The sequence below is a fragment of the Ictidomys tridecemlineatus genome, chromosome 7 (genome assembly GCF_052094955.1).
Source record: "Ictidomys tridecemlineatus isolate mIctTri1 chromosome 7, mIctTri1.hap1, whole genome shotgun sequence".
Classification (NCBI taxonomy): Eukaryota; Metazoa; Chordata; class Mammalia; order Rodentia; family Sciuridae; genus Ictidomys; species Ictidomys tridecemlineatus.
In genome coordinates this window covers 194,626,254-194,748,149 of record NC_135483.1, presented here as the reverse complement: position 1 = coordinate 194,748,149, position 121,896 = coordinate 194,626,254, and the positions used below count along the sequence as shown (strand labels likewise).

General features: G+C 49.4%; 3 protein-coding genes and 1 long non-coding RNA gene across 24 annotated transcripts in view; 2 read left to right on the top strand and 2 right to left on the bottom strand.

Moving 5' to 3' along the window:
• Nucleotides 1-18,112: 18,112 nt before the first annotated feature.
• Nucleotides 18,113-81,055, top strand: Asb18 (ankyrin repeat and SOCS box containing 18). Its single transcript, XM_078018293.1, has 6 exons — nucleotides 18,113-18,342; nucleotides 36,462-36,584; nucleotides 39,930-40,197; nucleotides 60,104-60,608; nucleotides 74,455-74,568; nucleotides 76,038-81,055. The coding sequence occupies exons 1-6, from the start codon at nucleotides 18,138-18,140 to the stop codon at nucleotides 76,221-76,223; spliced, it is 1,401 nt and encodes a 466-aa protein (XP_077874419.1). The 5' UTR covers nucleotides 18,113-18,137; the 3' UTR covers nucleotides 76,224-81,055.
• Nucleotides 81,056-90,688: 9,633 nt separating this feature from the next.
• LOC120883725 (uncharacterized) lies at nucleotides 90,689-92,723 on the bottom strand. Of its 2 annotated transcripts, none has more exons than XR_005725921.2 (3): nucleotides 92,428-92,723; nucleotides 91,868-92,014; nucleotides 90,689-91,760 (listed from the first exon to the last, which is right to left on the bottom strand). It is a non-coding gene; the product is annotated as an uncharacterized LOC120883725 (long non-coding RNA). The 2 variants fall into 2 exon arrangements; XR_005725919.2 differs by having other exon boundaries at nucleotides 92,439-92,722.
• Gbx2 (gastrulation brain homeobox 2) lies at nucleotides 92,607-96,003 on the top strand. The gene is made up of 2 exons (XM_005326396.5): nucleotides 92,607-93,798; nucleotides 94,802-96,003. Exons 1-2 carry the CDS (start codon nucleotides 93,276-93,278, stop codon nucleotides 95,323-95,325), a joined length of 1,047 nt encoding a protein of 348 aa, XP_005326453.1. The 5' UTR covers nucleotides 92,607-93,275; the 3' UTR covers nucleotides 95,326-96,003.
• Nucleotides 96,004-120,508: 24,505 nt separating this feature from the next.
• The window catches only part of Agap1 (ArfGAP with GTPase domain, ankyrin repeat and PH domain 1), a 473,567-nt gene continuing 472,179 nt past the window's right edge, over nucleotides 120,509-121,896 (bottom strand). For all 20 annotated transcript variants that reach the window (XM_078018283.1, XM_078018285.1, XM_078018287.1 and 17 more), the window contains one exon: nucleotides 120,509-121,896. This exon is cut by the window's right edge and continues 5,527 nt beyond it. The gene's annotated coding sequence lies outside the window, so the exon portion shown is untranslated.

Genomic DNA, 121,896 nt, shown 5'->3' with positions numbered 1-121,896 from the left:
CCCGGTCTTCTCAGCCTTCACTCCGTCTCCTATGCACTTCTTAGCAAAGTTCAGCTTGCTGTCTGCCCCGGGGCTCTGCCTAACTTGCCTCTCTGCATTTTAGACCCTCTGAACTGCTCTGGACCTTCTGCTCCAGCCCAGGACTCCCTAGGCCCCACCATCCCCTCCACCCTGGGTTGCATATGGCGCCCCCTCCTCTGCTTTTCCTGTGGCCTCCTTTCCTCTCCGTGCCTCTGAGTGTCACAGTGCCTGTGACCCCGTCCTTAGCCTCTTCTCTCCCATTCTGTGTGTCCTGGGTGCTCTCCAAGAGTCCCATCCTCCTGGCCCGGTTGACTCTTCCAGCCCAGAGTCCTCGCCAACAGCCTGGACCCACCCACCCACTCAGGGTCTTCACACTCCGGAGTTCACCCTGAGCTCACCCTTACTGCCAGCAGCCCCCTCCTCGGGGCTCCTCGGTCACATGGCCCCTGACACTACTGCACCGTTGTCCCTTCTATTTCTCTGGTCATTGCTCATCTCTCTCCAGCAAAGCTCAGCTCAACCAGCTGTCTGCATCAGACTAGTGACCCATTGATCCACCATCTACAACCAAAGCTGGGCCACACCGTGGGAACCTTCAGAACCGAGAGCAAGCAGAAAGGCCAGAGTCTCCGGCAGCCAATTAGGGTGGCCTGGAGCTGCCATCCCACATAACAGGTGTTTCCACTGGGGACCTTCACTATGAGCAGTCCAGAGGCCGAGGGGCTTCTCCTGTGACTGGGAGGCCCCAGAGGCGTTGGCCCCTCTCTCTCATCCATAGACCTCCTTCCCGGGGACCCTTTCTTGGACATTCTGATTCATTCAGGCATTTGAGAGCCAAGTCCTACTGAGGTAAAAACCATTCTCTCTTTTTTGTAACATTTTATGTAAAGTGGATAAAAACTGATCCATAGTATATTTTTCTATAAAAGAAATAGGTGTTCATTATAGAAAAATACAGACAAGTTAACAGGATAAAATAAAATGCATTCTTCAATGTTTTTCTCTAAATAATAATGTTTTTTACAAATTTAAGATATAGCGTGCATTCAGTTCTGAAACTAGATTTTCCCTAAACTGTATACAAATTTCCATACCATTAAGTGTTCCACCATCACAGCATTTTCATGTCTACATGGAACCTCACTGAATCAATGCACCATAATTTGTTTAACCAATTCAGTCTTCTTGGATATTTAAGTTGCTTCCAGTTAGCAGGGGCTCATCACATGGCCCCTGCTAAAGACAAATTCCACTATAAAAAGCACCTACATTCCTCCAAATGACAATTTTTCATCTTCAACAATTTGAAGACCCAATATTCCCTGAGGACTATTTCACATTGTCTTCCCGGCTGCGCACTGACCCCCACACCCACACCGCGCTTCCAAGGACAGCCACTTGGTGCTTCTGAAGAGCCTCTTTGACTCACTCCTCAAAGTTTTCTGAACTTTTCTCATAAATGTATTCTTAAAAAGTAGTCTTTTTTTTTTTAAAGAGAGAATGAGAGAGGAGAGAGAGAGAAAGAGAGAGAGAGAGAGAGAGAGAGAAATTTTAATATTTATTTCTTAGTTCTCGGCAGACACAACATCTTTGTTGGTATGTGGTGCTGAGGATCGAACCAGGGCCGCACGCATGCCAGGCGAGCGCGCTACCGCCTGAGCCACATTCCCAGCCCTTAAAAAGTAGTCTTGAGGGCCAGGAGTGGAGCTCAGTGGTAGGACACATGCCCACTCCATGTGAGGCCCAGGTTCATCTTCAGCAACAATAAATAAATAGCACACCACAAAGGTAATATTTTCTTGTAGAAAACTGACAAAATACAGATACTCATTTAACAATAACCACTTTAAATATTTGGAATCTGTCCGTCTCATTTTCCTTTAAGCATAATTTCATTTGTATTTACCAAAAATAAAATCATGCTATATATTCTACATTCCAGAAAATTGTTACTCACCAGAAATATATGTAAAGAATCCAGAAGGGGCCATTACTCAGCACACAAATACATTGTTAAACTTTTGTCAATGTAATATCCTCTTTTAATTTGCATTTTCCTAAGTGTCAGTGATATTTAACATTAAGAGGATTTGTTGGAATTTTAGCTTCCTTTTTGTGTATTGGCTATTAGGATCCTCGGCCTCTTTTGCCCAGAATTTTTTTCTCACCATTTCTACACCTTAAGGATAATTGTAGTAGCTCTATAACATATTTTGCCATTTGATAAAGCAGATTTCTTCCAACATTTTTCTTTTATTACATTTCCTGAACACTGGTGTGACTCTTTTTCCAAGATTCCTTCCTCCACCTTTTACTCAATTTTCTAATTTTACAGGTTTATAGAAAACTATTAATTTTGTTATTTGGGATGATAATAGGCTAGTTTACTGAATATTTTTACAAGTTCTAAATAATATTTTTTATATTGATTTGTATAAATTTTCTAAATAGATAGTTGTGTCATCTACAGATAATAATTAATCATTTTGATTTTTAAAAAATATATGATATTTTTGTTCCTTTTTCCTATCCTATTACAATGGCTAAAGCTTCTCAAAGAGTATAGAATACTGATGAGGGTACCTTTGATCTCATGTTTCCATTTGTAAAAAGTTGCATTTTTAGGATGCACCTAATCTCCTTCTAACCTCTCACACATTCCCTCTTGGGAGCATTTTATTGGTACCTTGAGAAGAAAGAGTTTGCTTGCATGTCTTAGCCCCTTCTGGAGTCTTTGGATCTGTTGTTAAGAAGAGGCATCCTCTGGTCTCTCTGCTTCCCAGGAGGGGGTCAATCATAGCTGTATGTGGGTGGAGGAAGAAGGGTCAGAGCTGTCAGTGTCTGTGTAGGTTGTCTAATTCAGAGATTGTTAGCAAGCTCCTTTGGCTTCAGATCTAAAGCCACATTCTGCAGTTGGCTTCATCAGTAATGAAGTTGACATTTGACCCCCTGTGTCTGAGGACTCCTTTCAATTGATTCCAAACTGAGACAAGGAACAAGTGGTAACGGCAAGCTTGCTTGCTTCCTTTTGGCATAGTAAAAATATCTCTGTTGCATCATTAAATTGGATGTTGGCTGTTACTTTTAGAAAGATAATCTCTAATCATGCAAGAAAGTATGCTTTCATTCTGTCCAAATCAAAGTTGTAATAAGAAATGGGTATCAGGTGTTGTCGAATATTGTTTTAGCATCTATTGAGATGATCAGACTGTTTTCTCCTTTGGTATATATGAGACAAAATGTATTAGTAAATTTTTTAAAACTATTAAAATATTTTAAAGCTAAAGAATTTTGCAATCCTAAATAAATTCTATTTTGTCACATGTATTATTCTTTCAACATATTACTGGATTTTATTTTTCAATATTTCATACAGGATCTTTATACTTTTATTGGTAATTGATATTGGTCTAGCTTTATTTGTTGTTATTGCTGATTGCCATTATCTCTGCTGTGTTTTATTTTAACTTTTTAGGAATATTTCTTTGACAGACTTTTTTTAGTGTCTTCAATAAAATTGTTGTATTTTAGTTTTCTACTATTTTCCTTGTTCAGCTTTCATGTCTATTTATTTTTCTGAAAGATCATCCATTTCATTGAGACTTTCAAATGAAATAGAATATATTTTCTTGAAGATTTAAATTTTTACTCACTAATTATGACCTCTTTTTTCCTGAAGGTTATACATTTATGCCCATTCTTTTGGTTTTTGATTGACTTTTTTTTACATTTACCTTTCAAAATAATGTTGAATTTTTCAATCATCTTGATGAATTTTCTATTTATTCTATTCTTTTTAAAAATTTATTAGTTGTCTATTCTTGTTTTCTTAGTTTTATCTCAGTATTATTTTCCTCTGTTGTTGAGGTGAAAGTTTAGTTCCTTTATCTCCCTTCTTTCTTGTCTCACAATAAAGGCATTTAAGGCTATGAATTTTCTTCTAAAGACAACTTTGGCTACCTCCTACAAATGTTGTTGTATTGAAATTAAATTTTTTCTGATGACTAATTTGAATTCTCCTACAATGTATTAGTTACTTATTTAAAACCCTTTTGTTTCTTCTAATACCTAAATACTTTGATAATTCTATCTTTCCCTAAGAGTGTTGTTATAGTTTCACTTTACTCACTCATGGTCAGAGAATATAAATTTTCTTTGGAATTTTATCACCAAATTTATTACCACTGCCCAGCACACTGCGGAATTTTCACTAATTTCCATCCCATCTTATCTTGGTCAGGAGTCCTTTTTCTTCACACTACTCTCCCACTGCAAGTCTCTTGTTCTCATTCTCCTGTGTCTTCTCTTCTATCCCATTGGTTTTAAAGTATGTTTTGATGCCAATTCTTAATGTTTCAAATTGGTGTGTAGGAGCTCTCTTTAGTAGGATTTTTACCCAGGCCCTAAAAGTTAGTTGCTCACAAATGACAAGTGAATGGGGGGAATAGGGTAGAAGAGGAAGTTCTGGGAACATCAAGTATCATCCAAACCAGATGCCCAATGACCCGTAGATTGACCTTTGATGCAAAGGTCTAGAAGGTCAGCTAAGGACTTCTCAGTCATGAGTCAGTCCCCATTGAGTCTTCCACGTTGGCAACAGAAAATGTTACTCTTCTAGTCTGTCTGGGGGAGACCATTACCCACATCTCAGCCTCCCCCAGCTCCAACTTTCTGGTTTCAAAGTGTAGAGAAATTCTCAATGAAAAACCCTCAGAATATTTTGGTCTGATGCCTGGTTCAACTGTTTCTTCTCTTGAGACAATCTCTCTTTTATTCTTTTTGTTTCATTAAGTGGGAGATGCATACAGAAAAGCATGCATCTTCCCACACTAAATAACTGCTAGTGGATACGATATTAACATACAAAATCAATAGCTTTACTAAACTCCAACAAAGAAAGTTCTGAGAAATAAATCAGCAAGACAATCCTATTCACAATAATCTCAAAAAAATAAAATAAAATAAAATACTTGGAAGTAAATCTAACCAAAGAGTTGAAACACCTTGACAGTGAAATTACAGACACTTGAAGAAAGATATTGAACAAGACCTCAAAAGACGGAAAGACCTCCCATGTTTATGGAATTGGCAAATTAATATTGTCAAAATGGCTATACTTCTAAAAGTGTATATAGATTCAATGCAATCCCCATCAAAATGCCAATGACAGTCTTCGTATGACTAGGAAAAGCAGTCCTAAAACTCATTTGAAAGAATAAAATATCTAGAACAGTGTACACTGCAGGTCTGCAGTAATAAACAGCATGGTATTGGCATCAAAACATACTTTAAAACCAATGGGATAGAATAGAAGACGCAGAGACAAATTATTATGGTTTAGATATTCAGTGACCCAAAAGCTCATGTGTGAGACCATGCAAGAAAGTTCAGAGGTGAAATGCTTGGGTTGTGAGAGCTTTGACATCATCCATGCATTAGTTCACTGTTGGAGATTAACTGGATGGTGTTGTACACAGGTAGGATGTGGCTGGAGGAGGACGTCCCTGGGGCCCTGCCTTTGGGATCTGTTTTTGTCCCTGGTAACGCGCACTCGCTATGCTCCTTCCTGTCACGTCCTAAGCTGTTTTCCTCAGCCACAGCCTTCCACCTTGATGTTCTGCTTCACTTCAGCACAGAGCAAAGGAGTCCTTTGCTCTGGACTGAGACCTCTGAAGAAATAAAATGTATCCACTAGCAGTTATTTAGTGTGGGAAGATGCATGCTTTTCTGAAGCCATGAGCCCCAGATAAACTTATCCTCCCCTAAGAGAGGAAGATTGTTCTTGTCAGATCATTTGGTCAAAGCAGCAAGAAGATGGCTAAAACACAAACCCACATAGGTACAGTAATCTGATACCTAACAAAGGTGCCAAAAAACATGTTGGAGAAAAGAGAGCCTTCTTAACAAATAGTGCTGGGAAAACTGGAAATCCATATGTAGAAGAATGAACTAGGTCCTTGTGTCACCCTGCACAAAAGTCAACTCAAAGTGGAACCAAGACCTAGGAATCAGACCAGAAAATTTGTAACTACTAGAAGAAAACAAGGTCAACAGTCCAACATATTGGTGCAAGCACCAACTTCCTTAACAAGACCCCAAAAACTTAAGAAATAAAACCAAGGATCAATATGTAGGACAGCATTGAATTTAAAAACTTCTGCAAAGCTAGGTGTGATGGCACACACCTGTAACCCAGCAACTCAGGAGGCTGAGGCAGGAAAATCCAAGTTTGAGGCCAACCTCAGCAATTTTGCAAGGCCCCGAGCAACTTAATAAAACCCTTTTTCATAATCTTTTTTTAAATGTAAGGAGTTTGGAGATATAGTTTGATGGTAAAATGCCCCTGGATTCAACAATCCTTAATGAAGGAAAAAAAAAAAAAAAACTTCTTCACAGCAAAGGAAGCAATGAAGAGTGTGAAGAGAGAGTTTGTGGGATGAAAGAAAATCTTTGCCAGCTACTCCTCTGATAGGGGATTTATATCCGTAACATAAACAGAACCCAAAACACACAAAAAATCCATAAATGAACAAAAGAACTAGAGACATTTCTCAAAAGAAGAAATACAAATACATTTTTTAAAAGTTCAGTATCCCTAGCAATCAGGGAAATGCAAATCAAAATTACATTGAGATTTCATCTCACTCCAGTTAGAATGGCATCATCATCATCAAGAATACAAATAATATCAAATGCCAGTGAGGCTGGGGGTAAAATGTACACCCATACACTGTGATGGGCTTCAAATTCACCACATTAGAAAGCAGTATGGAGAGACCTTAAGACTAGGAATGGAACCACCATATGACTCAGATATCCCACTCCTTGCTATTGATCCAAAAGAACCAATCTCAGCATTCTATATAGTGGTATACACACATCAATGCTTATAGCAGCACAGTATGCAATAGCCAAGATACAGAATCAGCGCAAATGCCTGTCAACAGCTGAATGGATAAAGAAAATGCGGTATCTATACACAAGGAAGTTTCACTCAGCCATAAAGAAGGAAATATGGCATTTGCTGGTAAATGGGTGGAACTGGTGACTTCCACCTTTATGTGTATCTAGAAAGCACCAATTTAAATAAATAAATAGGAAGACCATTAGAGTAAAGAAAGAGAACAGGGAGAGAGGGGAGGTGAAGAAAAGAAGTACTAGGGACCAAGTAGAGCACATTATTCCATTCATGTTTGATTATGTCAAAATGAACCCATTACATACAACAGTAATGCAGTGATATTAGTGAATCATTGAAAACATCTACCCACACTAAATAACTGCTGGTGAATCATCACAAACACCCTGGGACCTGTTCAAGAAATGAAGTGCCACCAGGATTTGCTCATACTTCTGTCCCCGCCTGCTGTATCGTCTCTCCTGCAAAAGCTATCACTGTCGTGACTTCCATCGCTGTAGTCTAGTTTTGCCTGTTTTTAATCTTAATATAAACACTATCATATTCAAGTGTCTGCGAGAGCCGTCCACCTGCTGCAAGTCCCTGTAGAATATGAAGCTCCGCTGCTGCCCGGGTCTGTTGTAGAGCACACCATGGCTTATTTAGCCGTTCTATTGGCGGTGGATATTGGGATGGCTTCTAGTTTGGAGCTGTTGGACAACATTGCTGTGAAGATCTTGCGTGCCTTGGACATGTGAACATATTTCTGTTGGGCCTTTCCCAATTGGGGAGTAACTGGATATAAATATCTTCAACCTGAATATATAACCCCACTTTTCCCAATTGATTGCACCAGTTTATACCCTAGCAGTACATGGAAGTCACATCACTTCTAACCCTTAAAAACACTGGCCTTGGGGCTGGGGTGGTCGCTCAGTAGTAGAGGGCTTGCCTAGCATGTGTGAGGCACTGGGTTCTATCCTTAGCATCACATATAAGTAAATAAAAACTAAAGGTCCATCAACAACTAAAAAATAAAGTAAAATAAAAAACACTGGCCTCCTTTAGGCTGTACTTCAACCTCAGGATTCCCTCTTCGTGCCACTGTCCACGCACACGGTCTGGCCTGGGTCCACTAGTCTATTTATTGCTCTGCTGGTCTATTCCTGTGCCAATACCACGTGGTCTTAATGACTGTGGCTTAACATGAAGTCTGAATTTCCATTACAGTAAATTGTCTCAGCTTGTTTTATCACCACAATGGCTTTGTTATTTTCATTCCTAATCTTGTTCTTCATTCTTATTCTGTTTAAATTTTAGAATCAGCTTATCAAGTTACAGTTTTTTAAAAAGGCCACATTTGGGTTTGGGTGGGGATATGTTAAGTCTATGGATCAATTTGGGGGCATGGGAACATGTAAGTATATGACATATAGACATATTATATTATACATATGGAGATACACAGATTACCCAGATTTATCTCTGTGAAGCATTTGTAGCCACAAATGTAGCTCAGTGGTCAAGGCGTGGGGTGCTGGCTCCAGCATGCTCCTTTCTGGACTGCCTGCTCATTGGCTCACTGGGAGCAGCTCATGTCCCCTGCCACCATCTCTCTCTGCACTTCCCTTACTTCTCAGGTGCCACAAGGGCAGCAATCCACCGAGAGAGCAAATGCCAGCTTCCCTCTGCAGGCTGCCGCCATCCCTGAGCGAGTCACCCTCGTCGGCTCTGGACAGTGTCTGTCTACGCCTCCTCTGCAGGGAGAGAAAGAGAAACCTCCCCCTGGGACTCCAAACTCCAGAAAAAGCCGACTTCCTCTCCCCCTCGGAAGCGGGGTCTCCCAGCCAGGTGTGGAGGCTCTGGGTCCTCCCTTTCAGAAAGAGGCTGACTCCCACCTGCAGGCAGCTCTGCACCTGGAGGGGGCTGACCCTCGTTCTCAGCCAGGGCCTCTGATGCACTCAAATCACTTCCTTGATTATCGTTCTCTTTATTGTTCCCCGGACATTTTTTTTTCTTTTTTGACAACTGTTTAGCTCAGGTGTGTGCTATAACAAAGGACGACAGACCGAATAATCTTGTTTTAATATTTATTTTTTAGCTCTAGGTGGACAGAACATCTTTATTTTATGTGGTGCGGAGGATCAAACCCAGTGCCTCACCATGCTAGGCGAGCCACAACCCGAGACCCCCAGACCGAGTGATCCTGAGACAACAGGATTGATCTCCTTACGGTTCTTGAGACTGGGGTGTCCGAGACCAAGGTGCTAGCAATTTGGTGTCTGGTGAGGGCGGCTCTCTGCTTCCGAGACAGTGCCTTGTGGTGTCCCCGGCCTGGTGGGAAGAGCAGAAGAGAAAGGACCTTGCTAGCTCTCCAGCCCTTTTATCATCACTCAACTCCTTGTGAGGACTTTGCCCCCATAACCTAAACCCTTCAAACCAGAAATTAAATTCCAACGTATGAATTTTAGGGAACACATTCAGTTCATAACATGGACTGTTCTTTAAACTCTATCCCAATTCCTAAATGTTTTATTTCATACAACTGAAATAATTCTTAAAGTGTTTTCCAGGAGATAATGTGTTTGAAATATTTCCTGAGTCCCTACATGTCTGAGAACCTCCTTCTGGTGTCCCAACACGGGAACATTAGATTAGCCGAGAAAAGAGTTCTTGGGTTATAACATTTTGCCCTTCAAACTTTGCAGGCATTTCTCCGTTGCTTTGACCCACTTTTGATGGGAAGAAACCTGCTTCCAACTAGAGAATCTGGTTTTTCTTCTGTGAGGTAGGAATTGTTCCTTTCTCCTGGAAATACCAAAATGTCCTCAGAATGTGTTCAAATATGTTTCCCTCTTTCAAAGAATATCTTGAAGAATACCTTTCATTTAAAGACAGCTCTTAATTTCTAGAAGTTTTGGAAGGAGTTCTGATTTAGAGAAAAAGACTTCCTTCTCAGGGAACCTGTCTTCTCTGCTGGGCCGCCGTGGTGAAACTCGGGTACCACGGACTGGGTGGCGGGAGCACCGACGTGGGGCTCAGGGCTCTGCAGGCCCAGGATCGCGGCCGGCCTGGCTCTGAGGCCTCGTCCCTCGGCTCACGTAGGCGCGGTCTCACTGGGCACTCATATGACCTCCGTTTCTGTGCCCAGAGAAAGAGCTGTGGTGTCTTCCTCTTCTGGATCGGACTCCTCCCTTAAGGCCCCAGGACCAGCAATCCCGTCCTTAGGTCCTGTCTCCACTGCAGCCTCATGGGGGCTAGGGCTTTCACCTATGGGGATTGGAGGTGGGCACAAGTCAGTCCCAGCAACATTATCCTAGGTTATTTCTTCATTTACTTACTGTGTGTTATGGCTTAGATATGCAGAGTCCCCCAAAAACTCATGCGTGACACAATCAAGAAGGCTTAGGAGTCAAAGTATTGGGTTACCAGAGCCTTAACCCAATCAGTGAGTCAGTCCCCCATAGGTGGGTAACTGCAGGCAGGTAGGGTGGGGCTGGAGAAGGCGGGTGCCTGCGGGGCATGTCTCTGAGGTCTGTATTTTGCCTTGGTGGAGCAGAGCTGTGCTCTCTCTGCTTCCTGGTGCCAGGTCCTGAGCTGCTTTCCCCTGCCACACTGTCCCACCATGATGTTCTGTCTTCCCTGGAGCCCTGAGATGTGGCTGACTACCTGTGGACTGAGACCTCTGAACCCTGAACCCCCAAATAAACTTTTCCCCCTAAAATTATTCTTGTTGGGTCTTTTCCTCACAGCAGAAGAAAGGATGATGAAAATACTATATTATCTCTATTCTCTTTCTCCTAAGGTCATATGAATGCAAGAATATTCAGAGGAAAATGATTAGACCCTGAGAACTGCACCTACTCCGTCCATCTCGGCTTGGATGGGCTGACTGGGTGGTAACTGTGGGCAGGTGGGCCACTGGGACATGTCCTGGAAGGGCACTGCTTCCTGTGCCCACCCCCGTGTCTCTACCTCTTGCTCTCTCTACTTCCTGTCATGAGCTGAGCCGCTTTCCACTGCGGAGACCCTCCCCCAAGGTGTGCTGCCTCACTTGGACCCACAGCCATGGAGTCACCATCTAGGGACCGAGACCTCTGAAATCGTGAGCCCCTCTAAATCGTGCTTGGTAGGTGTATCGGTCACAGCCACACCACAGCCAGCTAAACGGATCCCAGAAATGTGTGTATATATCATGTTCACGGATCTCCTGACCCTTTCTTCCACCTTGCTCTGTTTCATAGACCATTTTCTCTCTTTCATAGGTTGAAGTGGAAGTTGAAGAGAACTTCTGTGTCTGGTCTTCTTGACTGGATTTCCCACAACCTCCCCTCACTGTGTGAGTGATGACCAGCCCTGTGAAGGACCCAGGTGAGTGGATAGTCTGTGGCTGGTTAAAACCTGGCCAGGGCCTTCCCTTCGCTGGCTCTCCTGCTTCTCTCCATAGACAGCCAGCTTGTCCAGATCCTAGGTGACAGTGTGAAGTAGAAATGTTCCCAATGCTTGTTTCTTGCAGCCATTATGATTCATAAGAAGACACAAGCTCTCCTGGCTCAGGGACCCACTTTAGCTCTGGGAGGCCAGAGCTCACACTCGGCTTATCTGTGATGGGGAAGGAGAGGGGGAAGGACAAGCTCTTTGGCTGTCTTCAAACAGTAGTTAAGGTGGCAGACCAATCATCTACTGCTGAATAACAGATTACTCCCAGCCTAATGCTTAAAACAACACACATATATAATTCCACACTTTCCAGTTTAAGAGGGTGGTGCCAGCTCAGAGCCTCTTGTGCTCAAGGGTAGACAGGGGCCGAAAGCTCTACCACCATGCCCCCTGCATGGCCGTGCCCCCTAGGGGCACCACAGACTATCCACTCACTGGGCCCTTCCACGGGGCTGGTCATACTTGGCAGCTGGCTTCTGCGAGACTGAGCCACGCCGGAGAGAGCTGAAGAGAGCCTTGGGACGAGACAGACCTTTTATAATCCAACCTCAAGCAGCTGCCTCTTCTGCAGGAGCAGCACCAGCTGTTAGGAACGCATCTCAGAGGCCCCGCAGCCCTCGGAGCAGGAGGTTACCAGGGCGATGTCAGCAGGCCGGCATCAGGAGCTGCCCACCAGGGACCGTTCCAGCATGGACTATGTCACTATCAAACATTTTCAGACTCCTACCAGGAGTAGGCAACAGGGTTGGACCTTGTAGACGTGCCACTCTTCTGTAATAGGTGTAGAAATCGGAAAGAATTAGCAAGAGGGACAGGGAACGTCACCCGTGGGGCAGGGTGTTCCTGTCCTATTTCTTGTTTGTTTTGTTTTCCAACGTCCAGCTGCTGGAATGGCAGGGCACTGTCCTTTCTGAAACATGCTTGGCTGCCTCCCAGGAGCCCGCCGTGCCCAGGCCGTGCTGCTCCGTCAGGGAGCCGGAGCCGGGTGCCGCTTGAGATGCGGGTGTTTGGCGTGTGCTGTGGGACGCAGGGCCCCTTCCTGGGCCTGCTGATGGGGCAGGAACTGCCCTCCGCTCACCCTGGCCCTCTCTGCCTCCCTCTTCCCCCACCTTGATCAGCAGCTCAGCCCGCCCTACCTGCCCTGTTGTTAGCAAAGTCTTAGCGACTTTCTCTTCATGGATGCTGCACTCTGCCCTCAATGCCATCCGGGACACGTTTCCCCGTTTCTTCCAGGTTCATTGACTCTGAAGACTGAGTGGGGTGGAGGGAGGGTTACGAGTTGTCAGACTCCTCTGCTTTGCCCTGTCAGGGAGCCTACCCAGCTCTGCTTTGGTCTAACAGGGCGACTTTAACTTCAGCTCTCAGAAGGCAGACTCTTCCCCTGAGTCATGTGCTTGGAGGTGACAGTGACACCATGATCAGCTGTGCGACTTTTCAACAGGAGGCCTTCGAGGTCCAGGCTCAAGGCAGCGTCTTGTTTGGGAAAACACCATCCAGCCACGCAGAGCTCACAGGGCGGAGTTGCCTTTCTCTCTTCGTCCACTTGCCATATGAGACAGCCCCCAGCGGTGATGCCCCCAACCCTGGCGGCTACCCTCACCCTTGCACCTCTTCTTCCCTGCCATTCCTTCCTCATCTCTTCTCACGGCACTGCATCTCCTAAAAAGACCAAACGAACAGAGAGGAAAGAAGAAGAAGGAGCTGATTCCTAGAGGAGGTGATGGACAGCCAGGAAGCAGGACCACACGGCAATGGGACATGGTCCCACTGTCAGCCCCACCCCTTGACTGTAGCATGACCTCAGGCAAATTGTTTCTTTCCCCAGCTTCCTCACCTGCCAAGTGATGGCAGCAATAGCTCCTGCCCCCCAGGGTGTCAAGAGGGGAAACTGCATTCACGTTTGCAATGCCTGAGAAGGGTACCTGGCCTGTGTCACCAACTGTCATGGGCATATGGCACATAGCATCACATCGTCAGCCACCCAGAATTGCCTGGCCCTAGCAGGGCTCCAAAGTGTTTGCTGCATGAAACTTCCATGTATTTCGTTTGGGTGGTTGTACTAATGGAAAATATATGAACCTCCAACTGAACCGGTCTCTCCTTGTGCCTTTGCAAATCATGACCCAACAGAGGAAAAAATCTTACAAGAGTTGCTATGAATTTCCGCATATCTGATATCTAACTCCTGCATTGTTCCCAACCTTGTAACCACTGAGGAGATGGAATCGGAATCTGTTGTCTCCTTGCACAGAGACCTGCCAACAAGACCCCACTCCAATGCCACTCTGCAAAGAGGTGCAGTGGTCCAATGAGCAAGCCTGTTCCATCACAGAACAGTCAGTTCACTGACAGACCTTGGTTGTGATTGACATGCCTAAAATGCTATGAACGGCTTGTTTAAAAGGGATTCAGAAGACCCTCCAGCCAAACTGAAAAGCTCTAGCCCCAGGGACAAGCATCTGTGTCACTCCAGCAGAGAATTAAGAGTCACCATGTTGGTCCACTTTGTTGCTATGATGAAATACCAAGGCACGCTACTTTGTAAATTAAAGAAAGTTTATTTGGGCTCATGATTCTGGAGGTGAAAGGTTGAAAGATGTCACCTGGTGATGCCCTTCCTGCTGGCAGAGCCCCAAAGTGGCACAGGGCGTCACATGGTAAAGGACAGGAGCACACATGTCTGTGCGTCTGGGCTCTCTCCCTCTTCTTACAAGGCCACCAGGAGTCCATCATGGAGCTTGAACCTAATAACTTGAATCCCAACAATTTCCAAGAGCCCCACCTCCAAACACCAGAGTTAGACATGTCTCCACCCTTTTAAGACCTCGCCATGAGGGCCAACTCCATGGTGCCCCACGGGAGACCAGCCACAGTGAACCACACAGCTGCAAACAAGACCCTGGGAGCGGGGAGAGAAGAGAAAGAAGAAAGACAGAAAGAAACCTGCCCAAGAACAAAGCCCCAGAAAACTGGACCTGGGAAGGTGGGGCAGCTAGACTGGGAGGGGAGAGTGACCCAATAGAACCCACAGGAATTCTCACGGGAACCATGGGCAGAGGGAGCAGCCCCAGACTCTCCACAGGAGTGGGAACATGGCAGGCTCCATGAAGATGTGGGCCCAGAAGGGGGCCTGGGTCACTTGAGTCATTTGTACATGGACCATACTTGTCCCTCACCTGAGGTCCATGGGGTAGGCACATTTGAGAGTCTTCATTTCTCCCCGGCCAGGACCCTGTTTTGGCAACTGACTCTCACTGCTGTTCCATCCTAACATGGGGCTGACATGTCACTGGACTCCAGCCATGTCCACTCACTCTCCAAGCTTGGTCAGCTCGTGGCAAAATTGCTCAAAACCAAAAGGATAGATACAGAAGAAGCTGCAGGTCCACAGTCACAGAAGGTACCCTCTGGGGCTCTGAACAACTCCACCAAACTCCACCGTAACTAAAGCCAGAGCTTTTCAGTTTGGCTGGAGGGTCTTCTGAATCCCTTTTAAACAAGCCTTTCATAGCACTGTAGCCCCCGAGCCTGACCTCACTGGACACAAACCAGGGGACATAACCCCCCCCAGAACCTGCGCGCTTCTCCCTGCGGATCTCTGCTGGTAGCCCCCCGCCCCGGACATTTGTAAACATAAAGACGTGAGTCGGTACCGCGTGTCACTGAAAATAGATGACTTATGGCACCTGATAATGACTGTTTAAAAATTAAACTAGAACGATGAAGCAACCTTTATCTGATTCAGAGAAGCCGGGATGTGTCTGCCATTGATTGCTTAAATATATTTTGCACCCTTCAAGGACAATTGCTGAAGGAGAAAATCAAATATGTGATCTCCAAGAAGTGAAGGGGGAAGTCTTGTTCCTGGGTCCCTTTCTCCTCAGGAGCAGTCCAGGCTAACAGGGGTTGGGTGGGGAGCAGCCGTCACAGGAGCTATCAAGAAATAAATAAATAAAGAGGAAGAAAGAGAGATTAGAAGATTTCATACTGAAATAAAGAAATTCATGTTGCCTTAAATATAATTTGTGTTCGTTACATTTCAATTCCTAATTTATACATAGCAGGGTTGATAAAGAATTACATTATAACAAAATTAGCCAGAATAATTAGCATAGCGTATGTGCCACTGATTAAACACCCAGCGGATAGCGCGGTAATTAAGATCAGAGAGAGCCGGATTTTGAGGCTTTGTCATCTTGTTATCTGCCTAACAAGTGCTTCATCCTTACCTCCCTTCTGATTTGAAGTTTGATATCAGCCTCTAATAATGCTCATTCGATTTTTCAAATCACCTCTCCCGAGGGAGATGATTTTTCCTGTGGTCACCACCCTCCCTCTCTGTGTTGACACCAATGTGCTAAATTCCTTCTGGAAGTGAAGCATTTATGGGGCATTTGCACTTGGAAATTCAAGCTCACAACTCTTTCAAATCCCTGATTCTTGGGGCTGGGGAAAGGTGTCTGGCGTGTGTGAGACCCTGGGTTCCATTTCATCCCCAGCATAAAGTAAACAAAACCCCTAACTCTTTGGGCAAAGAAGGCACTCGAGGCCAGTGGCTGTGTGTGGGAAGAGTTCCCGTCTGCTTCCTGGGTGGCATCCACTGCCTGTGACTCCAGTGATTCCCATGTCCCCACAGGGTCCGGTTTTCAGTGCATGTGGCTTGAAGGCGGTTGCCCGAGTGACCCTGGGCTTGCTGGTGGCAAACTGGGCCCAGGAGGCCTGGCTCCCCCACTTGGGGTCTGGGGCTGGCTGCTTGCGGCAAACCCTTGGTGGCTTTGCCCTGAGACAGGAAGTAGCCATCAGCCAAGAATGGGGAGCTGTTCCTCACCTCTACCTGCATTTTTGCAAAGTCTCTTTAGGCAGAAACTGAGACCCGTCTGTGATTCAAAGGCAGAGCGAGTTCACAACCCACGGGGGAAACCTTCACCTCCCAGGACACAGCACACAAACAGCACCAAGGACTAACCCGGGGACGCGTGCACAGCCAGCGCCGGGCAGAGGGGGAGAGTCTCAGGAGCCAGCCTTCCCTTCTCCCTGCTTCGGCCCCTCCGCCTGCTGACCTTCATCTCCTCGGCCTCCCCCTGCCAAGCTCCAACTACAGTTCCAGTCCAAGGAAAGGAAAAGGGAAGCAATGTCCCCGCTCAGTCAGGACAGCAGAGGGCTTCCCAGACGACACCCCAGAGAGACACCCCAGACAGACACCCCAAACACCCCAGATAGATACCCCAGACACCCCAGATAGACACCCCAGACACCCCAGATTCCCCAGACACCCCAGACGACACCCTAGACACCCCAGACACCCCAGACGATACCCCAGACACCCCAGACAGACACCCCAGACACCCCAGACACCCCAGACACCCCAGACGACACACCAGACACCCCAGACACCCCAGACAGACACCCCAGACACCCCAGACAGACACCCCAGCGCAGAGCACACCTGCTCTCACGGCAGAACCTCCTCGTGAGGGAGGCTGGAACACCGAGTGGCCAGCGGTGGAGACAGGATTTAAACCACCGTGAGTCACCCCCACGGGCTGGTCACAATCCACAGGTCGTATGCAGGAGCCGAGTGGAGAGGAGAGATTTCCCGAGGAGCAGAAGCAGCAGGATGAGAGCTTCAGGAACTGGTTCACCAACCGTGGAGACTTGGTAGATCTGAAGCCTCAGGGCAGGCCACCGGGGACAGCTGCAGCTGGGGTCCCAGACTGTGTGCCGGCAGATTCCTCACTGCCTGGAGGGCGGTCTGTCCTGGCCGGGCCTTCAGCCATTACCCTTTATTCCAAGTCCACTGAGTTTAAATTAATCTCATCCAAAAAACATCTTCTCAGAAACATCCAGAATAAGGTGTGACCAAGTAGCTGCACACTGTGGCTCAGCCAAGTTGACACCTAACATTAAGCCCAGGGAGAGAAGGGAGAAGGGAAGAGGTGGCAAGACCAGGAGCCGAGGTAGCCCTCCGAGGCCACAACACACTCAGAGTTAGGAGGGAAACTGCTGGGACAGCCATGTTTGTGCACAGGTTGACACTGGGACACCCAGGAGTACAGGAGGCAGTGGCCGCCTTGAGAAAATAGCCCACCCGCTCCCCAGGAGAGCAGGTAAATCAGGACAGGGCTTTGCTCCTGCGTGGGTGGGCGCTGTCACTTTGAGCCAAGTTTATCAGCCTTGGTGTGGGGGGGGCAGCTAATGTTAGGTTGCTTCCTGTGTCCCCTGGTCTGTGCTTCTGTCCCCAGCTGAGAAAGAGTTCCTGTCTATGCTTTTGTCCTTCTTTGAGACCAGCCTATCCATCTCTGAGTTCAGAAACCCAAGTTCCCCTTGCATTCTGTTCAGCTGAAGGCCCGTCCACGTCACGGTGCCCACACTGTCCTTTAGATGAAGTAGAGTGTGAGGGACAGAAAGTCAGAAAATGTTCTCTTCAACAAGCAGAGAGCCAGCCTGTCCCGGGGGACAGTGTCCACAGTTTCTGGATAGAACCGCACTTTTGACAAAGGAGACATTCAACAATGCTTCCAAGAGCTTCCTTTGAAGAGGCTGGCTCTTCCTCTCCCAGTACCACAGACACGTCCACCGCCCCCATCAGAATAGCTCTTCCCTGCGCCTGGGAAGACGACCTCACAGCTGCCCGGGGCCAGCGGCCCTGGCTGTAAGGGAGCCACAGAACCTCAGCTATTTATAGCCCCCGCACCACTCCCTCCCCAGGCAGCTGCTAACTTTGGCCTGAGATTAGAGGAAGAGAAGAAAGACAGATCCCCACACAAAGGATATTACAATGTCCAGCTCCGATGACCCGCCCGACTACCCTGTCAATTCAGACTTAGTGAGGAGACTGAAGGCCGCCCTGGACGCCAACGATGAGCGTTCACTGAGGGAGCTGATCGGCTCGGAGGTGGAGCCAGTGGACGCGGTGATCGAGCTGGCCAACGACGACTGGATGAAGGACCCCTCGGCGCAGCTCCCGTCTGGCGCGCTGCTAGGTAACCAGAATGAGGCCCCTGGGGGAAGGAGATGGCTAACTCCCACACCAGGGTGGGCCATTCCTGAGTAGAGGGGCCGACGGCAGGAAGGGGCCAGGACAGTGGCTGGATATCAGATTCCTACTGCAAAGATCTTAATGGAGCGAGATTCTCCAAAGATACGGTGTTTATTAGGGAGTGGGCATTGCAAAGGGAACACCATGTGCCGCAGTGAACCGCGTGCAAATCGAGGAGGCAGAGGCCAGGGGCAGAGCTAGAGGCAAATGAGAAGGGCCACATATTTGCAACAATAGCCCTTGGCCACAAGGATCGACAGCCGGCATCCGGCATCCATCCGAGGCTGGACGGGCAGTGGCTGGGCAAATGGCCCTGCAGAAGCAATTTCTGTGCAAGGTCATGGTGGCCTCTGGACAAGGCTGTGGCCCTGGCAGAGCCCTTGGTGCAGTCTTGGTTTCCGGGCACACTGTGGGGCCCCTCCTTCACACCCTCCCGGCTTTACCTGCTGTCTGTCAGGACTGACATGGTGACTTCATCTGGGCTCTGATGGCTTTCACATAAACCCACACTGCGCCCAGCCTGGTGGGTGTCTCGCAGGACCAACAGCACAGCACCCCACAGGATGATTCAAAGGAGAAATCCACCCTGGGTGCCCCGTCCTGGCACAGGGCTGTTGTTGGGTCTCCGTGTTCTCCCACACGGGTCCGTCTGCCTCCTTATAACCGCACCATAGACAGCATTTTGTGCTCTTTCTTGAGATCCAAAAACCTGCTTTCCATGTTGCCACCTAGGCTCCTGAATTTGTGTTAATCAGCTCTTTGTGGCTGTGACCCAAGCACCTGACAAGAACAACTTAGAGGAGGAAAAGTTTATTTGGCTCACCCTTTCAGAGGTTCAGTCCATGGCCACCTGACACCACTGCTGTGCGTCCAGGTGAGGCAGAAGAGCATGGTGGGAGGCTAGGGAGGAGGAAAGCCACTCTGCTCCTGATAGCCAGGGAGATACAAACCTCAAAGTCCCGCCCCCGAGACCTACTTCCTCCAGTCCCACACGCCCTGCCTACAGTTACCACCCAGTCCGATAGTCTAGCTCTTTCAAATTATTAATCCAGAAATTGAATTAACCCACTCATCAGGTTGTGGTTCTCATGACCTAATCCTGAGCTTTGTGGGACACCTCAGCTCCAACCCCTGAGCCCTGCAGAGGTGACTGATCACAAAACGACATGGGAGGAGGGTATTGGTTTCTATTTTGGTTCCTATAAATAATGCTGTAACTAGCATCTTCATTAGAATCCACATGACTTTTTTTCTGATTTGGGGTTTATCCTTAGGATACATTCCTAGGAGCCCATTACTGGAATGGGAATATAAATTTCCTTGAGTATAATTCAAATTGTTTTCCAAAAGGACTTCTATTCCCTCTGACGGAGAGCTGTTTGCCACGACCTCTCCAACAATGAGCGCCGCAGAAAGGAATCTTCACATTGAAACATTTAAATCACTAACTTAATCATTGTATGTATGCAATTCTTTGCTGCCTGCTCGTCCATCCTCTCTTTACAGGCCAGGACAAGGGACTTTGCCTCTCTTTGGAGGCCTCTTCACATGAAATGCAACTATCTCTTTGAGTGCTTTCTGTCACTTAATAGAACATCTGCAAGGAACAGGCACAACCCCTGCTTGGGTTTGCTCAGGATGTCTCCCCTGGCCTGATTTACTTTTAATTGTATCCTGCTATCTTCTAGCTGGTGCAGTGTGCACCCTGGGAGGCCTGTCTTGGCTGAAGGCTCCTCTCTGCTCTCAGGGGGTGAAAGCGGGAGCCTTTCTGATCATAAGTGGCAATTTGACTAGGAGTGTTAAGCGCTGTCCTGACCCACCCTGCTGTGCCCTGTGCCCACCCTTGAGGCTGATCTTTATGAACTGCATCTATCCATCCCCTGCCCTCTGGTTCCTGTTGGCTGCAGCTTTTAGAAGGTGCTAGAAGAAGGGGAAAGGGCAGGGTATTTGCTCCCTGGGCCCTTCCCTGCCAGGTGGCCGCTGCAATTTTGCAACATCGTCCAGATGGGGACCCCGCTCCTGGCCGGCATCTCCTTCCTCCTCGCTGGCCCTTTGGGTGCAGGAATGGAGAACCTCCCACTGCGGCTCCTCCCCTGCTTGACTTCCCTCTCCTGCACCCTGTGGTCATGCCTCTGTCTTCTGTGGGATTCTGACTGGAGCAAGGTCGTCTCCACACATCCTCCTTTGCAGACCTGCCACGGCCGGCAAAGGCTTGTGCATTTGGAGCTCCTTCACAGCATCACTGCTGCTCATGCTTCTGCTGACCTGCCAACCTTCACCATCCCCGTCACGGGGCTGAATGCTTCAACCAGTGAGATTTGACTTGGGAAAGCCACACACCCTTCCCTTGGATCCATCAGCTCATGGACACCACCATACACAGGGACCATGCCCTGCTGGATGGCATGATTCCAGAGCACAGGGGCCACGGGAGGCTGAGGACGTATTTAGGCGCTGGATGATGATACACGGTATGAATAGGTGCGTGGTCAGGAGTGTCTTGTCACTGGTGATTTCATTTCAGACAGAGCAGGCTGCACTTCTCCCAAGGGCAGAGTTGTGTGTGTGGCGTGCCACTCTGACTAAATTGGGAAATTAGGGCTTGAAGGAGACAAAGAAGGCTGGGAGGTGGGTGTAGTCAGGAGGGGACTGAAGGCAGCTGCCCAGCTGCACCATAGCAAGGGTCTGGGATAAACACAGATGAAGGGACAAAGACAGGGAAGAGCAGGGCTGCTCGTGGGAAGGACTTGGGGAGGGGCAGGAGGCATGCAGAGGGATCTGCTGTTCTGTCGTGCGTGAAGTCTGCTCCGTGTGTGACGGAGAGTGGAGGGCGAACACAGGGTCAGCACAGGAAACTCCCTCCCAAGAGCCTGTGACGCAGAAGACGTCATCACGAGAAGCTCACGAGGAGCCCCGGGAAACAGCTGCCTTCAAATGAGGCGCTCAGGGTCAAGCTCAGGTTCTGCCACCAGTGAACTGTGTGACCTCAAGAAAGACACTTTCCCTCTCTGAGCCAGCACCTCCACTTACCAACAAAGATGAGGTAGGAGTCTGTTCCCCAAACAGAGGTCCTAAAGTTTCCTGAGAAAAGCTCCAGGGTGGGATGAGCTGGGAAGGGCTCCTTGCTATTCTACCCTTGGAGACTGGCACTCGGAGCCAGAGTGGAACAAGGGCTCGAGGGTTTAGCCACAAAGGGACTTACAGAGTGCAATCCTGCTCGCCATGATTTCTCCTCTGACCTCAACTTTGCTGATGACCATGGAAAGGGGGCTTGCAGATGCTCCTTGGGATCTGCTGGCCTGGGCTGTGAAATGGGTCTCTTCCTTCTCCATGCCGAGACCAGCATCCCCAGGATGGGAGTGGGTTCCTCTGCTCTCGGCGGACCCCTGAGGCCTGGCAGAGCATCCTGGAGGGAGCAGGAGCCATTGCATTCCGATGGACACGTGGGGACATGAGAGTATCTGGAACTTGTGGAGGAGCCTGAATGCAGCCCGGATCAGGAGCGGACGCTGTGAAGAACCGAGGGCCTTCCTCGGGAGGAGGAAGGTGAAGGGCGGTAGCAGCAGGAAGAGGACCAGGCCAGGAGGGCGGAGAACCAAGGATGCCCAGCAGGGAGAAAGCATCTGCCGAGGTCATGGCAGCCTCCGCATTTGGGGAAGGGAGAAAAGATTTCCAGGACAGCCTGAGCTGACAGAATCCTGGGAGTCATTCAAAAAGACACAAGGTTGCAAAAACGGGAAAAAGTAACCATTCTCTGCTGGTTGACAGATCACACAGGGATCCCTCTAAAGCTAACCACCCTGTGAATTTTTATTTCCACTACTTTGAACAGAAGGGAAAATCATTTATTTTGATGTGTCCCGTCCAAGACAACGCAGGAAATGGCTTTTTCTGGAGAAGTCTTGCAGGTACCTATGTGCCCTGTGATGTGGGCAGAGGTTAAAGGAGCAGGAAATTCAGCCCTGCAGATGACAGAGTAAATGTGCCTCCTGAGGTGGGCTGGAGACAGGAGAAAGGTCATCAGTCAGGGTCCCCTTCCTGGGGCAACTCACCTGTGCCCTGGCAAAGACACCAGCTCTCTAGCAAGACATGCCTTGGGATGCCCAGCAAGATGCCCCAAAGGGCATGGAAACTTCTCGAGTGCACTCAGCCTGCCCCAGTAAGAACCACTGTGATCCCTCCTGGCTCTGGATTGTCCCCTCCTGGCTCACCCTGCTGCAAGGAGTCCTGTGTTGCCAACTCTGCATTCCTACCATGGAGACCCTCGACACATGAATGGAGTCCAGCAATGTGTAGTAGGCCATCTATATGAGAGAAAAAGACACACCTCCTCTTTTGCCAGAGTGTAATATCCTTAGTCTGCATTTAATACTGAAATATATGGCTGTCTTAGTCTACTTTCTGAGGCTATAGCAAAATGCCTGAAGTTGGATACTTTAAAAAGGAAAGAGATACCCCTAGTGGTAGTACACACTTGTAATCCTACCTAGGGTTTGAAGTCTGGCTTGTGTTGGGAGGAGTGCAGGTGGAGGCCAGCCTGGGAAACTTAGGTGAGAACTTAAAATAAAATACATTTTTAAAAATGGGGATGGGGGACGGGATGTAGCTCAATGAGAGCATTTACCTAACATGCGCGAGGTCCTGAGTTCAATCCCCAGTACTGCAAAAAAAGAAAAAAAAAAAAGGAAAAAAAAGAGGTTTATTTATTTCACAGCTTTGGCAGCTGAACGCCAAAAACCAGGCAGCCCTTGAGCAGAAAAGACAGGATGAGAAAGGAAGCCGGAGACCAGGAGGGGCCCATCTTGCTCTTTTCAACACAACTTTTCTCCAAGTATCTCACTCGGGCCCCAGGAGGTCTGCACTCACCCCTCTGAGAGTGTGACCCTGTGACTTCGTCACCTCCCACTAGGCCACACTTCTGAGAGGCCCCACCAGCTCCCAGAGCACCATACTCCTCTGGGGAAGCGTGGGACCAAGCTTCCAGCCTTGAGCCTTTGGTAGCCACCCTGAGACCATGTCTGGACCTTGGCCCTGGCTTCTATGTTATTCCCACTGATGTTTCAAACTCAGACACACCTCGAAGGCAAGACCTTGCCTGACACTTAGTGCCCAGACCTCACACAGGCTACAGATTGGGGTACAGTGACCGCCACAGGCCAGCCAGACTTCTCGGCTGGTATTTCGGGGTGGGGGGGAATGCACTTCCATAGACACATCTGGAATTCGTTTTGCTGCAAAGGAATGTTTCATTCTACTTTCTTCCAAAGCCGTCTAACTATCATCTAACATGGTGAGCATTGCATTAATTGTCCTTGTACCTGCTCATCACCAACCGGCCCACTTGGCATCAAGAACACAGAGAGGGAGAAAGGACGACTGGGGGAGGGTGGCGAGGCCCATCTTGGCCCCCATATGCATCAACTGCACAATTTGGTAACTGGTGTAATCAAACTACTTAAGGAACAACTGATTACTAATTGCTATTATTAAGGATGTCAGCATCCTATGATTTTGCTGCTGATATATTATATACAAGTCAAGATGCTACTTGAATTCCTGATTGAAATAGAAAAATAGAGGCATTCTGTTGTGTTTGGGGTAATGGTATTTAAGCATCCAGAGGAAAGTTAAAGAAATACTAATTGGGTCTTTATTAAGAGATCTGTATAGGTGGAGAATGAGCGTGGGGAAACGGGCCATGGACACGTGCACACCCGGGAAGCTGGGGTCCAGGTTTTGAATTACACTTCTCGTCCACAGCTGGACGCTAGGCCGACCCTGGGGCCGCATCCCCCACCCCAGTGGGCCGTCCTTCCTCTGGCACCAGGACAAACAGCTGGACCTCAGCTAAGCCAGCGCAGCTCCAGCCTCCTCTTAAAGCGCAATGAGGTGCGCATGTGCTTGGACCTTGGCACAGTGAGAGGAGCGAAAGGCCACCAGTGAGGTGAGCTGGTTCCCACCGGCGCTCTGCCACTACCCGGGTGACCTTGAATGCATCAGCCCACCTGGCCGAATGAAAAGTCGTGCTACAATTGTATACAATGAGTCAAAATGCCTTCTGCTGTCATAGATACCTAATTATAATGAATTAATTAATCAATTAATTAATGAATGAAAGATAAAAGAAAGAAAAAAGATGACTTTATTCCGGATCAACCCCAAGGGTCCATACAAATTGGACTAACTTGGGTTCTAAGTCTGACTTGTGTCAGGGAGGTTAGAGGCACTCCTTCCCACCCCAGGTCCCTTCCCAGGAGTGGCTCAGCCTCTCAGGGCCTGTGTAGGCCTTCCCCTGCCTTCACCAGAAGGGCTCTGAGGCCACTTTCAGGTCAGCTGGGCAGTGAAGCTATCAGATGAGAGGCTGGTGGAAAGCTGTACATACAGACCAAGCAACCATATTTCATTAGACCTCGAACCCGCCTAACCTACAGGCAGAGGGGAGACCCAACAACTCACAGTGATTATTTTCCAGCAGAGGAGAATGAGGCTCAGAGAAGCTGAGCTGCATATCTGAAGCCCCACAGCCAAGGGCCAGCACAAATCCAGTGCACTCCTGGTGCTCCATGTTGCCTGCAGTTGCATGCTTACATCCTGCATTTTGCAGATGGGACCCTGAGGCTTTCTTGTATGCACGTACTGGTGAATGGACAGTAAGGAGCAGAGTAAAACCCAGGTGTTTCCTGTTTTGGAGTCAAGGCCTCTTGCTGCCTGCCCAACCAGTGGCACTGTGCAGGAAAATGCATGAAGACATGTCCCCTTTTGAATTGAGAGTAGCACACACATGCATATACACACATGCACACACACACACACTCACACACATGAGCATAAACACACATGCACCCACAATATCAATAGCCTGAAGTCCCTGGATTCAGCAAAAGTGTTCAGGAAAAAAAAAAAAAAACATGGATGGTTGAGTGGGGTGCTCCTCTGAAGAATAAAAGCAGAAACCAGAAGCAGGAGGTCACCCGTGACAGGGAAAGAAAGAGAAGCATCCACCAACTCAGCTGCTCACCCGGCCAGAGAATGTGGGGGCAGGGAGACCCTGCTCGAAGCAAAATGAAATTAAACCTTTCTAAGCACTTATAAATCAGCACCTAATGACACTATCCCACCACCAGCCTGAGCATTGCTCTTATTACTTTGATTCACAAGCCAGGAAAAGATCCGGAATTATGCACAAATTATTGTCCCATCTTCTTAATTAACGCTGATTGCAAAATTCTTGCTAAAGTCCTTGCTAACAGACTCAATTATGCGCTGCCTGAATTGATTCACCCAGATCAAGTGGAATTTATTAGAAATACACTTTCCTACAATAACATCAGATTATCTTTGAATATAGTTAAATTATTTAGGAATAAAATGGCTGCTGCTGCAGCCCCTGCTTTAGATACAGAAAAATATCTCTCCCCACCTAAAATTAGAATGTTTCTTTGCTTTCTACAAGATAGCTCCCCCACCCTGGGCGCTTATTTTTCCCAGAAGCAGGTTGGATCACACTGTGATGAGATTAGATGCACGCCTTAGAGCTAATGGTCCAGCTTCAAAGGCATATGGGAAGGAAGGAAAACCCTACAGGGTCGCGTCTCCGCTACCCCCAGTACGAACCGTCACTGCCTCTGGAACACGGTGAAATTGCAATTAGACTAAATCAGGATATTTTCAGAATCAAAATTGAGAAACAGGCTAATAAAGAAATAATGTATGCTGATGACAACCTTCTATTAGCATCACTCCCGAGCACACTGGAGAGGTTCGAAAGAACAAAAAGAAACGAGGATAATAGGGAAGAGGATGTTGTGCCTCCCAAGATGAAGGCGGCAGCTGCCTGCAATGGAGGGCTCTGCTTCCGTCTGCAACACTCCTAGGGGACGTGGTGCAAGTGGAAGCACACTCCCTGGTCCCACCTACCTGCTCCACTTCCTGTCACCTCCTAATACCAACTTCAGCACCCAGAGGTTGAACAGGGACTAGGTTGGTCTTATTCACCATATCTGGGCACATCATAGCTCTAAAATAGATATGTATGGGCCAAGTAGCACAGCTATTAGGAAGAGCAGTCTCCCAGATTGGCCTTGCAATTATGAGCATGCTCTGAGAGGGTGTGATGGACAGAAATAAGCCAAAGAGAGGAAGTGGAGTTTCCAAGGGAGATACAGCAGGGAGAGAAGAACAGGGCCCAGCTGGACCTGGGGTGTGGGTCTGTGTTGTGGGACTGTACCCATGAGGACACAGACTCTAGACGTAGTGGCTACACTTGTTTGCAAAGGCAGTGAGGAGCCATTCAGCAGAGGAATGAGATCACATGACTTGGAAAAATGAAAAAGAAAACCATGTGACTCTTTCACATAGGTAGGAAGGCTAGAGCCGAGAAAGTGAAGCCGGGAGACTCGTGCGACTGTCTGCTCACGCCCTCTCCAAGCCCCCTTCCGCGCTTGCTATGAGAATCCCTCCACAAAGTGCCCACCTGGAAAGTGCCCCTTGACGCTGGGGTGGGTCTCATTCTTGTCAACAATGGGTTAACAGCACACCAAGGATGGTAGAAGAAAGAAAAAGAACCTGCGAATGTGAAAACATATCAATACAAAGTTCCCAGTCTGAAGAACAGAAACTAAAACACCTGAAAATAAAATTGACCCAGGACTGCGGATCAGTGTTCAACTGGAGAGGAAGAAAGAGAAAGAGAATGGACAGAAAAAAAAGATCAAAGAAATAACCACCAAGCTGTGCCAAAAATTTTAGAGGTAGAAGACATAAATTTACAAGTTCAAGTTCAGCAGACCTCAATTACACTGAGTCTCTTTTACCTGGAAAATAAGGACCAGGTTTCACTGGAGTGGGGGAGGGAGAAGCGTGCCCAGAGAAGGCTGGCATGCCCGCCTGCTGTTGGAGGCCGGGGCCTACACCACCCACGGCAAGGGCTCCCTCCTGCCCCGCCAGCCCCGCCGGGACCAGCTGCCTGGCTTTATGAATAAAGTTTTATTGGAGTGCAGCCACATCCTGCCTTCATACAGCATCTCTGGCTGCTCTCATGCTGCCACAGAGCTGATCCGTCACCACAGAGACCACACAGCCCTGAGATAAGACCTGAGATAGTTATTCTCTGGACTTCACAGAAAAAGGTTGGTGAGCCCTGTCCAACCACAGACAGGCTCCATGTTGCGGCAGGAATTGGAGGACCTACCTGACCTGTGCGCTCCCAAGACGGGCGGGTGGCAGGGCTGCTCGGAGCCTGGTGGGAAGCAGGTGTCGTGCTGGGGGTGCCGGGCACTGAGGGGGACAGTGAGCATTGAGAGTGTTCATAGCAGCCCAACATTCCCGTGTGAGGACGTGTAATTGTGTTTTTTCCTTTTTTCTTTAAGAGATTAATTTTCATTGGATTTTGAAAAGAATCCGTTGTAACAGATCAGGATTTAAAAAAACAAAAACAAAACCCTCCCTGGCCTTCACCTCTGGTGTGGAGTGAAGGTCTCATCTGTGGTGAGGGGCCATTGTTTCTGGCCCTCCTCTGCCTTTGCGTGCAGTCTCCTCTGCCGGCTGCCTCCTGTCCTGGTACCTGGGGACCCCCATCCTTCCCGGTGGCTCAGGGGCCTCGGGGCCTTGGGGCCTCACAGTTGGGTGCTGGGTGGAGTTTGACCCCAGGACGTTTTCTAGGATCAACACCTAGGAAGCCTGTTGGCAGCAGGAGAAGGGACTCTCATGACACCGCCTGATGGTGCCTTGGCTAGCTGCAGTCACAGCTCTGGAGCTAACTGGCTTGACATAGTTTTCCCACCTTGGATCCAAATGGCAAGGTCTCTCTAGGCACCTGGACCTGCCTGTGGGTCTGGCCACGTCGGGCAGGGTGCCCGGGTGAGCAGCTCTCGGCCCCTCCTTCAAACCTTAAGGCACTGACAGCTGCAGTGACAATCTCCCCAACACTGGGGTCTGTGTCCACCCATGTCCAGGCCTCGCCTCGCCTCAGCTCTGAACCTCAGACCCACGGCCTGGCTGGTTTCCTTCCCACCCAGGTCCCCTCTGCCTGACCGTGCCACCTGGCTTCCAGATGGCCCCCTTGTTAGAGATGCCCACCTCTCACTCTGCCCAGGGCCTTCAGCTCCAGACAGCAGGTAAAGAGGAGGAAACGGACAGCCCAGAAGAACACACCGTCCTCGTCCTGTCTCCTGGCTCTGCTGGGTGCCGCCTGGAGGATGCTGTCCCAGCCACCCTCCCTGCCACTCGGACGCCTCACCTAGCACGTCACCCGGGTGCAGTGACCACTGAACTCCACTTGCCCACGAATGGTTGCCACGTCTCTCCTGCCAAATCTGACACTGCTCCCTGTCGAGGACCTCCACTCTCTCCCTTTGTGCTTCTAGAATCTGAAAAGTGCTCAGGACATGTAAGTTCAACTGAATAGGAATCCACCCTCTCACCTGCAAATCATGGAAGTACCAGCATCAACAAACTCTCCCCAAACTCAAATTAAAAAAAAAACTTTCATAATTTAGTAGGCAAAAGAAAAAATTCGACTTATATTTTAAATTAGAAAAATGTAATATTTTGTATGTTAAATATTCATTCATATTTTAATAATTTTCACTGTTTTTCTGTTGGAGTTTAAAGTTCTAATTTTTTGCCAATAAAAAAAAATAATTCCAACAAACTCTCAGTCCATCAGACAAACACAGTGGCAATGGGACCCAAAGAGGCCCCAGAGAGACCTCCCTACTCAGCAGCAGGCTCAGAATACTTCTAAAAGGGACACTGAGGATGATCAGCATAACAATCAGACAAACCAACTTCAAGAGAGAAGTATTTTGCTCCCTGTGTGAGATTCATAAAAAACAATCAGTCTGAACATGCAATTTGTCTCAAGAGGCAGAAGCTGCAATTTCATCATGTAATTAAATCCCCATGACAGTTGTAAAGAAACTTCGTCACCTTTATCAGGGAAAGTGTTGATGATATGCTTTCCAGCAATGTCCCCAGAGCCTATAAATGTCCTTCCAGGGCTATTTGCTCCGGGCTCTGCAGGCCGAGGATCTGGCGGCTGGGTTTTCCGCTCATCCACAGTTGATGCTCAGTGTTCAAGGGCACCTTTGTTTCTAAGCTTCCCCAAAAAAAGTCCTCCTGGGCTGTCAGTGCAAGTAGCACTTGACCTTTGGATAAGATCACATTAATAATGAGAAGTGACTTTGTTGTTCTGCATTCTCTGCACTGCGCTCGGTAGCAACATTGGGAAAATAAGTTATGAAGGTGGTTTGTGCCCCCCCCCCCGCCATTGTGTTCTTCCACATGATGAGAATGAGATTTCTTAATAATGTGAAATCAGTACAGACAATTTAAGTCATTATTAATAGATACAGTTGATCTGAAGAAGTAAAATGTTGTAATGTTTTGTTAAATGAGGTGTGATGTGCTAACGTTGTTATTCAGACAGGAGGTTAAGATATTTAACATGTTTGATGTTAATGTCTATGTGAGTAACTCTGGTGAATATGTCTTAGAAGTCATGAAAACAGAGCCCTACCCACCTGCCAGCTTCTTATTTTTAAAAAATTCAAACCAAAAAAATTTTTAAATGAACCCCTCCGGGGAGGAGAGGTGAATGAAGAGTAGTGTTTAGAAATTCCGTAGGGAGATTAAGACCAGGGAAAGGGAGGGAAAGTGAGCCACTGTCAGGTCTGCAGCCACCATGTTGTTGGGAGTAACTTCATCCCAGGTCCAGTGGAGTCAGCCCACCGCCATGTGTATAAACTGTCACCCAGGGAGGGCAGATTGACCCCACCAGCATATCCACGGGTGTGTGTAAGAGTGTGCATGGAATCTCATGTGTCCTCGGCTCTGGCCTCGTGCCCTCCTCTAACCAGTTACATGGACCCTTGTATCTAGGAGGAGGTCAGATATTTTCCAGCGACCCAGGAGAGAGTCAGAACCTTGGCCCTTCCCCAAGAACACGAAAAAATGACAGGGGCATCCTGCTGCCTCCAAAACCCTTCCTCTTGGCCAGAGGCATGGAAGTTGCTGTGTGGAGAAGAAGCTGGCCACCAGCCCCACGTCCAGGCCCAGCCAGACTGCTCCACAGAGCACAGCAGAGCTGATCCTCAGAACCGCCGGGGGAAAGAGAACATCTGTCACCTCAGAGACAGGAGACCATGGTCCCAATGTTGCCACGAAAATAATAATTACCTCTCAAACACTGTCATTCCTGTGTCCCATTAGAATTTCAAGTAGATTTCACCTTTTTCATCTCATTTGATCCAGAAAGAAAAAATCCCTGTCTATACTACAAAACACAGTGATGAAAAACTAGTTTTCGTGCCTCCTGTAGACAACACATAATGCTTATTATTCAAGTCCTAAGAATGCTCTTTGCAAAATTACATTCGAAATCAAGGTACTACATGGCTGGGTATTGAAGAAACTTAGTCTATTGACTCAGTTATCCACACACAAGCTCAGCATCCTCTCCTGCTTGGAGTTTTGTCTTCCTTTCTCTAAATTCTTTCCACCCTCTGTAATAACAGGCCACAGAACTACCCGTGTGTGGTACCCTGCCATGGCCGCCCATACAACGAGCGTCCTCTATCAAAGAGGGACCGCTGGAGAGTCCGTCTGAAGAACTAAGACCGCCAAGCGCACTTACTGATTTGGAGAAGCTCGCACTCGTCAGAGCCTCGCTCTTCCAAGGGGGGCACTGCGTTCATTCAGGAGCAACGTCTCTGACCAGCTCCCCGGGGCAGAAGCCTGAACGCTGCAGGGACTGCGAAAGCATGGAACCACACTGCAAAGGAAAGGGACAGGATTTTAATGGTGGCACCAGGGAGAGAGGAAGCCGAGCAGGTTGGAGAAAGGTGGGAGGAGGCTGTGCAGACTGTGATCAACCCACTCAGCCCACTCACCACGCTCCTCCGTGTTGTTAGGGCTAGCGCACAAACAGGCTCTCCTAGAAAACTCCACGGAGCTCCCATGTGCACCAGCATGGGGCAGAGCAGGAGGAAGACAGTCCCCAGGCACACAGAGGTGGAGGCCAAGCCAGGGGCTCTAGGGAGACTCTCCCGTCTTCAAGCCAGGGCCTTGGTGACTGAGGGAGCCCAAGCAGACACCTGGCTGACAGTTTCTCTGGCTGCACATTCACGCTTTGCATGTTGTGAAGCAGCTTCCGTGACTTGCTGCATTTATGCCATCTAAACATGGGTGCCAACATCAGCTCACCCACAGTCCCAAACACTCTGAGCTTACAAAGAAGAAAGAGAAAAATCTAGAAAGAGCAACAGGAGAAGCCACAGCAAGGAGCGGCAGCTTATGCCACAAAATTCACAAGGATCCTGTGTGTCAGAGGTTTGGATGTCAGATGGGGGCGTGGATGGACTCAGCCCTTTGCTCTGGCCTGTTACCATCTTTAGGAACCCTGACTGTGTCCTGCTCCATGCCACCTTTCTGATACCCAACTCTGCATGTGCTCCAGGTCCGGCTGAAGCCAGGCTCTGTGGCTTCCTTTCGGAGCAGTGGTTCCCGGCCCTGCTGCCCGATTAGCAGCACCTGGAGAGTTTCCGGCAGTCCTGAGCCATGCTGAGCCCGACACCACCCCAGAGCCGCTCTGCCCCAGAGCAGGGCACCAGCCATCGTTACAGCTCATGGCGAGTCCACCTCATGGCCGAGGTTTGAGACACTCTTCTAGAGGCATTGTGTATAATATTTCTCCAGTTTGAGTTTTTAAACCAAATTTTCCCAAAGAAAGATGTTGGGATCCCCTCTCCTGAGGTCATGGAAAGCGCACCCTGAAGAATCTAAATGCAGAGTTCCTCAGCCCAAGCCAAGGAGGCTGGAAGGCCGCAGGCGGCAGGACAGCAACAGCTCCCACACCAGGCCCGTTCCTGTGGGGCACCATGACCCTGTTTAAGGAGAAACACAAGGCCCCGGCGGCACGACCTGCTGTGTACTTTAGGTGTCTTGTCCTGGCATTTAATGAGAACATATCCTGTTTTGCCACTGGGGAAAATGTTTCTTAGAACTAGCCAATCAGTTCCTTGTCTCCATGTGTTTTGCTGTAGTTAAAATGTAGACTCACATGGCCCTGTAAAGGGAGTGCTGTGCGGGAACAGGGCAGGCTGGGGCTCTGCAGGCCCAGCTCCCCACAGTAAACACACTGTCAGTTTTAGGACTCAGCGTCTTCCTACATAATTGTGGGACAGAATGCTCAGCACAAAGACACATCGTTTTTCAATTTCTCCCAAAAGTTTTCATAACACTTTCCATTAAACATTGAGATATGCACAATGGCTGCTACAGCCCCTCCTTGGAAGTGAATCACCAAGTCACAAGAGACAATTCTTCTGGTCCACCCGGCCATGTTCTTAGGGACTCCCCGAGCTCCAAGTGACCCCAGTCCTTTTCTAAATATTCCCAAACCATCGTTTCCATAATGCCACGAGGGGACTTGCCCAGGGCTAAGGTGAAGCTCGAGAATCTGAGGAATCCCTATTCTTTTCCAATTTGACAACTAAAACTCCAGCCTTCAGGTCCTGATGTTCCACCAAAATTCCCTCAAAATTTCCGGCAACTTCGGATGCATATTTACTCTTGAAAGAAGCTGAGTTTTCCTGTGGACTGGAGGTAGCAGAGCAGAGAAGACTTGAGTTGCATCTTGAGGCTAGGCCCTGGGTTTGACCAGCTGTGGGATGAAGGTGATAAAAATGACACAAAAATAGCTTGACCAACAAGGTATGGATGGCAAAACTGGGGTGCAGGGGGCAAGGAGGAGCCCAGCCAGGAACACTGGGCCAGGAAACAGTGACACTTGAATCCCTAAAGGATGTCACCCAGCGGGTGAGAAAGAACAGTAACCAACTCTTGTCTATTGGGGTCCCCTGGCCACTGCTCTCTCCTGAGTGATCCTTGCTGGTAGGGGTACTGCCATTTATACCTCTGAATCCCCAAAACTCCTACCCTAAAACATAAAGATTACGTAAATGTTTATTGAACAAATACATGAATGGAAAGGTTGGCTTTCAGGTTTGTTTATTTAATATAATTGTCAACAGTGTATCTATTCTTGTCTTAAAAAAAAAAAAACAAAACTCTGTGCCAGGCCTTTGGAGTCACCCCCATGCCCCACTTATGGGGCAGTGCTGTCATCGTGGGCTATTTTTAAAGCTCTCACAAAGCACCAAGTCTGCTCTCGACTACTACTCCCCACTCCTGAAATCAAGCTTGGATATTTAGGGAGCTGTTGACAAAAACACATGGAAGCTAAATTTAGCCTAGAAGGACGTAGAGTGGCCTCTCCCCTGGACTCCCCTGGACTCCCCTCAGAGCCCCATCCCTTTTTAAAATACCCCACGACAAATTATATCAAGTACAAAAAAAAGAAATCCTCCAGTTTAAAGTGAAATGCAAACTCAAGCAGGGTCCTGTTAAAGTTGTGCTTGAGCCAGGTATGGTGCACACCCCTGAACCCCAGCCCCTAGGGAGGCGGAGACAGGAGGATCATGAGTTCAAAGCCAACCTCAGCACTTAACTAGGCTCTAAGCAACTCAGTGACACCCTGTCGCTAAGTAAAATACAGAAAAGGCCATGGGATGTGCCTCAGTGGTTAAGTGCCCCTGGGTTCAATCCTGGTGCTGATAATGATAATAATACAGTTGTGCTTGAATAAGTCTTTCAGAAATCTAATTACAAATAATCAGTTGTAGAAAAAAATGGCCCGTCGGCTATGCTTAGAGAAATGAAATATCCGAGGAGCCTAACACTGCCACTAAAACATAGAGCAACTATGTACGGCTCATGTCCAGGCGGCCCGACCCAGGCGTAGCTGTCCCTCACGGACATGAGCCTCTGAGGACCACCCAGACAGACAGACAGGGCCCATCGCCCCAGCACATCCTCTGTGGCGCAGGAGCGGGTTCGACCTTTTGTGGGCAACCTCTGGGCCTCGGGTCGGTCTGTGCCCACAGTGGTGCCTGGACTCAGTACACGCCAAGGGTGAAGGCACGCCCTCCTCTGCCGGACTCCCTTGGTTGGAGGTGTTCAGGAAGGGGCAGCCCAGAGACCAGGTTACTGTCAGAAATAAAGAGCCTGTTCCCTCTGGGGCCCACAGCTCTGGTGGAGCTCAGAGAGTAGGGGAGTCACGGGCAGCCTCCATGTGCAATACAGAGTCGGGACATGGGGTAAGAGGCTGTTGGTGAATTTTGACTGCGACCGAGGACGTGCTGCCTGGATGAACTCTCCTGCTTGACTTCACGTCTGCCTTCCTGTCGCTTCTGAGCTGTTTGCTGGATTGCAACACCACATGGGCACGAGATGCGTGGGTCCCGTGTCTCCTGCTGGCAGGGCATGGATGGCGGATATATCACCCTCCCTGGGCTCAGCTCTCCTGGCAGACCTCACTGTTCCTCCCTCGGCCAGCCAGGCACAGCCCTCCTGACCCTCTTCCTGCCTTTATCATGATGCATGTGGACAGACCAACTTCCTAGGAAGAATGAGCAAGAGCCATAAAGTATGTGAGTGTGTATGTGCGTAATAGTTTGATTTACAGTATAAGGTGGGAAAAGAGCTTATATTTAAAGCCCTGAACTAAACTGTACTAAATAACAACTATTCCTATACAAAATGCTTGAGACCAGAAGTGTTTGAGATTTTAGAGTTTTTCAGATTTTGGAACACTTGTGTAGATTTTACTAGTTGAGCACCCCGAATCCAAAACACTCCAAAATCCAAAATTACATATCAAAAAGGTTCAGATTTTGGAGAATTTTTAGATTTTCAGATTAGGGATGCTCAGCATATGGTTAGTTATTAATTTTTTTAAAAACCTAATTATTCGTTTTATGTTTTTTAATTGTGGTACTTCTCATCTTGAGCAAGGATGCACATTTAGGGATATATTCTCAGACACTGGAAGTAACTATAGGCCGCCGCCACCTCAGAGGATGCCTGAGGAAGTCCTGGTGTCCCACCGAGGGACACTCATGTAGAGCCCAGTCATTTGCAGCTCCAGCTGGGCCTGCTTCTTAGGGGCTGATGTAGCCCTCAGACCAAATGTCCACTCACTGGTGGCCACAGCCACAGAGACAGAGAGTGAGACAAGAAGCAGAAGGAGGCCCTGCAGAGTGGGCAGGAGAGGCCTCGCCGACTTTTTAATGGTGTATTAGTAAGAATTACGAATGAGCCTTTGCTGGGAGGGGTTGGCTGGCTCTCTCCACTTCAAGACCAGAGTCAACTTTTTCCTGCAAAGAGCTGGAGAATAAAACCGTTCTGTTTTGTGGGCCATCTGTCACTGTCAACCTATGCAAGCCTGCCAGGCTGAGTTTGAAAGCAGCAGCAGACAACATGGACATGAATGAGACAGAGGGGATCCAGCAAACTGTATTCATGGACACTGAAATTTGAATTCCTGTCATTGTACATGTCAGGAAATAGTCCTCTTTTGATTTTTTTTTTTTTTTTGCCGAAGCATTTATAAATTGGAAACCATTCTTAGTTCCCAAGCCATTCAAAAACTGAGCACGGAGAACACCGACAAGGGAGGGCCTTTCAGCTCCATCCTCCTGACAGTGGAAACTATGAGAGAATACATTCTGAGCAGCAGAGAGGCATCTGGGGAGTCATCCACCCAAACAGCAGATGAAAGAGAAGAGTCCATCACAGCTAAACGTGTGTGCTGGGCATCTTCCCCAGACGCGCAGAGAGCAGTTCTGAGATAGACAGATGTGTCTTTCTCTGAAGCTAGCATCTATAGAGTCACAGGGGTGGCCGGGCACTGTGGCATCTCAGGGATCACATGACCCTGGTCATATCAAGTAACCATTATCACATCAGAGTCCACAGGAGTTATAAATATACCACCATCGGGCCCCAACTGGAGGACAATTGAGTAATGACAATAGAAATAGCTCACACTCTACAAGACCATCTTTCCCCTCCTCAAGACTTGTTCTGAAATCCACTGCTTTGAAATGGAGAGACGGCCAGAGCCCGTCACAAGAAAGCTTCAGATCTTTCAGAAGATGGAAAAAGAGCCTCGGGTTAGAGCAGGGTCCCCGGAGCTGGAGTACCATGCCGCACTGGTGGCAGGAGACCTGGACCATATTCAGCCTCTCATGGACCAGTTCTTCCAGGATGCCAACATAGTGTTTGAGATCAGCAAGGATGAGATGGAGTGGCAGGTGAAATCCCCAGCTACGTTTGGGCTGTCAGGTACCCTCTGCCTTTAAAGCTCAGTTGTGTGTTTCTAAGGAGCTACTAACACTCTCGGAACATACGGGGCACGTGTGTTTGTCGGGCAAGTGGACACTGTGTTTAAGGAGAGTCTCTAAGCAAAGGACATCTGTAAACAAAATTTGGTCTTTGTGGGTTTTAAGATGTGGGGTTTTGGTGATGGGATATGAGAGATGCAATTAGAAAAGCAAAACCACCAGTGTGAAATGCCCATCTGATAATGTTCCATCTGCCTCTTGCCTAGAAAAGGGAGCTGGCTTAGATGCCAATGTGCCAGCCCTTACACTTGGCAGCCAGGGAGGCAAGAGCCAGAGGAGGAGAGTCAGGCCCCTGGCATGCAGCTCTGTGGAAGGCCCTTCTATGAATCCATGATTGCCACAGCCTCAGGGAGAGCTGTGCCCCAGCCACCCCACACATAAAGGTCAACAGGCGCATAGCAGACCTTCCTCCTGGAAGCGAGAGAGGCTGGAGAATGAAACCCCAGGTCCTCGTGTCACATTTGTCTGAGTACACTCTTGATGCCTGGATGTGGTCACCTGGGCCCAGGCAGGCAAGCAAGCCCCCAAGGGAAGAGAAGCCTCCCTACCCCACCTGGATGTGCAGATGCTTGCTGACCACCTGGCTGCATCCAGGCTTCTTGGCTGGCGGTTGCACTGGGACCCCCCTACCCAGGCCCATGTGCTAGAATCCACTGCAACTCTGCCAGACATGGGAATTTGAGAATCTGCTGCCAGTTGGGCCAGGGGCCAGTGTCCATGCCCCTGACCTGTGAGTGTCTGGCAGACAAGGAATGTGGAAGGTCCATGTCCAGAGACCCAGCATGATTTGGTTTATACCTCACAAGGGGAGAAGGGGATAAAGCAGAGCACCATGGAAGGACTGAGCAGACCTAACCCACAGGAGGAGACAGGGCTGCAGGGAAGGCAGGTGTCATTGCATTAGGCTCACTGCCTCCCAGCTGAGCCTCTCCAGGCCCCCTCTCCTTCACCTGCCCCTGCCCTGAACCAAGAATGCCACCTGCTTCAATACTTGAGCCATGTTTGTGTTATTTTGCAGGCTGGGGATTGAACCCAGGGCCTTGAGCATGCCAGACAAGCTCTCTACCACTAAGCTATTCCACAGCCCTATTTATGTTTTATTTTGAGGCAGGGTTTCACTGAATTCCCCAGATTAGAATTTGATCCTCCTGCCTCAGCCTCTCAGATAAGTGGGGATATCAGGTGAGCACCACCACACATGGATGCCACCTGTATCTTTTTAGTCACATGCTTCCTGGCCCTGCACTTACTCATATGCTCAAGCCTCAAATTTCAAATAGATGCTAATTTTAACCCATCTCTTACATGTCTGAATTCAAAGTCTGGGTTCTGTTTTCCTCAGTAACCTTCCTGCCCCTAAGCTCTGCTGCTTTCTGTGGCACACCTGCCCAACCGAAGGCACAGCCTGCCAACAAAGAAGGGATGGGAAATGCAGCCCAGAGACTTAGCACTGGCCTGAGGCTCTGTGCACACTGGGAAGGGAGGGAAGATGGGGCAGCCTGGACCCCAAGCTCTTGGGCCCAGCTCTCCAACTTCCCTGAAGCAGAAATAGCCCTGGCTGAACAGTGCACCTGCTCTGCACTCTCCTGCACAAAGACTTCCTGATGGCCAGCTCCAGCCCCCCATGGCAGCTCTGAGGAAGGGTGTGCTCTGGGTACAGGCTGTAGGTTCACAGTGGCCAATTCCTGTAGCCCACAGTCCCAGGAGCCATTGGCATGGGGAGTGCACAGTGAGAATCTTCAATCCATGTTCGTCCTGGTGGGAGACTAACAGGGTCAGGGAATTATGCGAAGCTAACTCAGACTTTCTTCTGAGAGGGCTGCCCTAGAATCCAGGCTCTCTTGGCCTACTAGAAGCTCCTCATTCTCTTTCAGGACCTGGGGAAGGTGCTGTCCCTACCTCTGGCTGAGTCAGAAACCCACCTATGGCATTTCCATCAGTCTAAGGAGAAACTCAGGAATCAAGGATGGGTGAACAGAGCTGATGGGGAAGAGTTGGGAACTTAGCATGTCCTGCAAAAGTCAGTAAACAGACTTCATGTCTCTGGAAAATAAATACAATCAAAGAACCAAGAGTGGGCCCGTGCAGGAATATAGAGTACTGCTGTCATTAGGACTACCTCCATCCTGCCCTCTTCAAGTCTGACTCAGAAATCAGTGGGAAAGGCAGCCAAATCCCATGCAGGACCCTAGCCCTGGGCCTGTGGCCACCATCACTTCACACCAGGGACAACAGGCCCCTGCCTCCCCCGCCTGAGGGGGCAACAGCTCCAGGCTGGGCCCTTGGGCCAAGGGGCAGGCTGAAACTGTGCACCACACATGGGAGGTAATTAATGAGTGGTCTTTCAAAACTGCTCAGCATGGGTCTTGGGAAGGCGGTGGCCTGCAAAAAGGGCCTCCTCTGCAGCTCATTACGGCCATGGTATTGATTCTCCCATCATTATCAGAAGGCCTTCCTGCCATGAGAAATCCTTGATGTGTATTCACCAGGGACACCTCCCCCCATTTCCACGAGTGCTCCTGGCTGCTAACAACCTTCCACGGGCTTTTTGAAAGCACCAAAGTTTTCAGAGAAGTGAAATGTATAGCACCTTCTCCATTCATCCCTCAAGAAAGAACAACCCTATATATACACACACCCCTCAAAAGCGCAGAGAAACAAACCAGAATTGTGCTGAATGTGGAAGGCCACATCAAAGAGGCCTTCGAAAACTCAGCCACTTCCAAGGGGGCTAAACTTTCTCCCAGTGCTTTTCTTGGACAATCTGGGTGAGGTGGGTCAGTTTGTTTTGTCTGTTTGTCTTCTCTTAATCATAAAGAGGTAAGTTTGGCAGTTGACCCAGATAGGGCTGAATTGTGGAAAATTCCACTGCCCACTCTCCTCTCTCAGGTCATCCCTAATTCGGAGCCTGGAAAATGTGAATTCTGCCCTTAGATTCTCCCTCTGCGTCGGCGGGGTGGGCTTCTGACTACTTGAATCTTACCAGCTTTCTCAGTCACCCCCATATTTGGAAAGCCTCTTCCTTCCCAGCTACCCCACAACCTTTCAGTTTCAGCTGTACCCTTCCCAACCTTTCCTTCTCTCTCTCTTCCCTGTCTCCACCTCTGTCTTGCTCAGTGTGTCTCACAGCTCTCTGCCCCTCTATACTGTCGGGTGTGTCCCCTGCATGTGCACCTGGTACCTACCGCCAAGCAATTGTCTCCTGCTTCTCTTGCCTTAGTGTAGCGCGGCCCCATAGGCTCCCCACCCAACCCCATCATTTCACACCTTACCCCCCTCCTTCCAGGCCTCTGGACCCTGGAGTACAAGCGGGAGCTCACCACGCCCCTGTGCATCGCAGCAGCCCATGGCCACACCGCCTGCGTGCGACACCTGCTCTCCCGCGGCGCTCACCCCGACGCCAGCCCTGGAGGCCGCGGGCCCCTGCATGAGGCCTGCCTCGGGGACCACACGGCCTGCGCCCGGCTGCTGCTACAGCATGGCGCCGACCCGGACCTTCCCAGCGCCGAGGGCTTGGCGCCCCTGCACCTGTGCCGCACGACCGCCTCGCTCGGGTAAGAGCTCCTGGGCTGGGGACAGCCGCGGCCCCGGACTCCAGCCACACCTAGGACCCGGCCTCGGGACTCCTCCCGGACTCCGACCCTGGGCCGGGACGCGCCCTCGGCCGCCAGTCCCCGGACCCGAATACGCCGGGGCCCCTTGCCCAGCTCCGGTCCCACATCCCAGATCCAGGACCCCTGACCCTGGACCCCAGACTTGGCCCCAGGCGCGCACTGGCCCCGCCCCCAGGCCCCGCCCCGCCGCCGGCCCCCGGGCGCGTTAATTAGCGCTTGATTGCGAGCGCGGGGAGGCGCCACGCCGCGGTAATGAGCGCGCTGATCGCGCCCGCAGACGCGCGCTGGAGAATGCTAAAAGGCCGCTGGCGGGGTTGGAGGCTGAAAAATTAGGGTTTTTAATGATAATTTTATGCAGAATAATTGTCACAGTGTGACATAAATGGTTAGCTCTTCGGGCGGGGGCTTCCGAGGCCCGCGGGAAGCGGAGCCGTGCGGGCCTCGCCCCCGCCCAGGCTGTGCGGCGCCGGGTTCGCGGCCCACACCGCAGTCCCCGACAGCGTCCTCCACTCGGGGACGGCAGCGTCTCGGCAGAGGCGGCGGGGCCCAGTGTCACTGCCCAGGACTTGGCTCGGTGTCCCTCTGGCATCGCTTAGCGTTGACCTTGCTTTTACTCCAGTATTCCGGTCCCGGGCTTGGGTTCTGACTGTGGGCTTGCCTCCTTGGTGTGAGGATCAAATGAAATCATCCAGGCAGAGTGGTCGTGTCGCCCTGCTGTTCCCCCACCAACTGCCCGCATTACACAGGGCTCCTGCACCCGGAGGGCAAGGGCAGCGGGCAACAGGACTGCTGGGCTCCTGGGCACGGAGGCAGGGGCGCCACCAAAGAAGAGTCCCCCGGGTTCAGCGTGGGGACTCAGGACTCAGACCCCCACACTCTGGAGAGTGAGCGAAAGAAACAGGGTTCTGGCTTTGGCAGATGTGGGCACAGGTACACATTCGAGAACCGTCGCCGTCCCGCAGGGGGTGAACCCATCCACCTCACCAAAAGCTCCTAGGCCCCACACTCACTCTCCCATCCACCCACTGAGCTGCTTTCTGCAATTTTCAGCAATTTTTTTTATCAATTTCTAGAATTTCGTATTAATGGATTATGCTCTTTTTTTTTGTCTGCTTTCTTTCGACATAATTATTCTGAGGCTCATCAGTGTCGTGGTGTGTATCTATAGCTCCTTCCGGTTTATCTTGGAGTACTGTTCCATGGTGTGGCTGGACTACTGTGCTTATCCATTTACAGCTGAAATACATTTGATCATTTCCAGTTTCCAGCTATTACAAATAAAATGGCTACTAACCCTCTGTATGGGCATGAACTTTTATTTCTTTTGGATAAATACACAGGATTGGAATGGGTGGAACATGTGACAGGATTCAGAAGATTCTTTTTAAGGAACTGCCACACTAATTTCCATAGTGCCCTTTACACTCCCACCACCCATGTCCGGGGTCTGCCTCCCATCCTCCCCAGTTCTTAGTGTGGTCAGCCACTAACTGCAGACACTCTAACAGGGGTGTAGAAGTAGCTCTTTGTGGTTTGGGTTGGTGTTCCCTGATGACTAGTGATATTCAGTCTCTTTCAGTTTAATTACTTACCATCCGTGTGTCTTACTGGGTGAAGTGTTCAAATCTCTTGCCCATTTTTAAAATTGAGGTGTTTGGGTTTTTAATTGATTTTTCAGATTTCTTCATATATTTTAGGTAAAAGTCCCCTTGTTACATATGTAATGAACAAATATCATCTCCTAGTTTCTGGTTTTTTATTTTCTTCTCTGAACAGTGTCTTTTGAAGAACAGAAATTCTTCATTTTGAATCCAATGTATCAATTTTTTTTTCTTTTAGGGGTTATATTTAAAAACTTTTTGCATAACCCAAAAAGCTCACAAAGAGTTTCTCCTTTTTTCTTCTATGAATTTCATAATTTTACGTTTTAAAATTTAAGTCTGTGTGCATTCAGCTTGATATGATGGCAGTCATATTGAGGCACTTCTGCCATGATGGCCCAAGGTAGCCTATTTTTCCTGCAGTTTCCCATTCAACTATAAATAGACAAAAACACTAGAGTTGTATATGGAGCTTTATAACCAGACCCTGGCTCCAGGGATGTGCCTGGCGCTTTAATATTAGCCTAAGATAAAACAGGATCAAGGATAAAGTCACTTTTGTCCTAACCCACAAATATGCTCCTTTGGTGACCCTTATTGCAGGAATCCAAGTGTTAAGTGAGTCCCCCAATAAACTGCATTCTGTGCAATCCTGGATCTACCTGCCTTTTCCCTTCAGCCTCGACTGCCGTGACCAGCGAGGCCAAACTAGCAGCTTGCCCCAAAGAGTGATGGGAGATTGGAAGAAATAAAGAGTCAACACACGCAGACCTTGAAGATAAAACACTGGGGTCGGGTGGAGTGCTGCTCTCTGATGGAGAAGCAGATCTAAAGAATTACACCAGCAATCTTTATATGTCTCTAAATCAGACTGAAGACTATCCAGGTGGTTTTTCTTTGTATTCATGAAAGTTACAGAGTTAGCAGTAGTGTGCAGCTACTTCCTCAGTTACATGCTACAGCTGCAATGTGCAATGTTAGGAGCCTTGGCAGCTCAAGAAAGTCTATTGTTTAATGTTGCTGATTCTCAGGCAGATTCAGGAGAGCAAAGCTGGTCAAACGCTGTGGCTATCTCAGCAAGGAAGTTCTCCCACTCCCAGGAGCTGCCTGCCTGAGAATAAGGGCGAGACTGATAAGACTCTAGCATGGAGGACATCTCCATAGCAACCAGGCATCCTATGCCTTTGCACAGAAACTTTCCCAGTCACCAAGTATACTTGGTGGCATACCATGAAGTCATGAAGTCATCAGGGACCCCAATCTCAGACACTGGTCTCCCAGTCACTGTCACCACTCTCCACATGTGACAACATCTTGGGCCTGGTCCTCACACAGCCGAACTGGGCTGCTCCAGAACAATGGCTGTGCTCCATTGGGAGTTAATTTCTGGATCTTATAGAGTGAGGTATGGGGTGAAGCGTGTGTTTGGCTTGTTTTTGCCTATGGGTGTCCAGCTGGTCCAAAACTGCATATCTAACGGGGTGTACAGAGTTTGACGATTTGTCAAAAACCCTTTACTTTCTTCACTCTGTTCCCTTTGTACTTTTGTCAAAAACCAATTGACTCCATACGTGTGGGTTTCATTCTGAACGGTCTTCTCAATTATACACAAGATGCCAGGAATTGCTTTTTGTGTGAACAGTGAAAGACTAGCTAGAGGTGCCAGCTCCTCATGGTCTTTACTCTGTCCCACACACAGAAATGATGACATCCAAGCAAAGGGGGCTGGATGGTGGCAATGTGGGTGGAAGGCTGCCCCAGGGCTGAGATCCAAGTCTAGACCTGGGCTTTGCAGTTTAGGGACGGTCCGCAGCTCTGTTCTGAAGGGGTGAGGCAGGAAGGCCCGAGCTCATCAGAACCCAAGAGACAATAGGAATCTGTCTCACAACAGCCTTCCAGGGACGAGAGGGGGGTCAGAGGGCAATGGAAGAGTCACCCCCCATCTCTCCTCTAGTTCACCGATCCATCTGGGAATTTTGACACCAATCCCACATTGTCTTGAATACTGAAGCTTCTTAATAAACCTTGAAGTCAAGAGTGTAATTCTCAGGACCATGCTTCCTTTTCAGTAGTTTGGCTAATCTAGCTCATTTGCATGCTCATATGAATATTAAATATTAAATACAGTTGGTCATTTTCTTCAAAATAGCTAACTGGGTTTTCACTGGGATAGCTATGAATTAAATCAATCTGGGGAGTACTGACATCATAAAAATATTGAGACTGGTAACCCATGGGTCCGATGCATCCCTCCATATATTCAGGTCCTATAGCTTCTCTCAGCTGTGTTTTAGTTTTCAGTGCCCAAGACTTGCAAATACTTTGTAAGATTGTTCCCTAGTCATCTTATATTGGAATCATAATATTGTTCATAATATTTTTATTCCAGCTTTGGACAATGTGTAGCTATTATATGAAACCAAAATAACCTATTTGTGTCTTAACCTTTTATCCTGCAAACTAACTAAACTCACTCATTGTTCTGGTAACTTTTTATAAATTCTGTGGGATTTTTGCATAGAAAATAAATTTTTATGTAGGAAATATATCATCTTCAAATAAACACTTTTACTTCTTTTGCCATACAGATGTCCTTTCCTATTTTCCTCCAGTGGCATGTTGAGTAGAGGTGGCTAGGGCAGACAGTTCTCCTTGTTCTGACCTTAGAGGAAAGCGTTGAATGTCTCCTCCATTGTGTATGATATTAGATGTAAAGGCTTTATAGATTCTCCTTTTCAAAGATAGAACACTCCTCTTTATTTTTTCTTTGCTGAAGGTTTGTATTATTAGTGGATATCAAGTTTTATTAAGTTTTCTTACGTATACAGAGATGATGTGATATAATTTTTCATCTGTTAATTATAATGATTTACGTTGATTTGATTTTCAAATGTCAAACCAACCTTGCATTCCTGGAATAAACCATACTTGGTCACAAAGTATTAGCTTCATACATATGTAAATACACATATGTACATGATGTTGGATTTGATTTGTTATAATTTTTCACATGTGTATATATTTTCATGAAAGATATTGGTCTATGGTTTTCTTGTAATGCCTGTCTGGTTTTGGCGTCAGAGTAATGCTGGCCTCAGAAGTGTTCCCTCCTGTTTTCTGGAAGACCTGCAGTTGTCCCTTAATGTTTGGTACAGTTCTTCGTGAAGCCATCTGGGTATAGGCATTTTCTTTGTGACAAGTTTCTAACTATGGATTCAAGTCCTTTGCTAGGTGGAGAACGACCCAGTTTCTTCCTTTCTTTTTCAGAGAGCTTTCAGTCTGTCTCTTATAAGAGATTTATCTCTTTCAACTAAGTTTTGAATTTATTGGCATAAAGTTGATCCTTGTTATTCTTTTAATAGCTGCAGAATCTATAGCAATATCACCTCTCTATCTCATGCAATTGGAATTCCCATCCCACACACACAGTCTTGCCTTTGGTTTCATTGATTTTCTCTATTAGTTTTCTCAGTTTTGTTTCATTGATTTCCACTAGATCTCTTTTACTTTCATATATATATATATATGCCTTCATTTGCTCATCTTTTTCTAATTTCTTAAGGAAGATGCAAATGTCATTGATTTGAGAATTTTCTTATTTGGGGATGTAGGATTTTAGTTGTACATATGATCCTTCCATACTATTTTCTGAAGCTCACAGATGTCCCTATGTTGTGCTTTTAGTTTTAGTCAGTTCAAAAGACTTTCTAAATTTCCTTTTGATTTTCTCTTTAATTTGAATCCTGGGTTAAAGTGTGCTTTTAGTTTCCAAATACTTGGGAATTTTTCATATATCTTTCCAGATAGCTTTCTATTTCTAATTTAATCATTGTGTTTACAGAACTTACTTTGTATGACTTTACTCCTTATAAATTGACTGAGACTTATTTACATTCTAGAACAGGTTGTATCATGGTAAATGTTCCCTGTACACTACAGAATAATGTGTGTGCATCTGCAGTTATTGGGTGCACTGCTTCCTGGCTGCCATCGAGGGCATAGCTTCCCTCACTTGAGCCCAGAGCAAGAGACTCGACCATCTATGAACTGAAACCTCTGAAACCAGGAGCCAAAGTAAGCCTTTCCTCCTCTAAGTTGTTCTTGTCATGTATTTTGGTCACAGCAGTACAGAACCTGACTGACTGTTCATGACATTCTTCATACTTGTTTTACAAGTTATTTTAAAAAACAGTGTTAAACTCTGCGACTATAATTGTTGATTGATCTCTTTTTCCTCATTGTTCTATCAGTTTTTGCTTCAAGTATTTTGAAGTACTATTATCAGGTACACAAGTGGTTAGCATTGCTATGTCCTCTTGAAGAATGAACACTTTTTTCTTCTGATACTAGGCATTTAACCCAGGGAAGCTTAGTCATTAAGCCACATCCCCAGCCCTTTTTATGTTTTATTTTGAGACATGGTCTCTCTAACTTTCTTAGGGCCTGGCTAAATTGCTAAGGCTGGCTTTGAACTTGTGATTTTCCTGCCTCAGCCTCCCAAGCACTGGGATTACAGGTGTGCACCACCATGCCCAGCAAGAATGGACATCTTTATCATTATGAAATGGTATTCTTAATCTCTAGTAGTATTCTTCAGCCTAAAATCACCTTGATATTAAAAGACATAGTCTGTATTAATATAGCTTTCTTTAGATTATTTGCAGCATGGTATGCCTTTTTGCATCTGCATCAGAAATCTATCGCTGTGTCATAAATTAGCGCAAATGCAGAGAATCAAAACAACACACACTTCTTACCTCACAGTTTCTGGCATTTGGCCATGGCTTTGCTAGGTCTTCTGCCTCTGGGTCTCACAGGACTGCATGCTTGGTGACGCAAGGCCTACAGTCTCATCTGAATTGTCAACTGGGAATTTGCTACCAAGCCTCTGTGGTCACTGGCAGAAGTCAGCTTCTCAGGTACTGTTGGACTAAGGGTCTCAGCTCCTGGCTGACATTGGTTGAAAACTGTCTTCAGTTCCTTTCTGTCATTTTAGTCAGCTTTTTATTTAATTATTTATTTTATGCTGGGACCAAAAGGCCTGACAAGAACAATTTTAGAGAAGGAAAAGTTTATATGGGAATCACAGTTTCAGAAGTCTCAGTCCATAGACAGCCAGCTCATTGCTCTGGACACAAGATGAGGCAGGAAGAAGAAGGGTGTGGTGGAGGAGAGCAGCTTAGAACATGCTCCAGAAAACAGAGAGAGACCTTCCCTCACCACAGACAAAATATGTACACCCAGCCACGCCCTCCTTGCCTACAGTGACCACCACCCACTTAATCCGTTCAAGTGGATTAACACGCTGATTTAATTGATTGGTTAAGGCTTTCAGAATCCTATGATTTCACTTCTGACTGCTCTTGCATTGTCTCACACATGAGCTTTTGGGGGCACCTAGTATCTAAACCGTAACACTGTTGCTGGCCATTCCTGCTGCTATAACAAAATTCCTTAGACTAAGTAACTTATAAATAATAGGAGTTTATTGCTCACATTTCTGGAGGCTGAAAAGTCCAAGGTCAAGGTGCCAGCAGATTCAGTAGCTGGTGAAGACTGCTCACTGCTTCTAAGATGGGGCCTTCTGGCAGAAGGGGTTGAAGAGATGGAAAAAATGGACTTGCTCCCTCAAACCTTTTTATAAGGATGTTAATTCTATCCATGAGGACAGAACCCTCTTGGCCTAATCACTTCCTAGAACCCACCCACCCACTTAATACTATTGCATTGAGGATTAGCTGTCCATATAAATTTTGGAGAGACAAAACATGGAAATTATACCCCTTGCCATGTGGGACTCTATAATATTGCAACTTGCTTCATCAAAGCATGTGAGCTGAGAAGACAATAGAGAGATTTGCTAGTGAGATGGGAATTATGATCTTCTGTAATCTACTCACAGAATGACTCCCTATCACTTTTGCCATTTTCTATCAGCTAGAAGCAAGTCAAAGGTCCCACCCACATTCAAAGAGAGAGACTCAAGAGACGGACACTGGAAGGTATTCATGGCCTGATCGCTAGGAGAGTAGGCCAGAAGCTGCCAGCCATACCAGCCTTTCACTTTGAACTTATGTGTGTTCTTTTTTAAGTCAGCCTCTTGTGGTAAGATCATCATTAGATCTTGCCTTTTTATGTGTAATCTGACAGTCTTTGCTTTTTAATTTCATGTTTATATCACTTACATTTAATGTAATTTTGATTTGTTAGGTTCAAAGTAAACCTTCTGCTTTTTTTCCCTATTTGGTTCATCTATTCTTTGCTCTCTTTATCATCTATTTTTGCCTTCTAAACTTAGAAGTATTTTTCATAATTCCATTTTGTCTCCTTTTTGCTTATTAAATATAGCATTTTGTTGTGTTAGCATAGTGATTCCTTTAGGGTTTTCAGTATACATCTTTCCTTATCACAGTCTGCCCTCAGTGATATTCATGTGTATTATAAAAGTCATATGATAGTATACTTCCATGTCTCTTCCTGGCCTTTGTGCTATTGGTATCATACATTTCACTTCTACATTTAAGTCCCACAATATATTGTTATTATTTTGTCAATTATCTTTTAAATATATTGACATAATAAGAAAAAAAGGTTTTTTATTTCTAGCCCTGTAGTTAGCATTTCCAGTGCCTTCATTGCTTTTTGTTGATCCAGCATTTCTTCTGGAATAGTTTTCTTTCTGCTTAAAGAACTTTCCTTAGTGTTTCTGGCACTGAAAGTCTGCTGGTGGTGAATGCTTTCAGATCTGTATTTTTGAAAAATACTATTTCACCTGAATGTTTGAAAGGTGTTTTTGCCAGCTAGAGAATTCTGGAGTGACAGTTGGTTTTTCTTGACTTCCCCCTCCTTTTCCCTCTCCCTCCTCCTCCTCCTCCTCTTCTTCTTTCTGTACTGCAGACATATGACTCCACTGACTTCTAACTTGGTTGTTTGGTTTTTCAATGAGAAATCTGCTGTCCTCCTTATCTGTACTTCTTTGTACCTAATGTGTCCTTTCCCTGGCTGTAAGATTTTCTACTTTTCACTGATTTAAGCATTTGCTAAGGATGTGTCTTGATGTGATTTTCTTTCATCTGTTGATTTGTACTTTTCATCAAATTCAGAAAACTGTTGGCAATTATTTCTTCCCCTTCTTTTATACACACTCCTTCTCTCCACCAGGCCCTGGAGCACTGATCATGGTGTGCACACCGTGCCTCTTGAAGTCTTTCCACAGTTTACTGGAGCTCTGTTATCTTGTGCAGTCTTTTTATCCCTCTGTGGCTGATTTATCTTTCCTTCCAAAACCCCTGATGTACCAGGAACCCCGTCTAATGTACTTTTCATCTTAGACGCTGTAGTTTCAACCTTAGAAGTCCAGTCTTGGGTCTTTTCCATATCCCTCCTGTGTACTTGACACGCTCCGCCCTTCCTCTAGCCTCCCACCATATGAGGACAGTTGTAACTCTGCTTCAGTGTCCCTATCTGTGTCACTTCAGGGTCACTTTGGTTGATTTTGTTTCTTTTTATTTCACTGGGTACTGGATATTTTTGTATTTCTATCAATACTCTTTACTTTGGGAGGTAAACTTACTTGGAAATAATTTGATCCTTTTGGATCTTGCCTTTAATCTCTGCTAGGCAGGATGAGAGCAGGATGTAACAGAGGTGGATTTTTTCTCCACTCCTGGACAGCGCTTTCTTAAGGCTCCAGTGCATGCCTCACTAATTGTGAGGTTTTGTGCTCTGGTTGTGGAAGCAGGCCTGTGCCCTCTACAGGCACTCTCCCCTAACCCTTTCAAGGCTGTTCCTCATAGGCACACAGTAATCAGTACTCAGTACCCAAGGGGCCCCTCTGCAAATTCTTTCTCTCTGACTCTCCCTTCTCCAGTACTCAGCCCTCCGCCTTCCAGCTGCCTCTGCTCCCTAGGAGTACAGATCCACCTCCAACTCGAGAGCTCACCAGCTTCTGCCTGCTCCCTTTACTGCTCCTGGAAGCCTGGGGGCCCTTTGGGGGGGCTGTTCAGTTTGCTGTACTACACCAAAGTTCTTAATTTTGACAAATGTACCCTCTAATATAACAAGTTAACTTCAGGGGAAGCTGGGTGAAGGAGGTGCAGGAACTCTCTGTCCTATCATCCCAACTCTTCTGTAAATCTGAAACAATTCTTAAATAAGAAGGGGTTCTATTTTATTTTTATTAGAAAAAAAATGTTGCTTTTTGCTAAGAAATGAGAAGGCAGTAGCTACGCAGAGCACAAAACACTGTGAATCCTGACAGCAGCCCTCGGGAGAAACCAAGAGTCTGACACGTGGACATCATGAAGAGCTGTGACCAGGTGCAGACCATGGGAGCTACTCATCCCATAACTGGGCAATAAAAACTAATTTTCTGGCTTCAGTTGGCTTTTCAAAAAAAACCATACAGGTCTAGGACATTGTTTAATAAGGCCTTTGAAACGTCTTTGTATTAGAGTGGTTTTTTTTTTAAATCTCCTTCTGTCTTCCTCTCGTTCCTCCTCTTCTTTTCCGTCCCGTTTTCTCATCTAGATCTCTCTCTGTGAATCTTTCCCTTTGACGGTTTAATTTGGGAGTCTTGACTCATTCAAATCTTTACTATTGGGGAAAAGTTAAGTAATGGAGAAGCCAGAAGTTCACCAGCGCTAAGAAACAGCTGACTTAGAACCCTCCGCACCAATGATCACAACGGCAAGCGCTGGCAGGTTCCATTGAACACCTCTACAATAACGCAGCCAACTACCTTGAAGGATGAAAAGTTAATAGATGTCAGAAAGGACTTGAGGGTCCGACCAGGCTTTTCAGCTTTAAAGAGTCCCCCTAAAGTTAGACTCCGAGGAGATCTGGCTTTGGGGAGTATAAACATTATCACTTTGACAAGAAAGAGCTACTTTCTCTGGAATCTTTTTATACATAGTAGATTTTAGGTCATCCTTAATTTTTTTACCTCCCGGTAGAGAGGGGGTCGTTGACCTACATACAGAGCCATTTCATTTTCTTACTCTTATGACAATGGTCCCCACACCTAGGGACCCAGCTCTGCTCTGCCCCTTTTAGTCGGCAATTCTCCGTGGGCATAGGACTTTAAAACCTTTGAGTCTCTGAGTTCCTGGGATTTAAAAAAAAAAAAAAATTATGTGTGCTTCCTTCCAACCAGCAAGCTTCAGAATTCAGAATCCAACACACAGAAAGGGATATCAGTCCTTTCATCTGGAAGCTTTTGAAGAGGTTTTCCCAAAAAGAAAAGTTCCAGTAAAGTTACCTGTGCACACTGGCGGCCGGCCCGCCAGCCTCGCCCTATTTATTACCAGATTCCTCCCCTCGACCCTTCCATTCTTACTCTGAGATAATTAAAATGAGAAAAGAATTTGTTGAGTCCAGATTCTTTTTCTTGTCTATAGCTGTCTTGATTTAAATGAAAGCCGGAACAACTCACTTCCTTCATGGGACTTATTCATGAAAAGCACACAGCTTTGCTTTTGGGGGCTGGTTGTGTCAGATCAACTAAATGAAGAACAATTCATAAGCCAGAGTGAGATGAGGGGAAGCAGCTAATTATCTCAAGTGGGAACAGACATCATGGAAGAAAACCATTGCACGATTCTTTTCTAGTTCTGACCCAGCCGATTGAAATCCGGGAGACGTAAACAAAGCACTAATGGTCTGCAGGGCTGTGGTTCCAGGACCCCTGAGGTCACCAAGATCCACAATGCTCAAGTCCCTTCTATAAAGTGGCACAGCTTTTGACACACATTCTCCCATGGACTTTAGATCATGTCTAGATGACCTACAATACCTAGCACAATGTCAAAGATATGGTCTGTGCTTTTTAGGGAATAATGACAAGCAATAAAATTCTGTGTTCAGGCAGGACAGATGCAATTGGTTTAACAGCTTCAATCCCTGGTTGGCTGACAGTGCAGATGCAGAACCCATGGATGTGGAGGACCGACTGCACACCAATGATCACAACAGAAAACAGTCGCTGTCGGGTCAGTATCTGAGCAGGAAGCTTGGGCTCCTTCCCCTACCCCACAGCCTCCAGCTGTTAACAAGGGTTTTACTGCATGAGAAGCAAGGCTCACAGGCTTGGATATGTCACCCAGAAAACACCCGCTCTTTCCACAGCTCAGAGGAGTGCTCGGTTCACCCTTCCAGTAGGAAGAAGGAAGGCATGGTCTTTTTCTTGTCTATGGCTGTCTTGATTTAAATGAAAGCCAGGACAACTTGCTTCCTTCGTGGGACTCATTAATGAAAAGCACACAGCTTTGCTTTTTTGGACTGGTTGTGTTTGATCAACTAAACGAAAAACAATTTATATGCCAGGAGTTCAACACATCTTAAGGAAGATTGAAGGAAGAGGAGCAACCCCCACTGGAGGACTTACTGTCTGTAGTTTAATGCACTCCTGAGTGTTAGCAGGTGTCTTTTTCCTACGATCATCTTAGGTCTGCAGGACTTGGTCATCCCCCATCACGAGATGAGAAAACTGAGGCTCAGAGAGGGCCAGTGCTTTGGCAGGGACAGTGTCAGAGTTGGGGCCCCAAACCAAGCATTGTGCAAAGGATGCTAAAAGATTGCCTCTCCCTTATTGACTGATTTATGTATATATAAACTGCCTATCATCTGGAAGTAGTTCCACTCATCTGTAACCATTAACTTTCAAACATGTTCTATTATAGGCTTTCAAAACTTCCCAGCCTTTGGTGGCATTCTGGGCAGATTTACTCATCTTTTGCTTCCCTCTGGGCATAAGCCTTAATCAGACGCTGCATGAAAGACAGATGCCAATGAGCACATCAAAAGGCATTCACCACCTTCAGTCATCAGAAAAATGCAAATTAAAACCACAAAGATATTCACCATGTCACTGTAATGATACAGTCACTCAAAACAAATAAACATCTGACACCACCAAATGTCGACAAGAGTGTGGAGCCACTAGAACTCCCACACTTCGTTGCTGGGTGTGTAAAATGGTTAGATCTCTTTGGAACACTGGGAGTTAAAGGTTAAATGCATAACTACCTGCAATTCCACTTGTAGGTATTTACCTAAGAGTGAGAATATATGTCTACAAAAAGATTTATACAAAAATGTTCTTAGCAGCTCTGTTCATAATAGTCACAAAGTGGAAAACATCTAAATGTCTATCAATATCAATAAGAGAATGGATTAAAAATCATGGTATATCTAAGCGATTGAATATGATCCAGCAATAAAAACAAGAATGACTTGCTCTATGCTTAGAGCAATACAGATGAATTGTTGCATGCGCAGAGCAGATGCAAGAAAAATAGAAACTTCTAGAAAAAAATAAAACTGCACCATGGAGGGAGAAATTGCAGGGAGAAGTGGCTGCCTCTGGGGGTGATAACAAGTGGCAATCGATGCAAGAGGAAACATGGACATGTACTACATCTTGCCTGGGCTTTTGATTATGGTGATATATTCCTTGAATGATAAATTCATTCAATTATACTGTTAAGCCTATGCATTTCTCAGTATGTAAATTTTACTTTAAAGATTCATACACCTTTTCTCTCATCCAGATCAAACAAAACCCCCACTCCCACCCCTCCTTTTTCTCCTCCTCTCACTCTGGTGCTTCTGGGTCTCCTTCTCCATCCAGTATGTTGGGACCAGGACAAGAGAGGAGGGGGAGAAGCACTGTCTATTCTTGTGTCCAGGAAGGACCCTGGTGAAGCTGCTTGATGGACATGAGGGGAGGCAGTGGAGCTCTGAAATCTTGTTCCCTAAATCATGTCTCCATTCTCCAAGATGCAGGGCTCCATTTGTGATCTGAGGACAGTTTGCCCAAAATATCCCCTACTGCGGCCATGCAATGCTTCAGAAAAACATCAAATGGCAGCCATTGCTCCAAGGGAAACTGTGATGATAGAAATGGCCAATAAGGTTTTCTCCTGAGCCCCCACCACCCTGAGGATCTGTCCATTCACATCAGCCATTTCCACTGTCATGCGTATGCCTGATAGTCTCATAACTTAGCATCCCAGGAGAAAGCAAGCCAGAAGGAAACACAGACAGCAACGGGGTGATGGCAGGTCCCCAAAAGACAGCCTCAGCAGAAGGTCCAAGGAAATAAAGTGGAACTGCTCCTCCATCAAAGTCTCAGGCCTGTGGCTTCCCCATGCTTCATGCAGAGCCAGCGGGGGAATCAGTGCACAGGAGGGAACCTTCTCCAACGGCGCCCTTAGACAATGATACTGCATTTCCCCAAGTCCCCACCCACTTTCATGCAGCATCCATATTGTCCTCTGCCCCCACCCAGGGACCCAGCCTGCGGCTCCAGGCACCCTTCCCCTGGGACATGTCTGCAGCCCATCTGCTGCCACGTCAACTCCAAGAAGGAAAGGAGCAGCAGCCGGGATCCAAGGAGACTAGCTCCTCATGCCCATCACCCTGCAGACACACTGCTGAGCGCTGAGCCCCTTCTGTCTGTCAGAAGGGATTCTGGCAGCAATCATGTGAAGTAAAGGGCATGCCAGGATTGTCCAAGGGCTCCAGGGAATACGGAGAGAGAAACCGTTACCCAGGAGACAGCAGTTTCGCCTCCTTAATATTTCTAACAAGAGCTTATGAGCAGCGTCTTTTGTCCCCTGCAAAAAAAAAAAAAAAAAAAAAAAAATTAAGCGATGTGTTCATCTGGAACGCAGCCATATTGGTAGAGTTCTTTGTGGTGCTTGTTGCTTTGTTCCTTCGGCATCATCTTTTTGTGGGTGTGGAATCCCTCCCTTGCCCAGGGGGGCTGGGGCTCACCATGTGCTGTGAGGCCACCGTGATGCCCTGGTCCCCACCTCCAGCCCCCTGCTCAGACCTCTGAAACTGAGTCGCACCCAGCACTAGGGAGAGTGAGACCTTCGTGCAGCAGCGTTGCTGGGAGTTCTGGGTGGGAGGAGGTGCCGGTGCCCACCCCACAGCTCGAGGCCCATGGGACAGGCTACTTCCTGCCCGGGCCCACTGCAGGGGCTGTCAGTGGGCCTCCCGGGAATTCCCATGAGTGCTAAGGCAGAAGCACTCCCTGCCTTGAGAGGAGAGGAGCATGGGAGGGGTGAAGGAGGGAGGAGCTTAGAGGTAACTTGAGGGCAATACTTGGTGTGGTTCCTGGCTCATGGAAGGTTCTAGACCAATAACACAGGCACGCTTTGCTTACTGGCCCCATCCTCCTGACAAACTGGTCACTAGACCCTCCATCCCTAGGTAGCTTCACACCGTAACGTCACAGCCGCACAAGCCTAGACAGCATGGCCCCTGCACACCTGGATGCTGGAGCCTATTGCTCCCAGGCTACGAATCAGGAGAGCAGGTCAACCTACTGGATACTGAGGGCAATAATGTCTGTGTGTACAAACATCTAAACCTAGAAAGGGTCTAGCAAAAATCCTAGGAGTTAGGAATTTTTCAGCTCCGTTATAAAAGCTTAGGCGACCACCATCGTGTATGCTCACGGAAACTGACCAAACACAGACAGACGGTTGTGACTGTACTGGGGCCAGCAGTGAGGTGGACCATGTAACTGAGAATTTGGAGCCAGACCAGCAGGCCACCTGGGCTATGTCCTGGCTGCAAGGTCTCATGCAAGCCACTGGTCTTTGTTTAAGCCTTGATTTCCCTACCTGTAAATTCCACCAGAATCCTGAAGAGTTACAAGGACTAAAGGTCACATTTGTTTGTTTGTTTGTTTGTTTGTTTGTTTTTTTAAAAAAAAAGACCAAGTATTGGGAAACCCAAAGCCTTTCCAACTTATAACCAGGAGGCAGGGGAGTACCATTTGGGGGACTGTGTGAAGTGATTGGGAGGCAGAGAAGATGGGACAGAGAAAAGGTGGGAGAAGGAAATCCTAAGGCAGACGGGCGGGGGGCCTGGCTGACAGAGCAGGGGGCAGAGGAAGAGGCCAAGGACAAGAAAGCCCAGGCTGGGCAGGACCTCCCGCCAGAGGAGGTGACCAGGAAAAGCTGTGGCTTGGCAGGCTGCTGCCTGGTGGACAGGAGCTGAGTTGGGGGAGAGTGGACTCCCAGCTCACTTCCTCCTCGGCATGAGTTAAAGAGACATGGATTCCGCAGCCCTTGGTGGCCCCTCTCCATTCATTCCTGCCTTTGGGTCAAGCTACTCTTTCTTTGTGCTGTCGACCTTGGGCCCTGGAACAGCTGTCAGCGAGTCATTATCCATGACAGGGATGAGGAACGGAGGGGGTGAGTGTGTCGGTCCAAGCGCCTTCTTACCAGAGGCTGTGGAGGTGGCATGGAGTCTCCTCCATCCCAGTGAGAGGGAAAGTGCCTCTCATGCTCCAGGTGGGAGTGCACCCCCTGCTCCCCACACCCACTGTTCCGCGCTGACCCAGGGCCCTTCCTGGCTTCTGCCCGTCCATCAGGATACCAGGAAACCTGTCGCACTCCCAGCTCTGAGTAAAAGGCTCAGCCCTCATGGGCTCCCCACACAAATCTGGGAGTTGTGCTCCCACTAGGCCATTTCTTCAACTGGGGACACAGACACAGCACTGGGGACCAGTGTTTGAGGAAGGGTCTGAGTGCCCGGGTCAGGTCTGAGAGGTCCCCGAGACTTTAGCCACTTTTCTGCTGATTGTGGAGTGAGCCGTGAGAGCCCAGCCGTTCTCCTCACCTTCCCGAGGCGTGGCCATGCCTGCAAACATTCCGGGGCTGCGGCTTATGCCTGAACAGATCAGCGGACAAGCTGAGAGTGTTTGGGAAACTGGAAAGCAGGGCTGACATTATTGGAATCTGCGAGCTGCTGCTGGAGCTGCTGAGGGTGGCTTGTGATTAATAATGCCAGCTGTGGCTATATCAAACTGTTACTCTGCCTTATGTTGGAAAATTAGAAAATACAGGCAGGTGAAAAGGAAATCAAAGCCCCCGTCACCCAGTCATCCAGAGACAACCAGAGACAACACATGCTGCCCTGCCGTGTCTGGTCTTTCCTTCCACACTCATAGACATGGGCAGCTTTTCTACATGGGATGGGCACAGTGCTGCTTGGTATTGGACTATCCACATGTCCAGGACACAGCCCCCTCTGCACCATCACTCAGGTTCTCAAGCTTCATTTTTTTTTAAGATTTTTTTTTTAAGATGGACACGTTATCTTTACTATATTTATTTTATTTCTTTTTATGTGGTGCCAAGAATCCAACCCAGTGCGTCACATGTGCCCTACCACTGAGCCACAGTCACAGCCCTCTCGAGCTTCATTTTTTAAATATTTTTTTAGTTGTAAATGGACACAATACCTTCATTTTATTTGTTTATTTTTATGTGGTGCCAGGGATTGAACCCAGTGCCTCACGCATGCTCGGCTAGCGCTCTGCCACTGAGCCCCAGCCCCAGCCCTGGAGCTTCGTTTTTATTAACTGCCCACAGTGTGGCGACAGAGACGCGCCCTCTGCCAATCTGTGCTGTTGTGTTGCTTCGTACCTGCGATTCTGCAGTGCTAACCACTGCCCACGGTCAGGAAGGCCAAGGTCGAGCTACCTGGAGGCTCCTCATTAAGGCAGAAAAGAGCACCCTCCACCCTCTGGAAGGCGGGCCAGTGTCCTGGTTCTTCTGACAGGTGTCTGGGCTGCAGAGGGCAGCCCGGCCATCCACCAGGTAGGCTGAGGACCTGGAAAAGAGGACTGGCTCTGTTTCCTGGGGACATCTTTGGAGGCTGAGGTGCTTTTAAAAAAAAAAAATGTAGAAGAAAATGGTTTGTAATTGTTTGCTAGTCTCAGTGGCAAAAAAAAAAAAAAAAACAGAACCCTTGATTTCTAACCTCCTGCGGCATGGTTCGGCATTCCTCCCAGAGTCAAGCAGGAAGATGCTGGAGCGCTCTGATTATAAAATTTGCATGTTCTCCTAGCTGGTTACCGTGCCAAGGGACATTTCACATCACATTGTACTGTTTGTCAAAAATCTTTTGCCCAAACAGACCACTTCTCAAGACACTGCTGATGCTGAGGCTAAACAAACACAAAGGTAGAATTTAAAATACTGAGAGTTCCTAAGAGGAAATATAAAGAGATTGAGGGGCAGCCACTGTCCGCTCTGAACCTTCAACGGGTGATCTGGTTCAGAGCCCAGGTAGATAAATGACAGAAAAACAGCAGAAACAAGGCTGCAAAGTGTTGATTCATGAAAAGCTCAACATGCTTTCAGTGAACACCAGGACTTTTAGGCCAGGTGCCACAGGAGACACCGAGACATGAAAGAGCCCCCATGTCCACATTCAAGGAGCCAACAATCTAAGAGAGGAGACATGGTGTGACAAGTCATGCCTGGGCACCTGCAGGCTAGATGCAGGACAACACAGAGCTGTGGCCCTCTGCCTGGTGTCTCTGGGAAGACTTTCGGATAGGAATGTGAGGGCCATTGTGGTGCCAGGGGGTTAGAGGGAGGGAGAACAGGCAAAGGGAGAACAAAATGGCTGGGGGTTCTAGGGACCCCCCCTGGTGAGGTAGGACTGAAGTCCAGCTGGGTGGAGCCTCCCAAGGTGAAGCTGGTGAGGTCCACGGGAGCTGGATCCCAGGGCAGCTGGTGTCCTGAGAAAGGAGCAGGGCTTTGCCACCAGGGAGAGGAGCTGTTGGGTTTTAAGCAGGTGTGGCTCTTCTGATTCACATTGGCAAGCCTCTTTCTGGATGGCACGAAGCTTCCCAGATTGGAGCAAGGGACAAACTAGGAGACCTGTGAACATTCCAGCAAGAAGTGATTTGGTCTCTCAAAAGACAGTGACAGTCCATGGAGGGAGGAAGCCATTCAGGTGATTATTAAAGAGATGGCACCAACTGGCTGAGGCACCAATACAGTGGGGAGTGAGGGAGGGACAGGACAGAAGAAAGAGAGCAAGTAAGCTGCAGAGCAAGACCCTGGGCATGCTGAAGAGGAGTCCAGGGAGGCAGGGCGCAGGAGGCCTCCCTCCTCAAACCCGGGAAGACAGCACAGCAGTTGTAGAAACAGCTTACAGTACCTGTTGGAACAGACTCCTGTGCAGGAGGCAGGCAGGTGAGGGGGTTCTTGGAGTGCACTCTGAATGGAGCAGGTACAGTACTGAAGAGCAGGATGGGGGCAGAGTCACTGCACTCTAGAAAGCTGAGGAATGAGGACTCAGCCTCCAGCACTGAAAAACAGTAATTAGCCGGAGCCCCGAGGCCAGCTGAGACCAAGGCCAGTCCCCTCAAGCAGTGCTTTCTCAGCCAGCGGGCTCAGCCGCCAGGAGAGCGACAGGAATGAACTCCGGGTTAAAGGGGTGGCCATCTGATGCAGGGCATGGAAGCCTCATTGCAATTCAAGGGAACTGAAGATTAAGAAAGGGAAATCAGTGACCCCAGTGCTGCCCGGGGATCAAGGAAAGCCAGGAAGGGCTGAGAGACAGAGGTCAAGGACTCAAGGCTCATTAGATGCCCACGCTCAGACGGAGCAGACTGAGTTTTCCACCAGGTACTAGGCCATGAGGTCCAGCATGGGCCTGCCTGGAAGCAGCCACCATTCGAATGGCAGTCGAGGTGTCAGGAGTGCTTCCAGGGACAGTCACTCTTCCGGGAGAGGCCTTGGCAGCTCCGCTCAGGTACAGTCTAGGAACCAGCAGAAGACACCCACCTCTGGGGGAGACAGAGCCTCCCATGGGGACCTGGAGCCTCAGAAGGCTGTTGGGGAACTGGGCTACAGCCCAAATTCACAGTCCCATCGAAGAGAGTCTGTTTGGGATAAAGGTCGCCCCACAACTGGACATGGTTCTGTTTCCACCTGACCTTCCAGCACTGTGTTGAGGACATGGCCGTGTTGCACTGAGTTGGTGCTCTTGAGGGATAGATAAATTATCCATCGGAACAAGAGGGCTCATGTTGGTTTCACTCTCTAAGGAACTCCCCCTAATCTGAGACCACCAGACCCTGAAAGTCCGGGTATAACAAGGAACGCAGGTGACCAATGCATGGAGAACTGTCATTCGTCCACATTACTTTCCCAAGTAGCACCAAGTTTTAACTCTGAGTTTTTACGAAAGGTCCCAGGCTATTCCCGTTTTGTTTTTTGTTGTTGTTTTGTTTTGTTTCCAGATAGTTTGAATTCCTGTGCCCTTTGCACTGGAGACCCAAATTCATGGTTTTTCTCAGGCTCTTGGTATTCAAATGGGCTAACCCACCGCGTAAACTCCAGCCTACAGGCGGGCAGTAGATTGGGGGCGGCAGGGGTGTGTGTTGCGACGTCTTTCCCCTGGTGACAGCCTTGGCCTCCCCGCAGGTGCGCGCAGGCGCTGCTGGAGCATGGTGCCTCGGTGCAGCTCCCGGGCGGCGCGGGCGGGGACACGCCGCTGCACGTGGCAGCGCAGCACGGCCTGGACGAGCACGCACACCTCTACCTAGGCCACGGAGCGCGCGTGGACGCGAGGAACCGCCGCGGCGAGACGGCCCTGAGCTTGGCCTGCGGAGCAGCGCGGAAGCCCGACGAGCACGCGCGCTGCCTGCGCCTGTGCGCGCTGCTACTGCAGCGCGGCGCGGCGGCGGACGCGCGCGACGAGGACGAGCGCAGCCCGCTGCACAAGGCCTGCGGCCACGCGCGCCACAGCCTGGCGCGCCTCCTGTTGCGGTACGGCGCGGACGCGGGCGCGCTGGACTACGGCGGAGCCTCGCCGCTGGCCCGCGTGCTACAGACGGCCGCCTGCGCGCCCCAGGCCGCGCCACAGCTCACCGTGCAGGCACTGCTCAACCACGGCTCCCCCACCGTGTGGCCCGACGCCTTTCCCAAGGTAAGGCGAGCCCCAGCTGGGCTGGCATGCGCCACGATGGCCATCCGTGGCCGATGGCGGAAGAGCATCCCCAGGGAGCTTTGCCGCGCAGAGGCCAGACTTGGGAGCTGGCTTTGCATGCAGGCTTTCAAACTTTGACGGGCCCAGGCCCCCGGGGGCGATTCTGGGATGGAGTCTCTGCGTTTCTAACAAGCTCCCAAGTGAGGCCGAGGCTGCTGATCTTAGGACCCCACTTTTTGAGAATCAAAGGCCTAGAAACTTCCTAGTGGTCAGAGTCACAAGGAAATTAAGAGGTTGGGCTGTAAGTAGCATATCAGAACATACCTTTTCAAAAGTGTAACGTGGGGACCTCTGGCGTTTATTTCAATGACGTTATCACGACTCAAAACACGTTGGCGGTTCATCTTCTGGTGTTATTTTCTGAAAGATGAAAAAATAGTCTCTGTTTGCATCTGGTGTTTGATCTAAAACGAAATTACCCAGCCTCGTCCTCCGGCCTTGTTAATGATAGCACTTAACACCCTCGCAAATTCCTCTCCTTTAGCCTCTTAGTACTGGTGTGAAATTCTCCGGGGATGATGTTGTCCAAACATCTGTCTACCTGAGTTTCCATATGTCAAGTGCCTCCTTCTGGGTCACAGCTGTGTTGAGACTTCAACTCCATTTCCCAGGTTCTCACCTTGGTAAACTTGACATCCGATCCACCTGTCAGATCTGCCCTGAAATAATAATGATGAAGAATAAAGATTTCTCATCAGAGAAAATACCCAAAAGGCAGGGAGTGTTTCCAAAAGAAGTTTCCAAAATGTTGTTTGGAGTAGGAAATTGCCCTTCCCAAAGACTTCATTGAAGGAAATCATTTCATTGGATGTAAAATTTTTGTGTATTTGACATAAAAATTGATCTCATTACCCAAGACACAAAGCCATAGGCAAATGACATATTTTGGTCTGGCACATTTTTAATAGATATCAGGAAGGTTGTTACCCAAAAGAACAGTATCTGAAACAGTACAGTTCACATATTTCTCTTAATGCTAACTCTGCATTACAAATGCACTCAGGGTAGAGAGTATGTCTACAAAAGGAAAGGTAAAAAGTGGGAAATCCACTGAGACCAACATGATGTCCCTTTATGTGACCAACATGATCACCCTTTTCTGTCACTATCTCCCTAGGTGCTCCTCCAAAGCATTTCAACATGGTAGACTCTTAAAAGGAGGAAACGCCAGCATGCTTGCATTCTCTGATGCCCTTTGTGTTTATAATTTAGCCCTTAACCTTTCCCATTACTAGCAGGCTTAGTTCATCAACCTGTGTTATAGAAGCAAAACTCACCGCTGCCCTGCCAATCACATTGCATCTGCATTAAACCATGACATGCACTCCTTGCATGACACTCCTTGTATGACACTGCATACAGAATGAAAGGAGCAGCCTTATAGGATGAGCCTCAAGTGGAAAATACATGGAGCCATTTTTAAAGAAAAAATTAGGAGCCAAAATGTGCCAGTAGCAACCAGGAACAATCCTTCATTAGCCTTGATGTCATTTTAGTGCACATGATCTTTGCCCAGGTTTTCAAGTTTTGAGGGCAGACTCACAACCATCCCCCTCTAGAGACCTCTAGTGCGTGAACTCTGTCTCCAAGCTGCAGGAAATGCCCTGCCTTGACCTAGAGATGAAGGACAAAGCCTCTGGCCCATCTTCAAGACTCTGTTCTGGACCCCCAAAACTATGTCAGCCACACATGACTGGTATATAGTCAGTGGTCCAGCTCCCTCTGCCCAGCCTGGCTGGGGTGAGTCCAGGTTTACCAGGCAGTGAGAGGTGCTTGGCCCCTGGTCTAACAATAACTACCCAGTCAATTCCACCCCAAAGTGGGAAGATTTGGATTTTTTTTTTTTTTGAGAAATCTTTAAGATCTTGAAGTTTCACCCAAGCGTTGCCCACTGCTGCCTACCCTGTGCTCAGGTGGTGTAGACAAGGTAGCCCTTGATCAGGGATGTTGAATGAATGCAAAAGGTTCCAGCAACTATAGGGTATGCAGCCGCCTTTAACCTCTGGACAATCCTCACACTTCCAGGGGGTGCCCCCACACCTGGCCAGGAGCAGCTGGTGGATGGGGACACATGTACCACACTGAGAATCCTCCAAGCAAAGGTAGAAGTGCCTGTGACATTCTAACCTTGCCCCAGGACAACCAGACAATATGCTGTGATCTGGAGGTAGCATCTTCCTCCCCCAGGCTCCCCAAGAGTATCCCACTGGGGAAGGGATCTAATCACGCACAACATCAAAGGGACAGGCCCAAGAGGGCTCGGCAGCCTTGGCTAGTGCCCACAAACACTCACACAGGCCACAAAGACGCTCAGCAGACAAGACTCAGGCGCCACGGCGAGGCAAGCACAGGCCACTGGGAATGTCACAGAGCACGCAGCCAGTGGGCAGCAGCCGTACTTTAAATAGATGTAAAGAGACACCCGTGGAGCTCAGAATGACTGAGGCACAGAACTTCACACCGAGCTTGGGACATAAATCACCATTCCCCCACACCAAGACAAGGACAGCTCCTCGGCAGCAGGCGGACACAAGGATCTGCCGGAGCCTATGGAGAATCAAAGGGTATCCAGGCTTCCAGCCATCCTGTTGACAACGCCAGGCCTCTCTTCCCCTCTGAGCTGCAGTTCACACCAGAGGCTGGCGCAGGTGGCCAGCTACAGCGCCATGTGGGCTCTGGAAGGTGTCACACCAGGTTAGGGTCAGGCCTGGCAAATGCCGGCAGGAGGCAGAGATGGGCCTGGAAGTGTTTGGCACCTGCCACAGGCCCACCGTGTGGACTGGATGCTTGATCTGGATAAAGGAAAAGGCTTGAGTTTCTCTCCTGCACCTTCCTACCTGGAAGGCGCGTTCAGAAGCCAGTAATGAAGCCCAGCTTCCCCTTCTCCTTGGCACCTCCCACCTCTTTGAAGAGCACATTTTTGGTTCAATCTCAGAACACAATTTTGGAGCCACAAAGGGAGGGGTGCCCTTAAGTCTAGCCCCCTCCAAAACTGACATGGTAGACCCATAGTCGCGGAGCTGGGTCTACCTCCAAGTTCCTTCACCTAGAATCACTGCCCTCCCCTGCCTCCTCCCCTTCCCTGGTTCTCAGTTGGCAGCCACCTGGAATCAGTGCTTGGATTAAGTGGCCAGTCTCATTTGCTCCCCAGTATCACCCAACCACCTCCACAGAACTTGTCATTTGCCTTCACCATGTGTGTGACCAAGCATTCTAGCCCCTCCAGCCCTGACCCTATGTTGTACTGCTTCTGTGACCCGTGGAGCAGAGGTCACCCTGAGCAGCAGAAATGCACCTGCAGAGGGCCGTAAACAGTTCCTCCTGGGACATGACCAGGAGTCGGGGAAGTGCAGGACAACACCACGGTGAAGGTTCCCCAGGCCGCAAAGTACCCACTTCGCCTCCCGAGGGCATCCTTTGCACATTGAGTTATGCGTTCAGTGGGCTTGTCTTGGGGACTTCTGGGCTGGAATTAGAGAGACCACACGTGTTCCCGGCCCTCATGGAGTTGCCTGTCTTGTGAGCTGAACAACCACACGTGCCAATGCGAAATTGCTGTGGTGACAATTGCCACATAGCCAAGAGCAGATGGGGGCTGGTCTGGTGGGGGATCAGAGGCTACACTGAGACCCAGCTATGTGAGGCCTCGGGGAAGGGACTTGTTCCAGACAGAAGGAACAGCAGGGACCAAGACCTGAGCCTGGACAGCCAGGCAGAGGCCTTGCCGTACAGTGTGGGATTCTGCAGTAGTGCACACCCGTGAGCCCAGCCCCAAGAGAGGCTGGGGATTGCAAGGTTGATGCCAGACTCAACATCACTGGCCGTGGTGGAAATCCAGATGAGGGGTGCACTTGGCTTGAACAACGGGGGGGTGGAGGTGGGTGCAGGCAATGACAGATTCTAGAAATATCTGGAAAGCCCTGGTCTTGCTTCACCTGGATGTTGACAATGCCAAAATAGGGGCCTTAAATGTTGACGTTTTCTTCTTGACCTAGTTAAGGAATCAGATCAAGTGACTTTACCTACTTACCCCAGTTTCACAGGATTTTAGGGGAGAACCTGGGATAGCCGTAGTCAAAACCCAGGGCCCCATTTCCTGCCTTCACAGCCGCGTGCACGGGCTCCGGGGGAGGGACGGCCATCGTAGGAGCGCCTCTGTTTTCTTGCCCTTGTTTTATTTCTCCATCTACATACAAAGCAACGTGCCTGTGTGATTTCTCCCCTTAATTTTCTCTCTGCCGCCTCATTAGCTGGAGAGGGTCTGCGTGGACACTAATGACATCAGCATGTCAGAGTAATGTGGCAGCCGCCTCTCCACAGCAGCAAGGAGGCAGCGGAGATTTTTAAACTGTGTTGGCGTAAAAATAATGAAGGCAGCCAGCTGCCTGGCAAACAGAGGGGCCCAGCGCTGAGGGGCCGGGAGGGGCGGGGAGCCCCAGAGAGGTGGAACAGCGGAGAGACAGAAAATGAATTCCCAGAGACAGGCAATAAGACTTTGTCACAGTCTGTGACCCGGGGTGGGGGAGGGGTGGTGCTCTGCCTCTGAGGGCAGGCAGCTCTTCCCAGGCGGGGGACATTCGCGTTCCGTGCTGTCCCTGGGAGCCATTTAACACTGCACAGTAGTGACAGGGCCAACTGGGGGGTCGCTGGCAGGGTGAAGTTAGCAAGGGCTCAGGAAGGCCTTGGAACTGTTGAGAACGCCATCTCCATAGGCCCAGACCTGATCCGGGGGTGCCCCGTGTGAACCGTTCTTAGTGGCACATCTTCCCCTGACAGAGAAGGGGTGGCTGGAGTCGGAGACCACCACACACAGGGAAGGCGTGTTGGAGGGCCTGGTGCTCACCAGAAACATGGACGCCAGGCCCTGCGGGCTCCCTCTGTAGCTGCCCAGTGTCCTTCTCTACAGCCTGCTTCAGCCTGACTTGGTGACAGTAATAGATTGGGGGGGGGGGGAGCTGAGATGAGAAGTCTCACCATAGCAGCAGCTCCATCGTCTCCCCAACATCTGTGAAGACAGACATGGGAGGGAGGGAGGGAGGGAGGGAGGGAGGGAGAGACGGGACCCCTGGCACCAGTGAGGGGGGCTCTTACCTGATGTCCCTCTGTGGTGTGGCCACGAGTGTCCAGGCAGTCAGGCAGACGTTGCCTGCCCTCCGCTCTGCCCTACCACACTCTCCCCTGGAGCTGGACCACGGCTTCGTCCGTGTTGATGAACTTCACATCTGTTCCTCACCTCCGTGCAGAAGAGTAACGAGAAAGCGAATGGATTCACAGAGGGAAAAGGGCCAAGAAACAGAGAAACAAGACAGTATCCAAAAAACAGAGAAGAAGGCCATATCTCTCATCAGAAGATTGGAAGAAAATCTCAGGAATCGAGCGCCTCCTCCAGGGAGCGCGGGAAGTTGCCCTGCTGGTCCAGAACAGGGCCAGGGGCAGCCGGCAGCATGGCCTGCCGGGAAGGTGGCGGCTGTGGAGTGCCACCAGAAAGCAGGGCAGTCGTAGATTAAACGACACCCAGGGAGGCCCATTTAAAAAACCAAACCAGTGACGTGAATGGGGTGCTGTGCTGTGTGCTGTGTCCCGAGCCCTCCTGCCGTTGCCCTGTTTGCTCTACATCCTGGGAGCAGGGGTGTGGCCTGGCCTGCAGGCTGGGTGCAGAGGCCCCTGTTGGCTGGCCTCTGGCAGGCTCAGCCAATGCACACAAGGGCAAAGGGAGTGGGGGGGAGAAGCCACACTTCTCCTCCTTCCTCTGCCTTAAGTAGCCCCCCAAAGCTTCTGCGTCTCCTCCAAGCCCCAGCACCACTGGACGGCTCTGCCTTAATGACCCAGCCCCTGACCCCACTAGGTTCCAGCCTGACCTGGGTGCCCTGTCCCCAGACTCTAATAACACCACAGTGCCCCATTGTCGATAGCACTAAGGGCCACAACCGCTGCTGGTCTGGCTAATCCCTGGGCTAGCTCACCTCCCTGTGCTGGCTTCCGGGCAGCTCAGGAGCCTGTATAATAAATTCCATATGTTCACTTCCTTCTGACTGAAATTCCTAGTGTGGTTTCTGCTGCTCGATGGGACGCTGACTGATGTAAGCCATTTCAGCCACAAGTAGAAGAAAATCCAACTCAAAGTGGATGAAGTAAGGAAATGCATCTTGTTATCTCGAGTAACACCAAGTGCACACATTGCAGCCTGTAGGAGTGGCTGCATCCGTGTCTCCACGGTGTCATCCAGGCACCAGCTCCCTGCCCCACTGTGCCGGGAGTCAGCTCCAGCCTCCCAGGGCTCCTCTCTTGGTCAGACAGGGCTGCCAGCAGCAACTGGGCTAGGCAGCTTCCTTGTTCACAGTTTCTTGATTTATAAGAAGCCCTGGAAAGGGACGGGGCAGGAGAGGAGAACCTAGAACAAAAGTCTTGAAGTCATAACCAAAGACTCAATGCAGGAAACCTGTCTGCACTGAAAAGCTTACATTTCTAGTTAGAAGTTGATTGGTTATTCTCTGTAGATCAATGACTGCTGAGGGCCATTTGCCAAGTAGGAATGACGCATCGAAATCCTTGCCAGCGTACCCCATGTTAAATGGACTTGCCTTGGAAATTTGCTGTGACCTTGCTTGTGTGTTTGAGAAAGGTGACCCTGCTCAATGACCAGGGTGGATCCAGGATTAGGGTGTATCCTGCAGGTTTTAGGAAGTATCCGGGTTTAAGACAATTTGGGTTCAGGGCGTTCCTGGTTTAAGATAATCCCGGTTTAGGGAAGTTGCAGGTTGAAGGTTATTCCTGCTGGGAGTAGGGCGTGCCTGCTGCCTGAGTTCACGCTGAGTTCTCCTGGAGAGAAAGTATTTAGGACGTGAATTGTGCAGGAGATTTGGGTTTGCCCCAGAACGTGTTTGTACAGGGCCGGTGTGAGTTCGGGAATAAAGAATTGCTGTTTGAATCTACAAGGTGTGTGGTGGCTCGTGATTCTGTGCCCAGGCAAGACCTTGGCAAATGACAGGATGCATGCCAATGTCCAGTCTAGCAAAAATGTCCAAAAACATGGGGAATCCTTGCCACATATTCAAACAGAAAACAGGTTATTCCTGAAGAAATAAAAGTCAGGCTATATATTTTGGGAGCAGATTTTTGTCACACACACATCAGAGAGAGCACTTGTCTTCAGGATGTATAAAGAACTCCAAAAACTTAACACCAAGAAAATAAACAACTCAATCAATAAATGGGCTAAGGAGCTGAACAGACACTTCTCAGAAGAAGAAATACAATCAATCAACAAATTTATGAAAAAACATCCAACATCTCTAGTAATTAGAGAAATGCAAATCAAAACTACTCTAAGATTTCATCTCATGCCAATCAGAATGGCAGCTATCGAGAATACAGACAACAGTAAGTGTTGGTGAGGATGCGGGGAAAGGCACATTCATACATTGCTGGTGGGACTGCAAATTGGTGCAGCCAATCTGGAAAGCAGTATGGAGATTCCTTAGAAAACTGGGAATGGAACCATCATTGGACCCAGCTATCCCACTCGGTTTATACCTGAAAGACCTAAAAACTACAGTAACATACTACCGGGACACAGCCACGTCAGTGTTTACAGCAGCACAATTCACAATTGCTCAACTGTGGAAGCAACCTAGACGCCCTTCAGTTGATGAATGGATAAAGAAACTGTGGTACATATACACAGTGGAGTATTACTCATCATTAAAAGAGAATAAAATTATGGCATTTGCAGTTAAATGGATAGAGTTGGAGAATATCATGCTAAGCAAAGTAAGCGAATCCCCCCATAAAACAGGGGCCAAATGTTTTCTCTAATAAGTGGATGCTAATCCATATGGGGAGGGTGCATAGGATATGGGGAGGAACTTTAAATGGGGCAAAAGAGGTGGGGAGGGGGCAAAGGGGTAGGAAAGATGGTGGAATGAGATGGACATCATTACCCTAGGAACATGTATGACTGTACGAAGGTGTGACCCTACTTCATGTACAACCAGAGAAGTGAAAAATTCTGCTCCATCTGTGTGCAATGGATTGCAGAGCTTTCTACTATGATATATAACTGATTAGAACTGATAAATAAATAAATAACAAAAAATAAATTCCATATTTCTTTTACCCCCCAAAATAAATAAATAAAAATGGTTAAAGATGCCCCCAAAAAACAAACAAAAAAAAAAAAACAGATTCCTCTGCTGCATTGTTAGCACGAAACAGTGAAATGTCATCTACAGATTTTTTTTTTTTTTTTTGGTACCAGGAATTGAACCCAGGAGCACTCAACCGCTGAGTCACATCTCCATCCCTTTTATATTTTATTTAGAGACAGGGTCTTGCTAAATTGCTTAGGGCCTTGTTAAATTGCTGAGTCTGGCTTTGAACTCACAATCCTCCTGCCTCAGCTTCCCAAGCTGCTGGGATCATCTACGTATTTTTAAGGGAAATTTTGGACACTATAATTTTTAGGCTCAGCCAAATAGCTTTCATTTTATGTCAAAAGGAAGACACTTAGACTGGGTGTGGTGGCTTAAGACAGAGCTCCATCTCCACAGATCTAGGGGAGGAAAAGCCTAGGGCTCTAATCATAAATGTGAGGAGTACATAATGAACCTTGAACCAAACTGAATCAGCATCTTCTACCACCCTGAGAAGATGTTCCTACGAATAGTGCCGGACACCAGAAAATAAAAGTAAAAGGTAGTCAACTTGTTTTAAATAATATAATCTTTGAAACTTTTATAGCACACTGTCCTGTGACCACCACGTCAATAGTTATTCAGTCAGGTGCTCATGGTCCCACTACTACAGAGGCTGAGGCAAGAAGATCACTGAGCCCAGGCCTCGAGGCCAGCCCGGGCACCAAAGTGAGCTTTGTCTCAAAACAACAACAACAACAAAAACCAGTTATTTAATTGCAGACTATTTAAGGAAGACAGCGGAAGTACTGTGCCTTAACATTTATTGCTATGAGCCACCTATGTTGAAAAGGAAATTGATGCCACTTTAAAGTAAGTTTAAAGTTGCTGACTTCAGGGGCTGGGGCTGTAGGTCTGTGGTAGAGCACTTGCCTGGCATGGGTGAGGCACTGGGTTCAATCCTCAGCACCACATAAAAGTAAATAAATAAAATAGTTATTTTTTAAAAAGTTTTTTTTAAGTTGCTAACTTCATTTAGCATTATATTTTCCAACTCCATCCATTTGCCAGTAGGTGCCATGATTTTATTCTCTTTTATTGCTATTATATATGACTCAGGGGGAAAAAATACCACTAAATCAAATGAGCCATCAATCCAAGGAGTAGAACATACCAAGCAGAGGCGAGTCGGGAAATAATCATGAAAATGGCTCAAATTAATGGGTTAGTGAATTTTAAAGGAGACTTGCTCAACAAAAGCCAATTGATTAGGGGTGTGTGTGTGTGTGTGTGTGTGTGTGCCTGTGCACGCATGTGGTGTGCTGGGGATCAAGCCCACAGTGGCCCAGCAAGCAAGAGGCCCTGGGCTACAGTACTAGCACCACTAAATGTTTTTAAAACTCTGTCATGTTGTCTTAATCCCAATAACTGTATACTTTTAAAAATCTTCCCAAGTATTAAAAAGATTTAATTTTCTTCAGATAGTTGTACTAAGTTAACATAAAGTGATATTCAAACCCAATTTTCAAAAATGCTAAAAGAGAAAACACTACAGAGCAGCTGGGCACTGTGGCTCATGCCAATAATCTAGCAGACCTGGAGGCTGAGGCAGAAGGATCACAAGTTAGAAGTCAGCCTCAGTAACCAAGCAACACCCTAAGCAACTTAGTGAGAATCTGTCTTAAAATATTTTAAAAAGAGCTAGGGATGTAGCTCAGTGGTAAAGCACTTCTGGGTTCCATCCTGAATATAAAAAAATAAATAAATAAAAACCTTATCTAAGTAAATCTAGCATTATATTACATACATTAATCATATATATATATATATATATATATATATATATATATATATATGGCATATAAAATACCCACAACGTATAGCAATTGGAGAGAAGAATAGCCAATTAGAGTTGGTTTTATAAAGGCAGAAATGAGACAACATTGGAAAATCCTGTTCTATAAACTTGGTAATATAACAGATAGAATTAAATTAAATCTCAAATTTCGTAACAACCTAGCAATAGAAAGGTGTTTTCTGAAATCAGAGCAGGATATTTATATGAAACTTATATCCAAGATTATGTTTATGGTGAAACATTAAAGAAAATCCTATGAATTCCTATTAAAATTGGGAACAGAATGATCACACAGTTTTTTTTTATTATTATTATTATTTTTTAGTTCTTGGCGGACACAACATCTTTGTTTGTATGTGGTGCTGAGGCTTGAACCCGGGCAGCATGCATGCCAGGCGAGCGCGCTACCGCTTGAGCCACATCCCCGATTACACAGTCTTTATCAATGCTGTTATTTGGCATTGAACTTTAATTGAACATTAAAGTGCTAGCCAATATAATAAGACAAGAAAAACAAATAGGAAATATTAATATTAAAGAAGAAAAACACTATATTTGCAAAAAACACTATATTGTCTACCTGGAAAAACAACCTAAAGTAAAGTATACTTCCAAGTCAGAGAAATAAAATGAACAGACCAATAGAAAAATGAGCAAAAGATGTAATTTAGCAAGTCATAAAAGAAGAAAGATAAGTAATTAATCAAACCAAAAGTCAATATTCCATGTTGCATCTATCAAATTTAATCAATTATTGAGATGCTTTGGGTAGGGGGAGAGATGCACTCTTATATTTGTTTCTTCAAAAACTGCACCAAATTGGGGCTGTGGCTCAGTGGTAGAGCACTTGCCTGGCAAGTATGAGGCATTGGGTTCAATTCTCAGCATCACATATAAATAAATGAATAAAATAAAGGTCCAGCAACATCTAAAATATATATATTTTTTAAAAACTGCACCAATTTATGTTCTTATATTTGGCAGTATGTTTTAAAAGCCTTAAAATGTACATACCTTTAATCCTTCAATTCCATTTCTAGAATGTAAATTTCTCAGTGTATTTAAATAAGTTTTGGGGCTGGGGTTGTGGCTCAGCGGTAGAGTGCTCACGTAGCATGCATGAGGCACTGGGTTCGATCCTCAGCACCACATAAGGGATTGTGTCCACCTAAAATGTAAAAGTAAAATATTTTTTTAAAAAATTAAATAAATAAATAAAAAGTTTCATTGGAGGAAAAGAGGGATAGAATTATATCCAAGGATATTGTTTTATCCAAATATTGAGGCAACTTACATAGTTAATTCAATGAATATATTCTGATGTATTCAAGAATAAAATATATGGCCACAAAAATGATCCTGAAATGCTCATTTATAATTTTTGAATTATTCACAATCTATTTTAAGCAGAAAAAACTCAAGTTTCAAAATAATATGCAAAGCAGTTAGCATTTTTGTTATGCAGATGAGCCTTAGTTAAAAATGAGATTGTGTACCAATAAAGTCATTGTAAGTTAAAAACATCAGCAGAGGAGACGCATGCCTGACCTACTGAATTGCGGAGCTCAACAACACAGAACAATGCAGAGCCCTGGTTGTACCTCTGGTGAGCAGGGGCTGATGGGCAGCCCAGCCCCGTCTAGCATCACAGGTAAGAGAAGAAGGTACCACATGTCACAAGTCCAGGGGAACATCCACATTCAAAATCCAGTTTCTTGGGGCTGGGGTTGTGGCTCAGCAGTGGAGCACTTGCCTAGCATGTACAAGACCCCGGGTTCAATCCTCAGCACCACCTAAAAATAAATAAGATGAAGGTATTGTGTCCAACTACAACTAAAAAATATTTTTTAAAAATACAGTTTCTTCTGAACGCATGTTAATTACACTCCACTGTAGAATCAAAGAGTTGTTTAAGCAGAACCACTGTAGGTTGGAACTGTGTGTGTGTGTGTGTGTGTGTGTGTGTAAATGTGTTATCTAAATGGCATAAAACATTAGCATACACAAAATGTTGATAGTGGTTATCCCTGAACAAAGAACTATAAGGATTCTTTTTTAAATTTTGACTCTCTGTATTTTGAAGGATCTTAGATCCAAACCAATGAAGAAGCAAAGTGAGTTGTAAGGGCAACAACTGTACTGAGGGATTCAAATGCACCCTTCTGTTTGAGGCCATGCTCAGAGGCCCAGGGTCAGAGTGCAGGCCAGGCTGGCCACTGGCTCCTGTCATGGTCTCCACAGGTGCTTGTTCTTGGAAGACTCCCAGGACTTCAGCCTGTTCAACCAAGTCTTGGAAGAGTGAGCTTGTCACCAAAGCTGACCCTCAAAAAGAATGCTATGAGGTTGCCTTTCCCTTCTCCAAAATTTAATCTCAATTCTGTTAAGCTGAAAAATCTAGCTACTTTTTGCAGAGGACAGAGGAAGAACAGCAGGTTTCAAAACTCCACAGGGTTACAATCAGCAAAATCCCACAAAGAAAAACTACAGGATCAAGAATCCGGTTTCTCCAACAAATAAATACCATGAAACAAATGAGAGGAAAAAAAATAAAATAAAATAAACCAAACAAATTAGAAGAGTGTGGTGTCACATGCCTGTAATCCAAGCAACTCAGGAGGCTGAGGCAGAAGATGGCAAGTTCAAGGCCGGCCTTGGCAACTTGATGAGTCCTGGTCTAAAAAACAAAAAAGAAAGAAAAGAAAAAAATATTACGAAAAGGACTAGTAACATAGCTCAGTGGCAAAGGAGAAATTATTTTGTTAATGGCATTATATTCATTTTCCCAGTACCAGAAGGGAAATTATTTTGTTAATATAATGGCATTTAAGAGAAATTTGTACATTGTAATGCTAACTAAATATTAGATGATATTAAGAAACAATTGTTAAAAAGAACAAATTAAAAAAATTAAAAGAAAAAAACAAATGTTAATTTTCAGGTGCTATCATTTTTTTTAATAGGTCCTTAAAGGGAAACACTGAAATAATTACAGGTGAAATGATAAGAACAAGTGGGGTTTTGCTTTAAAACAATATTAGGTGAGTGCTGAGGATGAAGCTGCGGCAGAGCTTGTGCAAGGCCCTGAGTTCCATCCCCAGCCTCACAAAAATAAGTAAATAAATAAGAAGATAATATGAGGGGAAGTGGATGCAGCAGGATCGACGCTGATTCAATGCTGAGTGCACAGGGCTTTATCTTTCTATTTGATCTATTTTGTGTGGTTCAAATTTCTCCATGATAAAAAATTTATTTTTCAAAAGCAAAAATTTATTTTTCCCATCTTTACAGTGAAGCTGATATACTCAATCTATAAATTTGCAATTAAGAAAACAGGAATCTTTGCCAGTGAGCATTGTGAAAATAAAATGTAAAGGCCAAGCTAAGAGGACATTCAGCAGCCCAAGAAGTGGGCCCTTGTCACCCTCCTGATTCAAGGAGGCGGAGGCTGGGAACGCCCTCCTGGGGCCAGGTTTCTGGTGCACCTCCGGTTTGCTCGCCCTCAGGCCCTCAGCGTCTTCCTCTGGAACTTGGTGGCTTGAGTCCTGGTGCCCAGAGTTTTCAAAGCAGCCTTCCTGAGAGGAGCGGGCACTCAGAGCCTGCCTGTGCTTGTCCTGGTTCACTCCTGGGCCAGGCAGCCTCCTGCTGGGCTGTGTTGTGGCTCTTCTCCAACTTGAGACCCCAGTCCCACAGCCAGGGAGAGGCGGGCGTGCACCCGACATATCTGCATGCCTCCCACCCTTCTGCAGATGAACCCCAACCCAGTCGCCCGACAGTGCCTCTCTCTCCTTCCCACCAGGTGCTGAGGACCTGCGCGCCAGCCCCAGGCGTGATCGAGGTCCTTTTCAACTCCTACGCTCAGCTGCACGTGTCCGAGTCCTGGAAGGAGATGATTCCTGACGAAGTGTATCAGGTGAGGAGATGCTTCTTTCGCCCGCTTGGGTTCAAGATTTTGCTGTCTGCGCATCTGTTTGGAGTTTTTCATGGATCCAGGAAGTGTGGACCATTGAGTTGGTGCGACTCAGCGGTAGAGCACTTGCCTGGCACGTCAGGCCCTGGCTACCATTCCCAGCACCAAAAAAAAAAAAAGAAAGAAAGAAAGAAAGAAAGGTAAAGAACTAATGAGGAGAGGGGACCCCACTGGGGCACATTTACATGTTTCTGTTTTCTTCAGCATCTGGGTAACCACATAGCCAAGAGCCAGTTATTGTACAGTCACCTTCCCTGTACATGGGTTCTGCATCCATATTTTGGATTCAGGGATCAAAAATCTTAAGGGACAAACTACACTGAACATGTGCAGGCTTTGTTTGGCTTCTGGCCCTTCCTTCCTGAACAATACAGTGTGACATCTCTGGGGGGCATCCAAAGTCAGCTAGAGGTGATTGAGAGTCCATGGGAGGATGTACCCAGATTACCTGCAAACACTGTGTCATTTGACAGAAGGGACTTGAGCACTTGCAGATTTGGGTACCCTCAGGGGTCCTGGAACCTGTCCCCCACAGATGCAGCAGAGGATGGTGAGGGTGCTGTGGCTGCAGGGAGCACACAACAGCCCACATTGGCTTGGAGGCTGCTGGAGCTTAGGGAAGCAACATCAGGGAAGGGATTTGAAGCCACCTGAGTGTGCAGGTCCTGGCTCCTTCTCTGGACATGCCAGTCTGGCCCTGAGTGTGGGCTTCCTCTTCTGATGGCTCAAGATGTAACTCACGTCACATGTGGTGGCACACGCCTGCAATCCCATTGACTCAGGAGGCTGAGGCAGGAGGATTGCGAGTTTAAGGCCAGCCTGGGCAACCTACCAAGATTCTACCTCCAAACAGAAAGGCCAGAGGTTGGAGATGTAGCGCAGTGGTAGAAGGCCCCTGGGTTCTATCCCAGTACCAAAAAAGGAGCAACCCGCACAGCAAAGGGGGTCACATCCACACACAGCATGGTCCACTGGTGACTGTCAATTGCACAAAGAGGAAGAATGTTTCTTCCTAGATAATCCTCTCCCGGTTCACTGGCTGCATCAGGTGCATGTTAATGAACGCCAGGGATCACCATGCACCGATGGCTTGGCCTGGGCTCTGGAGCCCATCACTGGCCAAAGGGAAGGCTTGTCAGGACTGGTTTGACAGGAGGCCACCCTGGGAGCTGCAGGGCTGCTGTCAGAGAGGACAGGGCAGGAGGGGATTGGAGTGCACAGCCCAAGTCGCTCAAGACCACGCCTCCCTGACTGGGTGGGAACTACATTGTAGAAGCACAGCCCAGGACAGCTCTCCTCCCTGCGCTGAGCCAGGGAGCCACAGAGGGACGACTTTCTATGGTGGCCTGGTGGGGGAGGAATGTGGGTGGGTTCCGTGCGCCCCCTTACGCTCCTTGTGCCTTCCTTTCCAGATGCACGAGCCTTTCTACCAGTCTTTCTTCGCCTTGGCCCACACCCCGCGCTGCCTGCAGCATCTTTGCCGCTGTGCCATTCGCAGATTGTCTGGAAAAAACTGCTTTCACCTCATACCCCTGCTGCCCTTGCCCAAGTCCCTGCAAGATTACCTACTTTTGGAGCCAGAGGGTGTTTTGCACTGAAAGAGCTTTGCAACCAAGGCTGCAGGTCCTCATCTTGGCCCTTCAGGGAGGCCCTGTGGGGAAGGGAGGCCCTGTGGGGAAGGAAGAGCGCTGAGGATGGGGCACATCTGCATGGGCCTCCCGTGCCCCTCACTCCCATGTGACCAGCGGAAGACAAAGCTGCCAAGCCTCGGGTTTGCCTCAACATGGAATTGGTAATGAACATCCTTCCTGCATCTCAGGATCGCTTGTGAGGCTCACAGGACAGTGTGACTACTGCTGCACTTACTGTTGCAAAGTACCTTTCAACAAAAGCTGAACTAAAAGGCATATGTCTTAGTAAGATCTGTCCCTGACCCCTAATGAACTGGCAGCATGCCCACTGCCCCATTGCCTGTGGACCCTCGGCCTCATAGGGAAGGCCTCCTACCCCCTCCTGGAGCCTGGCCACTGGGAGTGGGTCTGTGCCCAGAACACGCCAGGCCCACCTGCGGAGAGCACTCTTGCTTCCATGACAGGGCACCTCCCAGGAGCCTGTCACTGCTAGCAAGCACACAGCAATCCAGCACTTTCCCAGGAGGACCTTAAAGGGGTGTCGAGTCAGGCTTTTGGTCCCATAGGAGTCCTTTGTCTGACACTCTCATTCAACCCCAGCAGACCCCTCTGGGAAGTAGCCTGGAATGCACAGGTCCACGGGTGTTGCCCCAGCTCAGCTGAGCCCACACAGCAAGCTCATTATCTAGGAACATGTTGACCTTGTCTTCTGTTTGCTCTTTTCCTATGCTGTGACATCTGGGGCCTTGCTGACATGAGGGACAGCCCTTCCCACTAGCTAGTCCCTAGAGACAACAGACGACTGGCCACAGAGCATCTTTTCACATGCATGCCAACCAGGCCAGAGCACACAGCCACCTTCTTTATTTGACTCTCACTAAGGGCCACTGTCCATCTGTCCTGATCACTCCAGGACCATGAACTAGACAATGAGGGACAGCTCCTATGCCCGAGAGCCACTGAAGTATTCACACTAACCAGACCTAAGCCTTGTTCCTCCCCCATCTCCTGACCAATGCTCATGCTTCCCTGCATGGCCCTGTGGCACGGTGAGCCCTCTTCTCTCGGGAACTATGAGTGATAAGCAGCTCAGTAATAGTTACTCATCTCTCAATGTATGGCCTTACTTGACCTAAAGTTTTCTATCAATACACTTGTGTGTGTGTGTGTGTGTGTGTGCGCGTGCGCGCGCTGAGGATGGAACCCAGGGCTTCCCTCATGTTGGGCAGGCACTCTGCCACTGAGCTACAGCCCCAGCCCAACACATTATATTTCAAAGCAAGAACTCTTTATGGTCATCATATGAGGATAAGCAGTGGCCCCTTTGCTTTCCAATTAAAGCCAGAGCAAGACCCCAGAGGCCAGGGCACACACTCCTACTGTCACTGTCTGGAAGCAAGTTCAGGCCCCAGGACGCAGCTATAGCTTAAGATGGGATGCTGTGTGCACCACGGGTGAGTAAAGCCCCCTGGCAAGAGGGGTCCACCCATGAGGTGGGCCACCATGAAGGAGAAGACAGGCTGAGCCTGGGTCGATGGTCACATTTTGACACACTGGACCTTCCAAGAGAGTGATAAGACAGCTTGTCATCTTCCAGCTCCTCCAGGTGACCCATCCCCATCTCCATCCCACCCTTTGATAATGGACAACTGACCTGTCCTTCAAAGGGGATATGTAAACACTGTTTCCAGACCCCAGAGGCCCCCAACCCAAGTAGATAACTCTCCCAGGACCCTCCAGGTGTCATCACTGGACCCAAAGGAGAACTTGAATGATGTCGTTGGTGCAGGAAAGTGCAGGGCATGGTGGATGGATGGCCAGAAGAAAAGGTCCCCATCCTTTGGCAGGTGGAAGGAAGCAGGGCTAGAGATGGGGGTTACAAATCAGGAGGCCCTGGGCCTCCAGAGCTAGGCTTCTGAACCTCACTGGACAGGTATAAGGAACCAGAGGGCAGGTGAACAGTTACAGTCAAAAGGTGATGCTAGAAAGATTGCTTTGTCCTGGAAGGGGATACAGTACACTGGACATTGCATAGCCCATGGTTAACAGCCTACAGATGGATTCAGAACTGTGTTTCTCCACTGAGCAGCAGAGACAGATACTGAAGTGAAACCAGCTGCAATTTGCTCTTTGCTCACCTGGAAGGCAGCTCTCACTAGCTTAGGGACTCATGAGATGAAATGGTATAAGGCAGGTCTTCTGCAGCCCCAAGTGATCTTGCTGAACTGTATCCAGCCACAGGTGTTTTTTTATACCCCCCCCCAAAAAAACTGACTAATACAATGATCATGCAAATATTTTTTCAAGACCCTGCATTCAGCTCCTTTGAAATTCACCCAGAAGTGAGACTGTCGAATCAGATGGTAGTTCCAGTTTTAGTTTTTGAGGAAACTCCATGCTGCTTTCCATGGCTGCTACCCCATTTCACAGTCCCATCAACAATGCCCCAGGGTTCTGATTTCTCTACATCCTCACCAGCTCTTGTTATTTTCTGTTTTGTTGTTTTGGTTTTCCTTTGACCTTTGTTCATTTATCTGACTAACCCAGACTAACCCTTCGTAGCAGTTTTTGCTGGGAATGGAGCCCAAGGCCTGGGGCTGGGAACTCTTCAGCAGCAAGACAGGCATGGTGGCTGCCTGCCTTCTCCTGGAGCTCTTGACCAGGTGAGCAGGACAACATGTCCTAGGGCTGCTATGAAATATGGGCTCTGTCCTCTCCAGCCAGCACCCTTGGTCATCATGGACCCATGTGTGACAGTAACAGCCATAAGCTGGCTCTCCTGGGATGAGGGGCGTCCTCTATCCCACCCCCAACTCTTCAGGAGCATGACATCACTGCTGCAAGAGAATGGCCAGGGAGGAAGCAGGCTGTGAACAGCAGTCCTCCTGGGTCCTGGTGGCTGTCCAGACGCGCTACATGCTGTCTCTGAATTATGACCATGACTGTATGGGGCAAAATGGCTTGTGCACTTGAGGCTGTCTTAGTCATCAAATGAGGTACAATTCATTCATAGTTTTGCAGAATTTAATTATTGCTAGCAACTTACTTTGTTATAGCCAAATAAATAAAATAACTGACAAAAAACAAGTTGTTTCACTGACCTGTCTAGCTATGCTCCATGCTATATTACTGGAAAGTTCTAGAATTACAGGACTTGCATAAGGAAGAGACTAAGAAGAAAGGGAAGGAAGAAGAGAAGTAGGGAGAAAGGAGATAGAGAGGGGACAAATTAGCTGAAATGAATATTGAAAAAGATATTCTATTTTAAGACTAGAATTCTCCCATTTGTATTTCCTTTCCAGTAAACAAAATTTACCCTGGCATTTACTTTTTATTTTAAAAAATCTAATTTTTTTTTACTTTCTTAGTCCACACTGAACGTCATTTTTCTTGTTGCATATATAGCATAAATTGATTCTGCGAGATCTAAATTGTTTTCTTTAATTTCACATTTAGTTTTTAATGGTACATTCACCTGGTTCAAAATTGATAAGGTAATAAAAGAGTGAATGGCCCCTTTACCTGCTGCTTCCACTAAAATGAAAAAAAAAAAAACGGCCAAGGCATGCTTTTCTTCCTACTTTTATCAAATATCTTTGATTATGACCTGCATCTTAACACAAGGATCCAAAATTACCTAAGTGAGGTTCTCCACCAACACTGTTCCTAGAGAGGTGGGCTTCTCTGGTGCACCTATCCCCAGGACAGGAGCAAATGTTCACAGCTGGACCCCCAGACTCAGGGCACAGTCCCTGGGCAGTTAGTACACGGGCTGGACACTGTGTGACATTTTAGGGTTAAAATTTCAAATGCAGCATTAGGTCTATTTTTTAGTGAATTTGTGTCAGTTTAACTTTAGGTTACTTGATAGCCATCAATTCAGCAGGTTTGGTAGAAAATCAAAGCCACTGACTCCCTAGGTATAAGGAGGATTTGCTAATCTCAGTAAGTATATAATCATCAAATTTCCAATCTCCGAAATAACCGGTTAGACCAACATGATGGGACAGGCTGTTGAAGTTTTGCAGAGAACACTTAACCCTCTACAGAAATGGTTAAAGTGCAGACTTGGAGAATGAGCTGGTCTGCTCCAGCAACTCAGCCCCCTCCTCGAAACCCTGGGCTCTGAGAAGGCCCTCGGTCACTACAATTGCAGATGCTGATTGCTTCTTACCTCTTCAGGGTAGCTCCCAGGACCAAGTGATAAACAGAGAATACTTCATCTTTTATTCCATCCCTTCAAGGATAAATTATTCCTTTAGTCCTATTTTCTATATGCCACTGGGATATTCAAAAGCCCTGGCAGTACAACTCTGATCAATGCTGTATCTTATTTCTCAGACTTAAGCATAGTTTGGCAGCATCAAAATACTTTTTAGACTCCAGGATTTATCTTGAAGTTGTTAACATCCTTCTATGTTAAAACAAAATCAATTTCATTAAATTGCTAAAATAACCCAAAGCCCTTGGGAAGATTTTAGAGGTGTGGAAATTCCTTGTCATAGAGTCCTGCAGGTGGCGCCATCAGCAAACGGTCTGACCCTCACCCTCCAACCTGCTCAGCCCAGAAAGAAGGGAGGAAGAGAAGAAAACAAGGAAGGACTTTAGCTCCCATGATAAAGGGAGAAGAGCTCTGGAAGGCCATGGAGTCATAAAGTATCATCGAGAACTGTGCTGCTATGATACAAAATTCAGTAATTAAAATATTGATTATGGAATTGCTTGCTTCCTTTGTATTAAATATGTGCATTTTATAGGCAATGTGTTTATAAATAAATATAATTTTCAGTTGACTCTTTTATGGTGTCATAATGACAGCCCGGTCCTCGTCTGTGTGTTAAACGTGTTCTTTAACAAAATCATACATTTACTGTTGCAATGTGACTGGCTGGGTGTGCAGCCTTCGTCTCATCTTCAGGAGCAGCATTTCTGCAATCCTAACACTCTGCTTAATCACTCCAATAAAAAGAGTAGATTTCTTTGTAATGCAATTTGTAAGCAATAAACATGATTGAGAATGCAGTATTTGCTGTCGACTATGTTTAGTGCAGGATTTTAATTTGGTGTGTAATTATTCATTTGGTAGGCACTTTTTTCCATTCACATTTCCTATCCATGATCTGGAGGAAGTAGGTAAGTTTGAAGAACATAGGGAAGACAGGTTTTCGTGTATTTGATGTAAGTGGTAGTTTGTTATGGAAGGAGATTTTTTTTTTATCTGCTAAAGATAGGAGGTCACATTAACGCATAATACAGACACATAAAAATGTGATTATGGTTCTAAACAGAACGCAGTAGGCTCCTAGTTAACACAATGAGATTTCTAGGAAGTGATGCATAAATTCTTCAAAAATGACACATTTCTCACGTTCTATTCCAATTAAATTACTGAGGCAGCTAACAGCGATGAGCACAAAGTACGAGGATAAAATGAGGGTTTTCTTCTTGTAACTGTATCTGTGAAAGTATATTTTTATGAGAAGCAGTTAATATTAAGCTATTATTTTTCGACTGTGCTGGAAGGGATGTCGTGAGCCTTTCCTGTCGTGCTCTCCCCAGAAGAGCCTCCTCCTTTGTCTCTTGGGTTTGCTAATGGGAGCCCTGTCTGTGGCTTCGCTGGGTACCGCCCCCACCCGGGACCTCGGAGGGAAACAGGGGTACCCAGTGTCTGTCCTTAGGGCCAGTCCAATTGCTGCCCCAGGCCCGCGGCGGCGGGACTCCGGGGCCCCCAAGTCTCATCAGTGGCACTGGGCTGGGGCGGGAGACACGGGGCTGGTACCCACTCGACCAGCGACGCGCGCGTCTCAGGCCTCGGGTCCTGAGCGCCCAGGGCCGCCCGGGGGCTTCCCAGCCCGGCAACGAGATCGCGGCTGGGGGAGGGCTCTCCCGAGGCCGGCGACTGGGGTTCAGGGCTGCTCCCCCGCGGAGGCCCCGGCAGCGCTGGGCCTCCGGAGGGTGGCGGGCGGGGGCGTCGCAAGACAAAAGGATGGGAAGCTTTAAATTCAAAAGGATGTTTTCGCAAGCCTCGCGCTGGGGTTTGAAAGGCGCTCCGAGGACGGCTGCAGAGCGATCCCAATCAGAAATGCGATTTGAAGTCCTAATGAACTTGATTGCGTGAACATTTATAATCCCCCATGGCCCTAAATGAAATCAGATACAATCAGAAGATACAGGGAAGGGAGTGTTTACGGCGACGCCGGGCAGCCGCGGGACGGGAGACGCGGCCCGGTATTGATGTCGAAATGATGGATAACGCGGGAATGGCAAATATACTATTTGTCTAATGGCTCGGCAATTAAATTCCCCTGTAAATGACCCATGCCTCATTTCATCCTAATCTATGGAATTTTGATTGAATTCGTCAGCTCTAATTGAAAAATACTGCACTTTAATGTCTGCATGGCAGTTTCGGGACGAGAGTGGTTTTAATGAGACAGTGCCCCCCTGACCCGGGAATATTTGAGACTTTTATTCGGAATTTAAAGCCAGAAGATTGCTCGACTGAGCCCCGTGATTTCTTCCCCTGTATCCACGTCCATCCATCTCCAGGCACCATTTAATAAACATGCTTCAGGATAAATGCATCCCCGACCCACGCCTCAATGGGCACCCAAGGGCGCACCCTCTCCGCATAAGTGCCGGCCAGGGCGGGAGCGGCGCTTGGGGTTGCCCTGCCCCCTGCTGTCGGGGTCTGGGCAAGGTCGCGGACCCTGGCCTATGTCTGTCCGCGGCCAAACCTAGGCGCCCTACCTGGAAGAGGAGGCCCTGCTGTCTGCGACCTATGAACCCCGAAATGAGGCCAACCCCAATGCGCTTTATATGCAAATGGAGAGACGAAGCCATCCCTGAGAAATTAGCTACTTGCTGAAGCATATTTACTAGATTGAAATGAGTTAAAAGGAAACATTTTAAGTCGTATAAACGAGATAATTGGCCCGAATTAAAACTGGGAATGTTTGCGCCTTCCAAGGGGCGGGGGAGGGGAAAGCCCGTGGAGGAGCCCGCGGTAAAAGAGCGCGTGGAAACGAAACCTGGGGTGCTGGGAGATCCTAGAACCAGGAGTGTATGGAATGTGTCCCCAGAGGGCCCTTGGCTGGAGTCCCTCCAGCAGGACCTTGATGGGCGGCCCTCTGACCTGGACTGTGCGGCCCCGCTTCCTCTCCCAGAGGAGCCGATCCCCACCGAAGCCGGGAGGGGGCGCCCTTGAGCCAGTGTCTTGAGTACGAGCGCGGAGGAGGGGAGGGAAGTGGGTGGGGTCAGCCCTGGGTCATTTGCGGGCAACTGGGTCCCGCCCAGCAGCTTCGCCCACCCCACTCCCATCCTCCCGCGGTGTTCAAAACTCCGGAGGTGGGAAAGTGTGGCTCTGAGGACACCGAAAGTGGAGGGATGCAGGAGGCCGAAGTGCACCGAGTGCTGCCCCCTACCCAAAAGAGGAATGAAAGTATTTGTCTTAATACATAAACGGAGTTTATGGTGTTTTTTTTTTAAGAAAAATATCTAAAATGACGTAAAAGCCCTCTCCCTGAGAAGGCCGTGCCTTGCGCCCTGGCAATGCAAGACTTGGTGAAGATAGCAGACAGAAAAGGGCGCTCCAAAGGCCAGGGATGGTCTCTGCGCCTCGGTCTCCGTTGGTGCTGTGGAGTGGCCGTCACCTGCCCAAGGGAGGTGTTTGGGGACCTCTGTCTTCCGGGGGGAGACGACATATATTACTAAATACCACACTCCATCCTGCTCCGCTTGGTGGCCTGAGGCGTTTCCAATGTTGGAGAGTCCTGTGCAGAGGCAGCCCACAGAGGACACTCTCCCTCCAAGCGCACGGCTTTGGTCCAGGCTGGCTCGGGCGCGCACTGCAACTCCAGGGAGGTACTGGCTTGAGGGCTCCTAATGAGCTGCCCTCCCCAGCATTCGCACTGGGCCAGGCCCCTGGCCAGGGAGCACGGCACGACCTAGTTCAGTCTCCACGACAACCGTGATATATGCACTATACTAATTATTCCCCGTGTAGGGACGAAGTCAGGCGGCTGGTGAGAGAGCTGGGATTCCCACCCATTGCGTAGATGGAACAGCAGAGGCCGGGATGGGTTCAGCTGCGCACCGAGAATCTTCAGCCCCAGATGTCGAAGATTTCTTTTCTATCTGCCTCTAGGACTGTTCAGGACGAGTTAGATCCAGGAGAACCTTAAACGGATTTTAAAGGGAGTCAGAGTGGATTTCCTACTAGCTGGTACAAAATCTGATAGTATTTCCTACACCTTGTGGAATTATGAAGGTTTGTGATGGTTTAGACGTTTAAATTTAAAAAAAAAATCTGGAAATCTTCCTTGACCAACCGTAGGCATGATCAAGATGGACGCCTCAGCACTCTGATCCCTGGAGAGGGCTGAACCTGGGGGCTGTAACCACAGAACTCTAACAGGCTCTAGAGCAGATACCATTACTTTCGTGATCCCTAGGGGGCGCTGTGCACACCCACGCTGCTTCTCAGGCTAAAGCTTAGAAATTGTGAAACCTTAAATAAAGCTGTTTCCTGCTATTCCCTCATTAATCCACCAAGATCTATGACACTTTTTATACATATATATTCTGTGTGTAAAATTTGGCTTGAGCAATAAATTATTCAGTTCACTCTATTCTAAAGGATAATTTTCCAAATAATTTCCAATATGCTGAACGAATTGAATTTGACAGTTTTTCAGTTAAAATAAAATTGAACTATAAGAAGTCACTCATTTTTTTTTTGTATGGGGCTTGAACCCAGAGGCACTTTACCACTGAGCTATATCCCCAGCCTTTTTATTTTTATTTTTTTTAAACGTTGCTGAGTCTGGCCTGGAACTTGTGATCCTCCTGCCTCAGTCTTGGAGTTGCTGGGATGGCAGGCATACAAAACCATATCCAGCTAAGAAGTCTCTTGTCTCTTAAGGTTTCTGAGGTTTTCTTATTTTGTTGTGTTTGTGGATCTGCAAGAGACTTGAGAATGGGGAAATCATAATAGCCAAGAGATAGAGCAGGAATAGTACAGTAACAGGCTCCAAAACACTTATGTTCTCGAAAAGACAGGAGGGAGGCTGAGAGGAGCAAGGAAAGGAAGGAAGGGGGAAGGATCCTAAACTCAATGAATACACCAAACACGGCCCCCTGAGAGCCAACCACCCATTGTCTGAGCCACCATGACCAAGTCCAGCTCCCTCTAAAACTTCACCTTGGTTATTGTCACATTCTTCGGGGAACAGAAGGTGTGTCTGGGTGGGTACAAACTCCATTGTTTCTGGCTTTGGTTTATTTCTCAGAGAGACCAGTGTTTCTCAGATGCCCAGGAGAAAAAGGAGGACAGCCCAAGGCAGACAGCCAGGAGGGGGCCCACCTACAAAGTCCTAGCCCCCACCCTGCTGCAGCTCTGCCACTCGGCTGGGGCCTGGTGAGACCAAACATGACACCCAAGGGAGCCCCAGGAGCAGCCTCCCCCTCTGTTGGTGCTAGTGGCTATGTCCCCTACATATTGTAATTTCCAGAGTGTGGCCGACCTCAGTGTGGGGGTGCTAGGAGCTTTGGGGAAAGGACACGGTCCACTCCCCCTGCAGGACATCCACAGTCACCGTGCAGAAAACATAATAGAGAGCAAAACTCAGATAACATCCATCATCATATGTGCATCATATGGAGAGAAAAAAATACTACTCCCTTGACACATGTACACACACATGTGCACACATGCATGCATGCATGGGTAACACGCCCCCTAGCAAAATGTATTCTATTTCCCACAAAACCCTGAAGTATCCATTAAGAATGTGTGAGGGGCAACCTTCTGTGGTTTCCTGGATTCTTGGGCTGTGATTCAGAGAACTCTCCTCCCCTCTCCTCGCCCCCAAGTTTCCTACTTGATCTTCATCCACACCAGCCAGTAATCACTAGCTGAACTCACTCTGGGGTCTTGGAGTCTTGGGTCTGTTCTAGCTTCCAGTTCTTTATTTCCTAAAGTTTGGGAAGTATAGACTGCACCCATAAGGAAGATATAATTGTTTGCAGCAAATTAATGCAGATTGAGTCCTCTGTATTTTTCCAAAGGACAAACAGAGGAAACTCAAAAGTCTTCTCTGCTTCAAAGACCAAAGAGGTCACCAATCTTAACGGTTTCTGCCAAACCATTAAGGTGAAGGGGCTGCATATTTAAGGAAGCTGAGATAGCAGGAACATTTAGATCTCAGATGAGGATCCTCTCTCGCCAGTCTGCTCAACCCCAGCTTCTCAGGCAGTGGCAGGGAATAAGGACAGAGAATGTGTCTGATGTAACTATGAAGACATTTTAGATTGTCCCACCTATGCCTCATTTCTCAAGCCTCACCACAGGGCACTGCCTCATCCCCTGTTGAGATGGTGACCATGCCCACCCTTGGAGCCCTGGCCAGGTGAGAGTCTGCAGGGGCCTGGGGTGCATCCTGGGGCTGACCTTCATTCACTGTTCTGGCACATTGGTTCTAGTTCTCCGTGGCTTTCAAGCCCCCCCCCCCAACACTCTACCTGGCCTCTCCTCCACAGCCTGCCACCTCTGTGGTTCCAGAGTAAGCACTCTTCTTTCCCTGACCCCTAACTTGGGCGCTCTGTTTAAGTGAGGTGTTCCTGTAAAGGGGCTGCCATCTATCACTCCCTGGCTTTCCTGGTGATTAGTAAGTGGACCTCCCTGTTAGCTCACACTCCTCTCTTGCTCTCTTCTTGGGAAAGTCCCTCACTCAGGGTGGTCACTCTGGGGAGCTGTCTCTGAAGGTCTCAGCTGTCCCTGGGGCAACCTCCCTCGGATTAGGTCGGTCAGTTATAGACACACTTGTCCTGAGATTTCCTCATGAGCCTATTTTGTGAGTCAACTTTGTGTGTGTCCTTGGGAATTCTTCTTGAGGGCATTTGTTAGGCTGACGGAGACCCTTCGAATTTTCCCTTCCCATTTGACCAACTTCTCTCCTTCCCATTCACACCTGATGCACGGCCCCTGTCTTTGACTTATTTTCTGGGTTGCATTTTGTCATGGGAGGAGGCCAACAACCAAGTGAATAGGGACCTCGCTTTGCAGGAATTTCTCTGGGAAGAAGACAGAGTTCCTTCTAACAGCAATTACTGCTTCTTGTTTCTTCCGCAGAAGTTAAAAAGTCCCAACTGGTGCCCCTGATGCGCAGGGCTACTGATCCAAATATCCTCTTGCCCGATCCAAGGGTTAAAAGGATGCACTCCTGGAAAACTGCGTCCTCTTTAAAAGACAACGCCCCTGCATGGGGTCGAGGCCCTCTGGGGCAGCAGCTGGGTCCTGGTTGGGGGGGGGGAGCCTAGGGAGGTGTCAGCCGCCTGGAGAGATGCTCTCTGGACCCAGACGGGCCTCACCCTGGACACTGGCGAGAGGTGGAAGCCGGAGGGCTCGCAGCTGGGCTCTGGCCCTCCCTCGCTGGGTCCAGCCCGGGTCCATCACGTCGTGCCCGCCGCCTCCTGGAATAAGGCAGGAAGGATGCAGCGGACTGGAGTTCCCCAGGAGAGCTGCCGCGCTGTGGTCCCCAGGGAGCCTAGCCCGGGCCAGAGCACCCTCTCACCCCTCGGTGCCCTCTGCGCGCCTCCCGGGCCGCGGTTCACGCGGCCCCAGGATTAGCATCTCTGTGAAGTCCCGCACACAATGCCTGCCATGCGGGAGATGAAAGCGGGGAGCCGGGTGGCGGGGGGCACGTTTGAAGTCCCCTAAGGTGGGGCCGCGGGAATCCGAGGGAGCAGATGGTAGGAGATAAACCAGGTGAGACGCTCCCGGCGGCCCGCGCCTCCCTCCCAGCGCCCGAATCTGGGGTTCCCTGACGATGTGGCCTCCCAGGTCCCGAGCCAGCTGGACGGAAGTGAACGCCAACCCTGCGACACCTCCGACCTTTAGCCAGCGCCCTCACTGCCCCTCTTCGCCCCCCTCAGGCCTCACCCCAGGGAAGCGCAGCCTTAGGCCTCCGCCTGGCTCTCCCTTCTCTCCTGCTGGAGCCCGCGGGTGGGCAAACTGCGCCTGGACCCTCTCCCTTGGCCCTCGGGGTGCTCCTGGGGAGACGCGCCCCGAGCGTCAGCTGGAGATTCCAGGGCGAGGGGTGGGTGATCTGTTGAGGCGGGTTTCACTAACTCCCAGCCCCAACTATCAGGGCTGCTCCGAAAAAGAACTGGAACCCCAAACTGTGCCCTCGAACGCCTTGGCCGTGGCTCTGGAAGCCCAGCCCCGCGTGGGGTGTGCCCGGCTCCACGAGCTCGCAGCTTGCGCCTGTGCGCGGTCGGGCGGCGGCTCTGAGTGGGCAACTCGCACAGCCGCGCGCGCCCCCGGACCAGCTCCCACGAGGGCTCACCCCGCGGGCCACCTGGGTGTGCCTCTGCCTGTCCCTCCGCGCTGCGGGAGCAGCGCAGGTGTGAAGGGTCACATTTCTCGGTCTTCAGGCTGGCGGAGAACATTTTCCGACTCCCCGGAGAAAAACTCTGGAGAAAAAAAAAAGGAAAAAAAAAAAGCGCCCTCCCCTTCATGTTTCTGGCAGTTGTTTTGTTTCTGCTACTTTGAGGGTGGGGACAAAAAGCAAAGTTTCTACATAAGAATGTCAAGGCACACACAGTCCCGCAAAGTGTTTCTTCTTCAGGGCGCTTTAGAGAAACCCCCTGTCCCGCTTTCTGCATGGTCAAGGAGCAGAATAAAGAAGCCAAAGACTTTTATTTTATACACCACTTGATCTTTGCTTGGGAAACTCTATTAATTGAATGGGCTTGCCTTTTTTGCCAGTCCCCTTTATCATTATTTATGGGCTTTAAATTGTTTAAAGTTCCCTTGACGTTCAATTTACAAGTTTGGGGACTTTTTTTGTTCCGCCTTTTGTCCTGGAGAAAGACATCGTGTTGGAAGTGCTTTGAAAAGCCAAACATGAGAGGTTGGCAATGAAAGGGAAGCGGGCGAGATCCCTTTTAATTCCGTCCTGTTGGTGAATGGCTCTTTTACATAATTGCAGGAGCTATTTCAAAGCCAGCCAAGGGCTGACTTCACTTAGAACCACATGGAGTCTATTTTGGGCTTTCAGATTAAAAAAAAAAAAAGCTGAATAAAATAGTTTAAAAAGATGAGGCTTCAATGCTTTCTGCTACTTGCAAATTGGTGTGTCTGATGGGGAATTTTACACAAGCACCCCTTTGTAAGTGCGTCTTGGGCTTGGAGGCACTATTCTGGGTTAGCTGGGTGTGAATCCCAATTGCCCTTCCATAAATAAAACCCATCCCAAGTTATTTCCCAACTATTGCCAGGAGCAAGAGCTGGGGCAATGACCGAATGATCAGGCCACTCAAAATCCCTATAAATAAAAACAACTCGGTTGCCCGAGAAACTAGCCTATGTCCTGGGTCTGTGCGGCTGGCGACGAGACCAGCCAGCGAGGCCCGTAGGTTTCCACGCGTCCTCAGAGACTCGGGGTGCCCAAACTGCCGCTGGAAGCGCTGCTCCTCCTCCTGCCTGGGCTTGACAGGCCAACGCAAGTTTGCTGCATGAATATTCATTTACTTGTGCGTTTTATATTTTACACTCAGCCTTCATACACCTGCATGCAAACGCTGACTGGGGCAGCCGCGAACCAGGAAGCCATCCTAATTACCATCATTTCTCCTGAACGTCTAAGCCGCATTTTCAGTGGTTTAATAAGATCCTGATATTAGCTTGACACCAGCGGAGTAAAGTGCCCTGGGTCTGGGCCATCTTCATCTGCGATGGAGATTTCAGGGAGAAAAAGTTCCCAGAACTTAACTGGAGCCGAGAACCCTGCTCTCTCTCCGGGCAAGTCCAGCCTTTTTCTTAATTGAAGGGGGGCGGGGCTCTCCTAGCAAACTTGCGAAGATCTCTGCTGGGTGGTTTTCCCGCGCAGCCTGGGCCGAGCTCTGCCGCGCAGGACTCTGCAGTTTGAGGTAGTTACAAGCTAAGTAGGTAGGAATCCGAAGGAGGGACAAGCCGTGTACCTGTGGCTCCCGGCCCATAAATCTCTCCCAGGAACAGAGGTCTCTAAAGGCTTTTGTTACCCACAGTCCCCACACTCTGAATGTTTTGCAGGTAGCTGAGGTGCCTCGAATGAATCCAGTTAATCACGCCGAGACACAGGGATTCTTTTATGACAGGGACAATCGTTTTCTAAGCAGTTAAGCATTAGATGAGAAAATATTACTGCCTTGCACTCGAGAATAGCATACTAGTAAATAAAATTCATATTGATGAGAATTATCTGAACTCACTAATAAAAGATTAGTATTATAACCCCTGCAGTCAATACTTTTCATGGCAATTTATAGATGCAAATAATATGCCATCAAATTACTTCAAGTATAGCTATAATTCAACGGACCTAAATCTTATTGCTGAACTTTAAATGTGGAATCATCACCAAAATAATCAGAGGAATACCTGTCCCTCTGGAAGTCATCAGGTAATGGAAGCCCCTAGAACAATACCTTTGCCCCAAGTAGCAAAGTGGCTGGCAAACCTGCCTAGGTCAGATGCCTAACAGCTTACACAGATACAGCAGTGGCCGGTGGAGTAGGAGAAGGGACCCCGCTGTAGCAAGTAAATCAAGGAAACGTTTATTCTTAGTATTCGAAAACAAGGTAATGGCACTCGAGACTGTAACCATCTCCTAATGAGAGGGAGCATTTATTATTCTCATGCAGAAACCAGCCTTTTGCCCTGGGCTGCGATCTTTTTCCTTTTTCTTCTTTTGTGGAAATGGAGAGACCCCACGACACCTCCTTCCCCGTGGACCCCAATGGGAATTAATCTCCCCTCACGCTGCCTAGGCCACCACGGGTCTGGCCGTGAAGTGAGGGGAGGCAACACAGGCAGCGTCCTAATGAATTCCTTTCAAGCCGCCTGCTGCCGGAGCCATCTATTACTGCGGCCTGGAGTGGAGAAACGCGCTGGAGACGTCTTTGTCCGGGTGACGGTGAGGAGGGGAGAGGAGGGTAGGAGGAGGGTGGCTGGCAGCCCCGCCGGCGAGTTTTCTCAGCACCCCAGGGCGCCGAGGACGCACCCTCCGGTCTTACCTCCTGGGCCTGACGGGTGGGCAAAGGCTCTCGGGCCAGACTCCTGGCTGAGGAAATGGACTGGGATTAAGACGTCCCAGGGGTGGGGGTGCTTGGGGTTACAGCGAAAGAAAGAGCAAGAACGAGAAAGAAGAGCTTCAAAGAATCGGGTCGATAAATTCATAAAGATCGATTTATCTTTATCTCCCAATTAAATGTGCTTGTAAGTGATACATAACACACGTCCAACACGGGCCAATTCCCCACCACTAGCTCCTCGGCGTGAGCTGGTTTTTAATGACCAATGTAACAATGCCCTCCTCTCCTCCCTGGCCGGGTGCTGTGGGCAATTCGGGTAGGACGTCTAGACCCAGGAAGTTGAAACCGAGGCCCTGGAGATGCGTGGAAGCCCTGCGCGCGCGGTACTGCGTTTTGCACGGTCTGCCCCTGCCACGAAATGATTCCTTTCTAAAAGGGAACAGGAGAGCTGAAAAGTTTGTTTTAACATAAAGGAGGAGATAAGAACATCCCAAGTCCTCCCTACCCCCTCAATCCCCAAATTCCAGTGTCTTTACCATTGTCGAAACGGGGAAATATCTTGAGGGAATCAGCTTCATCCTGCAGTCGAAGGGGAATCGCGTGCCCTCGAGTCCTCTCGCTGGAAACCGGGCGGCGGCGCCAGGGTGAGCGCTCCCTCCGTTCCCAACGTGCTTAATTAGCGCCTATTTACAAAACGCAGCTTTTATTTGAGCAAACATCATAAAGCTTTCATCAGGATAATCTCACGTTATACAATCCGGGGGCATAGCAACTCCCCCTTCCTCCCTCCCCGAGGATGGAGCAGATAAAGGACTCGCTTTATTATCATAATTATCGTGGTTGTTATTTTGGTGCGCGCTGGCAAAGTGGGTAAATAGGTGCGATGATTAAGAATGTCATGAAAAATGAGAAGGGATCGTTCACGGGAGGACCCAGCTCCGAATAGGGGACCAGCAGCCTCCCCTCCCCGCAGGAGTGTAGGGATGCAGCTAGCAACTCGGCAGGTTCCCAGCAGCAGGCGGGGCTGACAGTTCCTGGCCCGCGCGCCCTGGGGGTGGATCTGCAGGGGTAAGACCCTCCCCCTAAATCCAAGAACCTTGTCCGAACCCCAGGTTCAGCCGGAGCACCAGAGACAAGGTGAGCCTCAGGATTGTTCCACTGCAAATATAAGAGGAAATAAAACGCTCTCGGCCCATCCATGGCGGGTGAGAGCAAGGAAGGCGCCTTTTGAAGCGGCCTTAACACGGCTTCAGGGCCCTAGGGTGTGAGCCTGGGTACCAACGGCCCCTCTCAAGTTTGCTCTGCGCGATCCCGGCGCTAGGGATCCTGCTTTCTGGCTCAAGCGCTCCGACGGTGGCGCCCGCAGCTAGCTCTCCGCCAGCCAGGAAGGAGGGGCGGAGTCTGATTCGCCCCGCCCACGCCCTGCTCAGCCAATGGGGGACGGCGCCTGGCCCCACGTGAGGCGGGATCTGCTGGGCAGCAGGCAAAATGTGAATGAGAAAGAGGAGCGCGATTTAAAGGTGCTGGCGGCGCCCGCCAGAGACAAGTGCGCCGGCTTCCCGCGCTCCCCAGCGGCCCGCGGGAGGCGACGAACTGCGGGAAGGACAAACGGACGCACCGACGGCTGCTAGTTGGGCAAAGAGCCGCAGACGTGAAGCTCTCGGACTCCTACCGACTCGCAGCGGGCAGCGGCTCCAAAGAGCCCGCAGGACCGGAGCGCCCTCTCCAAACGCCGGCGCACAGCCTCACCCCACGCACCTCCCGCGCCCGCGCCCGCCGGTCATGCAGTGGACCCAGGACTGAGTGGCCGCGGAGTCTGCTCTCCGGGTCCCGCTTGGCGCCTTCCCGGCGCTCCGGGTAGTGCTCGCGTCGTCTGGTGGGCTTCCCGGCAGCGGCGCGGCGCGGGGACTTTTCGTCTCTCCCTGGCCTCTCCCCAGCGCGTCTATGAGCGCAGCGTTCCCGCCGTCGCTGATGATGATGCAGCGCCCGCTGGGGAGTAGCACCGCCTTCAGCATAGACTCGCTGATCGGCAGTCCGCCGCAGCCCAGCCCCGGCCATTTCGTCTACACCGGCTACCCCATGTTCATGCCCTACCGGCCGGTGGTGCTGCCGCCGCCGCCGCCGCCGCCGCCCGCGCTGCCCCAGGCCGCGCTGCAGCCCGCGTTGCCGCCCGCTCACCCTCATCACCAGATCCCCAGCCTGCCCACCGGCTTCTGCTCCAGCCTGGCGCAGGGCATGGCGCTCACCTCTACGCTCATGGCCACGCTGCCGGGTGGCTTCTCCGCGTCGCCCCAGCATCAGGAGGCGGCGGCCGCCCGCAAGTTCGCGCCTCAGCCTCTGCCCGGCGGCGGCAACTTCGACAAGGCGGAGGCGCTGCAAGCCGACACCGAGGACGGCAAAGGCTTCCTCTCCAAGGAGGGCTCGCTGCTCGCCTTCTCCGCTGCCGAGGCGGTGCAGGCATCTCTCGGTGAGTGTGAGGCGCGCGCAGCCGGAACGTGGGGACGCGAGGACAGGGGGCGGGCCAGCTCCAGCCCCCCGGGGAACCTGGGGGCTACACCATGCCCCCGCCTGACCCCGGCTGCCGCGTAAGGCCACGCAAAAACTCAACAAGCAGGATCTCTGGGGAAGGGGCATTTAGCGCTCTCCCCCACCCACAGCCAGCTGCTGCTTGGGGCTGCATATTGGTCTGCGCATTGAGCCCAGTCCACTCCAACTCCACGAGGACCTGGGGTCCCGGGTTGATTGAAGCCTTAAGGAGATGCCGGTGGGCAGTGCGTCTCATCTGCGCATTTGTCCAGGGGCGCTCAGACTTATTAAACCCTTTCACTGGGCTGCTGCTTGCCTCGGAGACCCGAATTCTTGGGAGACTTGTGTGTGTGTGTGTGTGTGTGTGTGTGTGTGTGTGTGTGTGTGTGTGTTGAGCTGTCTGGTGGGAACTTCTCCTAAGGCTATGAAACATCCCTATGACAAACATTACTATCGTCTCAAAAAAGACAAGGTCTGGCTTTGCTCCAGCCTCCACCCTGGCTCCAGCTGCGATGAAATTGAGATTCGCTAGATTTTCACTGTGCTGGGGGTGGAGGCAGGATGGATGTGAACCACCCCCCCCCCCAAGTCCTCATCCATCCCTGATTCCCCCCCCCCTGACAATTGGGACCCTCTCTTGGGCCTCATGCGCCCTGCTACTCTCCTTAAGCTGACCGAGGCTGGGAGTGTGTGCAGGAGGCTGGCGGCCCCTTGAGTGATGGTTCTGGGCAAAGGGCCGTCGCCTATGCTGTCTCCTCCTCTCCTTTGAGCTTTCTCACGCTCCCCCCTCCTTCTCTACTCCTCAAAGGCCAGGAAATCACAATGTGTTAATGTCATAGAAAGACAATCCGCAAAGGGGTGGGGGATGCCCAAGTGACGGTGGGAAGGGGAAAGGAAGGCCAGTGTGCGAAATGTAATAAAACGCCGTTTGGTTTTGCTTTCAGTCGGTGCTGTCCGAGGGCAAGGGAAAGACGAGTCAAAGGTGGAAGATGACCCGAAGGGCAAGGAAGAGAGCTTCTCGCTGGAGAGCGATGTGGACTACAGCTCGGATGACAATCTGACTGGCCAGGCCGCTCACAAGGAGGAAGACCCAGGCCACGCACTGGAGGAGACCCCGCCAAGCGGCAGTGCGGCAGGCAGCACCACGTCCACGGGCAAGAACCGGCGGCGGCGGACGGCCTTCACCAGCGAGCAGCTGCTGGAGCTGGAGAAGGAGTTCCACTGCAAAAAGTACCTCTCCCTGACGGAGCGTTCGCAGATCGCCCACGCCCTCAAACTCAGCGAGGTGCAGGTGAAAATCTGGTTCCAGAACCGCCGAGCCAAGTGGAAACGGGTGAAGGCGGGCAATGCTAACTCCAAGACGGGGGAGCCCTCCAGGAACCCCAAGATTGTCGTCCCCATCCCTGTCCATGTCAGCAGATTCGCTATTAGAAGTCAGCATCAGCAGCTGGAGCAGGCCCGACCCTGAGGGCCCAGCCACGGCTGGCAGCCTTGGAGAAGACCCAGCACCCGAGGGAACCCATGGTGGACTCCACTGTGTGTGAAGCGAAACTCAAAATCTTCCCAGACGTGGACATCCCAAGCAAATCGAGAATATATCCATTAAACAGGCTTAAAAGACTGCTTTTGAAGGGGCTACAGCCACACCTGAAGATACACTAAATATTTATTATACTATCCTACTTTGTACATAGATATCTATATAAACTGGATCTCAGCTGCAGTATTTTGAAAGTTATAGGACCAAATTACCTAGTAATATTCTCCATTCACATTCCAGAAGAAACCAAACCCTCTGCTGTAACCTGCCGCGCTCAGCAGCCATCTTTCCATACTTTTCCAAAGGTAAACATGAAACACAAGAACCGACACTGGGGCTTAAACTTATTTTTGTTTCTATTCTGGCTTTTTGAGTTGACCGCAAAGCAGAGAGTGTTGGGCAGCCTGGAATTTGCTTTGCTTTCCTTTCCTTTGCTTTGCTTTGCCTGGCTTTCTTTCTTGGGGTTGCTTATCCTATCTGAGCCATGTCTGAAGCGCGTCTCCGTTGTGTTTAATTTATTTCAATGTAGTTTATTTTCTTATAAGTTATGACATTTAAACAATCTCAGTCTTGTGAATAATAAAAAGGAACAAGGAAAAAAATCAATCCTTGGGCCTCATAAATGTGTCCAGAATTTGTTCCAAGGGCTCTCTGCAAGGGTGTGGCCGAGCAACTGGTCTGGGGCCCTTACTGGATAAACCCCCAGGTCCAGCTGTCCTAAGGCCCATGGGCATGATTCATGCAGCACCGTACCAGGTCTTGAAAAGGAGGCAAGAGCTCCAATGGGATTATGAATTTCAGAAAACCCAATTCTACCTTAGATATTTAGCATGTCCTCTTCTGCCCAGCCTAATCAATACCTAGGGAGCCAGAGGCGAGGGTGCCTAGAAGAGGGAAAGCGAGTGTGGGTGATGGTGCACAAACTGCGGGTGCTCCAAATCGGCTACAGCCAGGGAAGAAACACGTTTCCTTAAACATCCTGGTCCCGAAAAGCAGCGGTGCTTGCTCGCCAGCAGCGCCGAAGGTCCATAAATCAGTCTTCAGGCATTATCTTCCGACAGGAGCAGGAACCCAGCAAGCCAAGCCGCTTCCCGGCAGCGCTCGGCTCGGAGGCGGAGGCGGGCGCTGAGCTCCGGCGGGCCGGGAACCTCCCCCTCCGGGCGGGGTCGGAGGGGCGGGCCCGGACCACCGCCCCACCCCACGGCGCCGGGGCAGTCAGTACTACACCAGGGGAAGAGGAGAGGAGCGCGGAGAGTTGGGGATCCGTCCGCCAGGGCCTGAGGGCTGGGCGCCTACCCGCCTGGGTGGGGCGGCCAGCAGGGCGCGGGAGGGGCGTGCCCGGCCCCGAGCCCACTGCTCCCCTCCCCGAGCCCCGCCAGCGCCCCGGCCCCTTTCACACCCGAGACTCTTCTCGGAACCAGCACCACCAGGCCCTCGAGAGGCTGGGATGGACAGGCCCCGGGTGTCCTGGACACGTGGAGAGCGCGCGTGAGTGTGGCCGTGATGCCAGCGCTCTTCCCGCCACCAAACCAGCCGGCCGCAGCAAGAGAAGCCGGTGGCTTCGCCAACTCGGCCTCCTCGGAGGGAAGGGAGCCCGGGAGCTGGCTGCAGAGCTGCGGCGCCACACTGGCTCCTTCTCGGCCCAAGACACTGCGACAAGGGTCAATACGAATATTGACTTAATTTATGTGGCTCACAACCCGTCACCGGTCGGGGGACCGAGGTCGGCCGCCGCCCGAACTTCAGGCGCCGAGTGAAAGCCTGGAGCGACGGAGTCACGGTTTCCCGCCGCTTTCCGAACATTTCCGGTGGCGGAAAATGGCCCGGGCTTGGTTTTGAGCACAATAAATCCGAGCGGCCGGTCCTCCGAGGGCCTCAGCCGGCTGAGGTGTGGAGAACTGCGGCAGCTCCCGCTAAGGGACGAGGGACAGCGCCGGCGGGCGCGCCGGGCCCCAGCGCCTGGTCCACAAGGCCCAGCTGCTCCTGGGCGCTATTGTTCAGGGCAGGTCTCCCCTGGCCGCCCGCAGGTACTGCGATATTTGAGACCCGCAGAGCCGCCGTCCTCTCCTCCCCCATATACATACACCTGGACTTCTTGGGCAGTATATCCTTGGGCCGCATATGCGCCCCGAGGGGACTATGGCTAGTGGTGGCAGAATGCAGCGCGAGGACAAGAGGAACATGAGGACTCCTGCCCAGTGACACTCGGGTTCTGAAAGAGAAATCCTGGACATTGAAAGTCCAGCATTCCCTACAGATCCTTGAGTGCCCCCAAATGCCCGTCCACTGTACCCTGTAAACCCTACTTGGCCTTCTCCAAAAGCCCAAGGTAAAGATGGGCGGCGGCCACCTTGATTACACACCCCACGGTAAAGTGAAGCTCCCTAGAAGGGGATGGCCTTCAGGTAGCCCCATCCCAGGACCCAAGCTTCCCAGCCATCCCCAGCCACACTCCTCACACTTTGGAAGCACCAGGAGGGGACAGCCTTGGAGTCATCCTAGGCCCTCCTGCCCTTTTAGGACGCAGTTTCCTCCCTCCCACCCCCTGAGCACCAAAAGCCCAGAGAGCCCAGCGCCAGTCAGAGGCCCTGGAGACAGGCCGAGGGGAGGAAGATAAACAAGCGGCGCTTGATGGCCGCTGTCATCATGGCCGTCATCATGGCTTTCATTTGGCTGCCTAATGAGTCACATCACAGGCAGAGAGAAAAATTGTCAATCGCCCGGGCCCTAATGAATTTTTTTGCAAATTGTAATCAAGCCAGGCCGTCTCAGCTGGCTGATTAATGAGACCCACGAGGCTCGGCCAGCACCTCAGCTTTTTATTCCATCCCGTCCTCCCTGCACTAAATTAACAGCAACTTGTCTGAGCTTCAAATTAACTCCCAATGATTAATTCTGATGGGGGGGCCTGAAGAATAGCTTGTTCTAATAGGCTCTGGCCTGAGATGCTGTTGGAAATTAATACACTTCCCCTTTGGCTGCCGGCTTTAATCCAAGGTTGGGTTTTGACATCACTATATTTGTTGTTACAATAAATTCCACTTACATCTGCAGATCAAATAATTACGCTTGAGAGCACAGTGGACCTGCGCCCCCAGCTGTGCGGTGGGATGCCTGGGGCTGCCTGCAGCCTGGGTCCTTTGACTTAAGCAGAGGCCCAGGGGGGCCACAGGAACAGCCATCTGACCCTGTGCCCCCAGTCCTCATTCCCCGGGAGCCCTTGCTCTCAGAGAGCCAGGCACCTCCAGCCCTTTGGAAAACCGAGGGTACTTTGAAAAGCTGGAGCCAAATATTTTTGGTCCTGAGCCTAAAGCAGCCTCCTCCTTTAGCTACCTTTGGAGGCTGGGGTACCCTGCAATTGAAGCCACCCTCTCCGAACCCAACCTACACTGGAATCTTCAAGACGTGGTGCATGCTGTGCACCCAGCCTCTGTCTCCTAGTCTTCAGTCCCCAGGATGGTTCTTCCACTGGCACCTTTTTAGCTAAATAGGGGGTAGGGAGTCTTCCAGGCCATCTCCAGCTGGGATTTGCTTCTCAGAAACATCCTGACTCTGTGACTGTCTGCATGTGCTGCCTTCCAAGTTGTCCTTTCTCTGGGGACCAGGGCTTGTCCCCCTTGTTGCTGCTGGATTCAGCCTAATTGGGCCAATCATTTCAGCTGCTTCTAGCAGACCTGGCACAGGCCTGCCGAGGTTGATCCCTCCTGCCCAGGGCCTAGTCAGAGCAAAGCTGCTTGCTGCCCTCCTTGTTAGGGGGTGCATAAAAAACCTGGAGGAATATATGGCTCCCCAGCTGGGGACTGTGTCTCCACTGAGTACCGCAAGGCCCTCCTAGATCCCTGTGGTTGTCCTGAGTGGTTGTAGCCTGCACATTTGGCAGCCCTGGCTGTTGATTAGGGCTTGCTGCCCTCTCCTTTCACCTACTGGACTTGGGCTATGATTAGGAGAGTGTCCTGCTTGCTCCCCCCCCCCCCAGCTATGGCTTGTGTATATGCACCTCCTTCTGTATCCAGAAACCCTCAGCTGAAGCCCTAGTGTACACAAACAAAGCAAGCCACCTGATCTGACCTCTGGTGCTCCAGAACTTCCCAGATGGCTTGGAAAGGTGCATCTTCCTTCCTCTCACAACTTGGAGGATTCTAGGGTAGCTGGGCTCTAGGGTCTGGGGGTAGCCCTGAGGTCTACAAGGATGGCCTGGACAAAGGGAGGCAGCATCAATCTTCATTTTGGGGCCCTTATGGTGTAAACAGGAGAAATATGATCTTGGTAACTGAACATGAATGCAAATCACACCGTCAGAGTAATAAAGCACCTGAAACCCCGACACACAAAAGCAACACCATATGTATGAAGACAACCTGCATAAATTATAAATTACATCATAAAAATTGATTGCCTATTTGAACAGTTTAGAAGTGGGAGACCTAAGCTGACTTTCGCCCTCTGAAGCTTTGGGGGAAAGGTCAGGCAGCCCTTCTCCTTGACAAACTGCAGACCAAAGTACCCGGGCCCTGTCCCCTGCCTGGTTGGTGCCCCGTCTGGGAGGCTCCAAGCCTTCACTGCCTGCTTCCTTTGACTGTGGGAAGTTGTGGGGACAGGAGGACCTGCGACCTATGCCATTTGGACTGGGACGCCAAGGGCACTGAGCCTGTTGCGGTCCCGGCTGGACGGTGCCCTGGATCTCGTCTTCCTGGGCAGTGCAGGGTGACGCTGCAGGGAAAGCCGGAAACCTAGCTCCGACCCGACGGTCCCCGTGAGCTCCCGGCTCCCTGTGGAGTTGACTCTAGGATAATCAGGGTGGGAGTGTGTTGGTGCGGTTCGAGTGTAAGCTCTTGTGCGTGTGCGCGCGCGAGCGCGTGTGAGCACGTGAGTGTACGATGTGGTTGTGCGATTCCCTTCCCGCTTCTACTGCTTTTTTGCACGATCCTGGATCCACGAGAACCAAGAGCCTGATCCTACTGGCCGAACCCAAACGCCGGCGGAGGCGCCCTACTTGACGGAGCGCCACTGTGTGCTGGGGCCGCCCCTCAGGACTCAGCTCTCCCAGTGTCTCCTTTCCCGGCCCAAAGCCCTCCCTGCCTGCGCCCGGGAGGGTTCCCTCCGACTGGTCCCGGCCTGGTCTCCAGTCCCCAGCCTGGCCCAGCAGTCCGCGTGTCCGACTCCGCTCGGCCGCAGGGCTCTCCGCGCACACCCCGACCTCCACTACGCGGAGCACCCCACACCTTCTGGCCTCTGGGATGACCCCTCCCGGCCCCCCTGGTCCTCCTCTCCAGTCTCGCCTCCGGGTCCTCCAGGTCTGGCCTCTGCGCCGCTCCGCACCCCCGGCCCAATCCACCGCCTCCTTTGCGAACCCCCTCCCCGCCACACACACAAGTTTAGGGACCCGTTCCTCCCCCAAGTCCACCCGGGTCACCGTCGCGGTCAGACAAACTTTCTGTCTGGAACTGGCACCAGGAACTCCCGCGTGCCCGCCCCGGAGCTGCGAAAGCCGAGACCCGGGCAGCCAGGCAGAGGCCGCCCGACCGCGAGGGGACCCTGCTCCGGCCGGAACCACCGAGCACCCCGCGGGCCTCGAGAGAGAGGCAGGAGGCCAGGTCGCGCAGGGCTCGGGCGGCCGGGGACTCCGGAGAGCCAGGGAGGCCATCGGAGACCTGAGCCCGAAATGGAGCCTGCAGCGAGGGCGCCCCCCAGCGCGGCCAGGGCGCTGGCCAGGGCGGGGGCAGGCGGGCCCGGGAGGGAGCTTCACGCCGGGCGCCCACCCCCAGGCCTTCATCTCTTTATTTCCCGCCACTGGATCCCTCGCGGCCTTTGTCAAGCCGGTGCGTCTCTGGTGTGGCCGCGCGCTGTCTTAAAGGGCCCGGCCCCCCAGCTCGGGCTCCCGCCGCTTGAATGACAATGGCTGAAATGGGATTACACTGACCTGATCCTATTAAGTCTGCCCGCCAGCGGCCTTCCCCCGGGACGGGCTCCCTCCGACTCCGATCCCCCACCCCTGGCCCTTCCCACTCTCCCCGCCCCCGACCCGACTTCAGCGGGTGCACCTGGCTCGGCGGGGACCCGCGGAGAGCCGAACACCATGGGGGTTTGGAAGTGGCCGCCTGACCCCAGGAAGGGAGCTCAATCAGAGTTCTGAATAACAAAAGCAAGACCCGCCAGGCCAGGGAAGGAAAAAAAGGGAGGAGCAGCCCGCCCCAGCCCGTACTGACCTCCAGGCCACAGGCCAAGCTAGCCAGGCTCTCAGAACCGGTGCCCTGCGGCTTCCAGGGCACCTCTCCACCTTCCTGGTCCCTGGACTGGGCACCTGGTCTGCTTGCTCAGATCTCACAGCAGCCACCTGCAAGGGTGAGGCCCTGTTTCCCTGAGATAGCAATCAGATGAGACAGGGGACTTGAGCAGGCCACACCTGCAACAGGACTGGCCTGGATATGCTCCCAAAGCCTGCTTGTCCTCTTGCCCACGCATTGGGTTCTGTGGGGAAGCTGCTGGCCAACTCCTTCCCTGGAGTCCAGGGCAAGAGCAAAGGTTGGCCTGTTGGGGAAGGGTGCAGAGGTGACATTGGACTGGGAGCTGCAACTCTCTTGATGGTCGAGGGGTTGAGGTGCTGAACCCTGTTTCAGGTTTTCTTTCTTAAGCAGCATGCATAGTGGTCCACCCTCCAGGAGTCCTGCTTCCTGGGGCAGTTTGTGGTACAGAGGAAGCACATGATAACATAGGAGCCCCCAGAATAGCCTGCAAAGTGTTGGTCTTAGACCACCCGAGGTCCCATTTTTGGTCATTGAGCCTCAGTTTCCCATCAGCACTCACTGGGCTGATGCAAGCAAGCGGTGCTGTGCAGAGCTGGGCACAGCGTGAGTGCCCTTCAACATGAGTCTCTGCTTCTGTGCTTACCCTCACAGAGGCCCAATACTCTTTCTCTCCTTTAGGGCCTGTGGTATGTGGTTCAGGTTCTCCAGAGCACCCTTCTGCCTGCTCAATGCAGAGGCTCTTCTTGCTCCCTTTCAAGGCCAGGACATTCAATTCTGTTATGTTCCAGAATTAGTGACACCTTCTCCACTCACTTGCCTAACTTGCTCAGGTCTCTGGTGCTTTTGGCTCTCAAGCAGCCTGAGGTCAAGGTGGGGTGGCTGTGTAGGCCAGTGACCACTGTGCCAAGAGAGGCCTTGGCAGGATGGCTACTCTGCTCTTCAACCCACAAAGACCATCTCAGTTCAGGGTCCCCCCCCCAAAAAAAAAACCCAACCAAATAGCTTCAACCACACACACCTCTCTCTCTCAGCCTGCTTTCATATCTTAGATACAGAGTTGGGGATCCCAGGGCTGGAGAGGTTGCAGTGAAGGTGTAAGTTACGAACAGTGTTCTGAAGTCTCCTTGCAGAGAGGCCTTCCTCGCTCCTAATATTTACACCGTGCCTCCTTTGCACAGACTCACCCGTCTTGCTGCTGAGCAGTCTGATTGGAGAGCTGGCTCGAGACTGTCAGTGTCAAATGAAAATAAGAATTCCAGCCCCATGCAAGCTGGGGAAAGTCCATCCATACTTATCGTGTGGTTTTCCAGTAACATGGAGAGTTGTGCCACCTGGATCTAGAATGCTTTCCTTCATGTGATACCAAGGCAGCCTTTTCATATGTATTAGTGGGATTATTACATTTGAACTTTAGAATTGTTGATCATTTTTAATGTGTTATCAGGAATGGTAAAGTGGATTTCCATGACCACAGCTAGGATCTTCCCCCAGTAATTTTCATATTTCAGGAAATTTAAAGCTATACATTGCCAAAAAATGATAATCACCCATCTTTAAATGAGAGACTGTTAATTGGGGATTTATAAAGGACTTTCTTTAATGAATAGGACTGAAGACAGATTTGTCTTCCAGGCTCATTTAGCAAAGCCCCATTTGTAAAGTCAGGAGATTTCCCTCCTTCCCTCTAACTATTGTGCCCCCAGAAGGCATCTGTACAGCAAAGTGGAGGCCACACTGGGCGAGACGGGTGGGCTGTAGTGGTGCTTCCTGACAGGGGGTGCCTCACGGCTGCCCTGAAGGGGGCTCCTTGGTCACCTGAGGCTGCCACATGCCGAGCTTCTCCACCAGGCTGAGGCTCTAGGGCCAGGACAGTCCTCTCTGTTACGGGACTTCCTGTGCATGCTAGAGGTGCATCAGAGTCCTGTGGCCTCGAGAGGAGCACAGAACTGTCCCCAGTGGAGCACACGTCTGCAGGCACTGGGCAAGGCAGCGGGACCCACACAGGTGCCTGGGTGCGGTTGAGGTTCTTGGCGCTCCGCCAGGGATGATAGGGAGTGCGGGTGTCTGGGGACTAGTGTGCCCCGAGGCTCATGGCCATGCCCTCTTGGGTCCTCAGGTGGCATGGGACAGGGGAGCTGGGGGCATGGTGAGGGGTGAGCAGGCGTCAACCCCAGCAGCCCGGAGCTGACGTCCCAGCACCCGAGTGGAAGCTGCTCTGGGACCCCACGGCCCTTCCACCTTCAGGAGTGGAGAAACCAGTGTGTGCCCGGGAGGGGGGCCGTGACTGTGAAGATGACAGGCCCCCCCACCCCGTGACTCTGCTCTGCGCACCACCCCGGTCAGAATCCCAGTGGAGTCACTTCTAAAACTTGACACCTGGTTCCAAGGCACATCCAGAAGAGCAGACAGCTGGGACGGCTGAGCACCTCGTGAGGAGGGGCACGGCTTCCAGAGGAGCCAGGACCTAAGCCCGCGGGTGGCAGCCTCTCCTCCAGCTCTTGATGCTAGTTAGTGGGAACCTCACTCCACCCTCCGAGGCAGGTATTGTATTAAGTCCTAGGAAAGTTTGTGGTTTTGTCATTCACACTTTACAGACGAGAAAACAGAAGCACAGAGACGATGGCCACTGGCCTCAGATGACCTAAACTCGGGCCAGTTTAATGCTGCTCGTGTCAATGACAGCTTTTTGCTCAGAAACAGAATCTAGAGTCTATGAAAATTTACGAGAGTTTGTGGGAAAGGAAGAGTGGCTGCCTGTAAGGTCTTTAGGAAAACTGGTTAATTGGGGAAAGGACGGAACAGGTCTTCACTGCCCACCTTCCCACAGATCAATTATAGATGGATTAAAGAGTTCAAGGTACTAAAACCTGTGTAAGAGGATTAGCTGAATCATTATCTGCAGAGTGGGGAGGACATGAGGAAAGACCAGCAAAGCTGGCTACCTGAAAACGGAAGCTTCTGTTCATGACCAAGACCATAGTGATGGGAAACACGTGTCAGAAGCACAAGTAGGTGCATTAATAGGTTTCTGCATAAAGAGCCAGAAACAAAACTGGAAGACCACCAGAAAAGGGGATGTGTGGACAATTCAAAGGAAAAGTGAACTCGTTGATTCCGTAAAGATTTATGGACACTTGGCACTTTCTGGACACTGTTCAGTCTTGGGATAGGGCTTGTAATCTCTGAGGTGAGAGTGACGTAAACAAATCAGTACATGGCTATAAAGTAATGCCAGAGACCATGAAGACAGCCAAGCCACAGGAAGGAGAATAGAGCAGTCAGGAGGGAGGAGGTAGAGGTGCTGGTTTAGATGGGGTGGTCATGGACCACCTGCTGAGAAGATGCCCGTTGGGTAGCCCTCTGGAAGAAGTGAATGATTTAGAAACACAGATTTGGGGGAAGAACATTCCAGGCAGAGTGATGGGCCCTAGAATAATGTGAGGGCATACACTGCACAAGAGGACAGCGGTAGAGCCGTAGATTCACAGAGGCAACTGGGCACTTGATCTTGGAGATGCTGAGAAGCTCTGGGATGAATGTTGGATTTTATTTCATGCAGTACAGGAAGCCACTGGAAGGGTTCAAACAGAGAGTGTGTATGATTTATTTGCTAATAAACATAAAATTGTTCAGACTCAAAGAGGCATAAATGGAAATGAAGTACCAAAAACTTGGAACACCAGACACTGATATGGTACAGTGGCTAGAATAAGTATATGTTCAATAGATATTCATAGAGTTACCACCTAGATCCAGATCATCTCTGAGAATATGGAGAGGCAAGAGTGAATGAGAGAGACAAGAAATCCACATTAAGGAGGTAGAGCAAATATTTTCTTAGTCTATTTTACATTTGTTAAACAGCAGAAATAAACCTTACAATCAAAAACAGGGGGGCTGGGGATGTGGCTCAAGCAGTAGCGCGCTCGCCTAGCATGCGTGCGGCCCGGGTTCGATCCTCAGCAGCACCACATACCAACAAAGATGTTGTGTCCGCCAAGAACTAAGAAAAAATAAATAAATGTTAAAATTCTCTCTCTCTCTGTCCCCCTCTCTCACTCTCTCTTTTAAAAAAAAAACAGGAATAGGGAAACCACTATTACTTCTTTTATTCAGAATTATAACTAAAGATCCTAGACAAAGCAATAAGACAAGAAAAATAAATAAAAGGAATAAGGATAGAGAATGGAAAAGTGAAAGCATATTTTTGAAAGGTGTATTTAAAAACAAAAATATAGGGTACCTAGAAAAATTATACAAGTTTCTTAAGACACATTAACAAACATCAGACTCGAAGGAGAGAGATACCATACTTATTAGAATGACTCAATGTCATAAACCTGTCGATTATTCCCCAACTGCTTTATAAGATTTAATGTGATTCTAATCAAAATGCCACGAGTATATTTGAAAAATCTGGGTCCAGAATAGCTTTGACATAAATGAAGAGGAAGATAATGTGAAGAGACCAAATGTTCTACTAGATATCAAGACTTATGAGGTTCTGATTATTAAGAAATTGATGTGAATTCTGACATGAGAATAGACAAATTGAACAATCAAACATAAGGGAAAGTCTAGAACATATATGGCAGGTATATATAAGTATTTGATTTATGACAAAAATTTAAATATTGCTGAGTCAATAGATTATTACTCCTGGAAAGAAAGAAAGAAAAAATGAAAAGAAAGAAACTCACACACACCACACACAAATGAATTACAAATAGATTAAAAACATCAATATAAAAGGTATGCTTTTTAAAACTTTTGAAGAATATACAGAATATATTTTTTAAGGAAAATGATTTCTTGAAAATGATGTAAAAGCACTATTCATCAAATGAAAGCTTTTTTTTTTTTTTTTTTTTTTTTTTAAATTCAGTACTGGAGTTGGACCCAGGGGCACTAACCTTTTTCCTTTTTTTTTTCTTTTTCTTTTCTTTCTTTTTTTTTTTTTTTAAGGCTAGGCCTCATTAGTTTGCTGAAGCTGTCCTCAAACTTGTTATCTTCCTGTCTCAGCCTCCCAAGTCACTGGAATTACAGGTACGAGCCATCTCAAGGGGCTGAAAACATTAAAAACAAAACAAACAAACACACAAAAAAGAAGAAAACAAAAAACTAGAAGAAAATCTTTGAAAAAAATTCACAGAAGAACCATAGAATAACTGCTACTAGTGACAGGAACAAATTAATCAGTAAAAAATGGTTGGGGGGGGGGTCAGTGTACAAACAGGCACCCCAGAGGAGGGAACACGAGTGGCCAAGTAAATTCACGAGTATATTTTCAAACAGATTTATAATCAGAGAAATTCAATGGAACACCACAGTGAGATGGTCGTTTTCATCCACCAGGTTGGTAAAGATGAAGAAAACCTGACAGTACCAAGTGTCAGCAGAAATGCACAGCACCTGGATCCCTCCCCTGCAGTTGGCAGGTTGGTAGACAGGGAGACAACAGTGGGTATGATGTTGTCTTCATTTCCCACACACAAATCCCACACTCCAGACACGTCTTCTACCACAGTGGTCTCAAACTGGAGTGTGCACGTGACCTTCCAAGGACTTAGGAGAAAATGATGGCTTCAAAGAATCTATTTAGTCAAACTTCTAAATATCCTCCTCTCTGTCTCCCTTCCCACTTCCCCTCTCACAAGTTGGGATTCTCCCACTTTCCCTTCTCCACGCCCCAGTCTTTTCTTTTGAGCATCTTTGCAGACTGTAGGAAGCTCTTGGCTGTCAGGTGCAGGTAGAATGAGACCCACCAACATCAGGGTTGAAAATTCAATCATCTGAGCATCACCCAGCAGACCTTGCCAGCCGGGAGCTTCCAGTGCCCCAGGGCAGTGCCATGGAGGAGGGATGAGGAAGTTATCTGCTTCACCCTTTAGTAACAACGCTTGGAAATGAGAGGACAGAGGCCATGGGAGGTTAAAATAAGCCCAGACTCACACTAGACACATCTTCCCTGTATCAACCCGTGATCAATAAATGACTTTTTTTTGCCGCAGTCTGTCTGGGCACAATTCAGGAGCCACTTGTCAAAAGAAACGAACTTTATTTTTAGAACCACACAGGCCAAACAAAACAGCTCCTCAGGAAAAAACCCTCAGAGCCCAACTGCCACCACGGGCTTCCACAAGCCTCTCACCCACACCAACCTCACCACCTCCCACAATCCTCCTGCTCTTGAGGCTGATTGGCTGGGTCGCGTGGGCGGAGCCAAAGAAGTCCCCCAATGGGAAGCTCCATGGAGGAGCCAATCAGCTAGATGTTGCTGGGGCCGCTGTGAGCCAATCATCAGCTGGCAGTCTGAAGGGCAGGGAAACAGCCCAATGAACATCACCGCAGAGGAGCCAATCAGCTAGATGTTGCTGGGGCCACTGTGAGCCAATCATCAGTTGGCAGTCTGAAGGGCAGGGAAACAGCCCAATGAACATCACCGCAGAGGAGCCAATCAGCTAGATGTTGCTGGGGCCGCTGTGAGCCAATCATCAGCCGGCAGCTGGATGTTTGCTGGGGCCCCTTTGGCTGTGGCTCTCAACATTTTTTTTTTTTTTTTTTGTGATGCTGGGGATTGAACCCAGGGTCTTATGCATGCAAGCACTCTACTGAGCTGTATCCTCAGCCCAAATAAATGACTTTTAAGAAACAAATACTAGGATAAGATGTTGTGGGGTGAATGAAACAAAAGAAAAATTTCAGAGAAAAAAGTGGGATAATGGAAGACATTCCAGCGTTGGGATTCAAATGGGATAATGATGGGAACTGGTTTGCCATGGTGCTTAGATTCCATCAAGCATATTTTGAAATGTTGTGGCCTGAAGAGCTACGAGAGTTAAGTAAGCCTGGAGCCGTGGCATATACCTGTAATTCTATTGACTCAGGAGGCTGAGGCAGGAGGATCCCAAGTTTGAGGCCAGCCTCAGGAACTTAGCAAGGACCTGTCTCAAAATAAAATAAACAAACAACAAAGGGCTGGGGATGTAGCTTAGTGGTGGAGCACCCCTGTGTTCGATTCCCAGAACCAGAAAAAGAAGAAGAAAAAAGAGCTGTGAAGTGTGGCGAGCAGAAACGTATTAATGGGGGTGGGGTGCAGCTCAGTGACAGCACACTTGCCTGGCATGCTCGAGCCCATGGGTTCCATCCCAGCACCCCCCACCACACACGATAAATATATAAGTGTATGTATATATACACACACAGCCATACCCGTCAGAGGAGACCTATTTATACTTTATATGTCTGGTGAGATCTTTTGTTTGGTATTCCTTATAAAATAGAATGAACATTAATCATATTGCAAATGAAATACCAGGAAAAAATGATTATCTCAAAAGAAAACAAGGGATGGTTAATTATTTTTAATTATTAATATTTACAATGTTCCAAAATTATATTCTTCTCCACTATTAAACTTGTGATTTTAGAAAATTGAGATTTCAACTTTAAAGTATGTGAGAGGATTGGAATTTTTCACATTCTTTTAGGGAGCCCATGGGGGACAGTTGGAAGGCATGGATCTAGGGAACTAGAGAGTGAAAGAGGAGAGAGAGAGAGAGAGAGAGAGAGAGAGAGAGAGAGAGAGAGAGAGAGAGAGGAGAGAGAGAATTTTTTTAATATTTATTTTTCAGTTCTTGGCGGACACAACATCTTTGTTGGTATGTGGTGCTGAGGATCGAACCCGGGCTGCACGCATGCCAGGCGAGCGCGCTACCGCTTGAGCCACATCCCCAGCCCTCTAGGGAACTCTTGTGCACTGGAAAGGGGGTGAGAATACACCGTCATCCTGGTAGGTGATGCAAGCCTGAAAAATGGGGCAGAGAATGAATGAATTGTGGCACATTCCAGAATCTCACAATGAATAAGCAGTAACCTGGTGTGGACAAGTCCTGGAAAATCCATTGAGTTGAAAAAGTTACAACTCCAGAGTTGGTAATGTGGCCTCGTGGTACAGCACTGACCCAGCATGAGTCAGCCCTGGGTTCCATCCCAGCAACACACACACACACACACACACACACACACACACACACACACATCCTAGTTTTTGGAAGTTCAGAAACAAGTTGAACTAATGTTATATGACTAAAATAATTTTTTAAGGGAATAATTGACACAAAACTCTTATTGAATAGGATGGTGCATTATTATTAAATTATTCCATTTCGTTGTTTACAGAGATGTCTTGCTAGCATTACATCTTGTTTAATTAAATATGTACCCCAATTTGTCATTATTATTATTATCTTGCAATATAGGGGTTAGACCCAGTGATAGGCAAATACTCTACTGTTTGGCTACATCCACAACCTTTTAGCTTATTCTGAGACAAGATCTTGCCAAGTTGCCCAGCCTGGCCTCAAACTGGTAGTGCTCCTACCTCGGCCTCCTGAATAGCTGGGATTATAGATGTGCATCACCAGGGCCAGTCCTAATTTTTACTTAGAGAAATTTCAAACCTTCAGAACAAGTTAAAAGAAGAGTAAGCAAACACTAATGTAACCTGCACCTACATTTCACAGATGCTAACATTTTTATTATTATTTGCTGAAATTCTTGGTACATCTTTTGAGAATAGAGACATTAGATTGTGTTACTCTACAAGAATCACTCACCTAAGACAATTGCCAATAACTATCTAATAGCATCCAATATTCAGTCTGCATTTGGATTTCCTTGTTTATCATATATATATATATATCATTATTTATTTATACATATAAAATTTCTAAGTCCTGGGAATGGAACCCACAGACCATCTACCACTGAGCTAAATCCCTAACCTTTTTTGTTTTATTTTGAGACAAGGTCTCCCTAAGTTGCTCATTCTGTCCTAAAAATTGCAATTCTCCTGCCTCAACCTCCCCTATAGATAGGATCACAGATGTACACCACACACCACAGCTCCTAGCTAAATATTTTGTGGCTTTTATGAAAAATAGCATTGGATCAAGGTTCATAAACTGCCCATTGATTATCATGGATTGTAGTCCCTCTTATTCTAGAATAATCCTCCCCCGCTTCTTATGACATTGACTTTTTGAAGGTTGCACGAGTATCCTGTATGTGTGTGTGTGTGTGTGTGTGTGTGTGTGTGTGAACCCAGAAGCTCGTGCATGCTAGGCAAGCGCTCCACCTCCCCACCCGCCCGCCCGCCCGCCACCCTGAGTGTTCGTTCCTGGGCGTCGCCCTCCTGACCAGACCTAGAGATGGTCTCTGCTATGGCTTCTGCGCTTCCTACTGTGACGCGAGGCTTGATCCCTACATGGAAGTGCCGGTAAAATACCCGGGAGAAAAGACAAACGAGGCTTTTTACGGCACACTCTTTACGGGGCCCAATCTGTGCGTTTTCTAAGCTTTTGGTTTTTATGTCTTGATGAGGCAAGCCTTTTTCTGCCCAGAATTGAAAAAGTATTCCATGTTTTCTAGTATTTTTTTTACATTTTTAAAACTTTAATTCATCTGGATTTATTTCTGCCTATGGTGGGGTAGGAGTCTAAGTATACCTGTCCCCAAATGGCTGATCAATTGTCCTCCTCATTTACTAAAATGGAGGGGTGGGGAGGGTGAAAAAGTAGTTTCTGTGGATCAGAATTACTGCTTTCCTAGTACCTTCAGTTCCCACATATCTAAGGTCCATGTTCTAGAGCCTAGATATGACTCCTCAGTCTTTTACTTTGTATCCACATTAATCATATCCCTTTAATCTCTGTAGTTATTTAAACATCTGATAACTTCTTTCTCATTGTTATTTATTTTCAGTTTTTTCTTAGCTTTTTTTAAAATATTTTCTCTTACAAAGGCATTTCAGAATCATGTCTGAGTTCTTTTGAAAGACCCATTTGGGTTTCTGACTGCACTGATTTGTGGACTATTTGGAGAAGTAGCATTTTGCACACTGAGTCTTGTCAGACACCACCCTAGTACCTTTTCTGTTCCTCATATTTGCAAAGATTAAGAATTTTCTTTTTATAGACCTCATTTATAGCTTCATAGGTTTGTTCCTAGATATTTAAGAAACAGAAGTTTTATAAATGAGAACTTTTTATATGAAATTTCTTTTTATGGTATTTATTTTTTATTTGGTATTTTATGGTAATGTTATTAGAGCACAGTTGATATTTCTGTGGCTTTATCTCTCTTCTTCCTGCATTTAGACCTCTTTTTTTATTCTTGTCTTATTGCATTGGCTGGACACTCCAGTATAATGAGCAGCATGGTGATAATGTGCATCTTCCATCTGATTTTGACTGTTATGGTGCTATGATTTGGAGGAATGTTGCCCAAAGGTCCATGAGTGAAAGCCTTGGTCTCTAGGGTGGTGCAGTTAGGGAGCCAATGGAATCTCTAAGAGGTGGGACCTAGTGGGAGGTCCTTGGGTCATTGGGGGTATGCACTGGACCCTAGCTGCTTCCTCTTCCTCTTTTGTTTCCTGGCCATGAGGAGCAGTTTTTATCTGCCACATGCACCATGTGCTCTGTCACTTGAGACCCAAAGCCATGGGGTCACTTGATCAGGGACTGAAACCTCTAAAATTGTGTACCAAAATAACCTGTGTTTTTATAAGTTAATTGCCTTAACTGACCAATACAAACAGGATGAACTGACCAATACAAACAGGATGCTTCCCTTTCCTTTTAAATAATCCATTGCTATGGAAGAATATGTGCATACATGCATGTTCCAGAGACAGGACTGAGGCCACTTATGCAGGGGTACAGCTAAGAACATTCCAAAGGAATGTGCAGGTCCTGGTTGGAACCTCAGCTTTGCCTTTTCACAGAGTTGTGCAGCCTTGGGCATTTCCTCAGCTCTGCAGAGCTCATGGTGCTCCTCTGTAAGATGGAGCCTTTCTAAGAGGACAGTGTGGGGCTACTAGCAAGGGATGCTTGTCTCATGCTGGGGTCCCTTTCCCTTCATAGTTGTGCTGCCCTGGGGTGAGTGACCTGGAGGCCAACACACTTGCAGCCACGTGAAGGAGGCCTGCGTGGAAAATCAACATTGACAAGTAGACACAATGATTACAACGTGGCCAGTGTGTGGAGACAGGTCTGTGTTCTCAGGCCCCATCAGGGGCTCACTTTTCCTCGGTGACAAGGTTTCACTCTTTGCCAGGAGAACCCTGGACAAACTCACTGGCTCTGAGGACACAGTCACTGTTCATGTTGGAAATGGGACCAAACAGGTCATTCTAGTTGCTCCCTCCAAGAAGTCTCCCTCCTTATGTCCCTGGAACACCAGAGACAAAGGTGTTGTCCTGAGTTCTCTTGATCTGCCACCTCTCAGGGACTTCACCAAGATGACGGAAGCCTGAGGCTCCCAAGGGGCCTGGGGTCCCATTTTCAGGGTTTTTCAAACATGCGTGGCCACAGAGTCCTTTCAGGGCCGAAGGTTCCACAGAGCGCAGCAGTGGCTCGTGTTTGCTAGCGGGACCTGCGTCACAATCAGCAATCAGAGTGGGAGGGGCGGAGCTGTGGGGTGCGCCGTGTACCCTGGTGTAAAGACTCTGCCCCTGGCCACTTCCAGGCTACCCAGCGTGACGTCGGGGGACTCAGAGCCAGGAACAGTTGAAGCACAGGAGCCGCTGTCAGGAGCAGGTGAGAGCCACCCGGGCAGGTCACTGCTCAGGTAGCTGATGCTCCAGGAGACCTTTGCTCCCAGATCTAGTTTGTAGGCGTGTGTCAGTAGACAAGGAGTAAATGGTGCTTGTCCAGCTGTCCCATTTTCCACCAGAAGCACATCGCTGGGCACCTGTGCCTTTTCACTTGCTAGTTCACGTCACCCTTCCATTGTCGGGCGCTTGGAAGGTGGGCCTGGGCGCAGCCTCTGGGCTCACAGTGCTCTGGTTGGCCCTGGCGCACGTGGTTCATATGCCGTAACCACATCCCCTCTGTTGGCTGTTCCCGTGATTCCCATGATTCCCTGGGGTACCCTGCTCTGGGCAGCCTGGCCTGCAGATGCCTGCAGAGAGGATGTGCGTGGACTTTCTCTGGACCTTAACCCGGCCCAGTGAGCCCTCAGATGCCCTTGCTGAGCCCTGGCCACTTTCCCTTCCCTGGCAAATACTGCAGCGAGGCGAAGGTGGTGGAGACTCGGGATCTTGGAGCAGGACTGGACCTCAGAGGTTGTCAGGGGCTTTATCAACTCCATTTCCATCTCTGGATTCTGAATCTTGGCAGAGCAGCCCACCTGGACATGGTGTGTGCAGGGCAGTCTGGTGCCAGCCTTGTGCACTGCCGCGAGGTTCCACCAGGACACACAGAGGCAGGTCGGGCCTCGCCAGAGCTTTTCTGCAGTGGTCAGCAGGTCCCTTGGTGGGGGCTGCCCTCCACTTGGAGTGAGCTGAGTGGTGGAAGAGGCCCCTACCCCACTGCCAAGCTGGAGTGCCACCATCACCCACAGGGACAGCTCTGCTGGGGCCTGACCATGCTCCTGAGCAGCTGTCGGAGGCCCAGGGAGACATGGTCTAGACAGGCCCCAGGGTCCACACACCATGTCCAGGTGGGCTGCTCTGCCAAGATTCATGTCCAAGGAGCCCCTGCAACCCAGAGAATCAACCCCGGAGGCCAGGCAGTGGATCCCCTCAGGCTGCTGCAAGACCCCTCTCTCGAGTCGCTGGGGGGAGTGGGGATTCGGGTGGAGACACGCAGGCAGCCTTAGGGAGAGCTGGGACCCCTGTGCCCCTGGCTGAGGGGCGGTGGGGGCAAGGCCAGGGCTGCCTTTTTATTTTGGCTTCCAGTCGGGTGAATGAAGGGCTGACACCAGCCAGTGTCCCCAACCCACCTGGGCTTGGGGACATGGTGTGTGGACTGACCTGGCTGCCGAGCAGTCCTCAAGGGCCTGGGGACAGATGATCGATCACACCTCTGGTATGAAAAAACAAACAAAAAAACCCCAAAAAGACAACAACAAAACCCCCCTAAATTTTCAACCTCAATAATGACAAAATTCAGATGATGTTCCTAGGAGACTGAGGTTGGAGGATCCCAAGTTGAAGGCCAGTCTGGCAACTAAGCAAAAACCTGTCTCAAAATAAAAAATAAAAAGGGCTGGGGGTGTAGCTCAGAGGTGAAATGTCCCTGGGTTCATCGCCAGCACCTAAAAAACATGCAGTAAATAAGAAAGCCCAGTTTTTTACCTTTTGAATTAGAAAAATAAAACAGTAGCTCATGGTGGTGAGGTCTTGGGTACCAGGCAGCACCCATGCCAGCTGATAAGTGTTTGTTTAGCTAGATAGATTTTTTTTTCCTCATGAAAAGTTGTTTGTTCATTTAAGTTTAAAGAAGTACGTTGTCATGGCAACTAAGAGCGCTGTGTGATTACTGATTGGATCTTAGATAAAGGAGAAATCAGCTGTGAAAACATTATTGGGACAATTGAGGCAATTTGACTACGGACTGCACGTAACATCACGCCCACGGGACAGGTTGTCTTGGGTGGCTTGTGGTCTTTAGTGGGGAGGAGAAAGTCCTTGTGTTCAGTTATTTATTTAAGGGTGAGAAACCATGATATTGGTCATCCGTGTTCAAATGGTATCGCATAGCATCTGCCCATCCGTCCAACTACGAGGGAGAGAGACACAGAGAGACAGAAGGAAGATTTGAGGGAGCGGAGGAGAGCAGAGCGCGCAGGCCAGTGCGTGACGATGTCAACCATTACTGAGTACAGAGGCTGCATCTCTGAATGTTCCCCAAATGCTCTATTTTTCAACCTGTCTGTAAACTTGGAATTTTTCAAAATAAGTATTTGAAGGGAAGTATAGGCTACAGAATAGTTTGAAGAATGGTCTTTCATTTATTTGTTTGGAGATAGAATGTTGCTGTGGGTTTTGGTTTTTTTTTTTTTTTTTTTTTTGGGTGTTTTTTGTGGTTCTGGGTATTTAAACCCAGGCCTTGTGCTGCGGAGGCAAGCCTCTGCCAACTGAGCTACAGCCCCAGCCTTACGTCGCTGCGTTTTGAGATAGCACTGACCTTGACCTCCTGGGCTCAGGGATCCTCCTGCTTCAACCTCTTGAGTAGCTGGGAAGGCAGGGTTTTAAAATAAAGGTGTATATGCATTTTATTTAAAAAAAAAATATATATATATATATATTTTTTTTAGTTGTAGATGGACACAATACCTTTATTTTGTTTATTTTATGTGGTGCTGAGGATGGAACCCAGGGCCTCACCCGTGCCAGGCGAACACCATGAGCCCCAGCCCCAGCCCATGTATATACATTTTGGAGGTTGGAAGGACATGTGTTCAAAACTGAGTGCCTTTCTACAAAAACTACCTGTTCATTTCATTTTCTTTCCTTCTTTTTAAAAATAGTTATAGAAATAATAAATATTCAGATGAATCAGAAAATTCAAATAAGCAAAAATGATGAATTGAAATCAAGATCCATCCTGAGGAGAGTTTGTTGTGAGCTGCGGTTGGTTGGCGGCTGCTCTGCTTGTAAACACCTCTGCTTTTGTCCTGTCCAAATTGGACCGGGTCTGTCCACACTGTCCGGCAACTTGCTTTCTGCGCCTTCTGCTGTGTAAGCATCTTTGCGCTTGCCCTTGGTGGGGCATTTCGTGTCCTGTACAGGGCTGCCGCGGGGATGGCTCACGCGTCTGCCGAAGCCTCGTGTGAGCTCCTGAGGGGCCGCTCTGCATTCTGCACCCTGACCTCCTCCCTGGCACCACACCCAGAGGCGCTGCCCTTGTTTTGCAGAGGGGCTCAGAGGATGCAGACGGCTGAGGGTCGGGGTCTGCAGCCCACGCTTCCACAGGCTGTGGATGCACCAGTGAGCAGGTCATTGTGTTGATAAAGGTATTGTTAAAATCTTCCACCCCAGATTGCTCAGCCCGTGTTAGGGGTGGGGTGCTGTCCTCTCTGGAGATTTCCACATCTGGGCCAACCCCCTGTCTCGGGGACAGCGGTTTTCCTGAGTGTGGTTTGGCACAGCCAAGTTGCTGTGAACTTGCTTCCAAAACCCACCGAGCAGGACACTCCTGGGCAGTGTTATCCTCTCAGCTTGACCTCGGCCTGAGGGCACACAGGTGGCTCCTGGCTGCCCTGGTGTAGTCACCTGGGTGGACTGTGTCTGTTGAGTGTTTGGCAAGGTGTAGAGAGGGCTTGGCACACACACTCATCACTGAATTCCTTAGGCACAAGCAAAGCAAGGCCAGGTTCCGAGAGTCCCTGCTGGGATGTGTGTGTGTGTGTGTGTGTGTGTGTGTGTGTGTGTGTGTGAGAGAGAGAGTGTGTATTGTGTGTGTGAGAGTGTGTGTGTGTGTGTGTGTATGTGTGTGACAGTGTGTGTGTGTGTGTGTGTGTGTGGTGGTGGTGGTAGTGGAGTAAATTAGAGTTTTTCTTCCTTTCCCCTCCAGCATTAAAAATAAACACATCTGGAGAGTGAGTTGCTGGAGATTGGTCAATACCATATGCAAATAAATAAGTGCTAATTGCCTGCAGTGTCTTTGGGTGTCAGCTGCAGTTATTGGACCACATTTATGGGCCAATTAGGCGCCTTACCGGACTTTAGTGGTGATAAATTGTGGCTTGGCGGCTTCTTGGGACGTGCTGCAGCAGTGGGGCTGGCGTAACTCTCCCACCCTTGCCAGTGTGGTGGCAGGGCTTTTGTCTCTGCGGCAGCTGTGCTGGGACCTGGGCTGTCACGTGCACACCAGGGTGGAGGCTGGGCAGGGTGCAGCGAGGACCCATGGGAGCCGGCCGGGGACCCAGCCCCGGGGGTCTGGGAGTCCTTCACCCCCACAAGAGGGGCCTGGCCCATGGTGGGCTCCAACGAAGTGCCAGGGCAGGCTGGGGAGAGAGTGCCCTTCAGGGACAGGCCTGGCCTGGCTGGAGCCGGGCATCCCGGGGTCACTGGGTGCATGTCCGCGGACTGTTCCTCCCCCTCATCCCATCAGCTCTGAGGCCTCATGGCCGAGGACTGACCTGAGGAGAGCTGTCTCTGCAGCTGGGCGCGTGCCCTCAGGTGCTCCAGGAAAGGGGAGCCGCCAAGGGCCGGGGGTGCCCCTGTCGGGCAGGTGGGCGGGGCTCCAGGGGCCACCCCACGGAACCAGGCCATGGGGGGAGGTGCAGCGTCCCACGGGGCAGGCAGGAGCCTCCCCAGGGGCTCTGTGGAGACGGAGGAGGCCGACCAGGTGCAGGGAGGCTGAGGGACCACGGGGAAGGGAGAGGCTCCCCCAGGAAGGGCTACTTCATCTTAGACCCCAGGGAGAGGAGGGGCTGGCCACCAAGGGGGCCTTCTCGGGGAGAGGAAGGGGGACATAGGGTCTGCGTGGCAGAGGCAGGTGTGGGAAGGGCCCTGGAGCCAGTGAGGGGCGGGTCCGGGCGGCCCAGGATGAGGTGGGGAGGGAGGGGCCCAGCAGTGGAGGGGGACTACCTCTAGGGTTTGAACCGAGTCCTCAGGATATGGGCATCTCGGATGAGGCTTTGAGCAGAGGACAACCATATCATGTCCCTAGGAGGAGGGTCCTAGGAGGGTGTGTGGGCAAGGGGAGAACCTTCTGGAGCCAGCCAAGGTCCCCCAGGGGAAAGGTGGGCTGGGAGGGAGGCAGACACCTGGAGGGCACTGGGCCCCAGGGGTGGAGGGGCAGGAACGGGCCTTCTGCGCTGAGGCTGCCTGGGGTCGGCTTGCATTCTGTCCCTTCAGGTTCCACCAGGCCAGGTTCACTTCATCTTCCATCATAAAGAGTTTCTCCACGTGTCACCAATCTTGGCATGAGCCAACGATGTCATAGACACCCCCAGCGCTCCCTCCCTTCCAAGTCAGGGGAAGCCACGAGAGCCAGCACACACCCGGGCAGAACCTTTTAAACTCGTTCTTAGGGATAAAATGACAACAGTGAAGTAGAGTATGGAGTGACCCCAAATCACTAGAGGGCTGGGGTGCGGCTTGCAGCATGCACATCCCCCGAGCTCCCCGGGGACCAGCAGCTGTCTTATTCTTTTCAGGATTTAAGACTCTAGTAGAGATCTCCTTCTGTGTGCCTTTGTACCCTTGTTTTTATTTGTTACTTCCTGTGGTGGACAGTTGGGATGATGAAATAATCGTCAGTGACCTTCGTAGGTGTGCCACGGCCTCGTCAGCCACCTCGCTGGCCTGGGAGCTCGTTTTCCCCATTTCGTGGTGACTGCCCTCTGAGAGCATCTTTGTGTCATTCCCTGGCTGGACTCGTGGACACTGGGCTCACTCTGGTGTGGTCCTGCTGTGACAGAGGTGGCGGCCTGGATTCCCGGGTTACAGGAAGATGCCCGGGGCCTTGGCACACGCGCAGCATGCTCTGTCCGTCCTGGGGGAATCTGGCCAGCGCTGTGCACCATCACCTCAGAAGCCTTGGCTCTGGAATCTGAATATCCGTTCTGCTTTCACCAACCGACCCTGGAACGCCTCCCACAGCACTGGGCCCTGGGGTGGGAGGGCTCGGTTCCCAGCCTCGGGCCTGGAAGAGCTGAGGCCTGCTGGGAGAAAGGCCTACACCCTTGGTGACTCAGTGCCACAGGAGAGTGGGGACAAGCCCAGGAGGGGCAGGCAGGTCAGATGAGGAGCCACTGAGCCACAGAGCAAGGTGCGCACAGCTGCCCATGGCCTCTGGCCCATGGAGGTACTGTGTGCGGATCACTGGGTGTGCACGTGTGGTGACAAGTGAAAGGACCCTGGGCAGAGACCCTGGGCCGCTGCTCCACACCCGTGCTCCCCCACTCTGGCAGTCAGCAGCCCTCACCCCACCAACGTTGTGTTTCCCAGGCTCTCTTGCCACCTGAGTGGCCCCAAAGGGTCTGGTCTGGCCAGTGGTATAATGAGGGGCCCCTGGCCCTCCTCCTCCTGACTCTTCTTCCCACCTGGGATACTCGTGCTGGAGTTAAGGGTAACTAGCACCAGGGAAAGGTGGCCAGAGGGGCGGAAGGTGGACCCGAGGCCCCCAAGGGCACTGGACCCTGGGTGGGGGCTGGGCGTGTTCTGCAGCTGGGCAGCCAGCACCAGCTGGCCTGCCTCCAGCTTCTGATTTTGTGAGGAAAAGTAACCTTTTAATTTATTTAAGCTGTTTTGCAAATGTTTGGCCCGAGACAATAACCAGTGTGCAAGGGGTGCCCTGAGCCCTCTGCAGATTACCTCCGTGGACCTTGTTATTTTCTGGAAGAACGTCACCTTTGTCCCTGGGGACTGCTGGGGTGTGACATGCCACCCTGAGTGTGGGCCACACTTTTGGCTGGGACAGTCAGGAGGCACTGTGCGCTGTGAGCTTGGTCCCCTCTGCACTGTGAGCTTCCTGCGCGCTGGAAAATTAGCGGGAAGTGTCAGTACTTGTGAGCAGGGAGCAGGTCCCTGCTGTGTGCAGAAGCCCTGGACGGCCCTGGCCACACCCCCAACGGCAATGACGCCTGGGAGGTGGCGTTTGGGGTCTTACCCTCCTTGGACTTCCCTGACTTTGGGGAAATAAAGACACAGTGAACATCGTGTGAGAATGTCACAGTAACGCTCGTGACCACAACGCCATGAGGAGTGGAACCCTGGCCTGGTGTCATTTCCTGGCTGCCCGCTGCCTCCCTGCCCCTCCTCCGTGGCAGCCTGGGGCAGTGCAAAGACACAGCTGAGGTGCCTGGACTGCCGGGGTCCAGTCCGACGTGCTGGCCGGGGAACCCACGTCCTCGGGGGGTTCTGTCCCTGAGAATGAGATGAAGCAGCAGCCCCTTCCCTCCTTCCACTCCGCAGCCCGTGCGCCGGGTCCCTCAGGTGGGGTGGCGGGCCCAGACCGTCCCTCTCCTGCAGTCCAAGCCCTTCTCTGTGACAGACCTTCCCTGGAGGAAACCCCATCAGCCGTGACGAATGACCAACACGGAACAGGAGTCCACGGAAGCATCGTAGATGTATTTTCATTTCTTTATTAGAAAGAGGCCTCTACGCTATAGCCACCTCTCTCCGCGACTTCACACAGCTTTCTTTTTCTTTTCCCCTTAGAATACTGTACAGCTGACACAAAAAAATCCCAAGGCAGGAAAATACAAACGGGCATATTTAATCCAAACGAGGTCATATGAAATAACAAGCAGAGTGAACTGTCTGTCCATGGTTTTAATTACAGTACAAACAACATAAATAAAGCGTCATTGAGCCATCGTGAAACATGGAGTTGCCGAATGAGGTAATATAAAAACAACCCAAGTGACCCCTGTCTCTGGATGGACCCGGCTGCCCTTCCATCTTCTGTACATGGCTATTTACAGACACAGAAACGTGCTGCAAGGTGGGCCGAGGTGCGGCCTTCCCTGTCCACCCCAGATACTGTGCCTCTGTGTCACCTCTGATCTGTTCCAGCCCCCTTTCAGAAACAGGCTCCCACGCAAGATGAGGACCAAGGCAGGCCGGTGGGACAGAGGGGCCGTCCACGGGGGTGGCTGTGGCCGCCTTTGGCTCTCCCCTCGGCAGGCCTGGCCGAGGGGGCAGTGCTTTGGGACTCTTCCGCACGTTAAGGTCATTCCCCCAACACTATGGAGCATTTCTACATCACCTCCTGGCCATCTGGGGCAGCCCGGACCCGCTCCAGCTCCCCGTGTGCCCCTGAGGGTCCTGGAGAGAACGCTGCAGCGGCCGTGGGGGAGGTGGGCAGGGCGTGAGTGCTGGCTGCCTGGACTGGCCCCCACTCTCGGCCCCTTGGCCCCCTCTGCTCCCGACCCTGGTGACCTGGCATGCTGCACAGACATTTTCACTGGCTCCTCGGCTGAGGGCAGCGGGCTGCCCAGCCAGCGTCTCTGCACGAGGCCTGCCAAGACCTCCATGAGCTGGTACTACACAGCGGGGGGCGGGCCCGGGGCTGCTTCCTGGAGCCCACTCTGAGTGGGCACCCTTGGTGGGCACAGGTCTTCTAAGAGATCTACAGTTGACTCTAGTAGCTGCTTTCAGGGCTAGTGTGGGTGCCACCCGGCACTGGGTGACGGGGTATAATGGGCCCCGGGTGCTGCTGCCAGCTGCTGGTGTGTTCAGGGCTCTGCTCTCCCCGTTGTGTCTTCCACCGCTTGGTCCTTCTTCCACCTGCACCCGACACTCCCAGTGCACCCCACAAACAGGCCCCCAGACAAACAGCCCTGAGCCAGCCCGGCTCTCACGTGGGGAGGCGCCTGCTGTGGACCCGAGCAGCTGAGTGCTGGGTGCCCACCCCTAGGCCCAGGCACTGGGTGGGAGGAGGCCCCCCCGACAGGGACAAACCCCAAACCAAAAACACCTGGTGATGGAACACGGGAGGGAGGGCAGGCTTCC

Bases quoted from the DNA above. Each gene is read 5' to 3' on its own strand.
- Asb18 (XM_078018293.1), top strand. From the start codon at position 18,138: ATGTCCAGCTCCGATGACCCGCCCGACTACCCTGTCAATTCAGACTTA. The intron at 36,585-39,929 runs GTACCCTCTGCC...CCCTCCTTCCAG, and splicing joins AGCTACGTTTGGGCTGTCAG to GCCTCTGGACCCTGGAGTAC. The intron at 60,609-74,454 runs GTAAGGCGAGCC...CCTTCCCACCAG, and splicing joins GGCCCGACGCCTTTCCCAAG to GTGCTGAGGACCTGCGCGCC.
- Gbx2 (XM_005326396.5), top strand. From the start codon at position 93,276: ATGAGCGCAGCGTTCCCGCCGTCGCTGATGATGATGCAGCGCCCGCTG. The intron at 93,799-94,801 runs GTGAGTGTGAGG...TTTTGCTTTCAG, and splicing joins GGCGGTGCAGGCATCTCTCG to TCGGTGCTGTCCGAGGGCAA.